Source organism: Lactuca saligna, chromosome 5, assembly GCF_052625555.1.
Source record: "Lactuca saligna cultivar CGN05327 chromosome 5, ASM5262555v1, whole genome shotgun sequence".
Classification (NCBI taxonomy): domain Eukaryota; kingdom Viridiplantae; phylum Streptophyta; class Magnoliopsida; order Asterales; family Asteraceae; genus Lactuca; species Lactuca saligna.
Genome location: NC_136421.1, coordinates 217,766,388 through 217,910,566, shown reverse-complemented (window position 1 = coordinate 217,910,566; position 144,179 = coordinate 217,766,388). Strand labels below are relative to the sequence as shown.

At 35.8% G+C, this 144,179-nt stretch overlaps 4 protein-coding genes and 3 long non-coding RNA genes across 7 annotated transcripts; 4 read left to right on the top strand and 3 right to left on the bottom strand.

Moving 5' to 3' along the window:
• Positions 1–39,788: 39,788 nt before the first annotated feature.
• On the bottom strand, positions 39,789–40,631 carry LOC145046265 (uncharacterized). The gene is made up of 3 exons (XM_078994560.1): positions 40,621–40,631; positions 40,261–40,491; positions 39,789–40,062 (listed from the first exon to the last, which is right to left on the bottom strand). The coding sequence occupies exons 1-3, from the start codon at positions 40,629–40,631 to the stop codon at positions 39,789–39,791; spliced, it is 516 nt and encodes a 171-aa protein (XP_078850686.1).
• Positions 40,632–43,085: 2,454 nt separating this feature from the next.
• Positions 43,086–52,020, top strand: RPA1A (replication protein A 1A). Its single transcript, XM_078993277.1, has 3 exons — positions 43,086–43,486; positions 44,147–45,742; positions 51,897–52,020. The coding sequence occupies exons 1-3, from the start codon at positions 43,227–43,229 to the stop codon at positions 51,949–51,951; spliced, it is 1,911 nt and encodes a 636-aa protein (XP_078849403.1). The 5' UTR covers positions 43,086–43,226; the 3' UTR covers positions 51,952–52,020.
• A 19,021-nt stretch (positions 52,021–71,041) lies between these two features.
• LOC145044920 (uncharacterized) lies at positions 71,042–71,991 on the bottom strand. The gene is made up of 2 exons (XR_013681718.1): positions 71,351–71,991; positions 71,042–71,255 (listed from the first exon to the last, which is right to left on the bottom strand). It is a non-coding gene; the product is annotated as an uncharacterized LOC145044920 (long non-coding RNA).
• A 1,489-nt stretch (positions 71,992–73,480) lies between these two features.
• LOC145045935 (RING-H2 finger protein ATL1-like) lies at positions 73,481–74,272 on the top strand. Its single transcript, XM_078994224.1, has one exon. It carries the CDS (start codon positions 73,598–73,600, stop codon positions 74,117–74,119), a length of 522 nt encoding a protein of 173 aa, XP_078850350.1. The 5' UTR covers positions 73,481–73,597; the 3' UTR covers positions 74,120–74,272.
• A 979-nt stretch (positions 74,273–75,251) lies between these two features.
• LOC144998452 (uncharacterized) lies at positions 75,252–76,452 on the top strand. Its single transcript, XR_013660329.1, has 3 exons — positions 75,252–75,752; positions 75,840–75,944; positions 76,302–76,452. It is a non-coding gene; the product is annotated as an uncharacterized LOC144998452 (long non-coding RNA).
• A 1,644-nt stretch (positions 76,453–78,096) lies between these two features.
• Positions 78,097–79,942, bottom strand: VPS2.1 (SNF7 family protein). Its single transcript, XM_078993276.1, has 5 exons — positions 79,674–79,942; positions 78,946–79,076; positions 78,758–78,862; positions 78,434–78,694; positions 78,097–78,351 (listed from the first exon to the last, which is right to left on the bottom strand). Exons 1-5 carry the CDS (start codon positions 79,708–79,710, stop codon positions 78,208–78,210), a joined length of 678 nt encoding a protein of 225 aa, XP_078849402.1. The 5' UTR covers positions 79,711–79,942; the 3' UTR covers positions 78,097–78,207.
• Positions 79,943–108,307: 28,365 nt separating this feature from the next.
• On the top strand, positions 108,308–111,102 carry LOC144997586 (uncharacterized). Its single transcript, XR_013659855.1, has 2 exons — positions 108,308–110,666; positions 110,763–111,102. It is a non-coding gene; the product is annotated as an uncharacterized LOC144997586 (long non-coding RNA).
• The last annotated feature ends 33,077 nt before the right edge of the window (positions 111,103–144,179 follow it).

Genomic DNA, 144,179 nt, shown 5'->3' with positions numbered 1-144,179 from the left:
TCTGTCTTGAACCCCATTTTTCCCTTATTGTCATCCATGGTGGTTGTTTTGGGGTTTTTGGAGGATTTCATGAGTCATTTCGGGATTCGAAGATGGATCTGAGGATGCTACCTCAGATATGGAGTAGTGATGATCCAAAATTGCATAAAGTCCCTGTTGTTAAGTGATTGGTAAAGCTATCTTGTCCCAAACTGTAGCCCTAGAGTGTAAAATGCCTAGATCTCTTTGGATTCACATAAAGTTTGCCACTTTACGTGATGGATGGGTTGTATAAGGGTAGATCTATGTTTTGGATCATCTGCATGGCTTGGAAAGCTTATGCATGGGTTAAGATCTAGAGGTACTCGGCGAGTCACAAAGGTGTACTCGGCGAGTTGCTTGAAGATGGACTGGAACTCGACGAGTTGGAAGAACAACTCGGCGAGTAGGTTGAAGATGGCCTTGGACTCGGCGAGTCTGTTCTTGAACTCGGCGAGTCTGGTCATGAGGTCCAAACTTCTTCTGGTGAAGCCATGAATCAGTGAGTCAAGGGAGGACTCAGTGAGTGAGTGCGAGGGGACTCAGAGTTGTGAGACTCGCGAGTCTCGGGGTGACTCGGCGAGTTGAGTCGTGGATTGCGAAAGTTCTGAGCATGGGGAATCGACGAGTCATTAGGTTGACTCGGCGAGTAGAGTCAGTCAGGAGGATGAGTTTGACTTTGACGTTGACCAAGGGTTGACCAGTTGACTTCCAGGGGCATTTTGGTAATTATTGGTTTTTGTTTTGAGTTCAGTGTTGGTGTTAGCCAGTGGTGGAGATCGTGTCAGTGGTCGGAGCATCTCAGTCTTATCTTTCCAGTCAGCAGTTGCGAGGTGAGTTATCCTCACTATATCAACAGGGTCTAAGGCACCAAGGCCGACCCTTTATCAGATTGTAATCCGGGTATTGTTGTTATGTTGTTGTTTTACTATGTTTGCATCCTGGTAGTTAGGATGGTATTCATTAGAGACCTGGTTAAGGTCGGTATCCTGGTATATAGGGAGATGCTATGCTAGTGACCGGTTAGGTCAATATCCTGCTTAGAGTATGTTGTGTTACGTGATCTGCTAGATCGGTTTGATTTAATGTGAATTGTTATATGATTGTATGTTTATATGCACATGGTTGTTTGACTGGGGTTGGGTTGAGGCGGGACCTGCTTTGTGCTGTAGGCCAACATACCCAGGGTGGACCGGTTATTCCGAAGGCCCAACAAGCGATGAGGATAGGTTGTAGGCCCCACGAGGGCGGACCAGACGTGCCGAGGCTCGGAGAGTGGACTAGGCCGACTGAAGGCCCGATGCGGGCGGACCAGTCATACTGTAGACTCGGAGAGTGGACCAGGTAGGTTGAAGGCCCGGTGCGGGCGGACCAACCACACTGCAGACTCGAGGGACATGACTGGACTCGGAAGGTGGACCAGGTGGACTGACGGCCCGATACGGCGGACCAGTCACACAGTAGACCCGATATGCATGGTTGTTCTGTGATTCGATATGATATAGCATATTATGTGTATGGTATATGTGGTTGGTATTTTGGGGGTATCTCACTAAGCTTTCGGGCTTACAGTTGTGGTTTAATCTTTTTCAGGTTCTTCAGGAGACCGTGGCAAGGCAAAGGTGTGATCGTACCGCTCCTCGAGTTTGTGTTTTATGATATGGTTCGGGGAATACTCTGATAATAAATGTATTGAAAACCTTTTTGTAATAACATTACTAAAATGGGTTGTTTTTGAAAAGTTTAAAATTTGTTGAAATTTTTGGTCGTTACAAGTTGGTATCAGAGCCTTGGTTTGAGTGAATTGGAGGAACATTTGTGTTAATCCAGTCTCAAATCAGGGAGAGTTTTTGAAAGAGAATTTAAAATGGTTTTCAAATTAAGTAAAAGGAGGACGCGGAGGTACGATCAGCCGGAGCCAGTATGTAACCCCAAAATACCATGCATGATAATTGTTTTCGAGCTTTGATAGAACAGCATGCTAGGACTACGCTAAGGATCTTCAGGATTTCATGATAATGTTGCCTGTTTTATGCTATCTGCTAGCCTAGGGTTTCCTTCTGTATGAGATTTTCAGTGTTCCTATAGGAGTGAGGATTGAGCGCTTGCTATGTTTATTTGTCACTAGGGTGTTGTGGTAGTACTTCATACAAATATGGGTAGGTGTGGAAGGTAGTATGGGCCCATACTACTGAAAGCACATGACCCATACGCGTATCAGGGAAACCATGACCTCTAGGGTTGGGTTGAGAGTTGGTTCCTGGGTTATTGGGAAATATCTAAGATATTGTGGTGTTTTTCAGTATGGTGGTCACGATGCATGCTGGGAGCGGATACGGTTCGGGATCGGGAGCAGGAGAGGGAGGTCAGGGTGGGTCTGTACCGCCCGAGGTTGTTGGTCAGTTGATCATAGGCGAGTTGGATGCTAGGATACGTGAGATCTTGCACGATGAGGTTGTTGCGTTGTTCCGGGCCGAGCTGCCGGAACTGTTTAGGTCAATCAAGACCGCCATGGTGGAGTATTTTGATGAGCGTTATGCAGCTCTCGCAGAGACGGATGCCGCGGCGGCTACAGCGGCTGTAGCAGCGGCAGGGGAGGAGCTGGTAGAGGTTTCCAGTATTGGGACTTCAATAATACGAAGCCCCCTATCTTTGATGGAGTTCAGGACCCGATTGTTGCTATGAGATGGTTTTCAAACGTGGAGGGGTGTTTCTTCATATGTTCATGCCCTGCTGATCAGAGGGTGAGGTGTGTTGTGAACCTGTTGAGGCTTGGGGCGAAGGATTGGTGGAGATTGACCACAGGGTCATATTCGGATGCTTAGAGGGCTGCGGTTTCATGGGATCAGTTCTAAGAGATGTTTAGCACTCGTTATGTTCCGCGGGTTGAGAGGGAGAGGTTGGCTTAGGAGTTGAAGCAGGATTCGGAGTCGGTGACGGAGATCACCAGGATGTTCACTGAGAGGGCGATGTTTTTCCCCGAGTTTGCTTCGGAGCAGGCTCAGATGGCCCGATATCTGAGTATGCTCAAGAGGGATATCAGACAGTTCGTGTCTACGCAAAGGTGCGAGACCTTGTTAGAGTAGCAGGAGGCCGCCAGGCGGCGTGAGTTGGAGATTGAGTTGCAGTTGCGAGAACAGAGGCAGGCACCGGTGTAGTCGCAGCCGGCGCCGAAACGGTCTAAGACCGTCGATTCTAGATTGGGAGATCAGAGTAGCCACACTTGTGGGAAGTGTGGGAAGGGTCACATCGGAGTTTGTTGGTCCGGTGGTGCGTGCCGCAAGTGCGGAAAGGAGGGGCACTATGCTAGGGATTGTCGGCAGGCAGTCCTGAGTCAGGATTTGACGATCTGTTATCATTGTCATCAGGTTGGGCACTTGAGAGTCAACTGTCCACAGCTTGCTGCAGGACCGGTTCAGGCTCCAGCACCGGCCCCATTGAGGATCACGGGTGGAGGTCAGGGTGGAGCAGAGCCCCCAAGGGCTCAGGGTCGTGCTTTACAGCTTATCGCAGAGGAGGTCAGGGCAGTGCCGGATGCAGTGGTGGGTATGTTTCTTTCTTGATGTCTTGTTATTTTATGATTATTGTGGAGTATTGTTTATCTGCTAGACTCGTTGTGTGATTTTCGGTGTTGTATTCTTTGATTTTGAGGTTTATGGCATGGTTATGGGCTTAGTGTTAGAAATTTCGTTGATTATCATTCATGAGGGTTGTTCATGGGAATCGAGTGTTGGTCTGGATATTGAGCAACATTTGCAGTCTGAGGAGTGGTTAGCTGAGGATCGTGTTCTTTCGTGCCGGGATCATCAGTATTGTTATGCGATTGGTCAAGGTTGTTCGTGTTAGTGGGAAACGGTTCGCGTGAAGAGTATGTGTCGTGAAGGGTTGTTGAGAGAGGTCGGTGATGGCGACCAGTGGTTGATAGTCAGTGCTCTAAGTGGGGGAGAATTGGAGAATTCTCCGGAGGATCGACGAGTATGAAAGGTTGTTTAGCTGCATGGGATTCAGTAGTGTCTCAGTCAGCCAAGGGCATAGGCTGCTATGAGTAAATCGTAGGCGTGCGGGGCGGGATACAGACCATTAACGATTAAATGTGGAAGGCCTAGGATTGGGCCAGGACTGAGTATATGGGATGGAGGTAGAGTTCGGAACCCTAGAGGGCTAGAACAATATGCATGGGAGGAGTTTCCCGAAGGAGTAACTCGGAATGTTGATTGCTAGTTGAGCGGTCCGGATAGACTGAAGGCCAGTAGGCGTACCAGTCACGCCGAAGGCTCGGAGAACGGTCCAGCTAGACTGAAAGCCCTGGAGGGCGGTCCACGTCTGCTGAAGGTTATGAGAGTGGTCCAGTTGGCTGAAGGCCGGGTAAGGCGATCCAGTCATGCTAAAGACTCTGCATGTGTTGTTAGAGCGGTGCGAGGAAATGGATGAGTATGATGCGATATGTTAGCGTTAAAAGGTCTGGCCTCGGATATTGATCATGATTAGTGGAGGTAGTGCATGGACTTGAGAATCTTCGCGAGTGGATTCAGAGTATGTATGGTGCATGGGATGGCGGTTATGCCATAAGGAAATGGTGTAGTATTGGGTGAGCACTGTGGCAGTTGTGATAGTATCAAGGCAGCCAAGTGGATCTCCTTGGTAAGGAATAAGGAAAGGAATGTAGCTCCGAGGGGGAGTGTAAGTTCACGAAAGTAAAAACAGTTGTGCGGAGTTATGATTGGAGTGCTTCAATTATGGTTATTGTGCAGTGTGTGCGGCGATGATATGGAATCACATCCGGTTGGGATGTCTGCCGAGGTCGCGGAACGAAATTCCGAGGGTGTAAAGTCAAGAGGCTCATAAGGGATGCAGAGGTGGAGTCTTGGATTCCCAACTCGATTTTTGGTTAAGAAATTGTGTATGCAGTGGTAATTCATCTTGGGGGATGTTTGGAGGTGTTGTTAGTGTATCGGGTTTTCCAACCCAAGGATGCTAGAGTCAGTTCAACATGGGTATGAGATTGCGGAGAGCGACTCATGAGAGTTGCTATGAGATTAAGGGATGTATCATCCTGTCAGCATAGAGTGGGTAAAGTTGAATTCAGAACGGGATTCTGGTGGTTCAGGGATTATCTCTAGCTCGTATGAGTCAAGTGAGTGTTGTGACTTGGATCGAGCGAAGTATCAGGGAGTGGTACTCAGTTGTTAGGTGTGGTTATCAGAGGGTAAAGCCAGTGGCCAGCTTGTAATGGTGGTCAGGACACCGCGAGAAAGGAGAAAGTGAGTTTCTGGTTTCTATGGTTGTGCTTTGAGGAACCTGGTTGGGTTAATTCCAGGAGTTGTAATGCGAGAGAATTTCTAGAGTTGAGTTGCCACAGGCTTCGAGGACGAAGCCTAATTTAAGTGGGGGAGAATTGTAACATCCTGGAATATCAAGAGTAGAGTTGAAGGGCTAAAAATGAAAATGTATAAGGGAAACTCGGCGAGTCCATGGGTGGACTCGGCGAGTAGAGTCGCAACTCCGGTCGCGTGTTAAGTGACCAACTCAGCGAGTCGGCGGCTGGACTCGGCGAGTTGGTGCTGGGTGAAGAAAACCCTAATCTTCGGGGTTTGCCCCCTATTTATAGGATGTTATGCCTTCTCTTCAGCCTCTATGTACCTTGAGAGTTCCAGAGAAAACCCTTATCGTGAGAAATTCCATTATTGAGAGGATTGAAGCTTGGAAGAAGGGATTTGTGAAGAGAAGTTGGGGGAATTCGAGGATAGCATCAAAAGGGCTTGTGGATCTGAAGTCTTCATCAGTTTAGGCTCATCTTTGGGGTAAGAATCCTCTGTCTTGAACCCCCTTTTCCCTTATTGTCATCCATGGTGGCTGTTTTGGGGTTTTTGGAGGATTTCATGAGTCATTTCGGGATTGGAAGATGGATCTGAGGATGCTACCTCAGATATGGAGTAGTGATGATCCAAAATTGCATAAAGTCCCTGTTGTTAAGTGATTGGTGAAGCTATCTTGTCCCAAACCGTAGCCCCAGAGTGTAAAATGCCTAGATCTCTTTGGATTCACGTAAAGTTTGCCACTTTACGTGATGGATGGGTTGTATAAGGGTAGATCTATGTTTTGGATCATCTGCATGGCCTGGAAAGCTTATGCATGGGTCAAGATCTAGAGGTACTCGGCGAGTCACAAAGGTGTACTCCGCGAGTTGCTTGAAGATGGACTGGAACTCGACGAGTTGGAAGAACAACTCGGCGAGTAGGTTGAAGATGGCCTTGGACTCGGCGAGTCTGTTCTTGAACTCGGGGAGTCTGGTCATGAGGTCCAAACTTCTTCTGGTGAAGCCATGAATCAGTGAGTCAAGGGAGGACTCGGTGAGTGAGTGCGAGGGGACTCAGAGTTGTGAGACTCGGCGAGTTGAGTCAGTCAGGAGGATGAGTTTGACTTTGACTTTGACCAAGGGTTGACCAGTTGACTTCCAGGGGCATTTTGGTAATTGTTGGTTTTTGTTTTGAGTTCAGTGTTGGTGTTAGCCAGTGGTGGAGATCGTGTCAGTGGTCGGAGCATCTCGGTCTTATCTTTCCAATCAGCAGTTGCGAGGTGAGTTATCCTCACTATATCAGCAGGGTCTAAGGCACCAAGGCCGACCCTTTATCGGATTGTAACCCGGGTATTGTTGTTTTGTTGTTGTTTTACTATGTTTGCATCCTGGTAGTTAGGATGGTATTTGTGAGAGACCTGGTTAAGGTCGGTATCCTGGTATATAGGGAGATGCTATGCTAGTGACTGGTTAGGTCAATATCCTGCTTAGAGTATGTTGTGTTACGTGATCTACTAGATCGGTTTGATTTAATGTGAATTGTTATATGATTGTATGTTTATGTGCACATGGTTGTTTGACTGGGGTTGGGTTGAGGCGGGACCTGCTTTGTGCTGTAGGCCAACATACCCAGGGTGGACCGGTTATTCCGAGTCATTAGGTTGACTCGGCGAGTAGAGTCAGTCAGGAGGATGAGTTTGACTTTGACGTTGACCAAGGGTTGACCAGTTGACTTCCAGGGGCATTTTGGTAATTATTGGTTTTTGTTTTGAGTTCAGTGTTGGTGTTAGCCAGTGGTGGAGATCGTGTCAGTGGTCGGAGCATCTCAGTCTTATCTTTCCAGTCAGCAGTTGCGAGGTGAGTTATCCTCACTATATCAACAGGGTCTAAGGCACCAAGGCCGACCCTTTATCAGATTGTAATCCGGGTATTGTTGTTATGTTGTTGTTTTACTATGTTTGCATCCTGGTAGTTAGGATGGTATTCATTAGAGACCTGGTTAAGGTCGGTATCCTGGTATATAGGGAGATGCTATGCTAGTGACTGGTTAGGTCAATATCCTGCTTAGAGTATGTTGTGTTACGTGATCTACTAGATCGGTTTGATTTAATGTGAATTGTTATATGATTGTATGTTTATGTGCACATGGTTGTTTGACTGGGGTTGGGTTGAGGCGGGACCTGCTTTGTGCTGTAGGCCAACATACCCAGGGTGGACCGGTTATTCCGAAGGCCCAGCGAGCGGTCCGGATAGGCTGTAGGCCCCACGAGGGCGGACCAAACGTGCCGAGGCTCGGAGAGTGGACTAGGCCGACTGAAGGCCCAATGCGCGCGGACCAGTCATATTGTAGACTCAGAGAGTGGACCAGGTGGGTTGAAGGCCCGGTGCGGGCGGACTAACCACACTGCAAACTCGAGGGATATGACTGGACTCGGAGGGTGGACCAGGTGGACTGAAGGCCCGACACGGCGGACCAGTCACACACTAGACCCGATATGCATGGATGTTCTGTGATTCGATATGATATAGCATGTTATGTGTATGGTATATGTGGTTGGTATTTTGGGGGTATCTCACTAAGCTTTTGTGCTTAAAATTGTGGTTTAATGTTTTTCAGGGTCTTCAGGAGACCGTGCCAAGGCAAAGGCATGATCGTACCGCTCCTCGAGTTTGTGTTTTATGATATGGTTCTGGGAATACTCTGATAATAAATGTATTGAAAACCTTTTTTAATAACATTATTAAAATGGGCTGTTTTTGAAAAGTTTAAAATTTGTTGAAATTTTTGGTCGTTACAAGGAGGCGATCCTCCATCAGCTTAATAATCCCCTCCTTGATCGACACAAAAATGACCGTGTCGCATCAAGGATGCCTCTCGTGATCTCAGACGCAATGAACTCGCATAGCCCATCATCAACCTGCCCGGATCCTGCACCCGAGCCTGATCTTGATCCTGATTCTGAACCTGATCCTCCTGCTCCATGTCGTGTGATCACCATACTGAAAATAAACACTTAAACGTTAGGATCATACATACCCCCGAAAGGTCTCACACACTCTCCAACTTTCCTGGTTCCATCTCGGCCCTCCTTGACTCGAGTACGGATCCTCTGCTTCTAGTAGTATAGGCCCATACTACCTTCCACATCTATCCATACTTTCCTCAAGGTTTGCTTCGACTTCACCAAGTCCCTCTACCGATACCCTTTTCTATTAATCTCATCATAGGCTTTCCTAGGGCACTCTCCGACCTACTCTTCGCCATCAGCTGCACTAGGAGTCCCTACTTCCCTTCCCTAACTAGCTTGCGAATACTGTTACATATCCGCTCACTAGTTAGTTAATGTTAGCCAGGACCCCTTAAGCACAAAGCAAGCAGCCTTCGTGCATCGAGTAACCACATCAGGCATAACCTAATCAAGCTATCCTACTGCTGACTAAACAGTCCTAGCATACAGCTCATACAACATGCATTCAAGGCATCCACTAGATCCTTAGCCATACTCTAGCATGCAGTTCTCAGAATCATGAATCATACACATAACAAAACAAGTATGGGTATCTTGGGGAAAACTTACTTGAGCTCGGCCGGTCGCACGCATCACACACCTTGTATTTTCTCAAAATTCCTTAACTTTAAAATTATAGAACTATTTTCCTTGAAAAATCTTTTAGTCCCTCAGTTTGACTCCAAACACCCCCGCGGTGTGTCCGAATCCCTCAAACCAAGACTCTGATACCAACTTGTAACATCCCAAAAATCAAGGCCAAAATTTTCATTTTTAATTAAGTGGTTTATAAAATAACTTATCAAGACATTGCTAAAATTATGTCAATACATAAAACCGTAGTGTCTCTCTCAAACCCATAATATCAAAAGTAATGAAAAATCAGAGTACAATCCCAGAACCCAAAGCGGAAACCATGTGTGCGTGTGATGCGCTGCTACACCGCCAGCTCCTTCCCTTTCGATGAAGAGGTACCTGAAACCAAAACCAAAAACTATAAGCACAAAGCTTAGTGAGTTTCCCCATCATACCGTATACCATATAATATTGTCGGTAGCTTTCAATCGGTAACTGCCATCGATATCTTTAAACCGGTAACTATCATCGGTATCTTTCAACCGGTAACTACCATCGATATCTTTCAACTGGTAACTGCCATCAGTATCTTTCAACCAGTAATTGGGGACTATTTCACCCCCTACCACTAGCATATAGTAGCAAGATATAAACATACATTCAGGCATATCGGGGTACTGACCTACCTCTTGGTCCTAACGACCTATGCCAGGGAAAGATTATTCCCTATCATTATCGCTGACATAGATATCATATCACGCAGGCATATCTCATGACCTATTCACAAAATCAAACCAAGATAATTATCACAAAGACAATTATCTACTAAATACCCCTATTGGTGGGCTGGCATTGTGGCCTTAGACCCACCCCTACTGGAAGGTAACTCACCTTGATGTCGTGTAGTGTCTGAACAGTTCTGTGCACGAAGATCGACTCTCCTCGACTCCTCAATCCCTACACGACAATCCTCAAGTTATCAAACAGAACATATGACCCTAACCAGGGTCAATACCATAACCAATCAAAGTCAACATTGGTCAAAGTCAACACCTAGTTGACCTGACTCGCCGAGTTGGTCTACCAACTCGTTGAGTCCATGCTCCACTAACCCGATCCAACCCTGACTCCACTCGTAGAGTCTAGCAAGAACTCGTTGAGTTCACCTTCATTCAAACCATCAGGATCATCTTCATTCACCTCGCCGAGTTCTTCCTTCAACTCGGCGAGTTCATATCCCTCATAAAAACGTGTCCAGTCTATGACTTGCCAGTTGTATGAACAACTCGTCGAGTCCATCTTTAATGTTTGGGAGATTACCTTGGACTCGCCGAGTCTGTTCATACACTCACTGAGTCCCAAGTTCCTTTACGTGTTTAAGCATCTACGGGACTTTCTTCCCAAGCAACTGGTCCATCCACCTAAAAAAATTTGGTGGTCAATACACACCGAATCGCCGAGTCCCTTCTTGACCCTTACTATACAGCCAATTTAAATGGGTCTTAACACATCAAAACCATAGATCTGGCCTCCTAATGTCCATTTTATACGTAAAGTTCCAAAGTTGGTGCACATGCATGGGGTGTTCGGCTCAAAAATCCATAAAAGGTGGTCTACAATGTGCATAGGGCTCTCATGGCCATAAAGTTGGCACCATTATGCCATGAGACACCTCCAATGACTTAGATCTAAAAGTAGAACCCCATGAATCACTTCACAAATCTGAAAATGGCTTGGGAAACCCTAAATGCACCCAAAAATGTAAGCCTTAAAGATGAACAACCAAATGGAAGACCAAAACAGGGGGCATTTACCTTGATTGAGCTGAATATGGAAAAAGATCTCTGGATCTACAAGCCCCAACTCGAATTCCCAAGCTTCTTCCTTCCTTTCAAGCTTCACAAACCACCCAAAAGCACCAAAATAGCCTTAGATCACACAATATGTTTAGGGTTTCGATATACAACTTCGTGGGAGAGATGTGGACGAGGGAGGCTGAGTTAAGTCGTTTAAATAGGGTGCAAACCCTCAGATTTAGGGTTTCCCTCAAACAGCACCTACTCGCCGAGTCAGTCTCCCGACTCGTCACGTAGGTCACTTAAAATGCCCGCGGATCACGACCCTACTCGACGAGTTGGGCCACCAACTCGTTGAGTACCAGAGAAAATACAAAAATGCTTAAATTAAATGTGTACCAGGAATCAAGTGTTACAAGTAGGGATGAAATAGTCCCCGTAGCCGGTTAAGATAAACCAAAGGGTAAGTCGGTACCCCAGAATTACCAGATAGGGTGGGTCGGTACCCCAGAATTAACAAACAGGGTAGGTCGGGCACCCCAGAATTTCTTGGCAGTATGTTAGTTATGTGGTATGTGGTATGGTGGGGGAACTCACTAAGCTTTTTGCTTACAGTTTTCAGTTTTGTTTTCAGGCACCTCTTCATCGAAGGGGGAGGAGCTGACGCGGTAGCTGCACACCACACACACACACAGGATTTTCGCATTATGAGATTCTTGGGATTGTACTATGACATTATTACTATTTTCATGAGATGGTTTTGAGACATGTGATTATGGTTTTACGATATGATGTGACACGATGAAGTTTTCTTATAAATTTTTTTCTAAATCGTTATATCAAAATGAATTTTTGGCCTTGAAATTTGGGATGTTACAGAATGAGTAAGGCATTAGATTTATGCTAGCTCCAGAATCAACTGAAGCATAAGTCTTCAAATTATTCCCAAACTCACATGGAAGAGTGAGGCATCTAGGATCTCCCATCTTCTTTGGTAACTCTCCCACAATCACTTTAGAACTTTGCTCACTAATAATTACCTTGGAATTATTTTCTAATTGTTGGCGAGTGTCAAGTAGATCTTGTAAGAATTTGGCATATTCAGGAACTTTATTAAATGATTCATTGAAAGGAGTATTTATTGGAATACCCTTCACTTGTTGCATAAACTTCAAATGTTCCTACTCCAGTGGGTGAAGATGAGCTTGTGACAGAAACGGTAAAGAAGGATGATAAGCTGGAACATTATCCAAATTTTTCTGATCAGATCTAGCCCACGTCTTGGAGATGAGATCCCCACGTCGTGAGTCTGTTGTTTCAGAAACTTTATTTTATTCGAGTTTAGACTTCTTTGGCTTTGGTTCGGTTTGATGTGGATCGAATTCAAGTGCTTCAAGGAACTCAAAAATGGTATCCTCTTTGGTTTCTATTAACATTACCTGTGATTGAGGCTTTTTCTATGGGATTTTTGGAGATAATTTTTCCTGTACAAAAGTAGTTAGTTGACATAGTTGGACTTCAATATTTTAGATTGATGCTTGGTGATTTCTTAGCAAGGCTTGCTGTTCCTTCATGATATTTTGATGTTCCTTTATCACGAAATCTATCTCATTGTGTCTTTTCTAGGAAGCCTCCATAAATCTATGTAACATGGAATCAAGATCAATTTTCTTTTCAGGAGGTGGTTGTTCTTTTTGGTAGAAGCCTCGGTGAGTCTGCCTATATTTTTCTTCTTTTAGCTTCTTAGATTCGTCATATGGTAACCACTGCTTCTTTGGCTTCCTCCAATTTTCATCATACTTATCCCCACTCGAGTAGCAAACTTGCACCTTTTTTATTTCCATGTTCATCCAAGTGGCAATCTTTTGTTAAGTGCGGACCATTGCACCGTTCACAACCAACTCTAATAGCATGAGTTGATTAGTCGATCTTGGTTATTCTTTTGTCCATGGTGTCATGCATAGCTAGTACAACAACCATGTCTTCAGAATTTCCTCCCCCAATTCCTTTAGCTCCATCATGTCTTGGATTATGGTAATCATGAGAATGCTTTGAGAATTCTTCAATTAACTCCTTTACTTCATCTGAATTTTTCTTAGTAAGTGGTCTTTGAGAATCAAGGAGTTGTCTTGTCCTGACATTCAACCTGTCATAAAAGATAGACACCTCTTGCTATATGTTAAGTTCATTTTTAGGGAAGTTTCTTAGTAACCCTTTATAACGCTCCCATGCCACATAAAGCGACCCACCCGTGTGTTGCTCAAAGTTGGCTATTGCCTTCTTGAGTTTAGATATCTTTGATGGTGGGCATAATTGTTCTAGGAATTTCTCACACATATATGCCTAAGTATTAATTGCACCGGGTGGAAGTGCTTTCAACTAATCTATTGCAGCTCCCTTAAAAGTCACGGGAAGCATCGTTAACAAAACTATCTCTCAAGGAACATTCAGGACATTGAAATAATCTACAATGCCATTGAACTCATCCAAATGCTTGTAAGCATCCTCATGATCCTTCCTAGAAAATGGTACATCCTTAAGTGCAGTAAGAATGTGTCCTTTCAACTCGAATGTTGCAGCAACGGGAATTGTGGGTTGTACTAAACCAAGACCAGCGTCGTCTCTAATTCGCTTCTTGTATGCTCCCATGGATATATCAGCAATGTATATCATCTCGTTCTTTGGCTCGTCCTCAAAATCTCTTTCTTCAAACTCGGGTCCAGTCTCGTATTCTGTATCTTTTGGATTTGGATTTTGTTCAAAGCTTTTTATTTTGCTATCTTCCTTCCTTTGACTACTAGACTCACCCACGCTCTTTCCGTTCTTCTTTCCAAAAACCGATTTAAGGTCCTTGAAAGGTGTGTCGGCTCTAAGGCTAAGGAAAACCGCTGACCAAAACCTAGTGTTCCTCCCTTATGTGCATAATGATAAAATGATAAATAAGATGAAAATCATTCTTTGGCGGGTTAGCTTCTTCTACGTTTTTATCTGTCTTTTTTGAAGGTCGACTCTGGATCTTCAAGCGGTGGTACCAAAGGTGTGTTGGAACCTCTGGTCATGAACTACTGCAATAAAAAAAACAAAAATAAAATTGTAAATCCGAACAAAAACTAAATAAAAAAACTACTGACTAGACTCACGTCGTGAGCTTAAGTCCCACGTCGTGAATTCAACTCTGAAACAAAAACAAATGCAAAAAATTAATTTTTTGCATGTTTTACCCCACAAAAAGGATTAATTAACCTAAAGCAAATAAATCAACAATCAAATAAGTCGTTCCCCGGCAATGGAGTCAAAAACTTGATGCGTGCAAATAAGTGCACCTAGTTTTACCTACTCTCCTACTAGCTATTCGACCCACGACAGTGTACCTTTCGCAAATAGTATAGCACAAAAGTTGGGTATAGAACATAGGGAACATAATTAATTATGTAATCTAAAATTTCTAACAAAAGTAAAATGGTTTTTTTATCTAATTTTGCAAGTTTAGACAAACTTAATTTCTCAAACACAATTCATCAAATATTAAAAGTACTTCTGATAGTTTGAATCCACTTTCCCTCAATGGTTTGACTATTAATTATGACAATTCCCGTTGCTTACCAATTAACGTATTATTAGCAATTCAAGTCCAAATTTACTAATATTGAATTAATTCATGTAGAGTTATGCATGGTCATACATAATTTAACACAAAATCAATTATTTGATAGGATTGGAGCTATGTAAGATTGAATTAACAAACACAATTATGATCATAATATGAGTTCTCCAGCACAGCCAAATTCAATACTTTAATTACTCATCTAAGATTGGTTCGATCTTAGCTCTAATAATCTAATGTTCACTAAATTACTAGGTAATCAAATTCATGCAGATTAATAGTCACTAAACTAATCTAGTATCAAATTAAGCATGCTAGGTATAAACAATCAAACATAAGACATTAACCAAATAAGAAAATATATACTAATAATACCAAACCATGAGTTCCAACTTCATCTAGCTAACAAAAGTAGCTAGATTCAGCTACTCATAGATAAAATAAAACACACAATTTCAACTAATAAAGACATAATGAGTTGTACCAAATCAAAAGTAAAGTAATGATCCTCCTATCCTTCTTCCAATACCAATACTTGATTTCTCACTTAATTCTCTCTGAAATTCATCTTCTGGAACTTTTAATCTCCAGCCAACCTCTTAAACTCGTAAGTACCAAGGATTTATATATTTTTTTGAGAATTAGAACTCCACGTCGTGGCCTGGGATGAATCCTTATCGGGCAAGGATTTTGACTTTCCGTGTACTCGACTTCCAAAATTTTCCATTCCATGTCGTGTAAGAGAAGTCCACGATGTGGCTTCAGCTGTTTACATGGTTTTCCTTTTCTTTAATTCTCCAAGCCTCCAAATTTCAATCTCTTGTCACTTTTAGTCCTTGTTCTTCAAGAATGCTCCTTCTAGCTGCAAAATACAATTTTAATATTATAAGTAGCATTTATTTATGTAAATAACTAAAATATTAATCAATATGTATTCAAATATTACCTAAAAATATGTATAAATATGGCAATATCACTTCACATCAATCAGATGTGGTCCCATAGTCGGGAAGTTTCCCGAACTTCCAATTCACATTATCCCCATACAGGCAACTACTTGGGCCACCCTTTCCTTTCATGATGGGGATACGAGCTCATCCCTATTTCATTCTTGCTTCTGTCTTAGGTACCTAAATGGTTCTCCCCCACTTCGATCTAACTAAGTCTCCACGACATACGAGAAATGGAAGGATTTCCGATCCTTCCTACCTTCCAATGATCGATCTACTGACAATCAGTTCTTACTAATGTTAGCGATCCATTACTAGCCAATCTCAACGATTACCCAACTCCTAGAATCCAGAAGAATACACTTGAGACCTTAACCAGTCTGATAATCCAAACCCCCTCCCCTGATACCATACCAATTCCTTGGGTTCTTATGCCAACGACTAAGAACCATAACTCTTGCCATGTACTGACGAATCTCTACTCTAATTTTTGTCCTCAAGGAATCATTGAACTCTAACCGACTTTAGTCCACGCGAAGGTACGATTCCCTAGACACATTCAATGATCAAACAAGTCACACAACTAACACCACCATCTTCATGCTACCATTCCTTTCCTAGTAACGATAGTTCCTTGAACTATAAAGTTCTTCCGTAGGAAGACGTCGATCATTCCCGAACAGATGACAGAACCACTAAAACCTGACCTCACTGAAGAACTAGCCTACAAATTCCTGACCAAAGATCCTCTAAGAAATACTCTTGAACGAATTCTGACATAGACCTATAACAATAATGGTACATGCAGGACCCACTTCGCAAGATACGTCCATCTGTAGGTTTATCAAAGGACTTCTCAGCATGCATAATGGCATATAACAATCCTTGATAACCAAGACAATAACAGAGAACCGGCCCGAGATTTAACTTGTTCAAACTCAATCAAAATTCCCAAGTGATACAATTTCCTGATATCCACCTTGATGTGGCAGAAAATAACATACCCGCAGATACATGAAGGAATCCTGATCACCTGCTTTAGAGATACCTCGACCATCCTGAGGACATGGTGAAAAACTCCTTTCTGATTCCCAATGACAGGAACTAAAAGTTGGATCTTCCTTCCTGAAGGATTCTAGGGATCCACATGATTTGTGCTCCAGATGAGCCCCTAACTGCCCCGCAATAATTCCAGCCTGAAAGGCCCCGAGATGACTATCGAGAGCTCTTAAAATCCCTTCCTTGGATGAAGGAAAGACCACCGAGGTCCATTCCAAATCACTGCAATCAATATCCGATAATATGAAATCCCATGATCGCACTTCGATTGTCCCATGTCCTGCTCTTGAGCTGGAGCCAGAATCTAGACCCCATTTTTGAGTGCTCCAATTCAGTCTCCCACTATCGGGCTCTAAAATCATATCATTCAGGGTCTCGCACCCTGATACACTTACCAGCCTAATCACCTATGGCTAAAATTCAGTAGCTAAAGCAACCTCTTCCCTAAACCGGGCTACAAACTACTCCAAGACATAATCTCCAATCCTGAAAGCAAAATAGATCGCACAATCAATCATTGCCGCCCGATACAATAGATCCAAGGCGAACCAAACCTTAGCTCCTAAGGGGTAGGGACTAGTGTGGAAAACACTTTCCATCTCATTAATCCAATGCGAACTTAAATCCCTAGCAACCCTTCCATTAATTGGCTCACTACTGGAGCTGGGACCAAACCCTGGTCCTTCCTCATGTGTACTGCTCCTCATATGACAAAGAAGTTATCCCCACGATCAGAGCATAACCAAGAATTCCCCTCCCTATATGCTTCTTAGATTCTCCAAGACTCTCATTGATTCGAGTATGGATCCTATGTTGTCAGTAGTACGGGACCAATACTACCTTCCACACCTATCTATACTTTCCTCAGCAATCCTCTTGAATCCTCCAAGTCATTTCTTCAAACCATTATACCAGTACTCATTGAACCATACTACTAACCCCCTGCAACATATCCTAGGCTTTCTAAGGTTCCCGAACCCACCCAGTCCTCAGCTGTTGAAGGATTCCCATTAATGTTAACTAGCTACCTTATAAATATGGCCACATGCAACACAGATCAGATAATCCTTCGAGTAAAATACTCAACCCTAGAATGGTTGGACTCAAACAAAAGCTGCGCAATAGGGTCAAATTCATCACTCTAAGATTATCCAGCCTATGTCACATGTGACTTGGAATATTCAATTAGTAGCTAACTTACATTACTAAGACTCCCACAAAGCACAAAGCAAGAATCATTCAGACAATTGAAAATCTAACCACATACTCCAATCAAACCATTCTATCCTCTAATCGGGAATATGTGCTAGCATGCAATTCTAAGGCTCATACAATCAGACATAACCAAAATAGGCCATCCTACCACTGGATGATCAATTCTAACATGAAAATATACAAGATCATTTAGCACATAAAGGCATCTCTCTTAGATCCTTAGCTCTAATCTAGCATGCAAATCACATAATCATATCATATCACATAACAAACACGTATTGGTATTTTGGGAACCGCTTACTTGAGCTCGGTCAATTACACGCATCACACCCATTTCTTTGTTTAGAATTTCTTGTAATTAAATGTTTATTTTATTATAAATTTCATCAAGCCCTCAGTTTGAGTTCAGGCACACCCGAGGGTATTCCTGAATCCCTCAAATCAAGGCTCTAATACCAACTTGTAACAGTCCAAAATTCAAGACCAAAAATTTCATTTATAATATAACTAAAACACTATTGTGCCCTTGTTCATACATAGAAAAGAATTTCAAATAAAACATTTATCAGACTTCATTACCAGAAATCACACATTACGGATAAATACGTGTGTATGTGTTGCAATCGTCCCGAGCTCCTTTACTTGAAATTTGGAGGTACCTGAAACCAAAACTAAAAACCGTAAGCACAAAGCTTAGTGGGTTCCCCAAATACCACATACAATACAATAAACATACTACCTAGCATATCTGGGTGCTGGCCTACCCCTTCGGTCTCTTTCAACCGGATACTACCATACATAACCATGAGACATACATATTATTCATATATCATAATCAAATAAGATGTTATGTTCCAATACATAATTTGCCATCATGCCACACGCCGCTACGTGGTCTTTCTTGCCAAGTCGGGGGCCACACCCTCAATCTTACAGATAAGTGCCAAGAGCCACCTCTAGGTCTTCCATGCAAGCATCACAAAGACAACTAGCATACATACTACTATACTTAACCAATTAGCATACAGTGTGCCAGGAGCCACCTCCTAGTCCTTCATACATAATGCCTAGGTCTAACCCCCGGGTCTTCCTACCATACATAATAGCATACAGTGTTCTAGGAGCCGGCTCCTGGTCTTTCATACATAATGCCTAAGGCTAACCCCGGGTCTTCCTACCATGCATCAACTAAATGGGTCGGCATTGGTGCCTTCGACCCATACAAACAATGATAACACTTACCTCTCACTGCTGAAGTCCCGCGGATAAAGTTGCGGCTGTTGGCTGACAGATCCCCAAACTGTCAATCATCAAAATAACACCCAACTAATAATTAGGTTCCAATGCATAACCATAACTCCATACTTGGGGTAAAGAGACTATTTTACCCCTAACCTAGGTTGGGCCAAAATCAAGGCCCAAACTCAAACTCTGGGGGCCTAAAAGCCAAATAATAAATCAACGCCCAATTATGGCCTAATTTTCCAAATTGGTCCCAAACCCTCACATGAGCCTTACCCTAAAGCCCATCTAATATTCTAGTCCATATACTTGTTCTTGGGTGGCCCATCAATAGCCCAATCACCAAAGCCCAACAAAATCCCAACTTGAAGCCCAAACATAATTAAGGTTTTCACATAAAATGACAATTAGGGTTAATTAAAACACTTAACCCATTAAGGAATTAGCACATTAAGTCCATCATTCTACTAGGTCAATCGTGCGGTGTAGTCGGGCGTAATTCCTAATTCAATTCCAATGGACCAAAATGCGGGTCCCGGCAAATCCAAAACTCACATTAATTAAGGTTTTCTAAACACTAATAAGGGTTTCCAGCCCCATCGCAAGCAAATTAGTCAAATATTTAAGTTTTTAGATCAATTAAGGTTTCATTAGGTCAACTAGGGTTTTATTAAGCCGGGCACCACCCACTACCACCTCAGGTAATGGTGGTCAACAGCGGCAACCACCACCTCATGGTGGGTGTTATTATTTTAGGCCAAAACTGTCCAATCATCTCAAATAGAAATCCATTCATGCACAAGTGCACACCGCCACCCAACGCGGCGACTGGTGGCGGCAGAAGGCGATAGCCACCACCTCACGGTGGTGGCGGCGGTGGATTTCCTTGATTATTCCGGCCAAAAAAATACAATTATACAACATAATATGCAAAAGAAATACACACGCAATATAACACACAAACACACTCAACCACCCTTGTGGCGACAAGCGGTGGTCAGAGTTGATAGCCACCACCTTACGGTGGTGGTAGGTTTCTTTGGGTTTCTGGCCAAAACACCACACACTCTCGACATACACAACTGGCAACAACATCCTACACACCTACATATTCTAATACGATCGAAACCACCAACCTGGTGGCATGCAATGGTCAGAGAACATCAGTTAAGGCGAACAATCGCATGGCGGTGATAGTGACGATGAGCATTTTGTGAGGCATAGTGGCATAAGACTAGAGAAAATAGGGTGTGCACAAACCAACTATGAACCACCGCAGTCTCCATGGTCGTTAGTCTCCGATCTCCACGAATGGATCAACGACGGGATGGCGACTCTTCATATTCGTTGGTAGCAGAATGATGACGGTGGATGTTGCGATGCTTCTTCGGTGGTTTGTGACCTCAACAACGATGGTGGTTGTTCTGGAAATCGTTGAATGAGGGTGGTGGCCGGAGGTGAAGGGAGGTATAAGGATGGTTGCAGCTGATGTTGAAGTAGGGTTAGGGTTATGGGAATGACAGGTTATAAACATTGTCCACATTCAAACCTTTAGCCATAATTACACTTCGAGCCCCCCCCCCCCCCTCCCCCCCATCTCAATTCCTTTCAACTTAGATCCATAATTTACCAAACAACCCTCAGCTTTCAGAGTTCTTTGCAAAATAAATATGAAAATTGCCTTTTAACCCCTAAAATCTCAATTATGACATATTCAGCCCTTCATTCTCTAATCATTACCATCGAAACCCCCATTTTACTCTTTAGCCCTTGCTTCCCATAATTTATTACAATTCAAATCCAAATATTACAATAAAGATCCCAATTTCCATAAATTATGTCATTTATCTCCTTTTGACTAACACTGGTTACTTATTACGGATTTATGGCAACTATTCGTTTATTAATTTTATACATTTATTTATTTAATAAATGGGATGTTACAAACAGTGTTCCAACTTTAGTTATGTTTGATTCGGGCGACACCCGATCGTTTATGCCTCTTACACTTAGTAGGAGATTTGGTAAAGCTCCAAGGGAGCTTGATTATCCACTAGAGGTAGAGATTTCCAATGATCATCTAATGCGAGTATCGAGGGTACATCGAGGTTTTATTCTAGAGTTATTCATCGACCAATATCCGATTGATTTGGTTCCTATTCCTTTGCGCGAGAGCAAAGTGATATTGGGAGTGGATTGCTTGGGCTCTAATGGGGCAGTGATTGACTGCGGACATCAGTTAGTTTGGATTCGAACTAGTTATTCATGGCGAGGGTGCTCAACATGGATCGAATCTTTGTTCATCTACAAGAGCTATGAGATATTTACACCAGGGATGTTGTAGTTTTGTGGCTTATGTGTTGGATACCAAAGATGAGAAGAAGAGGACGATTGATAGTGTGTTGGTTGTTCCGGAGTATGTGGATGTGTTCCCGGAGGACCTGCCCGTAGTGCCTCCGGAGAGGCAAGTGGTGTTTCACATTTATTTAGTTCCTGGTGTGGCTCTGATAGCCAAGGCACCTTATCGATTGGCACCACGAGAGATGCAAAAGTTGTCTACACAGCTGCAAGAGCTATTATACAAGGGTTTTATTAGACCGGGTAGCTCACCCTTAGGAGCACCGATATTATTTGTGAAGTAGATGGATGGCTCCCATAGGATGTGCATTGATTATCGAGAGTTTAACAAGTTGACGGTGAAGAACCATTATTTGCTTCCAAGGATTATTGATTTGTTTTACCAGCTTTAGGATGTATCTTGGTTCTCCAAGATTGATTTGCAATCAGGCTATCATCATATGAGGGTTCGATATGAGGATGTTCATAAGATGGCCTTAAGGACTTGTTATGACCATTACGAGTTTGTGGTGATGCCTTTTGGGCTCACCAATACGCCAGCAACGTTCATGGATCTCATGAACTAGTTTTGTAGACCGATGCTGGATCAATCAGTCACCGTGTTTATTTATGACATCTTGATCTATTCTAAGACAAAGGAGCAGTATGAGGATCACCTATGAAAGTTTTTGGCGACTATGGGGAGGGAGAGTCTATATACCAAGTTCTCCAAGTATGAGTTATGGTTATGCAAGGTGTAGTTTTTAGGGCACCTTATATTTATTGGTTGATCCGACCAAGATCGATGTCGTGATGCAGTGGGAGGTTCTGACGTCTCCATCCAAGATTTAAAGTTTCCTTGGTTTCGCTGGGTATTATCAGAGGTTTATCGAGAATTTCTCTAATATCGCAGTTTCATGGACCAATTTAACGAAGAAGTATGCCACTTTCTGTTGGGGGCTTGAGTAGTAGGCGACATTCGAGACCTTGAGGCAAAAGTTATGCGAGGATCCAATCTTGACCCTGCCAGAGGGTATAGATGATTTCGTGGTATATTGTGATGCATCGATCTCGGGATTAGGTGTAGTTTTGAGGTAGAGGGGTTGTGTGATAACTTATGCTTCAAGATAGTTAAAGCCTTGTGAGGCGAATTATCCCACACATGACTTGGGGCTGGGGGCGGTTGTGTTTGCCCTCAAGATTTGGAATCATTACTTGTATCGGGTTCGTTGTATCATTTACATAGACCACAAGACTTTGAAGTATTTGATGGATCAGACAACTCTAAACATGCGGCATCGCGGGTGGCTAGATGTGCTAAAGGATTATGATTGTGAGATCCTTTATCACTCGGGGAAGGCTAACATGGTGGCCGATGCTCTTAGCCGCAATTCGACTAGCACACCGACCAAGGATGTTTATTTGTGGATGACAGTGATTACCCTACTCTTAGAGTAAATTCAAAAGGCTCAGGTCGAGGCATATTTTGATGGAAGAAGCACACAGGTTGAGATTTTCTATTCATCCGGGTATAACAAAAATGTACAAAGATCTTCGACATGATTATTGGTAGCCTTGCATGAATCATGATGTGGCTTGATATGTGGAGAGGTGTTTGAATTGGAGGAAAGTCAAGGTTGAGTACCAGCGACATCACAACTAAATACAGTCATTGGGTATTCTCGTTTGGAAATGAGATGAGATTACGATGGATTTGTTCACGAAGCTACCATGGAACACACGAGGGGTGGATTCGATTTCGGTCATCGTGGATTGATTGACTAAGAGTATGCATTTCATGCCTATTCAAGAGAGAACTTCCATGGAGAAGTTAGCAGATTTCTATATTTGGGAGGTTGTGGCACGACATGGGGTCCCCTTCTCAATAGTTTCTGAGCGGGATGTTCGATTGACTTCCAGGTTTTGGAAGAAGTTCCATGAGGAGTTGGGTACTCATTTGCTTTTCAACACAACTTTTCATCCACAAACTGATGGTCAGAGCAACCAGACTATCCATACCTTGGAGGATATGTATCGGGCATGTATGTTAGACTTTGGTGGTAGTTGGAATACATATCTTCCATTACCTGAGCTTTCTTTCAAAAACAACATCCACATCGGTATCAATCGACCACCTTTCGAGATGCTTTACGGGAGAAAGTGTCGGACCCCGATTTGCTGGGGTGAGGTCGGTCAACGAGTTATGGGTAGCACGAAAGTGGTGCTCCGGACTACTAAGTTGATCCAGCGGGTGTGTGGGAGATTGCAGACCGCATAGATCCGTTAAAAAAATTATGCAGATATACATCAGTTAGATCTGGAATTTTAGGTTGGGGATATGGTACTCCTAAAGGTGTCACCTTAGAAAGGTGTCATCCGGTTCAAGAAACAGGGCAAGATGGGCCCCAAGTATATCAGTCCTTTTAGGGTTATTACCCGGATAGGCAAGGTTGCTTATCGCTTGGAGCTACCCGAGGAGCTCAATCAGATTTACAACATTTTCCATGTTTCTCAGCTGCGGAAGTGTTTGGTTGATGATTATGTAGTGGTTCATTTGGAAGATATTCAAGTGGATGAGCGTATGAACTATATAGAGAGACCGGTTGCGATCCTAGACAATAAGACAAAAACCTTGCAAAACAAGGTTTTAGGTCTAGTGAAGTTGCAGTGGTAGCACTGAAAGGGGTCAGAATGGATGTGGGAGTCTAAGGATGATATGAGAGAGCACTACTTGGCGTTGTTTATGGAGGTTGACTTTAAGGAGGAAGTCTGATTCAAGTGTGGAGAATTGTAAAGCCCAATTTAAATGTAAATTTCTTAAATATAAGTGTTTATTGATTTTGTGAGTTGGCCTAGTACACTTGGTGTAATCTTGGTACGTTGGGCATACCATGGCGAAACTTGGACATGGGGCTTATATGATATGCTGGGTGTAACTGATCCAGAGACAAACCCTAAATTTTAGGGTTTGGACCAGATTTAAGCACCTTATGCCCCAAGGTTTCTCTCATACCAACCTCCATTATCCCCAAAGCATTATCTCGAAACCTAATCCTAAACTTGAGCCTTATGTGTGTTTTGGTGTGTGTTTTGTTGCATCTTGAAGAAGAAAAGCTCATTAGAAGAGGATTAATTTTCTTAGAGCTTGAAGATACAACACTCTCTTCACATTGGCAAGCTTCTAGAGGTATAAAGCTTTAAATGTTATGACTCCTTAGCTTAGATCTAGATTTGGGATTTTATTTGGTATGTTTTGGTCCCTTGGTTTGGTTCTTGTGAGTAGAAGTTACTCCAGAACTTGTATTAGTCATTTCTAGAGTTGTAGAATCATAAAAATGACATATTGATGGGTTAAGATCAACCATGCATGAATTGATGATCTTAATATGAAGTTAGTGTTAGAAATTCATGTTGGGCCTCTTGAGTTGTGGCTATTGTCCTGTTATTTATTAGAGTTAGTTTGAATTTGTCCAGTTAAGGAACCATCATAACAACGACCTGTGAGTGTATGTCCATGCATCATTTGATTGAGGTGAGTCTTCACGCAGTGTTTGGCGGGTCGAAGGCACCAATGACGGTCCATTGAATATTGTTATTAGAATGCTAGCCGTCTGTATGACTCTTGCATGTATTGTATATGTTGCATGTATATTGGGTGGGATATAATGTCAGGCGAGGCCTGATGAGTGTGTTGGGCGGGGCACATCGCATGATATTGACAACTCTGTACTGGGCGGAGACCAATGTCGGGCGAGGCCCGATGAATGTAAAGCGAGGCCCATTGTATGTATGGTATGAGGTATTTTAGGGAGAAATCACTAAGCTTTGTGCTTACGGTTTAAGTTTTGTTTTAGGTACTTTCAGTTCGAATGGGAAGGACCCAGCTTGATCGTAACGCATTCACCTATATTTTCGCATTTTTATGATTTTGGGATTGTACTGCGATAACTATTTTTACTTTGACACATTTCTGGATGATTGATATGGATATTTTATGGTTTTGGGTTGAATTAAAAATGAATTTTTTACCTATGATTTTTAGGATGTTACAGTTTCGGCGGCTACAGTGATGGTCGGAGGGAAGCCTAGCTTCACTAATGGTTCTATGGTTTTGTATTTATGCATCTCTCTCTCTCTCTCTCACTCTCACTCTCTCTCTCTCTCTCTCTCTATCTCTCTCTATCTCCATCAAGTATGCAGGACAACAGGAGATCTGGGAATCAACCTCACTAAGCAATCTTTTCTGCAATCAACCTCCGCCAACTTAGCTTTCTTTTCTGGGAAACAAAATCAATTTTTATAAAGTGGATTTTGATCTCGATTTGGTTTTTGGTTGGAACAGATGCACGTTTCTTAGCAAATATGGTGTGTATGATTGGGTTCTTGATGATGCTTAGTAACGGTGGAGAGAGAGAAAGAGAGATAGAGAGAGAGAGAGAGAGAGAGAGAGAAAGAGAAAGAGAGATGTGCCAATTTCCTTTTAATATTTATTAAATATTTAAAATTCATTAAAAATAAGACAAAATGGCATAATGATCTTTTCAGTTTGGTTAGGGACCAAAACCGCATATAAACATATTCAAAAGGACCACAAATCTAAAAGTTAGTGATTTGAACTATTTTTCAAAAAAAAAAAAAAACATACCATAGGGATCATCGGGTCTATTTTTATTCGTCAACAATCTAAAACAAACCACTCAAAGACATCCAAACTCTTTAGAAGAAGTTATTCGGACCAAGTTATCCCATTTATCTTTTCTTGCATCTGAATTTCCACCCCAATCTTCTACAAATGCATTTAAAGAAAGAGTTTAGGTCATTTTTGGTCACTTAACTTTTGATTATTTGCTCATTTGGTCACTTAACTCTTTTTAAGTTTTAAAAGGTCATCAAACTTTTGACTTTGTGCTCATTTATTCACTTAACTTTTGGTTTTGTCACTTAACTTTTAGACTTTTTCTCATTTAGTCACATAACTTTTAAAATTGTGCTCATTTAGTTACTAAACTTTTGAAAAAATTTAAAAGTTTAGTGACTAAATGAGCATAATTTTAAAAGTTAGGTGACTAAATGTGATCAAACCAAAAGTTAAGTGACTAAATGAGCAAAAAGCTAAAAGTTTGATGACCTTTTAAAACTTAAAAATAGTTAAGTGACCAAAAATAACCTAAACCCTTAAAAAAATGATTAAAAACTTTAGAAGCTTTAAAAATAGAGAAACAATAAAAGGATAGTTTTTCAAGAATTTACCTCACACCAAAAGAGTGCGTTTTAGGTTTCCAACAACTAAGCTTTGAATTAAATCGGTCCATAATTGGTTTTCAATTATTGACCAATTTCATATCTCATATTAACAATCCAAAACAAGCGAACGGAAAATTAGAGGCTTCACAATTGAGGTTGTTTTCTTATCTTGCAAACTGACCCATTTACTGATTCTCAGCTGACACTGCTTCTACTAACACTAACAAATCATGTTGGGCTGAATGGGCTTATAAGTAAAGCATCAAAAACGATATTCATAATTGGTCATGAACTGATTTAAGCCCGAAAGATCCCAACCGTTGATTCATTCTAGGTTTTCAATTTGATTTCCTTATAAATATACCAAAATGAATGAAACGATAAACCCCAAAGCAATTCTAGGGTTTTGAAGCTTATTAACCCCAATATCGCCGATCTGTATATCCCCCTTAGTTTTTTTTTTCTCAGATTTGCCAAAGAAAGGTAATTAATTGTTCAGCCTCTGATCGGATTGTGCGTTTATGCTTTGATTATAAGTTACGTTGTGGATGAATTGTTTATCTCGAAGTTCAATGATGCAATAGCAATGTTGTTAACAAATCCTTAATAATGTGGATTTCAGTCATTCAAGTGTCACCAACACAGCAAATTGGTTTTTTAATACCTAATTTGTGTCTGAAGGTGACGATATAGATCATATCTTGACATGTTATTTTCTTCGCTTTAGATAATAGTTTATACTTTATATGCTATCTTACCTTAGCGAGGATGGATGATTAGGATTTATATATCGTTACTCTTATATACATAAGATTAAAGTTATATAATTTTGTATGTTTTTAATATATCATTGATGGGGTAATGTAACCTGTGTATGCAATGGTATATATTGGTATGTCATCTTTAAAGCAGATAGGCTTATACTAATGCCAACTTTGTGTCGGAAGATGACTAAATTAACAAAGACTGTAGGTATTTTACTAATGAAGAATTTCACTCCATTGGTATACTTGCACCTTTGACATTGATTCATAAAACTTAACATTTTATCGGCTTTCCAAGTTGTATAACATGTCGAATGAGTAACATTTGATGACATTTTTTAGTGTTACAAGGTTTTTTGGCAATTGCCGTTTCAACAACGCTCACTCAAACAACGCTACATTTAAACACAATTATACCCTCCAACCTTATAAAAAATGTTTACACGCTCAACATATACACAAATAGAGCACACACACATAAAAACTTCAAAAAAGTTATTACAATAATTTTTGTAATTTTTAAAAGCTAAAATATATTTAAAAGATGTACACAAAACACATTTAGAGGACTCCTTGAACCAACTGTATGCTACAAAAGTTCAAATAGATGTCCAAAAAAGACAACGTACAATAGGTCCAAAAATAGCATTGTACTTTATAAGTTTTTTCTTAAATGTCAGTGTATTTTTTTTTAAAGTACATTGTCATAAAAAATAAAAATAAAAATTATGTTACCATGAAAGTAATGACAGTTCGAAAATGTTGTTATGGGCTAATTTTTGTAGTGGTAATTTGAAAGTACAATTAGATATAACATTGTCTTAATAAAAAAATGTAAATAAAAGTACAATTAAATAATAGAAAGATAAAAGTAAGTTACTTACAAAGAAACAAATATTTCATATGATGTCCAATATCAAAACATAAAGTTAAATAGCAATTTAGGTTGAACATAAAGAAATTAATAACAAGTTTGACTTCCAATAGTAGCTCTGCCAAAACAATTTTTTAGCAACAAATTAAAGTAAGATGCAATATACAAACAAACATAAACACACTAAGAGCATGCACAAAACTGCATAGCAGGTAAAAAAATATTTATATTTGACTTTTGAAAGTCAAATGACTTACTTTCAATGTTTTGGATGGGATAATCTTACTAAATAACCACAACAATGTAAAGAGAGTGAAAATAAGACATATAAAGCGAAAATTAATGCAGACACATACAAGTTTGAGTAATAAAGTGATAAAACAAATCAAAATTAAAATATTTTCCTTGATGAACACAAAAAAAAAAAAAAAAATTAAATATCCCTACATTTTGGTTATATTTATCTTTCTACCAAATCAAATGTTGATATGTATTACATTTAATGATACATTTAATGAAATTGATAATATTTTAGTCCTATTGTTACCATTTAACATGGGTATGAGAATAGTAGGATTAAAATGTAAGAGAATATTTAATTTCTCAAAAAAAAAAAAAAATGGTTAATATTTAAAACTCATCTAACATTGTATGAAGCCATCAGATTGGTAGAATGAAAAAAATTCATAAAAACAAAAAATATATACCCACTTATAACATTATGCTTTCATATTTACTTGACATAAATGATTACTTTGCCTAAAAGTAAATCAAAACTAATTAGTATCATAAACTTATATGCACTCTTTTGATTAGATGAATGCATCTGAGTAAATTTAGGAGCGTTTGAATCATATGAATCAACATGTTGGTTTTTAAAATGTGATGAAAGATTTTTTTTTTTTCCAACTTATCCAATGAAATGAACATTTTGATAAGAATAAATAATCAAATCAACTAAAAACTCTGCAACACACTTATTCTTTCCATACTAAATCCTATTGTTCAATCCTCACAGTTATTTCATCAAACAACCTATATGCATTCATATAAAACACTTACCATCAAATCTAAAAATCACTAACCCATTTTAAACATATAAAAAAAAAACAACATGATCCCTAGATGAAGAATTGTAATCGAAATTTGGGAAAATTAAAACAAAAAACACCTACATGATGCTGCACACATGCCACGGTAAGGGTGTCCTGGTAGGGCTACTATGATGTGTGCCTGCGATGCTAAAGATAAGCCGATGTAATGATGGGGTCGTGAGGTTGCGATGGTCCGATTAGAAACTCATAACTCTAGAAGGTGGTGACATGGTCAGATTTCTAGGGTTTTCAGAGAGATGGAGTGAAACTAGATTAAGGGGTGTATCAGGGGAATCAAAGGGCATAGTAGGAGATGGAAACAAAGAGAATAAGGAAATGGTTTGTTGATTTCAATCTTGATTTATTAGGTTGAAGACGATTGAAGATAACTGATTCCTGATTTTGTAGGATTTATTGAAAATATCATTAAATTAAATTGATATATAGCCTATTTTAGAGGATAGTCAATGGGCGGGAAAATATCAAAATAGATTAAGCAAAACATTACAAGTGGCAAAGTAAAGGTTCAGAAAATGACATGTGGCATGTGTAAAGAGCCTTTTATTAGAAGAGAAGATAATATGGTTTTAGCATTTTTTTTCTTAAAATATGCAATGTTGCCTCTTTTATTTCACACGCCATGAACTAATAAAAAGCCATGAACCAATAAAAATGAATATTTATAAGCTAACAAAAATATTCACTCTAACTTATTGTTTATTTTTTTTAATATATGTTTTTTTTGTTTTTGCTATTAATTTTTATGATTTTCTTTATAAACATCATTATAAGTTGGACACAAGCTGTGATAGGTAAAAAACAAACACTTTTAAAGACACTTTTAAAAATCTCCAATAATTTTAGCCAGACATTTGTTTAATTGTCTTTTGTTTTCCGATCCAAACATTTTTGTATGATAGAATATAGCTTAATTTATCAACTATTTCGGCTCTCAAAGCAGGAATACTAATTTGAGGTTGCTCTTTAATAAGGTTTTGATTTCATGAACTATCAAGCATCTATCTAGGTTTGGATGGTCTTGAGAAATATTATTGTGTAAACATGTATGTGGACCATGTATTTTGAAATTTTGAAATATGCATTTCGTTTTCCTTTGATTGCACGAACTTGCCATTTATAACCGGATTCTAAATGTAACTTGCATCTTATGGTTCATAGAGTTGGACGGGTCTCAACGACCTCAAACTGTTCATGTGTCCTAATGCTGTGGAGCTTGATAGCTCTAATAAATTCTTCTTTATCCTTGAAAAAATCTTTCCCCAACTCTTGTAAAAATCATTTTTTCTCATTATTGTGTCACAATCCAATTGTTGTCGGTAGTCATATTCATTTCTTCTATACTAGTAAACGTTGAAGGAACTTGAAAGTTGTTGTCAAAAGCTATTTCATTATCTTCTTCTCCTATGTCATCTTTTCAAACAGTTCGTTTGCATCAGCTTCGTTATCACTTGTTATTGCATTGCTCACAACCGCAATTTAAGAGATTATGTCTAATGTGATATTAGCATCCATCTACTAAAAAAATATAACATAACAAACAATCAGAAGAACAGAAACTAGAACTCAAATATTCAAGCAAATCTAATTTAATTCAAACAAATCCAATTTCATTTACTGAAATTAGGTTCACTGTGATGGAAAGGAATCTAATTACATTCACAAGAAATCTCAAATACTCACAATTGTAGATAAGAAATAGTAACTGTGGTGGAATCTATTACATTTGGAATCAAAAGTTTCAGTAACAAAAACAACGAAACAATCGGCTATTGAAGATTAAGGTTCAAAAAATCGAACCTGTAATGGAAATTGAAAAAAATACAGAAATCGAACGTTGAGGTGAAATAGAATCGTGTCTTTAACTCAAAAAATCAAATTGATTGAAGATAATGGTTAAATTATCGGACATGTGATTGAAGAATAAGGTTCAAAAAATCGAACTGATTGAAGAATCATTTCTTACCTGTGAAGTCGCTGGCTATACCATCGATTGTCTTGAAGTCGTCGACTATCTCGTCGCCTACAGTAGAGTTGCCGAAGTCACTGAAGATTGTGTGTCTGCCTATTGTTCTATTAAAATGACGTTCAATAATAAGAATATTGAATGAGAGTTATGACACGGTGGTTTTTCATTTTTTACTAAATTATCAAAAAATGCCATTATAGTAAATATGTTTAAAAGTATATACATTGTGTAAATATGTTTTTCAAAGACATTTATATGATTAAAAACGTTTATGTGGTTAAAACTCTTGCTTCTAACATCCAATTAAATGGGATATAGGGAAGCACACTACATCCTCTTTGTGGAAAAAACCCGATGTAATTAATGACTGGAAATATTCAAGGAAAAGACTAACGGACACCTTAGAAATGCAAAAACAAAAGACAACGTTCAAGTGTCATTGACTAATCTTAACTACAAATGACAGTGTTCAATCTTAACATTTATATATTTAGTTATTTCATTTATGTCATGCTTTTTATCTATTTATATAAAAACAAACTTTTTTGCTTAACCATGAAGAATAAATCAAATTAACAATTTTGTTAATCTATAAAACTTTGATGTAGACATAGTTATAGTTTTTTAAGCATTTTAAAAACCTTACAAAAAAACAATAAATTTAGGAAAAGTTACTAGACTTAAATAGATCAAATCAAGTAGTATACTATTTGAGATTATGAGTCTAAAGGGTGTGGTGTCATTGTTACTACATTTCATCTCATTTTGTCACAAACCAATACTACATACTAAGAATGGTATACCATGAAAATAGGAAACATAAATAAAAGAGAAATAGAGAGGAGGAAGAGTGAGAGGGAAGGGAACACGACTCATTCTTTCCGGATTCATCAACCTGTGTGGTACAAACTCATCAAACTGGGTGGTACAAACCTTGGAGGGGAGGTGGTGTTAACTGTGGTAAAACATGCTTACATAGGCTCCACCTTTTTTTTTTTTTTTTTTTTTTTTTTTTTTTTTTTTCACACTTCACTCCTTATGGTCTTATGATAAATAATCTAGTTCATACTTTATTATATCAACACTAAAAATCATCGTGCCATGCGTTCCGATGTTTTGGTATGCTTCTTGAGGAGATCACTCGTCACGATAAATTTCTGAACTTTATATCGAAAACACAATACATTTATTGGCAAGTATTATTTGATTTGTATCATAAATATAACATGATAATCGCTCAAGTCCATCTAAAAAACTATATGATCAAGATTTGGCACTATAATAAATTCTTAATTGTTGATACCATGTGATCACTTGCAATCCATCGACTTCATTCATCCATGTCTGATTGACTCATCAAATGATAAGTCTGTCACATGGAATTGAAACATCTCGAACAAATCCACAATGCATATGTGTCGTCGGGTATTCTTTACTTTGTATCATCAAAACAACATGTCACCTGCTCAAGTCCATCTAAACAACCATATGATCAAGACTTCCTACTGTTGCAATCAATTAGCTACACATCGTGATCACTCATGATCCCATCATGTTCTTGGAATTGAAATATCTTGAACAAATCAATACTTTTATGTATAATTTGACGTGTTCATGTGTTGATATATCACAATAATAAGAAATACTTAAAAGCTATACTAAGTAAGGGGTTGTTTGATATGCCTCTTACTGGTTTAGTTAGAGGAAAAGTGTCACAACTAAAAAATTTTGGTGCCTTGTAACTACAACACTTATGTCAATTATGAACCAAAAACATGAAAGCATGCATGATGCTTACTCTATGACAACAAAATTTCAATCAAACACTTCATACATGCACTACAAATAGTCAACAAATAATTGGAAACCCTAGAAGTCCTTGTTTAGGTCCATTTTGGACTAGGACTTTCTTATTGGGCCCAATGGACCAATAAGCTTCCAATTGGAATATCATGGGCTTAGACCTCTTAAATGGGCTCTAATTGGACCCACTTTCATTTATTTCAATATTTGGGCCATATTGGGCATAGAATGAAGTAAATTATTTAAATGGACCATATTGGGCCATAATTAACCTAATTTAGCCCTAATAGGTTATAAAAATCATATTTATATTTATTTGGGCCAAACATCACTTAACATAGCCATGAAATAGGCTTAAGCATACCAGGCCCAATCCTTTTCTTTTTCCCTCTCCAAATCTCGGCCCAAGCCCAAATGAAGGGAGGAGTTGACTTTTCCTATGCCACCTCACAATTTCCTAAAGGATTTCTATGCAAAAATAACCCATACATCCATGCATTTCCCATATTTCCATGCAAGCACTCTCTTCTCTCCCCTCTCTCTTGCTCTCGGCCGAACACAACACACATACACTCACAAAAATTCACTCCATTCTCTCTAAGTCTTCAAGAACATCTTCTCACTTCTTCAAAACTTTCGAGATCTAGAAGGCTTTCAAGGATATTCTCCACAAAAACTCATCATCTAAGGTAAGATATTGCTTAGATCCATAATCTAGCTACTTCTTTTCATCAAAAATCATCTCTTAATCCACTCAAGTTCATGATCTTGCATCTTAGAACCCACTACGTTCGAGATCCATCCAAGGAACTTGCTAGGGCCGAAAATAGAACCAAACTTCTCCAAATCTTCTTCAAAACCGATCCACAACTCAAGGTGAGTTTCATACCCATTCTTTTCGGTTTTTATGAGTTTTTTATGGGGGAGAATACAAGTAAATGTGTAGATCTATGTGTAAATGTATGCTATGTGTGATTTGATGCATGTATGTGTGTGATATCATGTGTTTGTGATGAATATGTTATCCAAAAAGTGTGTAAAAACCGAGATCTAAAACATGAGGAAGGAAATAAACATAACTTAAACTATTTTACACTAATCAAGTCAAGAAAAATAGTTTATATGGTTAGGATGAACATACTTGAACATAAAACCCATTTTTGGGCTTAAATTGTCAAAAATACAAAACTTAGGGTCCAAACCGACAAATTATAGTTTCTGGAGGGTCAAAAGAGTCCAAACAGTTTCTATAATAATTTTTCTGAACAATAACATTTTTGAGGGGATTAAAATGTAAAATTTGAATTTAATGGGCCAAATTTGGGCTTTTCGGCCCAATAAGCCTCAAAATGCGAGATTTCTAAGTTTGAGGGGTTGAAAATGCAACTTTCTGTAAAACAGAGGATTTGAAGTGTATTAAAACTATTTCAATGGTCAAAAATGCTTTTCAAATTCAAAAAGGATCAAAAATGTAAAAATTTTCTATTGTGGGCCAAAACTGTAAAAGTTGTGAAATTGGGGGTTTTAACCGAGAAAACATTATTCTAGAAGGACTAAAGTTGTTTACAAAATAAATTTGGGCTAAAAATGTCTTTTCAACAAGTCTATGATACAAATGTGTCAAAATAATGTTTTAAGGACTAAAATGAATTTTTTTTTTATATAAAAGACTAAAAGTGCTATTTTTATAAAAGAAAGGTTGTGAAAAGGTAAAAATCCTACTTTTAAACAAATTAATTCATTTTAGACAAAATACAAGATCCACGACTACTGACAAAACGTAAAAACAAATACACTCTCAACTACCAATATCGTTACAAAACGAATTGATTCGGTCTCGAATCAATAACAAAACAAAAATCAATAAACCATAGTATTTCAATAAACACGCGATAACTATGAGGAGTCAACATTCAAACTTTGGGCTTGAAAGTTTCAAATCGTGCTTGTTGGGCCTTGCTAGCCCAATAACATGATCTTTGGGCCCGAAGGGAACGCGCTTACATGTTAACGGGCCTTCTATGACCCAATTTCATGTAAAAGGACTTTCAATAGCTCTATTGTGCTATTGGGCCCTAATGGTCCATCAGTACTGCTAGTGAGGTCGAGAAGTTAAATGCGAGTTGGGCCTAGTGCCTTTCGCATTCCCGATAGCCTTGAATAACTTATGGAAATGAAGGGGGCTTCGTACCCTCCTTTCTCATCGGTTGACCGACTTATGAGAATTCAAGTAATCAGATTCGTGGCGTTAATCAAGAGAAGTCAGGGTGGTTGGATTATGTGAGTAGTACGAACGACGCCTTAAGGATCGTTCGTAATTTGTAGTTATAAACTAGTCATTTTCATTAATGCGTGATTGTAACAACTCACAAGCCTTAATTAATCCAATGTCACCTGGGTAATCAAAAACAATCGTCGTATCGGTATAACAATAAACAAGTCATATCAATAAAATTATCAAGGCATGTGATCATTATCACCTTCCAAGGTTTTATGCTAGAGATCCTATCACGGATCAATGACTTTCTTTATAACTCACTTGTGTCACTTTGATTATCATTTCTTATTTGATTTACCACGAACATCACAACCTTTCATACAACTCGGTTAGATTCTACTTAGTTGATTTTTGACTAAAACAATTTGGCTCCCACCATGGGGTTGTGGTGTTCAAAACCTTTCAGAAAATCATGTCTAGACAAACAATCATATCCTCCTCCTCCATTCTTACCATTTCCTGCAAAAACCTTCCATCACCTCCATCGAGAGGTCCCAAAAAGACTTCTGATGCACTAAAGAAAAGCATTCCTCTAGTTGTTACTCAAGGATCCCAGGATCCCCTATAACAATCTCCAACAATGAGCTCTTTACAATGAAGAGGAGATTGGAACGATAAGTGACCCAACATCAGGAGGACAACAAAATGATTCTCAAGGAAATAGAGAGAATAAGTGCGGAGATCCATAAACCCCAAGGAGCAACAACCTCGATCTTACAACCCAAGATCCTGAACTTTGACAATACATGATCCTATGGAAACCGTTAGGAGATAGGATCCTCGATATCGACATCCGCTCCTGCCTAGGGATCACAAGGATAAACTCTGATTTGAATAATTAAATATTAGATTTAATCTATTCAAGGTAGTTATCCTTATCAACTATAAACAACATTCCATAAACCCTAAAGGTTTCATGAAACTATCCAACCCTAGGAAAAATCTATAATTGTTTGTTTTGTTCAACTATTGAAAAATTGCAATTCACCCATTGCACATTTAATTAATTCCAGTTAATCCCGAATTAATTTTAGATTAATTCTGATTAATAATTAATTAATTTCTATTGATCCTACATTAATTTATTAATCATATAAATTAACAAATCAATTATTTAACAACTGATCTCATATTAATTTATTAATCACATAATAAATTAACAAATCAATTATCTATTTCTATTTAATATATTAATCACATAATATATTAATAAATCATTTATTATAATTTATTAACCATATAACAAACTAATAAAAATTTCTCTCTCTACAAATGTCATTCTAACCAAATTTTAGTTATAAGGACAATCTTTTTTTTTTCTTCCAATTACAAGTTTATACCAATTTAGTTATGAGTTTAGAAATATTAATCCAACAATTTTTCCCCCTTAACTTTTCCATAGTGAAAAATTTAACCTTTAAAAAAAAAACTTCGCTTAGTAAGTTTTTAACTTTGATGTTTTCAAAAAAAAATGATGTTTTCAGTTTTCTTCATTATGGTTACATAACCCTCAAATACTCATTCCTTAATAAATTTTATTATTTTAACTATTAATTATTATTAAAATTACTTATTTAATTAATAATTCGTTTTATTTATTATTTAATCACTTAAAATTTGTATAATACCTTTTATTCACTCTATTCAACACTATAATTTCTTAGAATTTTATTACTAGTTATCTAATTATTCATTTTAGTTATTAAGCTCATTTTGTAAACTACTTAAGAGAAACATGACATTACAGGAAGACGATTGTTACTGTTGAAAATCGCCAGAAAATCGTAAGGGGGGATGGGGTTTATGGCTAAACTTTGTCTTCTAATTATAATCAATGAATGAAGATGAAATTATCAATTAGTCACGATATTGGTATTTTTTAACACATCAATAAAGTTTAATGGTAAATAACATAAAAAATCTTCAATGACAAAACACTCACACATGAAAAAGTTCATTAGTTTAAAAGTCACTAACCTTTTTTTTTTTTTTTTTGTCATTCCTTCTTATGTCCCAGAAAGTAGTCTTTCTGGTTAACAAAATTTAAAATGTTATTTAATTAAATTGTGATATTCTTAATAATCTATGAGTATATTAAACGAATGCTCCTTATAGTTTAGGATAATTTGCATCTAGTCTTTTTTTTAAAACTTTAATAGTCCTTTAAACTTCAATTTGTTGTGTATTTCTTCAGTTTGTTGCTATTCCTTCTTATGTCCCACTAGCTGGTCTTCTAATTAACAAAATTTAAATTGTTATTTAACTGATTATGATATTTCTTAATAATTTAAGAGTATATTAAACAACCGTTTTATCCTAAACACTGAACTATAGCATAAAAACAATCGTAGTATGTAAATAGGCCATATGTGGTGGGAAGAAGAAGCCATATTGTACCTTAGATATGAAAATTGATGATCTTTAATAGAATTCGTACCCTAGATCTATTAACCAATTAAAAGTTTTTATAACAAAGGAACGGATCAAAAGCCTCCTTTTCAGGTTGTTGTGGTTGCAAGGGGTGGTTGTATATGAGAAGAAAGCTTTCTAAGAAAGGAAACCAGGTCAAATGACTTTTCTTTGGGCAACCATGTGTTGGTATTTTCTTTTAGTAAAAAATATTTATATTTTACTAACTTTGGACATATATAAATATGTACATATGTTGGATATACAATTAACTCTAAGTGGGTTTGTGTGTCTCATCCGTGAAAACTTCAAAACGATATATTATATGTCTAAAATGGAGTATATGTGAATGAGATATTGATACTCAAATATGGATATTTTAGAATAAATTTAGCAAAAGAGATGAATGTGGAAATGGAATGAGTCCTACATTGGTAGAAAGATCAAACTCAACAAGGTTTATAAACTTGAATGCATGAAAGGATTACAAGCTTGTGTGTATGGTTTTACTACAAGTCCTACCTGCATGCAGAGGATGGGGTTGGAAATCTTGAATTTCGTAGACCAAAAACACCGAACTTGTGCATGGGCGCGACCTGCGGACACAAATGCAGATCCGAAAACTCAGGCTCGCGCTTAATGACATTTATTGTCATTCAATGCTAAGGAGACCTCTACCATCTCATTTGATACATGAATAAAAATACTCTTCTTCCTCCTCCTTCTTTGTGCACTATTAATTTTGTTGTACCCTGGGAACAGACGACGAATCTGTTTAAGGGAATCGAGTCCAACTCAAGCCTCAGCCACCACGTTTACTATTAACCTTTTTTCTTACAAGAATATTACAAGAACAAATCGAAGTCCTTTATGTAACACCATGGTTGTGATGTGGTGCATAACTCCACCTGCAGTTACTGCTGCCTCCAACTTACAAGCTAAAACATAACAATATGTCAGAGAGAGAGAGAGAAAGAGAGAGAGAGAGAGAGAGAGATTAAAGTTGATATAAAAATAAAACAAATAATAAAAAAGAATTTAAAATAAAAAAGGATATAACAATCATTTTATGTATAGCAAGGACAAAAACCATAATAAAAGAAAATCATAATGACCGTCCAAGTCAAAAACAATGTTATTGACTAGACACATAAACTACTCTAAACCACATGTATTATTCGTGCAATTTAGGGGTTGTTTGGTAAGATATAAATTTTTAATAAGCTTTGATTTTTAAGTTTTGAATTTTTAAAAAGTCGTAAAGGACGACGCAAGGGAAAAAGGTGGTTGTCGTATGAAATAAAAAAGAAAGAAAGAAAAAATTTTGTTGAAAATTTGGTTATTTTCGGAACACGTTCTTTTTTATATTAAGATACAACTCATTTTTATAAAGTATTAAAAAGTTGCTGAACAATTAAGAAAGAGATTATCAAAGAATCTAAAAAACTAAAATTGTGCAAATTAATTTCAAAAATAAAAAAGCTACAAAAGAGTCGCTTCCTCTAAAGCTAATTAGTTTTTTATTTTATTTATTTTATTTTTTTATTTTTTGAATGACAAATCCAAATAGATACTAAACTACTCCTAAGACAATATGTTATTACATGTTACCACACCCAAAAATATGTCACATCATCATCTTAACCATAGATGGGTGTTAACACCCAATGTGGAAATGGACAACATCAAATAACATGTAACAACACCCTTTATTTTCTATTTTATTTTTTAATTTATTTTTGATGTTTTTAGTTTTTATATTTCGATTTTTATTATTTATACATAATATTTATAATTATCATATAAATTAAATTATTACTTAAAAATAAATTTTAAAAAGTAAAAATAAAAATTTAAATCCTAAATTAAAAACAACATAAAAAATTACAACTAAGGATAAAAATACATTTAAAAACCTAAAATCCAAAAAAAAAAAAAGACGAAACAAATTACATTTTCGATCTAAATTATTCAACTTCAGTGTCATCATAGATATGATCTGTCAAGTCTTCTCGAAGTTGTTTGTATTTTCGTTCGTCTTGAATATCAACGACTCTATGTAAGTATTCTGTCATCGTTGGTTGAAATTGAATGTGTCCAGGTTCCGTAGACGAATACTCCGCAATGTTTCGTCCTTTATCTTCAATCACCATGTTATGCATGTTGATACATGCATACATAATATCTCGTAGAGTGTCCAACTCATATGCTCGTGTCGCATGTTCAACTATGTGTCATTTTGCTTTCAGAACTCCGAAAGCACGTTTTACGTCCTTACGTGTTCCTTCTTGTCTTTTCTTGAAAATTTTGTCTCTTGGTTCTATTAGGTGTCGAAACGTCTTCCCAAACGTAGAATATGGTGGGTATATTCCATCCGTGAGGTAATACTCGAACTTATACCCATGGTCATTTACTTTGATTGAAGCATCCTTTGCTTTTCTTGTCAAGACGTCCTGGAATGTTGGTGACTGATCAAGAACGTTTACGCCGTTGTTAGAACCTGCAACTCTGAAAAAAACATGCCAAATCCATAAGTCTTGTGATGCAACAACCTTTAATACTAACGAAGGCGATCCAAGATGATCACTTATGTATTGACCTTTTTACGCCACAAAACAATTTCTCCATATCCACTTTGTGCAATCAATGCTTCCAAGCATTCCCGTAAAACCATGTCGTTATTCGTGCGTCGCATGTAGTTGTTACATGTCATTCAATGAAGGTTTGGGCAAATATTTGTCACTGAAGGTTTCGATAACACCTCTCGCCAATATATACAAACTTTCTCGTGCAGTTCGCTCTGACATTCTCATATAGTCATCAATGGAATCAGGCGACTCCTCCAAAGCCATAAGCTTAATTGCAGCAACACATTTTTGCAACCCAGTAAAACCTCGTTTACCTCTCGCATCATACCTCATTTGGAAATATTCATACCTAAACATATATTTAATTTTTAAAACACTTATTTAATAATCTAAAGAACATATATTTAGTTTTCAAAACAATTATTTAATAATCTAAAGAACATATATTTAATTTTTTAAACAACTGTAATTATGATACCTGCTTTCCATTGCATTGACTATCCGTTGAAACCCACTCTTCCGCAAACAAAACATTCTTTTAAAATCGCTAGGTTAGTAGACACAATTATCCGCAAAATAATCGTGTACTAGACGTTTATTCCCTTCTTCACGATCTTTGTCAACGCCGCACGTCTAGTCAATAGTGGAGCTGACTCTAGCAGTAACATATCTGTAATATATCAGTACATCATACCAACGAACATATCATCTTCGTCGATATATCATGATTGTATGGATGAAACAGATCAAAATGATCTATTTTTTGTATATATATATATATATATATATATATATATATATATATATATACACACACACACACACACAAAGCTATTCCTAAATTATTCCACTTATGTTCACAGTGGAACTTGAACCCTCGACCTCAAGGAGGGAAGACAACACCAGATACCGCTGGGCTAGAAACCCTTTGGTTATATATATATATATATATATATATATATATATATATATATATATATATATATATATATATATATATATATATATATATATATATATATAGACACACACACACACACTGGAATTATAATGAATTTAGACCTCATAAAAACCCAACATATTTTCATCAAAGTCTTAAAAATACCATTATAGTATTTTTTTTTTGTACTTTAAACCCTTATACTTTTAAAATGTATCATTTAAGACTTTGAGCTCGGTAAATCCTAGATAGCCGAAAATGCTAGGTAATCGATTCTCAACGTTTGGTTTGTTACAATTCATTAGATTAAAATTTTTCAAAAAATATGAGGGTTTAAATGCACTAAAAATATCATATAATGGTTTTTTTTAATCATTTCATGAAAATAAATTAGGTTTTTCTAATGTCAATAAACCTTAAATAAGAACTTTAGAAAATATAAGGGTTTTAATGTACTAAAAAAAATAATATAGTAGTTTTTTTTAAGTATTTGATGAAAATACGTTGGGTTTTTATGAGATTTTCCTTTTTTTTTCGTGATCGTTCCACAATGGTCGAAAAGTTGTCATTTTGTCCCGTTATCACACACACGCCAAATACAATAACGTCAAAAAACGGGTAGTTACGGCGGCGTTTGCGCCATTATACCAACGTTATCTTATGTCCAGGTCGGATTAACGGGGACTCCCGTTGCCCATTCCGAGTAGTGTAAATTATTCCACCTATGTCCACAGTGAGAGTGAGATTGAACTCTCAACCTCAAGGATGAAGGACAACACCGGATACCGCTAGATTACAAACATTTTGAACTCTAAAACTAATTAGTGGTGTTGTAAATCGAATTGAATTGGTTGATGTTTTTTTTATCATTATTTTGGTTATATAAATTTGAAAATCACAAAAAGCGCTTTTAAACTTTATAAAATGTTTTATCGACGATAATGTGACAAAACTTGGTTTTAGCTAAAAATAAGGCGTTATTTTTTTTTTAAAAAAACCTCTTCAAACCATTTTTTGTTGCGCGGCGCAGTACACGTGCATCATTTTCCCTCTCGCGGTAGTTTGTTTTTTGGAAGACTTCAGATTATAAAACATCTGCGCGTGTGCTGCGTGGTGCAGCATTTGACTTACATCTTCAAATCTCTTCAACTTTCATTTTTTTCCAAGTGTTTTTTTTTTTTAAATTTTGGTATAACTTATTTTTTTAAGTTATTTTTTTTATTTCTTTTTTATTTTTTTTTTAACTTTTATATACGAATTTGATACAATTTCTTTTTATAGTTTCCACAAAATTTTTAAACTTGGTTTAAGAAAAAAACTTTGATTTTTTTTTTTTTAATTTTATTACCGTTTCTGTTAATAGAATTTTCAGTTTTAGTTGCATATTTTTTAACGTGTATACTTTTTTTACAAATTTTGTAGACATCGTTTGCAATACTTTCATATTTTTTTATTATCTTCTTTTTTTTATGTTTTTTGCAATTAGTTTTTTAGAATAAAACTGTTTGCTTCTTTTATATTTTTTAAAGTTTTTTTTAAAAAAGTTTTATAATTTTGTTTTTTTACATGTTTTTTTTGTATTCTTACAATGTTTTAATATCAAATTTATTAAAATTTCAGTATTGAAAACTATTTTCGGTTTATAAAATTAATTTATTTAAATATCAGTTTACTGCAGCAGTCTGCAAATGTTTAAAAACAAACTTACTTCTTATTATATATTGCAGTCGTTTGTTCTACCTCTTCTGGTACAGAGGATTGCAGAGGTGGTCCGTAGAATTTATGAATTTTCTCTTATAAAAACAAACAACACCTAAGAAACGTTAACTTTCTTGGTCCATATAAACTCAGATTAAGATTTTAAAAAAGTTGTTTGTTTTTATTCTATTTTATAAATTATAAACTTTCGTAACCAATACAAAAAAGGAATTTAAAACCTGGTTTGTTGACAGTTGACACCTTCTACTTTTCGTTTTTTCTTTTTCCTTATTAAATGAAACAAGCATAAGTCGGTTTAATACCGCGGCTCCCCGCCAATTCATTTTATCCTTTCTCAGTCAAGAACCCTAACTTTGTTACTCACAAATTTCCAGATCTCTCTCTACAATTTCTTCGCGATAAAATTTTGCTCCGAAATCAATCAAATGCCTGTAAATTTGTCATCGAACGGTATTCCGGCGATTCTCGCAGGCGACATGAATTCGAAGCCGTTGCTACAGATATTAGATATCAAACCCATCAATTCATCACAGGAGAGGTACCGTTTGATTCTCTCCGATTCCGTGTTGACTCAGCAAACGATGCTCGCTACGCAGCTTAATGATCGAGTCAAAAACGGCGCGGTTCGTGTAGGATCCGTTGTTCAACTCATCGAGTACATTTGCAGCACAATTCAAAATCGCAAGTACGTTCGTTTTCTCTTCACACGCTGAATTCTGTTTGTTAATTTCTATATGCTTATGCACTATAAGTGTTTGTGTTTGATTTTCTATAGAGATTAATGTAGATTTAGGGCTTAAATTGAACATGATGAACACTTCGGAATGAATTTATCATAGCTACAAGCCTTAGATCACCGATAATGTAACTAAGCTGTAAGGATTTCCTGGTCATGTATACTCTTAAATTGCTTGCCTTAATCTGTTTTTCTGTAGGTATAACTTCTATAGGTTTATACGAAATGAAATTTCTCTTCTCACATTACTAAATTGTTCTGTTTTTTGGGGCACATAGAATGATAGTAGCTGTTGAATCATGAATGTATGAATCCCTCAGTTACACGTGCACATGTGTGTTTGTTGCTTTGTGTTGTATTACATCATGAATTTTAACTGTTTATGTATACATGTTATTTAAATTCACACACACACACATTAAGCACTCAAAATGCAGCATCAAGCACTTGAAATCCCTGAAAGTTTGAAATATATGTGTCAATGTAGTTTGATGATCTATGCATTTCAATTAAACTTGTTAATCAAAACTACATGGTCAGACCATGTGTGGTGTTCAAACTATCTATCAATAATTGATTTCACTTTCCTTCTGCCAACATTCTTTGCAGGATCATTGTTGTCCTAAACATGGAAACCATTATACCCGAATGTGAAATCATTGGAAACCCAAAGATGTTCACAGAATCCGACACCATCTCTCACAATCCACCACCTAATGGCATCTCCCACCACACACCACCACCCTCTAACCACCGCCTGAATCCCACAAACACAACCAACAACATTCAAACCTTCCGCCCAACTGTCCAACCACCATACCAACCACCACCAATCTACAAACCCCACGGAGCAATCACAAAAAACGAAGCACCACCACGCATCATCCCAATCACCGCCCTCAACCCCTACCAAGGCCGGTGGGCCATCAAAGCAAGAGTCACCGCCAAAGGAGACCTCCGGCGATACAACAACGCGAAAGGGGACGGAAAAGTCTTTTCCTTCGACCTCCTCGATTCCGATTCCGGTGAAATACGTGTCACGTGTTTCAATTCCGTAGTTGACCGATTCTATGACACTATCGAAGTAGGAAAAGTTTATATCATTTCAAAAGGTAGTTTAAAACCCGCTAAGAAAAACTTCAACCATTTAAACAACGAATGGGAGATTTTTCTCGAGTCCTCTTCCACCATCGATCTTTGCACAGATGAAGATTCTTCAATCCCACAACAACAGTTTTCATTCAAACTGATTAGTGAAATCGAAACACTTGAAAACAATTCAATCATAGACATCATTGGAATCGTAACATCAGTCAACCCTTCTGTTCCAATCTTGAGAAAAAACGGAATGGAAACACAAAGAAGGATTCTAACCCTAAAAGACCAATCAAGTTTCAGTGTGGAGTTAACACTTTGGGGGGATTTCTGCAATCGAGAAGGTCAAACCCTTCAAGAATTAGTCAACTCCGGTTTGACCCCTGTCTTAGCGGTCAAATCCGGAAAAGTCAACGACTTCACCGGAAAAACAATCGGAACTCTTTCATCAACCCAACTCTTCATCGATCCGGAATCTTCCGAAGCCGATAACCTAAGATCCTGGTTCAACACCAGGGGCAAAAACGTCATTTCCCAATCAATCTCCCGCGAAACCGGGTCGAAAACCGAGACCCGTAAAACCGTATCGCAAATCAAAGACGAGGGTCTCGGTAGATCCGAGAAACCGGATTGGGTTTCTATAAAGGCGACATTAATTTTCATAAAAACGGACAACTTTTGTTACACTGCATGTCCATTAACAATTGGGGATAGAAAATGTAGCAGGAAAGTGACAAAATCAGGGGGTTTAAAATGGCAATGTGATAGGTGTAATAAGGAATTTGAGGAGTGTGATTATAGATATCTTCTTCAATGTCAAATTCAAGATCATACAGGGTTGACTTGGGTGACTGCTTTTCAGGAATGTGGGGAGGAGATTTTGGGGTGTCCTGCAAAAGAGCTTTATGTGATGAAGTATGAAGAACAGGATGATGAGCGTTTTGGGGAGTTGATTAAAAGTCGGCTTTTTGCTGAGGTGGTTTTCAAGTTGAAAATTAAGGAGGAAGTGTATGGGGAAGAACAGAGGGTGAAGATTACTGTTGTGAAGGTTGATAAAGTGGATTATGGTTCTAACACCAAGTTGCTTCTGGATTCGATTAAAATGAAGAGGTAAAATTTGTTGATTTACATTACTGATTATTAGATATAGTTCTTTGCATTCGAATTTATTTGGCACATTAGTTGATATAATATATATATATATAGGAATTATAATATGAATTGTTGCATTCATTTTGACTAATTGGAAGGTTACTTTGTGATAGATGTGTGAATGATTTTGGAAGTGGAACTTTGTGTCGTGATGTAATATATGATAAATGATAGAATAGAATCTTATTTTTTTCATCAAAATTTTCTACTTGCATTCTCCAAAATTATGCATACACATACAAATCGCACATTGAAGCTTCACACACGGTTCTAGAAAGTTTTGGTAAGAAATGTGGCTTCTAATAACATTAAACACGTCATGCAAATGTTGGTCAACAAGTAAAACCCGACCTAACTTACTTGGTCCATGTGGATTTGGTTCTATGGTGTACTCGGTTTACGTATTAATGTTGGTGATCCTGTTTTAGCCCTTTTTCATACCCAAATATCCCATCAATCATCATATTTCATTTCCATAATACTTCTAGATCATTAAAATACTTAAACAAGCCTTATAAACTTCATTCATGATAACTTAATGGTATCCACATGTAAGACTTGCTGATTGATAATCTTTTATGTCTTCTCCACACCCTTGATTCTTTAAGCTAAATATGGTAGTTTATATTCGTATTCCTTGAAACACTAAGTTCTTAAGGCTCCGTTGCAAATAATTGATGCTCATAAGTACATTTCACAACTTGTTATCCTCATTTGCTTTTCAATTGTCCAAATCTCATTTGTCCATCTTTATTGAAAATAGCAATGTACTTTTTTTTGTTCATTTCTTGTATAAACACCTATTATTTTATACCGTATTATTTCATACCATTTTTATACTAAGACATTTTAGCAAGTCTGATCATAGTTCTTATCTTCTAACATGTTTAAACATAGTTCTTACCTTTAATTGACATTTAAAACATATTTTTCTACTATTTACCAATTTCTCACTAATTGCATCATTTTCCAAAAGTTTTGACTTCCTAACCAGTTCATAAACATGAATCATTAACCCAAGGATTACCCTTTTACTATAAAAACAAAAGCTTGGGATCATTTAGCTTCCAAAACTTTTAATGGTCTAACGAATTATATAAGCTACCGTTAGTTGTCGGCCTGAGCTAACCAAGTTCTATATTAAGCACTTAATCAACGTTGCCAAACTAGATGGTTTGAGCTGCCCTTGGCAACTTGAGACACCTAAATCTTACACACATTAGCATTTGGATGTCTTATCTACTTAAGTCGATTCAACGTCGTGTGACTAAGTAAGTCTTAGTTATTTAAAGATCATAAAATAAATTTTGTTGAAGTTCAAGTGTGAAGATAAATATCAGACTTGTCATATTAAAGTTATAACTACCTAAATATGCAAATATATTCAGATAGACATGTATCACCCAGTTCCAAGTAATCATTATTTCGGGGTTATCAATTAGTTTGAAGGATAAGACCTTGGTCACGACGTGGACACTTGCATTTCACGATGTGACGGTACCTTGGAAGTGATAGGTTTTATAGGTTATAATTCAAAGCATGAGGTGAAATAACTTAACCCTTAAGTTCACATACAACCTATTTTGATATAAGTTTTCTCTATTGATAACAATAAAAAAATGCATGAACATCAAGAAACCTAAGGAAGCCCTACAATAATAGAAAACTACAAGGGATTAGGGTTTACATACATTTTGATTATTATAGTAAATAATCAAATCAATTCATTTCTTTAAATGTCTTAGAAAGCAAACACCAAAAATCCATTGCCTCTAATCGTTTATATCCAAACCCTAGCAATTAGAACACTTGAGGAGAGAGGAGAGAGGAGTAGGAAAATTAGCTATTCCTTTGGTAAAAGTGATGGACGAAAATGAGGAGCCAATGGGCTCTATTTATTGTTGATACAATGAGCATTGGAAACCCTAATTTGAATATAATACTATTATTTCAAATTTAGTAATTATCCAACTTCTTAATTATCCTTAAGGATTAATCTAAAACCCTTTAAAAAAACTCCCAAAAACCGTCCATGACCCATGGAAGGTCCTTGAATCTCTTTTGTTCAACTACTGAACAATTACAACTTAAGTCTTTGCACTTTTAATTAATCCCAAAATTAATTTCAATTAATTTTTGATTAATTATTAATTAAATATTTCTATTTCTAATTAATATATTATTCTCATAATATATTAAGAAATTATTTATTGCTATTTATTAATCATATAATAAATCAATAAATCATCCGCTCTCTCCAAAAGTCATTCTAGTCAATTACCAGTTTTGAGGGCAACCCAAAAAAAGACTTTGCTTTTAATTCAAGTATATATGAATTTAGTTATTAGATTAAACACCTTAACCAACAGTTTCTCACTTGGACGAGTCTATAACTACAACCGTAAGTATAACTTCTAAATTAAACAACAAAGTATTCTTTCCGAAGCAACTACCAAACTCTTATTCAACTAGAGATTGGCCCTAAGATAAGTGATCAAATCTTCCTTCATTCTTTAAGATATCGTATGAACATGAGACATAGGTTACAATCAATCTCATTGTCCAAAATTATGTTTCCCGATTTCCTAATTTGTCATCACGTCATTAGACTACCAATTGAACACATTAATTCAGTCATGACTGGGCATAACACTATAATGTCAACACCAAATCACCAGAGCATTACCCAGAGTTATTTGCGGAAGAAGACTTCGAGGATGAAGTCTAATTCAAGTGGGTAAGAACTGTAACACCCGAATTCCAGGTATTTCTTATTTTGACCCTTGATATTAAATTATTTTTCAAATTTGGTCTCAAAGGGTGAAAAGTGAAAATTTTAGGAATAGGCGCGTACATCAGGCGTACTTCTAGTATGTGGGGTGTACGTTGTCTGGGAAAAAACCCTAATTTTTAGGGTTTGGACCCTATTTAAGTATCAGTATGGATTCAAGACACTTTCCCTTATCAGCCTCCTTCCTTTTAAAGATGCCCCATGAAACCCTAGCTTGTTCTTGAGTATTCTTGAGCTTTGTTGGTTAACTTTTGGTGTTTTTGCTCACTTGGAAGAAGAAGGAGCTTGGTGTTCAAACCTTGGTTGGAGTAGAGCTCTTAGATCCAAAGTCTTCATCAGTTTTGCTAGCATTTAGAGGTATAGAGCTTCTATCTTGATGGCTCTATGTGTTTGATCTAACCTAGGGCTTGTTTTGGGCATATCTTGGTCCTTTGAGTCATACTTGTGAGTATGATCTACTCCAGAAGCTTAGAATATTAGATATTATCATTTCTGAAGTTATTGATGCATAAAAATGTCATCTTGATGGGTTTTGATGAACCATGCCAGAGTTGGTGCTCATATTAAGGACTTAGATGGATAAAAAAGGGTATTGGGTTCCATTAAGTCATGCAAATGAGTAAAGTTGCCAAATTTATGTGTTAAGACCTTAAAATGAAGTAGATTTATTGGTTGGACGTTAAGGGCTTAACTAATTAAGTCAAAAAGATGAAGAGTGGCTCACTGGCCAGTACGTCGGGTGTACTGTTGGATTAGTGTCTAAGTCCATAACTATATTTGGTATGTATTTGACCCGGTTGTGCATGGTCCTTTTGGGTTGCCTTCACCAAAGCAACTGGACAGGATGATTTATGGAGAGAGAGAGAGAGAGAGAGAGAGAGAGAGGTTATTATGGTTTATTAATATATTATATGAATAATATATTAAAAGAGAAATCATATTAGTTAGTTAATATTAATCAAGAATTAAATAGGAAATTGATTCTGTGATTAAAAGATATTAATTGAACTAAGGGGACTAGAACTACCAATTATAAGATAGTTGAATTTGGGATGTGAATCCCTATGGAATGAGGGTGACGAAATTAGACTGGAAGCCCACCCAGATTTCGTCCAAGGGCCTTATTCCAGAAGGTTCTTGGAGCTGCTTAGGGCCTAAGCTATCCAATTAAGGTTTTGACTATAACCCTAGCAGCTCAGCTATTTAAGGACCCCTAGGGCTACAGTTTTTGACCACTTGAGAAACCCTAGAGTTACTATAGCTGAAATTGTGCCTCCTCCTCCTCTCTCCTCAATCATCTTTTTGCCTTGGTGTTTGTAAGCCATTAGAGGTATTACACTTGTGATACTAAGCTCTTGAAGATTGAAGATTCTTGCTACTATCAAAAGGTAATCATCTAAACTTGTATTGGAAGTAGATTTCGATTTTTATGGTATGCTAGATTAGGGTTTCAAGCTTTGGATAAACTTTGCATGTACAATAGAGAAACCTAGATCCAAAACTTTAAGGTTCTTCATGTGCACATAGGAATGTTCTTTTGGTCAAAACCCATCACATACTCCTTAGTACGTTGCGCGTACTAGGTCAGTAGCCCGTTTTCAAGTCAACTCACGTATGCGAGGCGTATGGGTAGGGTACGCGGGGCGTACGCGATTTTGTGGCCCTTCTTTGATTTTGGTCCACCTTTTTGGACTCTAGGGTTTTGGGTTCTTGAGTGTCTTTGGATTTGGTCCATTAATAGGCTTTGGGTGTCGTTGAGTTTGGGCTACGAATTGTTGGGCCACTTAAGGGAAGGGTAAAATGGTCTTTTAACCTAGGAGTTGGGGTTAGTGAATTAAGTTTAAATTATGGTTTTTGACCCAATTATTAGTTAGGGTATTATATTATTGATTAGTGTGGAGATTCTTCAGTTCAGCAACCCGAGCATCTATTTGATTGTCAGCAAATAGAGGTGAGTCTTCTCCCAGTGTTTGGCGGGTCGAAGGCACCAATGTCGATCCATGAATTATTATTATTTGTATGTTAGATGTATGTGTGACTCTTGCATGTGTTGTATGTGTTTATATGTATACTGGGCAGGGCATGATGCCAGGTGGGGCCTAATGAGTGTGTTGGGTGGGGCTCAAAACATGTTACTGATAGATCTGTTCTAGGTGGGGCTCGATACCAAGTGGGAGCCAATGGTTATCGGGCAAGGCCCATTGTATGTTTAGTATGGGGTGTTTTGAGGAATTCACTAAGCTTTGTGCTTACAGTTTTCAGTTTATATTTTAGGTACCTCCGGTTCAAAGGGGAAGGGCTCAGGATGATCGCATTGCATACACCATGATTTTTCGCTTTATTAACTCTGATGTATTTTGGATGATTAGGGATACACTATGATTTATTTATGATTTTGATAAACACATTTGATTGATGTTTTATTTAATATAAAAAAATAGTTATGAGTTTTGCGACGTTACAAGTTGGCATCAGAGCCTTGGTTTGAAGGATTCGAGCATACTCTTGGGTGTGTCTGAACTCAAACTGAGGGTTTGATAGATTTTTCATAAAAATAAATGTCTTAATTAAAGTATTTTCTAATAAAAGAAAGGGGTGTGGTGCATGTAATCGACCGAGTTCAAGTAAGTTTTTCCAAAATACCCATACATGTTCATATGATATGATTGAATCGTGAATCTTTGAATCACATGCTAGACTAGGACTAAGGATCTGCTCAAGATTTGCATGATATAATGCTAGGAGAGATGCGTTTATATACCTATTGTATGAGCTTGTAGACTTGCATGCTAGTACTGGACCAGTCAATGATAGGATGCCATGTTTAGGTCATGCTTTGATTCAGATTACTCGATGCTCGAATGTTGTTTGCTTTGTGCTTTTAAGAGTTCCCATTAACATCATCTAACTAGTAAGCAAATACACTAAGTTACATAAATCCGAGATTAAATAATTTCAAAAGGTTAAGTTTAACCCTATTGTGTAGCTCTTGTTTGAGTCTAACTGTTGTAGTGTGAGACCTTTCATTCAAAGAATTATATGGTGTTAGTGATATGTGGAATGCTAGTTGTCTCTGTGATACTTACATGAAAGAACATGATTTGGCCCCTGGAAATTATATGAAAGAATAGTATTTGGCCCCTGGCAGTTGTATGAAAGACCATGATCTGGCCCCTAGCACATGTATGTAAGACCGAGATTTGGTCATCGGCATTGCAAGAAAGACCATGGGATAGCCCATGGCACTTTTATATTATGGTATGTGGAATTTTAGGGAACCCACTAAGCTTTGTACTTACGATTTCATATTTATGGTTTCAGGTACTTTCAGTTCGAAAGGGAAGGGCCCGATGTGACTGCACAACATCCCCCGTAGTTTTCTGCATTGATAATTAATGATATTACTCTGATGTTTAAATGATATATTCAATCTGATCGGTTTTGGAACAATTCATTTGTATGATTTATTGTCTTCAAAAAATGGAAAAAAAATTACCTTGGATTTTCGGGAAGTTACATGCAACATATCGTTCATCTAAGAACTCCATCATAGCGGTCTTGATAGACCCAAAAAACTTCGGTATTTGCCCCCGGACAATAGAAAAAACCTCCTCATGTATAATCTCCTTAACCCGGTCCTCAATCAATCCTGGCCCATCCTAGCCACCTACTCCGGCTCCTGATCTGGATCCTGACTCAAATCGCCTCATAACTACCATACTAAAAATAAACCAGAGAGATATCAGATAAAACGTATAACATACCATATGTGCCATTTCCCAACAAACTCTTGGACACTTACGAAGGTCCATAAGAGGGCCAAACAAAAGAATGAGGGCTTGCTTGCTGGATCCTTGCTTCCTACTTCCACCTTCTTCCTTATTTAGATTCAAAAACACCAAGCTAGCTCAAAATGGGAGGGAAAGATAATTAGGGTTTCTTTCAGGGATTGAGGGGCTGGAGATGAACAAACCCTAGCCATCTTATTCCTTTAAATAGGGAGAAAAACTTGGAAGATTAAGGTTTTCATTCCAGCCTTAACACGTTGTGTTCTAAGATATATTCAATCTGATCGGTTTTGGAACAATTCATTTGTATGATTTATTGTCTTCAAAAAATGAAAAAAAAATTACCTTGGATTTTCGGGAAGTTACATGCAACATATCGTTCATCTAAGAACTCCATCATAGCGGTCTTGATAGACCTAAAAAACTCCGGTATTTGCCCCCGGACAATAGAAAAAACCTCCTCATGTATAATCTCCCTAACCCGGTCCTCAGTCAATCCTGGACCATCCAAGCCACCTACTCCGGCTCCTGATTTGGATCCTGACTCAAATCACCTCATAACTACCATACTAAAAATAAACCAGAGAGATATCAGATAAAACGTATAACATACCATATGTGCCATTTCCCAACAAACTCTTGGATACTTACGAAGGTCCAGAAGAGGGCCAAACAAAAGAATGAGGGCTTGCTTGCTGGATCCTTGCTTCCTACCTCCACCTTCTTCCTTCTTTAGATTCAAAAACACCAAGCTAGCTCAAAATGGGAGGGAAAGATGATTAGGGTTTCTTTCAGGGATTGAGGGGCTGGAGATGAACAAACCCTAGCCATCTTATTCCTTTAAATAGGGAGAAAAACTTGGAAGATTAAGGTTTTCATTCCAGCCTTAACACATTGTGTTCTAAGAGGCAACACGCCGTGTTGAGCTTAATGAAAGTCACGCTTCTTCTTAACTAGACATGTCGTGTTGGTCCTCCAACACGCTGTGTCCAATCCTTAAAAGGGATTTATTCCCAACAATTGTTTCTCAAGATTTCGGGTGTTACATTTTTAGCTTAATAGATAAGGGTTTATAAGTTATAAAGAATAAGACCTTTTTTTTTTTGCTTAAAACTATCAACATGGCTAGAGGATGGACACATGGTCCTTAGCTTCTTTTAATCTAGGGGACATGTTTTAGAAGCATGACATTAACATATTATAAGGATGCATAACTCGTATTAAATTGTTAAGACCGATTGGGTAATGTTTTGGCTTTATGAAGGCTTTCAAACCCTCTCATTTATCTAGTGAAATCTGAAAATTACATCGATTCTCTCTTACTTTCTCTCAAGAATAAGGTAGTATAAAGTTTACTTGTATTCTCTCTTTAAGAAGATACTTGGTTTTGTCTTAAATCTTAAGAGTTTTACAAGACTAACATCTTAATCAAGTTGAGCTATTGTTAGTGTTTCCATCTAAGAAGAAGTTCTACTCTACATTTTACATCAAAATTCAAGCCTCCCCTTGAGGACTCAAAGAACTACAAAGGTTGTTATTTTTTTCCCTTCTATGGTTGTTGGTAGCTTTCCAAACTTTGCAAGTGGATCATTTGGTGGGAATAAAACTAGTTTATATAATTCAAAGTTAAAATACTTCTATTACTAATCTTGAGTTTTTGAAACTAATTTTTGAATAAGATCCCAAATTTTTTTCTCATGTCCTTCCTTGATAGTTAGTTATGAATGAAACTTTTTGTATGTTCTTCTCAACAGTCTTAAGCATAACATACAACTTTAAGTTGAAATTCTCCTAACAAATCATATTATAGTGTTTATAGTTCATGATGACTGATTATATGGTTTTGGCAAAATATTCAAAATCATCATTATTTAGAATTTTATGTATGATGGAGATCTTAACCTCTCTAGTATGTCAATATAGATTTAGATATTATAGATTTGATTGCCAACCAATTGATCACCATCCATCTTGCATGCATGGAGTGTACAAATATTTTTATACAACTTATTCTTAGTTTGTTGTTGAAACACGTTCTTCAGCTCACCCAACATCTCATATGCATCAACATTCTCCAAATACATTTGAAGGTATAGAATCATGCTTTCAAGCATAATGAATGCTACTTTATTTTGCTTGTAAATTTGTTTGTCCATGCATTTCATGCAACAATAGAAGCATTCTCAAATGGTGTGTCAGGTATGGGGTTCATAATAATAGGTAACTTCTTCTCCTACTTAAGGACAATCCTTAAGTTACGACATCAGTATGTGAAGTTAGAGTAATTCGATTTGCCTTTCTCAAACTATCATCTCAAAAAATCAAAGCTTAATTTTAGTTTTTTTTAATTCATCCTTTATAAATTAATCGCCTTTATGTTTTTGAAAAAATTAATTTAATAAATACTAGGATCCGCTATGAAAATTAGTGCCATGCTCTATTGATCATACACATAATAGTAAGTTCGGTATGAAACAATTCTTAGATCTTTATGAGAATCTAGGACAAAGTTGGTCCCAAATATCATGTTTTGTCTTCCCTTTGTCATGTATTAAAACAATACCTAGTTAAATCGTTTGAAACATCCCCAAGATAAGGTCCAAACATTTATTTTTAAATCATAAATAAACCACAGTAATCCAGATCATCTCATGAAAACATAAGTAAAAATATTTCAAAACACTATATCAATCACTGTATCAAAATCATTTATCAAAATATCAGAGTAAATCATCCCAGGCTAAAGTTGTGATGTGTGCTATGCAGTCATCCCCAGCTCTTCCCCTGGCTAGCTGAAGTACCTGAAACCAAAACTGAAAACTTTAAGCACGAAGCTTAGTGAGTCTCCCCAAACTACCACATACCATGCACATAATCACATATTGTAAAACATTGGGCCTAGCCCGCTACATCGGTCCCCGCTCGACATCGGACGAATCCAACATCAGGCCCCGCCTGGCATCGAGCCCTGCTCGGTATACATATTTGTTTCTAATAGGCCTCGCCTGTCTCTGGGCCCGCCCGCCATATACAGGCAAACATATAATCATAATCAAACTAGTACGTAACAAGCAAACACATCACTATAATTGCTAGTCTCAAGGCCCCGACTATGTTGGGCCCCACCCCTACTCTACTGCTAATGAGATATGGAACCTCATCCACACTCAGCTAGTGATGAGATACGGTCCCCCGCCCACACTCATCTCCCTACTAGGCACATACAAGTATCATAAAGACAACAAGTATAACTAACATGCATTCCTTCCTCGGGTACCACCCGACATCGAACCGTAGTTCGAAAACATACATATAAACCTTCCTCGGTCCCCGCCCGTCATCAGACCGTAATCTGGAAGCATATAAACTACATCGGGCTACCCCCGGTATCGCATCTAAATCTGTTATACACTAACATACATAAACGGGACAGCATTGGTGCCTTCGACCCGTTCCTATTGGAGAAAACTGATCTCTCAAAGCGGATGCTGATCTCGTGCGTGAGGTATATCTGATGGCTGCGCCTACGACTTCCCAACTAAATCTATACAAAAATACTTAGTCAGAAAACTGAGAATCCATCAAAGTGTAAAATGACCATTTTACCCCTGGTAAAAGTAAACACTCTTGTTAAAGTCAACATTCGGGGTTGACCAACTCACCAAGTTCTATAACATAGAAATCCTGGAATCGTGACTCAAATCGCCGAGTCGTTCCTAAGACTCATCAAGTCCTATCGAGCTGCTCCTAGTCGCGACTTAGCGAATCAACTCATGAAGTCCCTCTACAGACTTGTCGAGTTCTACCATAAACTGGAACATAACAACACGACCCGACTCGTCGAGTTCCCTCATGGACTCGACGGGTCCTTCTGTCTATTTGGCCATCTTAATAGATTAAGACCTAGCTCTCTAGGTCTAAAGCCCATACTTCAATTGTTCACTGGAAATGACCTTTCTAAGGGTAAAGTTTCCAAGTTTACCTGTTGATAACCATTTTCGAAGGGTTTAGCTAAAACCCTCATTCCTTTAGGACATAGATCTTGTCCAAGCAACCTTAGCATTCCAAACCAAAGCATGAAAACCTAGATCTAGGGCCTAGATACCAGTTAACCACGTAAAGTCTCGAGCTTGCTTCCATGCATGACCCCTTTGGGGCTTAAACGACCATAACAACATCCTTAGGGTTTGCCTGAGACTCAAATGGCATAAAGTTTGCACCTTATGCCTTTACAACCCTCAATGACTCCAGATCTGAAATTATAATCAGCTTGGGACATCCTTGACTCATAAATCTTGCTACTTGGACAAAAAACCCATAAAAGTGACCATAAAGAGATCTAATGAACTATAAAGCAAGTTAGGAACTTGATTACCATAAAGTGATGAGAATGGAACGAAATCCCTGGATCTAAAACCTTCTCCTTGAACCTTCAAGCTCCTTCGTCTTCTTCTAGGATTCAATAACACACAAACCACTCAAGGATGGCTCACACACTCCCAAAATGCTCTAGGGTTTCGTGGATTAGAGTTTAGGACTTGGAGACTGTAAACGAGGATGATGGAGGGAGAATAAGATGTGTATATAGGGTACAAAGACCCAGATTTAGGGTTTCCCAAAACCAGACCAACTCGTCGAGTAGGTCCTTCTACTTGCAAAGAAAACTCCCTCCTACTCGTCGAGTCATCACCCAGACTCGACGAGTTGTCTTCCTGACTTAGGGTTTTCTTTTCCTTTCTTTGGCATTCTAGATTTTGGGTGTTACAATTATCCCCCACTTAAACTGAACTTCGTCCTCGAAGTCCGCTACCGTTTCCTACCGTGCGAACATCTCATGTGTCACGTTCGCAACTATCCTCCTGTCTACTTTGGACCAACTAGTGTTTTCCAACATCACTGACACTCATCATCCTGGAAGTATCACTATCATCTTGCGCAATCAATGGCCTTCCCAAGACAGCTGAACCCAACCAACAGAACCTTCCAAATCTGACAATAATTCATCCTTACCGCCCTACAGGGAACTACTTTTGTCTTTCCAAGATATGAAATGTATAATGGTATGTCTTCTGAGAGACTGCCTATATCACCATGCCCGATTCTTAATGAATCATTGCTCAACTGCAAAACTTCTCACCCTGATCAACTCGATTCTATCAATGGCAACACATTCTCTGACTATAACCAGATGTAGAATACTTATACCTGCCAGGAGGCTTAGATAATCCTTTGAGTAAAAGATTCATCCCTGAAATGGTTAGACTCAAATGAGAGCTGCGTAATAGGGTCAAATTAATTACTCTGAGATTATCCAACCTATCTGTAAGTGTCTTCACTCTTTTGATCCACAAGCTACTTATCTCACAAGAATCCTCTCATCACTACTTCTACCTGAACATCATGATGTCTCTTATTTACCTTCCAACGGAAACAGGACCTCCCAGGTCCATACTTATCCGTCCACTATCTAGAATACCAGATTCCTCCTGGTTATTGAACCACTGATCACCCTCTCAGTTGCTCCTTACGACTTCCACATAAAACTTCAGCTACCGAAACTGCTCTATCCACATTTCCACTCTTGGATCTATAAAATCCTAGAATCCCCGATCTTGTATCTTGAACCAACGATCTCTGGCAGGTCTCACCTACTTTGCTACTAACACGTGGGCCTCACTCACGGGTCCCACCCAAACCATACTACTAAGTGGTCTTGCCACCAGGTCTCACCTATCTAGGGCGATGCATGTACAACTTCCTCAAGTTCTTTCTATCTATACTTTCCTGATTCTGATCACACTACTTAGGAGATACGTGCCTCACACACACTCCGCTGACTAGGAGATATGGACCCCCGCTTACACCCCGCTATCTGATTGCTAATGAATGTTATGGCTAACCCAAAGTCTTACCACATTTTCCACACTGTCCGGCTACTAGTGAATGTTGGCTATCCCGTAGTATCACAACACTTCTCACTTCAAACATGCGTACAACCTAACGTCCTGGCTGAAACCGCATACTGACTGGAGTCCCTATCCTGATTTCTAAGCTAGCTATCGAATAAAGACGCAAACCCTGTGTTGGGAAGTTTCTCAAACTCGCATCTCACATACCCCTCGATCCAATCAGCCACTTGGGCTACCTTCCTTCCTGATGAGAATGTGAACTCGTCCTAAATCCACACTTCCTTCCATTCCTAAACCCTTGGAGAACTCTCCCCCACTTTGGTTCCACTAACACATTACAACATGTCCACTTGGAAAGATACTTAATCCTTTGTACCATCCATTGATGAATATTGCTGGTAACCAACTCTTACCGCTGTTAGTGTTCCTAAAACCAATTGACACTAAAGCATTAAGACCCTTAAAGACTGTCGGAACACTTCCTGTATGCTAATCACACTTGCTATAACTACCGCATCCTGAGAATTCACTTTATACGGATACGTCCCCACACTACTACCCTAAGACCCATGGTATGCAGATGGCATATAATCTGAACATAAGCAGGGAGTATAATCCCAAGATACAACTACTCATATGGATGTGAGAAAATAGTAATAAAATCGTAAATAAAAATTGATACGAAAGCAAAGATACGCACCTCCAACATCAGAAGCTGCTCGTGTCTCCTCTATAACCAACTGGAATGCCCTACTCCTCGCCGCAGGCGCCTCTGCCCAGCCCTGACGACCGTCGGTGTTCCTCAATATCGCAGGGGAAGCTGCTATCACCTGACCCACTACCATCAAACTCAAACATTGGGCCTTCTTATGGCCCCTCTGACTGCAATGAAAGCTGATCAGGTCTGATCCCTGGGTGGTGGTAGCAGTACAATCTTTGCTATAATAACCAATCTATCCGCACCTGAAACAGCCAGAATCGCCACCACTGCAACTCCTACATGCACCCTCGTGTGTCCTGCCACACTTCCCATAGCGGCTATGGTCCTGATGACCTTTCGATCTAGAATCTGATATCTTGGGCCTTTTTCCCGATCTCGCGGATGTTTGCACCTCGATTGGTTTCCTCTTCCTATCCGCCTTTAAGTCAATCTCCTTCTCCCTGGATCGAGCGATCATATCCTCCAGCATCTTGCAGCTAGACCGACTCACAAACTATCTAATATCGCTCCTCAGCATCTCGTGGTACCGAGCCTTCTTCATCTCCTCATCCACCACATACTGCGGAATAAGAAGGGTTCTCTCTCTCTCTCTCTCTCTCTCTGAACTTGGTGGTGATCTTCGCCACTGTCTCAGTAGTCTGGTGGAGGTCCTGGAACTCTCGTGCTAACTGCTGCACCTCAATAAATGGTGCAAATTCGGCGTTGAACCTGGCCGAGAAGTCACCCCATGCCATCGCGTCCAACATGGAACATCCTCAAAATCATGTCCAACCTCCTCCCAAAATCCCGTGCTCTGTCCTTCAGAAGATAGGAGGCGAGTCGGACCGTATCCCCCTCAGGAAATCGGCGAGTGTGAAAAGCGTTGGCGACATCTACCAACAATATGCTGCTAGCAATGGGGTCCCTAGCCTCATGATAATCCGGAGCTCCACAAGCTCTGAACTCTTGGAAGGTCAGTGTATGCGCCCCCATCATGGCAACCATCTCAATATGGAAGGCTCCTAGCCTCTCATCCAAAATCTCCAATATGCCCTCCTTGACTGTAGCACCTAGTTCCTGGTATGTATTTTAAATATTAATTCTTACACTGTTAGTCTAGGACTCGATGAGTTGGAGGCCCCATCTCGTCGATTCGAGGAAAATTTTGGACGCGGGTGAAAGAATCTACTTGCTGAGTCGGAGGCCCCTACTCGACGAGTAGGCCTGTCTGGATGAATCCCTAAGTTGAGGGTTTGCACACTATTTAAAAAACTTATAGGGCCTCCACTTCATCCTCCATCACCCTCAGATTCTCTTCACGAAACCCTAACATATTGTTGAGTGTTCTTGAGCTCTTGTTCCATTTGTGTGTGTCCTTGAAGCTTGATAAGAAAGAGGAGGCATGGGAAATCAAGAGAAAGCAAGTAGATTCAGAGGTTTTTTCATATTTCCAACTTGTTTGAGGTAAAAAGTTTAAACATTGACCATTTACCTCTTAGATCTCTAGTTAGGGCTAATTTCTACCTTTTCTAAGTCATAGTGAAGCCATTTCGGGATTGTGTGCTTCTTTGGGGTTGTACATTCAGATCTTGAACCTTTAAGGGTTCCCATGGCATAAAGGTGCCAACTTTATGGCCATGGGAGTCCCATGCACCTTGTGAACTTCATTTTTGGGTATTTTGAGCTTGAAGACCCATGCATGGACGTAAAGTTCGTGACTTTACATGTAATATCCACCCTAGGAGGTCAGATCTATGTTCTGGATGCATTAAGCCCGACTGAAAATCAACTATATGGACATGGACTTTAGGAGACTCGACGAGTCGTTAATGGGACTCGGCAAGTCGGGTTATGGTTCCCCAACCTTTCCGATTTATGATTGATCTAGTTGAGTCTAGAAGAGGACTCAACAAGATGGACATGAATATGGGCTTGAAGATCAAAGAACTCGACGAGTTCAAGGCAACGTCTCCATTATATGAAGATGAACTCGAAGTGTTTAAGGAAGAACTCGGCGAGTCAAGGACTAGAACACTTCAACTTGTATGAAGAAGGACTCGGCGAGTTCAAGGATGAGCTCGGCGAGTCATGAGCAAAAGGTCCCGATTCTGTATGAGGAAGAACTCGGCGAGTTCTTGAAAGAATCAACGAGTAGGATCGAAGTCCAGCACTTTGAGGATTATGGAACTCGACAATTTGGAGGACCAACTCGGCGAGTTAAGTTAACCAGATGTTGACTTTGACCAGGGTGTTGACCTTGACTTTGACTTTGACCTGAGTTGACCCTTGAAATGGTTAAGAGTATGAATTGGTAACTAAGGAAAGTTAATATGTGTAGGTGTTGAGAGGAGTTGATCCCTACATCAAGGACAGTTCCGACACTTCACAACATTGAGGCGAATTACCTTCCAGTAGAAGTGGGTCGAAGGCCACAATGTCGGCCCACTAAGTAGAAGTTCTAGTTAGATGATTGTCTTTGTGATAATCATATGGTATGCCACTATTTGTTATGCTTATCTTCTAGGATGTTACATGTGCTAGTAGTAGTAGGGGTGAAATAGTCCTCGGTTACCGGTTGAAAGATACCGAAGGGGTAGACAATATCCATTAATGCCTAGCTATGTGTCCATGATATGCTATTATGTGGTAGTGGTAGGGGTGAAATAGTCCCCGGTTACCGGTTGAAAGATACTGAAGGGGAGGTTAGCTCCCGGTTATCGGTTGAAAGATACCGAAAGGGAGGTCAGCTCCCGGTTACCTGTTTAAAGATACCGAAGGGAAGGCCATCTTCCAGTTATGTATGCGAGGTTACTGGTTGAAAGATACTGAGGGATAGGCATTATATGTGTAGGTATGTGGTATGATGGGGTAACTCACTAAGTTGCGTGCTTACAGTTTGCAGTTTTGTTTTCAGGTACCTCTTTATCGAAGGGGAAGGTGTTGGCGTGGTAGCAGCGCGTCACACACACAAGATTTCCGCATTATGAGATTCTTGGGTTATACTCTGACATTATTAATATTTTTATGATATTGTTTTGAGACATGTGATTGTGGTTTTATGAAATGATATGACTTGATGATGTTTTCTGATAAATATTTTTCTAAAACGTTAGATCAAAAATGAAATTTTGGTCTGGAAAATTAGGATGTTACATTGACTGTACCAAAGATCAGAGGAGTCTGGTCTAATATACTGCACGTAATCCCTGCCGATATAAACTCTCTCATCTGCTCCCCAAGCTGCTCGACTCCTGAACCCGAGCCTGATCCCTCACCGGCACCTGCACTGCCCAATAGTCTACCCCGTAGTGTCACCATACTACAAGATAACATAACAATCATTTGAATACACATCACTATCGAGGGATCACACACACACACTACAAGTTCCCCGGTTTTATCTCATCCCTCCTTGACTCGAGTACGGATCCTCTGCTTTTAGTAGTACGGGCCCATACTACCTTCCACATCTATCCGTACTTTCCTCAAGGATTATCTCGACTCCACCAAGTCCCTTACTACTACTACTACTACTATTGCTCCCAAAACTACTCTCATTCTAGGCTTGCCCTAGGTAATCACCATCCCACTCTCCGCCATCAGCAACATAAGAAGTCCCTGTTGTCTTCCCTAACTAGCTCGCGGATACTATTACGTATCACTCAGACTATATACTTCTTCGAATGAGAGATCCTACCCTACAACGGTTGGACTCAAAAAATAGCTGTGAAATAGAGCTAGACCTAACCTTATGAAATTATTTAGTCCTCACAATATGTAACTTAACATATTCGTTTACTAGTTAGTAAAAGACAACTAGAATTCCTAAAAGCACAAAGCAAGCAACATTCGAACATTCAGTACACTTAATCAAGCATATTCTAATCAAGCCATCATACTGACTAATATGTACTAGCATGCAATTCATAAAGCTGATACACATATAACAGGCACATAAGGCATCCTCCCTAGATCCTTAGTCCTAATCTAGCATTCATTTATCATAAAACTGGTAAACATATCATAACATAAACATGTAATTTGGGAGTACTTACTTGAGCTCGGCTGATTGCATGCACCACACCCTTTCCTCTTTTTTCAAATTTCTTTTTGCTTTTTCTAAAACTATTTTCTTTTCTCAAAATCCTTTTATAAACATGGTTGTTCTTTTAAAAATTTCTATACCAATTCCTTAGTTTGAGTTTAGACACACCCGAAAGTGTACCCGAATCCCTCAAACCAAGGCTTTGATACCAACTTGAAACATCCCCAAGATAAGGTCCAAACATTTCTTTTTAAATCATAAATAAACCATAGTAATCCAGATCATCTCATGAAAACGTAAGTAAAAATATTTCAAAACATTGTATCAATCATTGTATCAATCATTTATCAAAATATCAGAGTAAATCATCCCAGGCTAAAGTTGTGATGTGTGCTATGCAGTCATCCCGAGCTCTTTCCTAGCTAGCTGAAGTACCTGAAACCATAACTGAAAACTGTAAGCACGAAGCTTAGTAAGTCTCCCCAAACTACCACATACCATACGCATAATCACATACTGCAAAACATTAGGCCTAGCCCGCTACATCGGGTCCCGCCCGACATCGTATAAATCCGACATCAGGCCCCACCTGGCATCAGGTCTCGCCTGGCATTGAGCCCCGCTCGGTATACATATCTGTTTCTACCAGGCCCCGCCTGTCTCTGGGCCCGCCCACCATACACATGCAAATATATAATCATAATCAAACTAGTACGTAACAAGCTAACACATCACTATAACTGCTAGTCTCAAGGCCCCGCCCCTACTCTGCTACTAATGAGATATGGAACCTTGTCCATACTTAGCTAGTGATGAGATACGAGCCCCTGCCCACACTCATCTCCCTACCAGGCACATACAAGTATCACAAAGACAACGATTATAACTAACATGAATTCCTTCCTCGGGTACCACCCGACATCGAACCGTAGTTCGGAAACATACATATAAAGCTTCCTCGGACCCCGCCCGTCATCAGACCATAATCCGAAAGCATATAAACTACATCAGGCTAACCCCGACATCAAATCTAAATCCGGTATACACTAACATACATAAATGGGTCGGCATTGGTGCCTTCGACCTGTTCCTACTAGAGAAAACTCACCTCTCAAACTGGATGTTGATCTCATGCGTGAGGAATCTCTGTTGGCTGCTCACACGACTCCCCGACTAACTCTATACCAAAATACATAGTCAGACAACTGAGAATCCATCAAAGGGTAAAATGACCATTCTACCCCTGGTCAAAGTCAATGCTCTGGTTAGAGTCAACATTTTGGGTTGACCAACTCGTCGAGTCAACCTTTCAACTCATCGAGTTCTATAACACAGAAATCCTGGAATCGTGACTCAAATCGTTGAGTCGTTCCTCCGACTCGTCAAGTCCTATCGAGCTGCTCCTAGTCGCGACTTGGCGAATCAACTCGTGGAGTCCTTCTACAGACTCGTCGAGTTCTACCATAAACAGGAACATAACAACACGACCCGACTCGTCGAGTTCCTTCATGGACTCGACGAGTCCTTCTATCTGTTTGGCCATCTTAACAGATGAAGCCCTTGCTCTTCAGGTTTAAAGCCTATACTTCGATTTTTCACTGGAAATGACCTTTCTAAGGGTAAAATTTCCAAGTTTACCTGTTGATAACCCTTTTTGAAGGGTTTAGCTAAAACCCTCATGCATGAAAACCTAGATCTAGAGCCTAGATACCATTTAACCACGTAAAGTCTCGAGCTTGCTTCCATGCATGACCCCTTTGGGGCTTAAAAGGCCACAACAACATCCTTAGGGTTTGCCGGAGACTCAAATGGCATAAAGTTTGCACCTTTATGCCTTTACAACCGTTAATGACTCCAGATCTGAAAGTATAATCAACTTGGGACATCCTTAACTCATAAATCATGCTACTTGGACAAAAAAAACCATAAAACTGACCACAAAGAGATCTAATAAACTATAAAGCAAGTTAGGAGCTTGATTACCAGAAAGTGATGAGAATGGAACGAAATCCCTGGATATAAAACTTTCTATTTGAACCTTCAAGCTCCTCCTTCTTCTTCTTCTTCTAGGCTTCAATAACACACAAACCACTCAAGGATGGCTCACACACTCCGAAAATGCTCTAGGGTTTCATGGATTAGAGTTTAGGACTTGGAGACTATAAATGGGGCTGATGGAAGGAGAATAAGATGTTTATATAGGGTACAAAGACCCGGATTTAGGGTTTCCCAAACCCATGCCAACTCGTCGAGTAGGTCCTTCTACTCGCGTAGCAAAACTTGCTCCTACTCGTCGAGTCATCACCCAGACTCGACGAGTTGCATTCTTGACTTGGGGTTTTCTTTTCCTTTCTTTGGCCTTCTAGATTCCGGGTGTTACATCGTTTAATTCAGAACATGTGAGTTTGTGCTTAGGTCTGACCAAGGCTAAAAGATCGCTTTAGGGTTGCAATATGACTAGGTTTGATGGTACCCATAATTATACATTCAAGTTGTTCCTACGTTTACAAAATTTATGAATGTTACAAATATGTATAAATACAAAATATTCTTAACATGTTGTTAAAACCATTTTAAATAATTTGTTATTTCGTAAAGATTTTAAAAAGTAAGTTTTTAATCTAAGACCAATTTTGGATTTACCATGTTTTTTCCAAACTATTTTATTAAACGTATTTAGCTTTTATTCATTTCATAAATAATTTATTAGAAACACATCACACACGTTTAACAAAGATAAAAATAAAAACATAATATATTGTTTAAGCCTGTTCTTAAATCTATTAACCATCATTATTTAATTAGTCAAAAATTAAGGATAAAATAATTCTAAAAAATAAAATTTTGACCCAAAAAGAATTGCCTAAAACCTCTAGGCCGTCGGAAAAATGGCTAGAAAATTGTTGCATGTGTTGGTCGCCACCGTAGGCTCTGCCAACCACCGCATGTTTGCATTCGGAAAATGGTTGGAAAACTCTAAAAGTATTGTCTTGCTTACCAATGATGACTTTAGCATCAGAGAGATCCGATTCAACCTTAATCGAGGTCTCATAGAAAAATAAAAACTAAAACCCTTAAACCAAACATGTTTACTAAAAAAATGAGGTTGTTCATGGTGTCTTTGTTTGTGAAAAACTATTTTCATTTATCAAAAAAGGTTTGGCTAAAAAGATACCTTATATTACAATAAGGACACCCTAATAAAATTTTTAAATATTTTTATTAGATTAAATTATATTGTTTTCCGGAAAAACTTATTATAAGCAGTTAATTATTGGTTATCTTTTTAAAAAGTGGTCAATGGGTGTTTAAGGAGTGTCTTATTAGCAACACCTAAAAAAAGGAAAATAAAGTTGATTTTTCAGTTTAATTGAAAATTTTTAAAAACATGTTTGGTTGGAAACCGGTTGGGTTTTTCATTTTTTATGTTAGAAATTTAGAAAACTTTGAAAAATTGTAAAAATTATTTTTCTAATTTATATATAATTTAGAAAACAGAAAATTTTCATTTTCTTGAATTTTTTTTGAAAATGGAATCAACCAAACATGTTTTTTTAATATTTTTATTTTCATTTGAAATTTTTTATGAAAAACTAAAAAAAAAAAAAAAAAAAAAAAAAAAAAAAAAAAAAAAAAAATGGCAACCAAAAACACTCTCAGTTACTATAACTAAGAATATTAAGCTTGAAAAAAAGAACAAGATTCTTCACCATCATCTTTGAGGTAAATCAATGAATATATATATTTGTTCCTTTCGAACATTTGTTGTTTAAAAAGATACGGTGAACCTTTTTATAGTCAAAATATGATCTTCTTCGAAAGGCATTAATTCCATCATCAAACAGTAAATTGTAAATGTGTTTTTTTTTTTTTTTTTTTTTTTTTTTCCAAACCAATGTTACAAAATTTGTAATTTTTAAAAAGAAGCCAGCCGGTAACCAATGAAAAACCATGCAAATCCGGTGACAAAAAAAAAATATAGAACAATACAAAAAAACAACCGAAAGATACAAAAATGTAAGCAGCTATACCATCAATACCAAACAAACCAAACGAGAACACTTCCAATCAACTCAAACTTTCCTTTAACCTTAAACCAAAAAAATATGCGGCAGCAATACCATTTAGAAGGCCAAATCACAGCAGCTTTAATTTAAACCTTTAACTTGAACCATGTATTGACTTCGAGGACCAATATCAAATAGTAACGAACTTTAGTGGAAAAAATCAAATGACAATGAAATATGTAATTTTAACACAAAATAACCTCGAGGATCAATATCAAATAGTAACTAACTTGAACCATGTATTGACTTTCGATGACCAATATAACAGCTTCATGATCTTTAATACAAGATCTAAGCCTTACTTTTGATTATATGACCAAAAGAATCTTGTCGTTTACTATAAAATAAGAGTCAAGTTTTAAAACCATGATCAAAAGGTGTAAAAAAAGAATAATAACCTAAAATAGTATCACATATATATTATAATAAAAACATATTAGAATTTTATGATTTTATCTCATATATATATATATATATATATATATATATATATATATATATATATATATATATATATATATATATATATATATATATATATATATATACTAGCCGTCTACCCGCGCAAAGCGGCGGGGCACGTGAGTTCTTTCGGTGATATGTTTCCATTACAAAATTGTTATGTTAAAAAAAAGTACATGTTGAAGACAATATAATCAAACTATGGTGTTATTTGTTACATCATGCATCAAATAACCAATAAAAAGCAACCAATCAAGACGACACAAAATATTAATCGTGCAATACTTCTTTATACACCACATTTGTTGTATAAACCCCATCACCTTTTGAATTTTCGTTAGGGTTTACTAATACTTTTGTATTGCAATGTGAAACCCCTCTGGACAATGCAACATAAAGTTGTCCATGCGAGAATACTGGTTCTGGAAGATAGATACCAACATATGGAATTGTTTGTCCCTGAGCTTTATTGATTGTCATTGCAAAGCACAATCGAATAGGAAACTGTTTCCTCATTAGAGGATCGATGGTTGCTACTAATTGCTTGTAACTGGTATTGGTTTCATATCGATGGATGTGGATTCGCATATGAAATCAATTGTGTTCGCATCTATGAAATCAGTTCGCATATGACATCAATTGAGTTCGCATTTGGTTTTGTGGGTCAAAACAGTTCGCATAAGAAGTTCACGATTTGTTTGAGGTTAATTGATTTTGATTTCGCAAGCTTGGAGTCGGAGATCTGGATTGTGTTCGCATCTATAGAATGCGAGGAGAATTTAATGGTGATATTCAGTTCGCATTTGGTGACACAAGTACGTGGTTGATGATTTTTGGTTGGTTCGCATTTGAAATTAGTGGGTTTCGCATTTGGGTTCGTATCTGGGTTTCTCAAACAACTGAAATGCGAATATGAGACAACTGATTAATTTCTCAGTTAATGCGATGAAATGCGAATGAACTCAAAGACGGATGGATGCAAGATGCGAAGAATTTGAATGAAAATGCGAAGTTTTTAATGTATAAATGCGAATTGGGGAAGAAAGCTTAGAGTTTCGCATTTGGCACCTAATCTTTTCAAGAAATAATATAAGTGGTCCAACTTCGCAAAATGGGGTCATTTAATCAGAAAATCGATCATTCTTCAAATATGACATTTAATCAGAAAATCGATCTAAAAATGAGACATTTGGTGTTTATCGATTTTTCAGGGTCGACGGGTTGTATGAAAAGCGAAGGCTGAGTAATTGAAAATTAGAGGATCGATGGTTGCTACTAATTACTTGTAACTGGTATTGGTTTCATATCGATGGATGTGGATTCGCATATGAAATCAATTGTGTTCGCATCTATGAAATCAGTTCGCATATGACATCAATTGAGTTCGCATTTGGTTTTGTGGGTCAAAACAGTTCGCATAAGAAGTTCACGATTTGTTTGAGGTTAATTGATTTTGATATCGCAAGCTTGGAGTCGGAGATCTGGATTGTGTTCGCATCTATAGAATGCGAGGAGAATTTAATGGTGATATTCAGTTCGCATTTGGTGACACAAGTACGTGGTTGATGATTTTTGGTTGGTTCGCATTTGAAATTAGTGGGTTTCGCATTTGGGTTCGTATCTGGGTTTCTCAAACAACTGAAATGCGAATATGAGACAACTGATTAATTTCTCAGTTAATGCGATGAAATGCGAATGAACTCAAAGACGGATGGATGCAAGATGCGAAGAATTTGAATGAAAATGCGAAGTTTTTAATGTATAAATGCGAATTGGGGAAGAAAGCTTAGAGTTTCGCATTTGGCACCTAATCTTTTCAAGAAATAATATAAGTGGTCCAACTTCGCAAAATGGGGTCATTTAATCAGAAAATCGATCATTCTTCAAATATGACATTTAATCAGAAAATCGATCTAAAAATGAGACATTTGGTGTTTATCGATTTTTCAGGGTCGACGGGTTGTATGAAAAGCGAAGGCTGAGTAATTGAAAATTAGAGGATCGATGGTTGCTACTAATTACTTGTAACTGGTATTGGTTTCATATCGATGGATGTGGATTCGCATATGAAATCAATTGTGTTCGCATCTATGAAATCAATTCGCATATGACATCAATTGAGTTCGCATTTGGTTTTGTGGGTCAAAACAGTTCGCATAAGAAGTTCACGATTTGTTTGAGGTTAATTGATTTTGATTTCGCAAGCTTGGAGTCGGAGATCTGGATTGTGTTCGCATCTATAAAATGCGAGGAGAATTTAATGGTGATATTCAGTTCGCATTTGGTGACACAAGTACGTGGTTGATGATTTTTGGTTGGTTCGCATTTGAAATCAGTGGGTTTCGCATTTGGGTTCGTATCTGGGTTTCTCAAACAACTGAAATGCGAATATGAGACAACTGATTAATTTCTCAGTTAATGCGATGAAATGCGAATGAACTCAAAGACGGATGGATGCAAGATGCGAAGAATTTGAATGAAAATGCGAAGTTTTTAATGTATAAATGCGAATTGGGGAAGAAAGCTTAGAGTTTCGCATATAAATGAAAGTACGATGCTATTCCTTGTATTTAGTTGTTTTCAATGCAAAGAATAAGATAAAATGGAAGTACGGTATTAGCTAATCTGCAATTGCATTCAAATATTAAGAATATTGATAATACCAAATGTGCAATTTGGGTTAAAAAAAACTTAACTTGAGCTTGTAAGGGGAGATAATTCTCTAGAATAAAATCACTCTTTCTTTTAATCGTGAGAATCACAATCAGTTGAACTGTTGAAGAGATGAAGTAACAGGTCGTGCTTCGAAAAAATGAGAGAGTGGACATCAAATGAAAAAATTATCCAAAACCTATAAATCAGATAAACTAAAACAACTTAAAATAATAATAAAATTCTTACAATCCAAAAACAAAACCAAGATGAATTAAACACAATAATCATAGTCAAGTTTTGAAATATATTGAATTAACTTGAACCAATATTCTGCACATTGGGTGTTAGACAATATACTCCTGCAAAAAACAATGTAAAACAAGCTCATAAATTGTGAATAAAATAAACAACTAACCCTAAAACTGGTTGGAAATAGTGTGTGCTGATCTCATCAAATAATCTGGCATTTATGAATAGCTCTAAATAATCTTAAACAACATAGGTGAGTGTAAGAATCGATATATCCATGAAACACAGAGTAAAATCATTATATGACAATTAAGTAAAACTAAAAAAAAAAACATGGAACAGAGAATTTGATAGAACTATTTACCTGGATAGTGGTGAAGATGGAGATGGTTAGTGAAGGCTTCAACGTTGGGGTTTAATTAGAGTGTGAATACAAAGATAGGGGAGAAGACAAAGATGGTAGACGATGGTGGTGAGGTCATGATAACAGTTCGATTTCTGTGATTTTCACCCAATTCATAACAAAAATTGTTATTTTTCTTGAAAACAAACATTAATTAAATGGATAAGGATTCAACAACTACAGTAAAATGATAGAGTAATAAGATATTTCCTTCATTAACTGGAGTCCATATCAGTACAGATAGTTGAAGATATACCTGAATTGATACAGATAGTTGAGAAATGTCAAAAGGACACAAATACCCTTAGTACCACTTAAACAAGAAAGCTTTACTCTAGATACACTTATACAAGAATATTTAATATACAAATGATTACCCAAAATGTAGACAAACATCAGAACCTGAAATGGAGAGGAAACACCGGAAATTGAGAGTAAACATTGACGATTATGTGATAAATGACTGAAAAGAACACTTTAAAATTGCTAACAAAAACCTGTATTGTTAGAGAACGTTTGTAAATTAATAGTGTTTGCCTCCTGGTTCTGCAATAGAGAGAGAGAGAGAGAGAGAGAGAGATGGTTGGAGACCTATGACCACAAAAAGAGAATATGATATGAAGAAAAAGATTCGTTCTAGACTTGACCGGTGCAATCGATCAAAATCAAATAATTAGAGAATAGAACAGTAGCATATGCTAGATGTCGAGAGATGGGGGTTGTGAACGGTGGTAAGATGAAGTGCGATGATGATGAAGGTGGCCTGTTTGATGGTAGTGAAGGTTATGTGACAACAAAGTTTACTGATGGTGTTGTGATGTTCGATATTCGGGTTTCTAAAGGAGATATGCAAGAGAAGAGAAAGGCAGAGGTGTTTAGCAGCGACTGTAATGGTCTCAGTGGTCAAGGTGTGGTGGGTAACTGCGTCGAATATGGGAGGAATTTTAGAGTATTTAATAGAGAGGGAGAGAGTTCAAGGAGAGAAGAGATGGCGACTCATCTAGGGTTATTCTACAAGGAAGGGCTATAGATACTAAGATAAGAGATGATATATAAAGTTTATCTATAGACCGATTCAATTGGCAAAATCTGAGGAAGACGGGTTCTTCTTTGACCAGTTCAATTTGAAGAAGAAAGCCAAAGCCTATTCAATATGTACGTAATTCATGTTAACCGCGTAAGATTTGGTATTTTTCTATGCATAAACTCATTGTAAATAGCGTAATAAGGGTTATACCTCTTAAAATTTAATATTATTTTATTAATGATTACTTGTACTAACAGCTTAATGGTTTGGACGTCTTAAAAAATATTATTATTATATTGAATCTATTTATGGAAATAGTTGGATTTCTATTATAAAGTAGTATAGATATATATATATATATATATATATATATATATATATATATATATATATATATATATATATATATATATATATGCTATAAGTACCCTCTTAATCAAATTTACACCCTAAACTCAATCTAATCAATTTTTTGACATTTGATTTGATATCATTTTTTTGTTTATTTTCATTTTTTTATTTTATTTTTACATTTGATTTGACATCATTAAATTATATATATATATATATATATATATATATATATATATATATATATATATATATATATTGTCGGTCGATTTTAAAAACCGATTTATAAAATATAAAATAAAAAAGAATTAAAATCCGATTTTATAATGTCGTTCAAATTTACAATGTCGTCCGATTTATAAAATGTTGTTCGAAATTTATAATAACAATAATAATATTATTATTAAAATATATAACAAAAAAAAATTAAAAACCAATTTTATATTGCTGTTCGAATTTATAACGTTGTCCGAATTATAAATTTTTCTTCGAAATTAATAATAATAATAATAATATAAATTAAAAATGAATTAAAAACAACAAAAGAAAAAAAAAATCAAATTTAGTTTAGAGATTTTTTATATTGATCAATGATTTATTTGCATTTAACACTATTGGAGTGAATTGTTTTATTAGGTATTTATATTGACCACTCAATATATATTAAGTGGTCAATATAGTATAACATTAAATATTTAACCTCTTTTATTTTTAACATATTTTATTTTTACCTTTTAATTTAATTCTAATTTTAAATATTTTTCATTTATTTAACTACTTATTTATTTCTATCATAGTTTTTAACTTATGAAATATTTATATATTAATTTGTAATGATTAATTTAAAATATTTCATATTAAAATATAATATATTTAAAGATAATTAGTTAAATGAGAAAGTTTTTATGAACATTTTAAGATAAGAATCAATAAATAAAATTCATAAAAAAGATAATTAGTTAAATGAGAAAGTTTTTATGAACATTTTAAGATAAGAATCAATAAATAAAATTCATAAAAAAAACTATTAATAAAATTTAATTATTGGAATGCCTATTTAATTAGATGTAAATGATAGAGTTAGATTTACTGTTAAAGATGCTCCTATAAAACCTCATGCCAAATATCATGTTCAGATGATATGATTTTACATATCAATCAATAATATAATAAAATGTCATAACAGCCTATTTTGTCACATCAATCATTCATTCTATTATTGTATCGATTTATTTCATTCAACTAAAAATACGAATACCATTTTGTAAGGACTAAGGAGTATAAACTAAACCATCCTTCTTAGCCACATCTTTTCCCCAACCACCAAAATAGTACATACAATTTCACAATTTCTTGTCCAAATTAAATGGGAGGCTATCTAAACGTTGAAAGACCTTTCACCACCCCACCACCACCGCCAGCGTCGTCGCTTCCGCCTCAAAAGCCAAACATCCCCATGTTGTACTACGGTCTCGTGGTGGTAGCCACCGCAGCCATCGTCCTAGCTTTCTACAACCTCATCATCGTCCGATGGTGCACCATCCAGTACCAGCGCCGCTCACGAGAAAACCAGCTCTCTCGCCGCCGGCGAAATCCTACCAACACCATGTCTCCACCGCTCTCCCGCGGTGGCTCCGCCATATGCTTATTGTCAAGTTTCAAGTACAAGAAAGGAGAGGAAGGTAGTAAAAACCAGTTGGATTCCGACACTGAATGCTCCGTTTGCTTATCGGTTTTTGAAGATGGGGAAGAAGTGAGAAAATTGCCGATGTGTGATCACTGTTTTCATGTTTACTGTATAGACATGTGGTTGTACTCTCACACTGATTGTCCGCTTTGCCGTGCTCCGGTGGTGGAGCTGCCGCCTACGCCGCCGCCACCAGGATGAACTGAAAAATGGATAGAGGAATGGCGTCGGCATGTGGCTCCATGTCCATGTTTTATTTCCAAGATAGAAATTACTAAATTCAACACAATGTACAAACTTCATTGCGTAAGGTATTTTATTGCATTAAGGTGGCTGTTGGTTTTATTGCTCGAAGAGGTTGTTTTGAAGAGTATTTCAATATTGAGTATTCATGGTTCAATTAGGGTGTGTAAAACATTAATTAATATAATTATATGAATAAAAACAAAGCGTAAAAATGTAAATATAACTAAGTTCAAGTAAGTTTGTTAGCTTCATCTCGAGTAGCTTGAACTCAAACTCGATTTGAACCCCAAATCAGTTTCAAGCATCTTACAATTGATTTCAATAATCAAAATCAGTTTAATGTTGGAATAGTATAATTTGATCGTTTAATATATTCTGAAAGTGTAAATACGTAAAAAAAAATTAATGTATTTGATGGAACATACACTAGTTTATCCTTTATCAGTTATACTAATAATTTTATATTGTTTTTGCAATATAGTATCTATAACTTTAGAAAAGATTTTTTCTAATAAAAAAAGTGAAACAAAGTCGTGACAAAAATAGTATGTAACCGACGGACTAGTCATATATTAGAAAACGACTAGTGATTTTAATCACAACAATTAAGAAAACAGTTTCATAAAACATATCCAACCATCCCATTTCAATCTTTTGAGAAACGTATTCTCAAACTACTTTTTACCACCTAGTCACCTAGACCTACGAATTTAGAAAATACATGTAAAACATCCAAATAATTCAAAGAAAAAACACTATTAAACCACAAATTTTTAAATATTAGGCAACCATTACAAACTGTGTTCTTAGTTATTTTGAAAAAATTATCATAAGAGTAAATTACACGAATAGTCCTTATGGTTTGGGATGATTTACATGTTTGGTCCATAACTTATTCTTTTAAGTCGAAGAGTCCCTAAGATATGGTTTCGTTGTGTAGGTGGTTTCTATCGAACATAAAAAAACCATTTGCCCTTAATACATATTTTTGAATTATTTTGTTTATAATATAATTATTTATATTATACATTTATTCAAAAAATCATTTAATTTTTTTTTTATTGACCATGAACAACACTACAGGATCGGCCCTTGCCACGTTCAAAAGGTGCTGAAGAATAGGGCCCAAAAAATCGGAGGGCCCATAATTTTTATAGCTTTTATGTTAACCTAGGTTTGGTTGGCCCAAACAAATAAACATTAAGTTAATTTATCACCTCCTGCGCACCAGTAACCAGACAAGAAAGAGTGGAAAAAAAGAGAAAATTTCGGGAAAAGAAATATGCTTCGACTTCTGCAAAGCTATGAAGAATCTTCTTCTTTCTTCTTTAGTTACACTTGGGACAGGAATTTAAAGTGCAAGTGTATTGTTTGCTTAAATCTGCAAAGCTATGCACAATCTTCTTCTTTCATCTTCTTCACAAAATTCTGATTTTTGAAACAAAGTTTCAAAATACAAACAATCCTACAATCTTTCTGAAAAATCAGAAAACTTGTTCTTCATCTCTCTCTGCTCGAAAATCAGATTTCGTGTTGTAGACTTGTGGTTTCGAAATCAAAAGGAGAAGGACAAAAGATATGGATTAAGGTATTTCTAATTACTTGACTTGTGGACTTTCGTTTCACGTTCTTTCTTTTTCATCTACTTGATTTTTTTATTTCTAATTTCTGAAAGAACAAGAACTGAGTTTTGAAAATCGGAGCAACAAGAACATTGAGCACACTAGTTTTGAAAATCAGAGGGAAATGCATTCAGGAAGTCGAATTTTGAGTTTTGAAGGTACAAGCAAATCAAGTTCTATTTTTTTTTTTTTTTTCGTTTCAAGTAAGTTTCTGATAAGTTTTGAATGAGCACAACAATTTCTGTTTCGTTTCTAATTAAGTTTTAAGATGTAAATCAGTTTCTGTTTCGTTTCTGTCTTTCTGCTCAAGTTTTGATTTGATATCAAGTTTGTTTTTTTATATAGTTTTGATACTCTTTCTTGTTGATTTAAAGTGATGAAAATCATAATGTACCCTTTATTCGTTTCCGATCTATTTTTGATGTGTTTCTGATTTGCTATCCGATAAATTTCTGATATGTTGCTGATAAATTTATGATTTGCTATCTAATAAGTTTTTGTTGTTTTCTTTACAGTTTCCACACCCTTTGTTGCTTGAGTTTCAACATATAGAACCAAGATTCCAAGAAGAAATATTAGGAGGAGGGCTCTTTTCAAAAAAGAAACCAATTTCTTTTTTGTGTATTATTTTGAATGTAATTTTAATTTTATGTATATGTAATGGAAAATTAAAGTTTATAATTTTTTGCTTAAATTTTAGGATCCTTCAATTTTTAAGGCCTATTTTTTATTAAATCGTATGGGGCCTCCAAATTCGCAGGGTCGGCCCTGGACACCACCTCCATCATCAACCAACATCACCTCAACAATCACCACCTGACACTCTCGGTCCTTCACAACCGACGACCATTTCCGGCAACCAATTTCCTCCTTTCTCCCAAAACTATTGAACCTCGTAAAATCTAAAAGTTAATTATGTTTGTCCAAATCCATTTCTGAAACCTAAAACTAAAAAATCAACCTAAAACCCAAATTTATTGATCAAATCCAATTATGAAACTTGATTTAAGCAAATATAAGAACCGGTGTCACTTCCCAATCAAACTATTTATATAAAAACCAAAAAAGAATCCAAACCGTCTAACATTACAAAATCGATAAAACTTGATGTGTCTTGGTCCTAAATACGATCTACAGGGAGGAAACTTGAGATACATTCCTAACTTCTTTGGTTTCCTCCTTTAGATTTGGTGTTTCAGATCTATCAATTTGAGCCAAGAGGAAGACTGTGGACATTGAGAAGGAGATGATGAACCTTCATTCGAAATCCGTGGGTAAAAAAGGATTGTCAACGATAATTGGCATGAAGATGGTCGTTGGCTGTGGAAGGTATGCCGATGTCGACGAGGGTAAAGGGGTAGTTAGAATCTACTTAATGGTTCAAGATAGAGAAAGAGGAAAATGGCTCAAGTTTGTCTTGTCATGTTTGGTTCGAGAGACTGCTTCATGCCTGCTTCTCCGGCAACGTTGTCAGGGCGTAGAGAAAGAGGCTGCTTCTTGCCTGGTACATGAGCTGGTGGGAAAAAATCAAACATAAATCGAGCCATCAACGGTGCTGAGGGCGTCGACGATCTTGTGTCTGCCTCATGTTCGCTTCTTCGGCAACATTGTCTGTATGTAGAGAAAGAGGATGCTTTATGTCTAGTTTGTGAGCTAATGGGAAAAAATCAAACAAAAATCGAGCCATGGTTGATGGTGGCGAGGACGTCGACGATCTTATGTTAGAGGTAGACAGTGATATGATAAAAGAGGTCGACTACGCGTCGGTACAAGACGGTGACGGTGGTCTGATAAAGGAGGGCGACCGTAGGCCAATAGAGGGTGGCGACCTGTGTTTGATGATTTAGGGTTTGATATGTTAAAGAAGAAAGATAATATATATGGCTTAGTGTAGGGATGTTGGAGATAATTAATTATTTGTTTTTTTTAATTGATAAACAAATATACTAAAAAACAAAAAATATATAAGGGTAAAAATTGTCTTTTTGTGTCATGCAGAAACCAACAACGCTGTATAAAACATATAATAAAGACTAAATAAAATTAGGGAGCAAATGCAAAAACTCTCTTATGATACCATAAGGACCACTAGCACATATTCCCAAAACGATAAGGACCACTCATGTAATTTACTCTAATAAATATGGTTTTATCTTCATTTGTGATTTAATCAATTGACATGACCAAATATCGACTACAGACTAGAGTCAACAAATAGTCTAATCTACAGCTGCTGCTGAGATTGAAAATTTTGACCTATTCTACCTTAGGATAAGTAGGTGGTTTTTATTTTATTTTTAAAATGACAAATATTTGCAACAAACTTTGATACCATAGTCAATACAAGTTCACAAATTCCAAATTTTTACAAAGCATCATATTATGTGAAATACTCTTTTTAAGTTGTGAATATGATAATAGTTACATTCTTCTCAAATTATCTAACCTCGCCTGTAAATCACTATCAATCCCACCATCATCACCCGCCCCCGCAGGTGCTTCCGCCTGCGCCACCTTCGTCTTTGCCGCCGGGACCGACACCGCCCCCGAAGGTGCATTCATCAACTGCAAATTTCAAAACATTTCATTAAAAAAAAAACATTTATCTATTTAAAAAAAAAAACATTTATCTATTTTTAAAACCTACCTCTTGATTAATATCGATACCAATTTCATCTAAAACCTGGCTCACGAGCTCTTCGGTTTCATCTTCTTCCTCATCACCTTCCAAAGCATCATCAATGGCATCACCCATGACTTCACTTACCATTTCCATTTTCTCATTTTGTCTCTCAAATTCTTGCATTATTTTCTGCAATGATGGAAGGTTCATTTGTCTGTTCATTTGTCCCATTGCTTTTGTCACTCCTTTCATCGCTTCACCCATTGCTTGTGTTGACTTCAATGTCTGATCAAACATTCAAATTAATAACCCTTAAGAAATAACAACATTAATTTTATTATTATATACCTGAATTCTTAGGGATACACCCTGCAACTGGGATTTAAGCTTGTAAAACTTTTCAATTTGGTGTCGTGTTCTTATAAGGTCTTTAGCCATCACTTTCACAGCTCCCTTAGAGTGAGGAAAAAAAAAAAAAAGAGTAGTAAAATATCAAGTTCAAGAGTCAAATAAATAATCATTAGAATCAAACTTACCATTTGACCTTGTTTGGCACTTTTCTTGATTTCAACAATCAGTTTCTTCTCTTGTGTCTGCAAACCTTGTCTTTCTCTTTCGATTTCTCTTATGGATTTATCAAGCATTCTCTTGTTCTCCCGTAGGAGCTCTGAAAGTGCCAATTATATCTTATTTCCAGAAACCCAAAGTTTTATAAATACAATTATCAACCGAAAATAGTGAATTTAAACATATAAATTGATCGTTGTGGGAAGTTGCATGATCCCCCTAAAACACAATTGCATGATCCACAAGCTTGTTCCAAATCAGCCATTCTCTCCCTAAGCAACAGTTCTAAGTTTGAAAATCCATGATTACTACTGGGAGAATAGAACGATTTTGTTTTTATCAACAGTAATCATACTGAAAACCATAAGAGTTTGAAAAATATAATTAAACACACTTCTTCTATTCTGTATACTAATTCATTATGTTTCACCTAATCCATTTATCCCCAACTTGAGGTTTGACCTAATTCGTATCATATTCAAGCAATTAACAGAAATTCGATCAATAAACCTAAATAAGACTAGTAAATTCCTACGATCAGGGTAAATAAAGTGACGATCCTAATCCAACTGGCGAAATTCGATAGCAGATCATCATAGTACTAACCAAATCGCAGATTCCTACAATAACATTTAGATCCAACACAAAACCCAATTGAATAAAGATACAATATAAAACATGGATCAAGCGTACGAACCAGCGGGTGTTTTCTTCTTGCCGAATAGGAAACTCATGGTGAAATTAACGATCGAAAAAGAAAAATCCAATAAACCCTATAAACAACTTCTCGTTCTTGCTAACAAAAACTTGTGCGTTTGCTTTGTGTACAAGGATTTTGGGTTTCCTTTCGGGGCTTTTTGATCGATTGTTGTGTGATCACTACGCGTTATCGTGGTGGTCAAATAGCGAATAACACGCAGAAGGAAGAATATTATGCTAATTTTGTTATCTGCGGCTGAGGATTGGATTGGAGCTAAAAGAACCTTCTTTTGTGAGATGGATCAATGAAGTAGATAAAAGCAGGCTATAGTATTGTTATGTTTAATAAAAATTAGGCCCATCTGTAGTCCATTATCCATTAGTATTTATAAAGATATTTATAAGTTACAACTAACAAAGAAATCCTTAATTTTGTATTGACATCTTTTTTTATGTTCTTTTGTGTGCTAGAATCATGCAAAAGAAATTCTTTCTTTGAGCTTGATATAACAAAAACAGAACATGGAAATATTTCTGTTTGGCATTTAAGGTAGATTTTTTATAATAAAAAAAAGGGTATACTAGTAAGCGAATAATCTAATTAGTATAATGATTTTGGTCGTTGGTATTTGAATATACTTTGAGAAACTTTTTGACCAATCCGACTCATTTGATTACCCTTTAACCTTTGAAAAATAATCCAAATAGACCAATTTTTGAGATATCTAGGTCGAAATAGTCGTTTTGTATAACTACATGGATTAAAAAAAAGACCATTTTTTTGGTAAAGGAGGGCAGGAACTCCATTAGAATTTTATTAATAAAAAAGAATAAATATAATAGTGGGTTGGGGACATACCTACAGATGACAAAAATTGACACGATACGAAATAAACAGGTTTGAGTAAAATATTTCAACCCGTTTAAACAAACGGGTTGAAACGACATGACACGAAAATTAAATGGGTAAGGTTAGGGTTGAAAATTTCAACTCGAATATGACTTGAAAATGATCTGTTTATTTATATGCAGGTTTTTTGAATTATTTAAATAATCTAGAAAGATACAAAATCAAAATCATAAGTAAAAGAAAACATCAAATTGAATTGTTTTGTAATGTTGAAAGGACTTAGTCGTCTAGATCAAGACTTCATTTAAGTTTTTCCATTCTCTCCCAAACTATCCAGTTTCTTTTACCACTCTCACATCCTCATGACCTTGTCATCCGCCTCCCCAACTCCAACTCTTTTAATTTTGTCATCTGAACTTCCTATGACTTCATCTATTCTGCCTCCAAATTATTAATTTTTCCTTTCCGCCTACCCAACACATACTCTTTCAACATGCTCAATCTTTTAACCTCACATGACACGACATATTTCAAGTTATAGCCATAACCCGAAACCCGACACGAACTCAATATGAAAATAACCAGGATGACACGACACGACACGTTAATTAAATGGATCGGGTTAGGGTCAAGCACTTTCAACCCGTTTAGTGTTTCGACACGACACGAACCCAGAACAACACGACACGATTGCCACCTCTAGACATGCCACTTGTAGAAAAAAAAGTCCTGACATATAGGTCTCAGAGACCAAAACAACCTAACTACTAACTAAAAGAGAATCTAAAAGGGGAAAGAAGATGCTCTAAACCCTAATGCAAAACATAACTAACAACAAATATGAAAAAAAAAACGTTAGATACAAAGTCAAGGCGGGTGCTTAGTGGTAAATTGAATAATCATTTAAATTACAAAGCATAATAACCCAAAATTTTCATTTAAAATTTTTTAATGTTATTCAATTCACAACTACGAAAATCTTAGATAAAACCATTTAACTTAAAATATTTATTATAGTATCTTCAAAAGTTACCATGTGCATAAAACTCTCATGGATGCGATGCAATCAAGCTGTGTCCTTCATTTAATATAAGAACACCTGAAAATATTTAAACCACAAATCGTAAGCACAAAGCTTAGTAAGTTACCTAATATACCACATACAACACAACACAAATAAACAGTTATTTGTTATAAGCAACCTTGGGGACTACCAAAAGTTATAATGGGCAAACAACATGCACGGTGGGTTATCAGCAACCCTAGAGACTACTTGAAATCTCAGTGGACAAACAGCATGTCCTGTGGGTTATCAGCAACCTTGGAGACTACCCGAAGTCTCAGTACACACTGTAACACATATCACAGTAACAACAAATAAGACCCAATTGGTCAACATGTATATGTACCACACATGCAAGTATAGTGCAAAGACTCACCTCGCACAAAAGACTAATAGAACTCACATCCAAATTGCCGGAACTAGACTCCGCCTATTAATTGTACCAAATAAACCTAATTAACAATTAAGGAAATTCTCCATACTCAACTAGTCCCAAGCCAAGTCTAATCCATAATTTGGGCAAAAGACCATTCTACCCCTCCAAAGACCAAAACCCTTACAAATTGACCAAAAAGCACAATTGGCCAAAAAGTCAAAGAAAGTCAAAGGTCAACACTTTGACTTTACGCACGACATACTTAGATCTACGTTGAGCGTAAAGCACAAAGCTAAAAGAAAACGGGGTCACAACTATGTAGCCAGATTTACACTCAACGTATAATGCCTTACTCAAAAACCAATTTTCAAGCTCTTAATCATTAAGAGACTTTACCCCAACCTTATATATGACCTTACAAGACATCCTAATCAATAAATTATATGACTTTATGCCTTTGCAGAGCTTAATCCCAAAACCCCATCTTCTAACATCACCAAAAACTCCATAACTCATGCATAGATGAAAGGAAAGGACCCATCTTGCATTTTTATGACACCATGCACTCTAGAACGTCTAAAAGGACAACTCAAATTCTTTGGAGCTTCTCTTTCCCTTTCCATAGATATAAAGAACGTCGAAATCGAACTTAGAACGAAGAAGTTATGGTCTTCGGAAGATTAGTGGTTTTAGTCCCTAGCCGAGTACGTTGGGCGTACTCTAGAAGTATGTTGGGCGTTTTGGCTCGATAATCGGATCACGGAGGCACCCATGTACGCAGGTTGTACATGTAGGTACACTGTCGGTACGATCAATAGGGGCAAACCCTAATTTTTAGGGTTTGTGCCATATTTAAATACCTGAAGTTGCTCTTAGACTCTCATATGACCAACATCCACCTCTCCAAACCCTAAGAATAAAACCTTAAGTTCCATTTAAGTTTTTTGAGCTTAAAAGTGAACTTTGAGGGTGTTTTTGGTGATTTTTAAGGAAGAGGAGCTCTTAGAAGTTGCATTGGTGTGGCTAGAACTTGTGGATCCAAAATCATCATCAACTTGGAAGGCTCTTTGAGGTATAAAGCTCTTTAATTGATGGTTCATTTTTTTAGATCTAGTTAGGGATTGTTTTTGTGCTTTTTATGGTCCTTTAAGTCATGCATGAGATTATGAGCTTCTCCAAAAGATAAGGATGATAGATCTTGGCATTTTTGAGGTCCCTTGTTCATAAAGATGCAATCTTGATGAGTTATAGTGGACCATGCATGAGTTGGGGTTCTTATTATGGATTTTATTGAGTATTGGGTCCCACTAAGACATGCAAAGGAGTAAAGCTACCAAATTTACATGTTAAGACATCATTTAGGAACAAATATAAGAATTAGACATAATAGCTTAACCGATAAAGCACTTAATGGCGAGTTGGGTTGGCAGTGGAGTATGTGGGGCGTACCTAACTCGTACGCAACGCATATTAGCCAAAGAAGGCATACTTTGGGCATAACTCAGAGTATACGGGGCGTACTCAACTACAATTGACTTGTGTTGACTTTTGCGATTTGGGCCGTATTTGGACTATTAGGGTTTTGGGTCTTGTTGGGATAATAGTCTTTCTAATTTTGGTTCGTTGTTAGGCTTTGGTCCTTCTTGGATTTAGACCCATAGTGGGCTTTGGGTTTCATTTAGGAATTTGGGCCATATTAGGCTTTTGGAGACATTAGGTTGGGCCTCGGTTATTGGGTCAAGTAAGGAAAGGGTAAAATGGTCTTTTGCCCTTGGAGTTGGACACATGAATTAGTTTCCTAGTTATGGTTTATGTACCAATTATTAATTGGGGTTTTATTTGATTGATTAGCATGGGAATTATCCAGATCAGCAGTCCAAGCGTTTATTTGATTTCATCGGTTTGAAGTGAGTCTCCTCACTGTGCTTGGTGGGTCGAAAGCACTAATATCGGTCCATGGTTTATTATGATTAGGGTGCTAGTTGTATGTGTGACTCTTGCATGATTAGTATGTGATATGTATACTAGGCGAGGTCTGATGTCAGGCGAGGCCTGATGGGTGTATTGTATGATATTTATCATAGTGATTCTTGCATGTGTTTATATGTCTATATGAATGTCTGGATGGGCTCAATGCCATGTGGGGCCTGAAGAAGTGATGGACAGGGTCCATCTCATGTTCTGACAGATATGTACTGAGCGCGACTCGATGGTTGTTTGGAATGGCTCATTATATGTTTAATATGTATGGTATGGGGTATTTTGGGGAACTCACTAAGCTTCATGCTTACGGTTTTCAGTTTATGTTTTAGTTACTTCTGAATCGAAGGGGAAAGGCTTGGGATGATCACATTGTACACATCATGTTGTTTTGCATTTTGTTGACTTGATGTATTTGGATGATTATTGGCATACTCTGGTTTTCTTTTATGGTTTTATGAACACATTTTGGATGATGGTTTTATTATCATAAAAATAAAAGTTTTGGCCTTAAATTTAGGACGTTACAAGTTGGTATCAGATTCTTGATTTGATGGATTTAGGCATACTCTTGGGTGTGTCTGAACTCATATTGAGGGTTTGGTATATTTTTATAAATAAAAAGTTTTATTAAAGGATTTTCTAATAAAAGAAAAGGGGTGTGGTGCGTGCAATCAGCCGAGCTCAAGTAAGTGATTCCCAAAGTACAAATACATGTTTGTTATGTTATATGTTATGAGAATTTCATGCTAGATTAGGGATAAGGATATGTTCAGGATTTCATGACTAGGAGAGATGCCTTTATATTCGTGATTGTTTGAGCTTTTAGAACTGCATGATAGTATGAATTTCAGATGATTGGATGGATTGGCCTGATATGTAATGCCTTGTAGCCTGAGTGGATTTGGATGTTATACTAGAATTGAAATCTTTCTTGGAATGAAGTGAGCTTGAGATGCCCTTTGTTTGGTTGTAGCTTGGAGTGTTACTGCAAGAATGTTGCTTGATTTGTGCTTTGTGGGACTCTTGATGATTTGACCCTATTAAGTGATGGATTATATAAGCTTTGTTGCATATGATTGTATCTATGAAGTAGTTTATTTACATTATTGGGAGTTATTCAGCAGCTGATGGTAGGGTGAGGTCAGGAACCTAGGAGATCCTAGAATGTGTTGTAGTGAGTTGGATGTGTTGTTTAGCAGATATTTAGAGTATCGGTTTGAGAATGTGACTTAGAGGATTCGGGATAATTCTTGAGGAAAGTATGGATAGGTGTGGAAGGTAGTATTGGGCCCGTACTACTGAAAGCACAGGATCCATACTCGAAGCGAGGGGAGTCATGGAGAATCTAGGAAGCCTATGGATGAAGATTCTTTGGGTATTTTTAAACATGTGTATGGTTGCTTTTAGTATGGTGATGAGCACTAATGGTGGAGGATCTAATTCAAGCTCAGGAGCTGTTGTTGAGCCGATGGATGAACGGATGCGGGAGTTTATCTCGTCGGAGATCACCCGCGAAATTATGGAGCATACTCATGTGATGTTTGGTATCATCAAGGAAGGGATCATGGAACTATTAGATGATCGTCTCGGGGATTTCAAGGGCATACCTACTATATTTGGATAGTTTCCACATTTATGATTTATTCTATGAAGATTTTCTACACTACATTTGTTGAAGATTCAATTCTCCGATTCACATTTCATTGACATTCATATATCTCAAGAGGTCCAGGTTCCATTCACATATTCAAGATGTTTGAAGTTATCTACGCTTTCTAAACCGATCTTGCCACTACTATCACATGGGATTCTGTTCCCTTTTCTCCCTTTTACTGCTTTTAGATTATTTTATGCATATAATGAGGACATTGTATGTAATAAGTGTGGGGGCAGGGGGTCGAAAAAATAAATTGCTAGTAAATTTAAATTTTAACAGTTTGAGATAATAATTTAAAATTTGAATCTAGTAAATAGCTTAAACTTAAGTTGCTAGTGTTATATGAGATGATTCAATGCGAGCTCAAATGTTTAATGGAGCCAACATATGTTATATTATATTTGTGGCTTCCCAAGTCTTAGTGAAAAGTCATGAGATATGAAAGGTAATATGGTAGTTTATATGGCATAATAGGTTTTGCAGTCTAAACCTGAAATCTATCCATGTGAGCTTATATAATCATTGCACTTAGACTAATATCTCTAACCAATAATGGTTGAAGTTAACCTCTATTGCTTAAGCATATAGGATTTGAGAGAAAAAAAATGAGATATTAAAAAAAGAAGAGAGAGTGAGAGAGAGAGAGAGAGAGAGAAATTACCAAAAAGTTGTAAGAATGTTAGAACTATCAAGTATGAAAATTATGGAGATTAAAATTCTAAAGATCCAAAAAGTTGAAGATACCAAAAATCAAACGAAAAGGTGGTGAATTCAAAGAAATCGAAGATCAATTATATCAAAGAAGTTTAAAATTTCCAAAGAGTTCCATTGTGGTATCAAAATTTGTAATTTTTCTATATTATGTATACTTGGGCAGCTTAACAAAAATACCTTGAGGTTAAGAAAGATTTCCAAGGATTGATTCGGAGGGTTGCAAAAATGAGTGTCGTATAAGCTAAGGGGTGAGGGTTCATAAGGATTATGAGTATTTAGAATTGGGAAGTTGTTAGGAATTTTAGACACAAATATACGCATTAAGGTCTTGGTATAATGGCTGAGTTCAAAATGGATTGTTTTATGTGATGTTGGTAATGAAAGTTTGACTTAAAATTAATTAGTTTTGCTTGAGGGCAAGCACAGGATAAGCATGGGGTATTTGATATTGCCATATTTATATACATTTAGGCAGTATTTTAATACATTATTATTATTATTATTTTTGGTTATTTTCAAAGATATATGGTACTTATAAGTTTAATTGTAATATGCACCCAAAAAGAGAATTCTTGAGGAAAAAGGACAAAAAGCGACAAGGATCAGAACTTTGAAGGACTGTAGCTTAAAAGATGAATATTTCAGCTAAAGAACGACTTCATGACATGAGAAATAACATCTCAGAATGTGAGTAACAACATTCTAGAAGATAAACATCCAGAGGATAGAATCCGTGTTTGATACGGATTATGACTGAGCTCATGACGTGAGAAGCCTTGTCTCACGACGTGAGCAATGTAATTTTAAAAATCTATATAATCCTTGGTTCTTATGAATTTAAGGTGACTTCTAGAGATTGGAGGGTTAGAAGACGATTTCTGGAGGAGTATAAGTAAGAGAAATTTTAGTGTTAACTTCCAAGGAAGAAGGAGTGATTGAAGATCATAACTTTTACTTAAGTTGGTACATTTAATCATGTTCTTATATATTAATTTTGTGTATTTGACTTCAACCATGAGTAGCTGAAGCTAGCTACTTCTGTTTAGCTAGATGAAACTTCAACTCATGGATTATTTTGTTAGTTATGGATTTCACTTGTTGGTTAAATGCTTGTGTTTGATTGTTAATACCTAACATGCTAATAATTAATACTTAAATTGCTTGAATTCATGTTCTTTGTAGCTTAGTGATTATTAATTTATATGAACTTGACATCTAGTAATTTAGTGACCATCGAATTGCTAGAGCTAGGATCGATAAAATCTTAGATAAGTAATTAAAGTTATTAAATTTAGTTGTAATGGAGAACATAAATTATGATCATAATTGTGTTTGTTTAATCAATCTTACATGGTTCCATTCATAATTGATAATTGATTATGTGTTAAATTATGTGTGACCATGCATAGTTCTATATGAATTAGTTAAATATTAGTAAATTTAAACCTAAATTAATAATAATATAATAATTGGTAACCAACATGAATTATCCATAATTAGTAGCTAATCATTGAGGAGAAGTGGATTCGAACTAAACATAAATATTTTTAGTCATTGATTGAGTTTGAAAGTTGAGTGAATAAGTTTGTCTGAACTTGCAAAATCACATAAAAACCAAATTTACTTTGCTTTTCTTAGATTAAAATTTAGTAGATAAATTAGTTAACTAAAACTGTTCCATGTGATCGATACCCGACTGTTTGTGCTATACTATTTGCGAAAAGGTACACTACCTTTAGTCAAATAGCTAGTTAGATAGTAGATAAAATTAGGTGTAGTAATATTTGACATCACCCGCACCCGTTTTAACTGGGGAATCCCTAAGTTGATCACGGATGGCGAATTCTCGAATAAAAAAGTAGGGATGGGGATTGGGATACCCCTAATCCCTGACCCTGGATCCACCCCCGCTATATATTAATATATGAAAATAATACAAAACATATATTTATAATATAATTTACAATACACAAAATTTGATCCATGTAACCTAATTCATTGGTAATTACTTGGTTGAAATAATATTTTTTCTTTTTCTTTTTTAACCTAATTTAAATTCGTGTATAATTTTTTTTCTCTTTGGTTTATCTATTTTAGCTCAAATATCACTATGTTATTTTTTTTTTTCCACTTGATTTTTCATGTATGTAATTAAACTTGTAAGAAAAAATTATTTATATTCTTTATGCAATCTATGAGAATTTTTATATTTTGTAAAACTTTAAACTTATGATGGTAAAATTGAAATTTAGAGTCTTGTTCTTTATGTAAAAGTTTTAATATTAGAAGAGAAAAAAATCCGCGATCCCTCCTGGGATCCTCAGTCCCCTTTGGGGGTGGGGATGGGGGTTTATTTATATTCCCCAATGGGGATGGGGATTGGAATGAGGATTTAGGGATGGGGATGGGGATTGGGGTATCATATATTCCCCACCTCCATTTTCATCTCTGTTCAAATCCTTGAGTGTTTCTCTAAAGGACAATTACTGACATTTTCAATAATGTGCGATGACCAAAAGGAAGTAATATACTATAACATAGAGAGTGATTATGACAAGGACATCGATTCAAGTTCCTTTACTGTCCTTATGATCATAAGATAACTCATTCTCTTAAATGTTAAGTATGTGTTCCTATTATTGAAATTGTTTATACAATGTTTCATAAGATAGTTCTAGCTTATTTAAGTATGACATTTTGCATTTTTACTATTTAAAAGAAATTCATGAAATCTTTGAAACTAGTATAGTAACAATAGTTCAATGGAGATTCATTGGTTGGATTAATTGCAATTATGGAATCATCTTCTTGAATAAGAGTTTCATTACCAAATATTCAAGTGGATCGGATTTTGGAATTCATTTGACCCTAAGTTTTATGATAAATGCAAATCTTATTTGTAAAAAATGATTACAGTGACACCATAAAGTGGAAAAATATTTGTTGGATTTAGTTTACACTAATTGGTTGTTCAGATTAACCACGATGCATGTCGATTAAAATATATACAAAGTGTTTAGATCATCGTCTTTGAATATGTGAATGAGAATTGCATCACCAAATATTCAGTTAGATAGAGTTTTGGAAGTCATTAGACTATAAGATTTTTGAATAATACGTATCTCACAATATCAAGATAAATGATGAGCAGATAAATTTGTGATGCTATCAGTTGTTGGAATTAGTTCATGCTAATTGTCTGTCCAGATTGGTCACACAACGAAGTTAACAGTCAACTGGGAAAAGGATAAGAAACTCAGATCCGAGAGGATGATGAGAATCTTGATCAAAAGGTTAATGATCATCTAATGGAATTGTGAAGTAGTTTCACAACTCGTCACAAACCAAAGTATTGCCACAAGAATATAGTTGGATAGAGAAACAAAATCATCGTTTTATTTGTAATTGATGAGTTGTTTTGTGCTTACAAACAGTTCATGGATTGTACCATGAACGAGTATTAAGAAAGTCATTGGTCTTGTACAAACTAATAATGTTTTATACTCTATAAGATGGGCTATTTCGTTGGACACCCCAACTACATTTTTCGAAACCCTGTGAGGACAAAATATTTGTTTATTGAAGGATAGTCTTTGGAAAGAGAGAGTTGGTATAAAAAAGAACTAGTGAGAGCCACATTAATCTTGATAAGATTCAAGAACCAATTAACGGAGAGCCCAAATAAAAACACTAGCACTTAATTAGAGGTTAAAACCTATTAAGAAAAGTGACTTCTCTCTTTCTCTCCCACATAAACCTAATAGAAGACGTCATTGACCTCGTGGACTCCACATAATGTAGGAAATGAGTCACTGATAAATTGAGATCATAGTCTATAAACTATCGAAAGCTATGGAAGGCCCAATAAGCCATACTTAGAGGATAATATGAGGAATGATATTCAGTCCATCTATGTTTGAAATTTGAATTGTTCCAACAATTGGTGTTTGATGATCTTCAAAAGATGACAAACATGGATAAGAACACACATATACTGAAACCACGATGGGTTATGAAAGATATATAGGCTTGAGAAGTCCATTGATGGGCTATAACAAGCATCTCATGTTCATATAATTTTCTTCAATGAGAATTTCAAAGGTTGAATTACGAGAAACAAAAGACAGTCCATATAAATGTTAGAGCTAGTGGCAGTAATGTTATCCCTTGAAATAGGAATGATGTCCTAACTTTTCTATGTGTAAAAGCTTTACAAAGGTTAGGATTCGTTTCACTATGAAACACATAGGATGAACAAGAAAGCATGCTTAGAGTCTACATATATATAGATCTAAGTGATTCATTGAGTTAATCCAAAATATTTAGAGTCTTAAGGAAACTAGAGATGCAGAATTCTTAAAGAGTTTGTGCTAGTAAAAGTAATGACTTATATACCTTGTACATGATAAGTCATATTAAGATCATTTTAGATATAATCAAAGAATCAACAAATCAAGATTCAATAATATCCTTTAAAGTCCTAAAAGACGAAGGAGATAATCTTGTTAGTATGGAAGAAATCAATAAAAGAGTTACATTGATGGTCATTTCCTTACTAATAGAGATGTTTATGTTTAGCAGCTGGAGTTTGTGATCTTAATTAATAAGGTATTAGCTTGGAAGAGTAAAAAGTAATACACCTAAGTCGATTTGATAATAAGCTTAGAGTATATTATAACAAGCTAGATTTCAAAGACAAACTATGTAACTGAAAGAAGTTCATTAGTGACCCCAATGTTTTATTCAATTGTTTATGATTCTCTTGAAGTTTATTGTGACTATAAGGTAACATTAACTTGTGTTTGGATCCCAAGTTACATAAGATCACATGGTAAATACTTAGTAAGTACCTTCACAAATGTGAAAACATCATAGTCAACTAAAGAGAATCTTGTTGATTCATACCTATAAACTAAATCCCTAATCCAGGTTAATAGTAACATAAAGATCTAATGTTATTAGACTTGCATGTTTATTAACTTAAGAAATTTAGTTTTAGCTTGAGTTATTTATTTATTTATTTTTATGGACAGGAGTAGATGCAGTATATGTCTCTATTTGATTTGACGATTATTAAGTTGATAACTTAATATTTGATGTAGATCAGTCATAGGGCTGATAATTCTCGACACGACCCATGACACGATATGAAATAAATGGATTTGGGTTGAGTTTTTCAACCCTCCAACTCGTTTATTAAACGGTTCATAAATAGGTTTCTCAAAAAATTAACGGGTTAACCCGCCAACCCGTTTATATTTTTAATAAAAAAAATTATTTTATTTTTAAATGTATTTATGTATCAAATATTAATATTTAATAATTATTATATAATATATACCATTGATTCATAGACCATTTAACTGTTTTGACATTTTGACTCGCGATGGATGGTCTAAGGTCGTAAGTGGTTACCTGTAAGGCTAAGTCTGTAACCATTTTGCCCATTTGCCCTAAATAATAATTTCAAAATCAAATCACATATGAGAATATCTCCTTTTTCCAAACTTCCAGTCTCCCATACTCCCACCCTCCCCTCTGTTACTCTGTGATCAAAATCAAGTATCGAAATCAAATCGTGTATCGAGATCACAAACGACATTGACGCTTGAAGGCTGAATCGGTGAAACCCTGAACATGAGTCGCCAATACAATCTTCTGGTATGTTTCTTAATTTGTTCTTTTGTTTTATTTTTCCGATTACAAGATGCACTTCCTTAGTTCATTACATATTTGGTTTTTAATCAGAAGGTGAAGTGTGTATGAGTGGTTATAATAGGATTGTAAGAAGTGAGATTGTCGATGACCTGACAGGCTGATAACACAAACACATAACTATTGTTTCTACTTGAAGGTTGAAGTTCATCATTAAGAAGAAAATGGTGTTGGAGAATTGACTTTGTTTTTTGGAAGAAAAAAAAATACGAATTGTGACTATTACTTTAGCACCTGAATTATCTATGTTTGTATTAATGTTTAGATTGAACATGTTTCTATGAATGTTTTTAAATTTCAATTGGATATATAAGACTTAAGTGTCTAAAATTTGGATATGTTTGCATCAACCATCAAGAATTTATTCATGTTTAATTTTCAATTTTATTTATGGAATCTGACCTACGAACCCGCCAACATGTGAACTCGTATAAATAAATGGGTTAGCGGATCATATATGGGTTTATGTTTCAAAACCGCCAACCCGTGACTTGTATATTTAAATGGGTCGTGTTTGGGTTGGCATATTTTGACCCGCCAACCCGCGACCCGCCAACCCGAACACGACATGATTGTCAGACCTATTCAGTCATGTCATTTAGGATATTACTATGTTCCACTTTTGCATGTTTAGAACCACTTCAAGAATAATATTTATTATTCAAACTTCCACAGTCGCTCCTACTATTGGGAGAAAGTAGTGAATTAAGATTGCCATAGTATTCGTAGATTGTTCATAGAGATGAACATAGTTAATTATTGTGACCAATACTGATGAGTACTTGAAAATGGAGATTTTAAGTATTGGAGTAATCACGCTTACAGATTACTTCATGGATCATGCCATAGGTAAATTAAGATGACTATATTTCTTATTCTTCAAATAGAGATGCATGAGTTTTTATCCTACAATATGTTGTATCTTGGTTCTTCTCCAACATTGCCTATAACTAGTAGCTATACATGGGTTGAATAAATATTACATGAGGAATACCACATACATATGTAGTCAAAGTTTATTTGATCCTTCTGCTAGAAATGGATAAGTAGATATCTCTAGGCCACTCGATGATTTGGTGTTGACATCTAAAGTACTCGGTTGAGTCCTGACTGAATATGAATTTAGTAGTTAGAAGTTGGAATGAGTAGAAGAGATAAAGTTTGCAACTTTATGATTTATTTGAGTCCCAAGAACATTATATATCATAGATGTAGGATGTGGTTGTGTTTTGAGGACTTTACATGAAATTTTAGGTCATATTTCATCTTTTGACCTAGATTTAGGAAAGGACATGCATAGAGCATGCATGTCCATAAAGTTTACAATTTTAAGGATCATTAGGGTCCCTAGAAGCATTATGGGGAAGATAAGCTGAGAGCTTTATGGATTAAGATTGAAACACGTTAAGTTGTCAATGCCTAGAATCCATGACATGGTGCATTTGATGCACGTCGTGGCAAGTGAGGATTCCCGACTGTTTTGTTGGTTAGCTGCCACAACATGGTTTAGGATTGGCCACGATGTGGTGACTCTCTGAGGTTGACTTAGAAAGTTGACCTTGATCGTTGACTTATTGATATGGGTGACTTTTGGTCAGATTGCTAGTTATAGAGTATAGAATAAGGTTGGACCTTGTTTGATTTGATAGGTGTGTTGTAACACTGTCTGTATGGTATTGAGTTGTGTTTTAGCTGACTTTGCGAGACAAGTGAGTCTTCCCACTATACTGTATATGGTGCTAGTTGTCTTTGTGACTCTTGCATTGTATGTTGGGTTGGGCTCGTTTATATACTGGGTTGGGTCCGTTTGTATGTTGGGTTAGGCGCATTTATATACAGGGTTGGGCCTGTTTGTATACTAGGCTAGGCACGTTTGTATATTGGGCTGGATGCGTTTGTATGTTGGGTTAGGCCCGTTGAATGATATGTGATATTTTGGAGAACTTATTAAGCTTTGTGTTTACGATTTTGTGGTTAAACATTTTCAGGTACTTCTAGTTCCAAATGGATGACCCGACTTAACTGCACCGCATCCCCCGATGATTTTCTACACCAATGATTATTGTTTTACTCTGATGTTTCATGTTTGTGATACATTTTACTATGACTGCTTTTGGGAAAAAAGTATTGGTTTATGGATTCGATTTTTTAAAATGAAAATTTATCCGTATTTTTGGGATTTTACATTTTTCTTCGATTTGAGTTGTATGTATTATCTTCCTTGAGGAAAAGGAAAGAAAGATTAAGCTTGTGGGATTTTGATAGTTTGGTTTTTTGTATATATTTTAGCATTCGTTTTCTTTTAGTTTTAACATTTTTAATATTCTTTTTGTATTAAATCGTTAGATTTATTGTTTTGGTTATTTTTATTCGTTTAAGCTGTTTTTGTGTAGATTTGTACGAGTAAGATGATATTTTGGAGCATCTTTAAAGCTACATTGAATACATTACAACCACGATTGAAATTTTGTAGTAAAATCTATGAGCGACAAGAAAAAACAAAACGATATAATGAATATTTAGTTTTTTCACAGCATTGCGTGACTTTCTTCAAACAATTAGACAGAGAGGCAAACATTGTCTGATGGAGCTGAAATTTTACGGGTGTCTTCCCAACTTGATATTCGATCTTACAAAAAAATAAATGAACTCGGATAAGTTTTGATCCGATTTTTGGTGTCGTGAACAGCTGGACAGATTGCTGCCAGAATCAAATATGGCAGCCCAATTTGAAGCCCGTTTCTTATTTATAAGCAGCTCAAAAAGAGATTTCATTGAAGCCCAACATTTCCTGTTTATTTGGGCTGGAAAAAGAACGCACTAACATGAAGCAAATAGAAAGACACAAAAGAAAAGAGGCAAATAGAAGGACACAAAAGGAAAAAAGAGTCGTCCGTTTCTTATTTATTAGTTGTGACACATAATATGGGTTAATTTTAAAATAAAAAGTTAAATATAAAATTTAAAATATTTGAAACTTTTAAATTTATAAGAAAATAAAAAAAATAATGAATTATTATTATTGATTTTTTTTAATTTTTAAAATACAAACAAATAATTTAAATAAATAAATAAAAACAACTAATGAGTTTTATTTTAGGAATTTTGAAATTAAAAGGTAATTTCATTAATGAAGTTGATATCAATTTATTACTACATTTATTGTAATTATTACATTAAAATATTATTATATGAAATTTAATAAAATAGAAAAACTTATAAAATGACATGTGGAAAAAAATAAATTTAAAGTAACCACAACATTACATTTGACAAATTGAATAAGAGTGTGACATGTGTTAAAAAACAACTGTCATTTATTAGAGTAGAATCGTAGATACGCCGTCTATTTTTTTCTTTATTTATTTTTGGAACCAAATAAAATTATCATTGATATTTTTATCATGGTTTTATTATCTTGTAATTAGTCATTTTATTTATATAAAATTAGGTTAATTTTATATTAATATTTTGATTTGAAATGGAGACTTTTGGAACAACAAGAAGTGACGATTTTAAGAAGTTTTGGTTATCTCTGTTTGACAATAAGTATTTGTCGAGACCACCAACTTGACACTAAGCAAAAACAGTTCATACTTTAGAACTTTCTCTAGAGAAAGAATGGCCACCCCATCAAACGAAACATACTTTGGAATCACCAGAAGTCGTGGCGCAAACGGAGAAGGATCACATTGCGAAAAATGAGCTTCAAATTGTTGTTGTTCTTCATCGAGTCTTCTGCCAACAATCTTTCCAGTTCCACCAAATCTCTTTTTGTATTAAATGATTCTTCATTAATTTGCCCATCTTCTAGCTCTAGTTCTTGTACCACTTTCTCAAGAAAAACATCATGAGAATCAACGATCGAAAAAATCCAAAAAAAAAAAAAAACATGAAGAGTGAAAATAAAAACTATATTCTAAACTATATATAAAATTTAATTAACAAATAATGACTTGAACTAAATACAATCGTTCTCCACTGCAACTATATATATATATATATATATATATATATATATATATATATATATATATATATATATATATATATATATATATATATATATATATATATATATATATCCGGTAAGAAATTGTTTTTAATAGGAAGATAAGAAGTTTTTTTTTTCGGAAATAAAACAATTAAATTCCTAGATGAATAAAAAATAACATGATTAACAAAAAAATCATTGGTGTATTTATTCCAACAACAAATAGTTTGAAATGTTTTTTATTTTGTTAATGAGATTCAAACTATTTTATATAACAAAAAACATCTAATTTAGTCTTATAGCCTATAATATGTCTTATAAGAAATTAAATCGGACTTGATCAAATTTGATTCAAGAACAAGTATTAATTAACTTCAAACCAGCACCATAACAAATAAAACTATGGCAATAAATTTGTAACAAAAACGAAACTTCGAGTAAGCCTATTATTTTTAGTATATCAGTGGACCAAATTCGGAATTTACTAATTAAAATATATGGTATGATAATGATAATTTTGTTTTAGTAAGTACTAAACATTGCATTTAACAGGAAAAAGGAACAAGTATGAAGTACAGAAGAAAAGATCTCACGTGGGGGCATTGAAAGCAAAGAGACATAGAAGCCAGGTGGTCACGTGCGCTTCTGCCTTCTTACGACCTTCTCATGAGCTTGCATCTCTTGTACGGTCCTTAATAATTCTATGTCTATCTATTATATGCTTTCAATCCACTATCTTTAGTCTATACGTATACCTGCTGCTATTATTACAATAATACAATAAATATTTTTGTATTATTTAGAATAAACCTTTTTAGAAAAAAATATGGTCTTGTATTAACTTTCTTGAGTTCTTCTCTCTCTTGTTAAAAAAATTGTTCTGTATTATTAAAATAAATAAAATATAGGATTTATTACATGATATATAGTTAGCAATCAAATAATGACTCATATTATATACAAAAGCAATGTTATCATCCAAAAATTAATACTAATAATTATATTATACAATAATTATTTATAAGCAGTAAAAGAAAATCTAAAATTAATATATTATCAAAAGCAAGATTGCATTTATTTCATTTCATGATAAATGAAAGTAAAAAACATATTTATCCATTCAACCTATTTGTCACATTAAATAAATAATTTTATTAATGAAATTCAACTACTACAATCATATATAAAAAAAAAACTTAATAACTACAACTAGATGGGGAACCTTCGCGTTGCGGGGTCGGATGCGATAATTTTTTTCGTTGTTTGTTTTTTGAAAATGTTTATAGTTTGAGTTGTTCATTCATTCCATCTTTAACTGATCTATAAACAAATAAATAAATAAAAAATAAAAAAATATCAATGAATCTGTAAACAAAACTAATAAAGTGACAATTAAACGAAAACATAGAAACCTATAATGCCACAAATAACAAACGGAAGTAGACTGACAAAAAAAAAAAAACAAAAAAAAAGCAACTTTAAAATGACCCAAATATAGTTGAGGGACCATTCCTACCAAAAAAATATTAATATGACTAAATACTAATAATATGTAATAAAATGTGAGGGTTATGGAAAATTCAAACGAAATGAAAGAGTTGTTTGTGAACAAAAGTATAAAATTGAATGGTGAATGTTGTAACATTAATTCAAAAAAGAAATTTCAACCAATCAAAACAAAACAAAGTACTCCTAAAATTTTTCATATATATATATATATATAGGTTCAGGTTCATTTGGAACCATTCTAATTTTGTGAGACCGTGAGACCAAATCTAAAAATAATTTTAAAATGCAAAATAAATGGAAAAATCCAAAAATTCTTTTTTTAAATATTATTTTCGGAACTTGAATTAACTAAAAAAAATATAAAAAAAAATTCCATTTTTTTTTGAAAAATACGTGAAATATTCTAAATAGAATATTACACTGACATATTCTAAAAAATAATTTTAAAATGCAAAATAAATAGAAAAATCTAAAAATTCTTTTTTTAAATATTATTTTCGGAACTTGAATTAACTAAAAAAATAAAAATAAATAAAAAAAAATTCTATTTTTTTTTGAAAAATACGTGAAGTATTCTAAATAGAATATTACACTGTACATATTCTAAAAATAATTTTAAAATGCAAAATAAATGGAAAAATCAAAAAATTCTTTTTTTAAATATTATTTTCGGAACATGAATTAACTAAAAAAAATAAAAAAAAGATAAAAAAAATAAAAAAATACATCTCACGGTCTCACAAAATATAGGTGGTCTCAAATGAACCTAACCCTATATATATATATATATATATATATATATATATATATATATATATATATATATATATATATATATATATATAAAATAAGAAGATAGAATTTCATTTCATAACCCTAACAAATCGTAAAATCCATAACCATTTATCTAAATTTAACACATTATAAAATTCATAATATCATAAAAACAGAAAAATACGATTTTGAACCCTAAAGAATCTCGAATTACCAAAAATACTATCATGGCAACGATGAATGTTGTTAATTAGTTTGTTTCACATATCGTGCATGACTCTCGTCAACTCTGAAATTATAAACACTTGATCGGTGGCTTCCACAATGATGCTATCAAAATTTCAATCTTACTAATGTCTAGGGATGTTATTATCAAGAGTTGTATCCCTTATATTGGAGACTTGTACCTACATCACTTTATAATGTTATGGATTCATTATAATTTGTTTTTTGAAGGTTATATCAATATGTCGAGTATTAAAAAGTTGTTATGGCTCTTGCATAGTTGGATATCCATAGGTGTTAAAATGTCGACATTCATATGTGGGTTGAGACCTGTTAACTTATTTTTTTTAACAAGAAATTTATTTATAAAATAGAAGCTAGCTATCGGTTATAATTACATCAGTTTGAAACATTCTCATAAGGACTTACCACACTGTTTAAACCTGTTAAACAAAAGACCATCTCTACGTCTATATTTCAACTAATCAAACACCAACGACTTCACATCACTAGCCAACATGTGAGAGTCTTTAACTTTTCTATTAAAAGCGTTCTCACATGTATATGTTAGAAAATCAGGATATAGAGTTGTGAAACATTTTCAGATTAAAACATTTCGAGGGTACACTCAAAATCTCTTATCGGATGAAACTCATGGTTTTTCTAGAATGGAGAACGAAGATGTTATGAAATATGTACCCAAAACGAATCCGAAATTGATCATATAACAGAAACTAACTTTTGTCTTAAAACTGTCATATGGTAGTTACAAGAAAATAACTTACTGTCCAAAAACGGTCAGATTACCTGTCACAAACTAACTTTAAACCGGGTCTATAAATGGATCACAAAATCGACCCTAGCCAGGGGCTGCTTGTGGGATGTCAAGTCTACCAAGCAAATTACACCCTTTGTTTGCAAATAAAACATAATATAATGGTAAAAATGGGTATTCATCCTCGAGGAAATGGTTGTATTTAATCACCAATGCAATCTAAAAGAACTATTGTAAATAAACTAACTAACTACAATTAAACTAAAAAAAAAAAGGGGGGGGGGGGGTGTTATGATTGCTTGAAAACTAAAAGACTTTAATCACTAAAAACTTGCAATTAAGCAAGAGAGTGAGATGCTTAAAGATTGGAGAGAATTGATAAACCAAGGCAATTAAACACAATGAACATTTGTGTGTTTATCATTAGGATTTAACATGAAGCTTATCATTCATCCCAAATTCGTTATAGCAATCATAAAACATGATATGCCAATTCCTAGAGGATGTCAATGCTTACACATTCATAAAGGAGTTATGATTCATAAACTAGAGATGATTTCTACCATCATAAAGCTCTTGTTCTAAGTAAATTCAATGATTCAATGCTAAACCAAAGAAATAAACTAACAATTGCTTATTAAAGTACCAAGCTCATGATCAAAGCACTAAACAAGCATAGAAAATATGAACTAGAATCATAGACATAAGATAAATAATAAATAAGCATAAATACTTCAAAAACCCACAAACATTCAGAGGTTTTAGCCAAGGTCTACCAAAATAGAGAGTTTAGCCACTCATGGCAATAGAACAACAATCACAAAAGTCTAATTGCATAAAGAAACTACCAATAACTTGGAAAGATGAAAAGAAATTAGTCTTGAGCTTCAAAATCGCCTCCTACTGGTCTCCAATGGTGTAAAATCGAAGTTGTGGCTGATAGATCTGATCCCCCAAGGTTATGGTGTGCCAAATGACCAAAATTTCCAAACTGGGCAGTTGCATGGGTACACGGCGGCGATTCCACCTACGCAAGTGTTGCTGTTATGCTATTGGCTCCTCATTCCTCCACTCCACCCTTCCACTACCAAAGATTTCTTTGGTCCCCTCCATATCCATGTGATTGAAATTAACAAATCATCTTTTAGCCTCAAATGTGGATGCTCCAAGCCCAAAATAAAAGTCCAAGATCCATCTTTACAAGCCAACTTCATCCAAACCTTTAGCTTTTTAAGCCCAATTCTTCTTTGGTGGATCCGCCAAGCCCAATAATGCATCGGAAAGCCCACTAAGCCCAACTCCAGTCAAACCGCAACCGCAATAAGCTCTAGAATCCTGCATGATTTCTTATGTAAAATAAAAAGTCTCCGATATGATCCATGATAAAGAAAATAAAGAATATACAATGCAAAACTAATTAAAAAGAGCTAAAAATCTAAAATAAACTAATAAAAGCAAGGAAATAAAATAAGCTATCAGCTGCCGCCCCTGGGACCCCGCTCCTAGGGGCACTGCCCCCGAACCCCCGTCAGTTTAGGGGTTTCTTCCCTAAATAGCAGTATACTTTTAACAATAACAAAATCAAACAAATGTGCACTCCGCACCATACTAATTTGTTCGATAATTGTCAAAGTGATATTGATCAACAAATTAATCAAATTACACTTAAATAATATTAGTGATATAAAATCTCCAACAATATATCTCCAAAAAGTCTAGGTGAAGCAGTAAAAGCAGAGAGCATAACTGAGACAACCTCGATATTACACATAGGGGTTCGGAGCTAAAAGCAAACATGAACAAATCAAAAAGAGAGTCGCTTGCTACTCCAATCTTAACTTTTCTAATTAACAATTTAACATCATGTACACAGGAAAAAAAAATCCGACCCATTGTTTTTATCATGTAAAAATCAAATAATCCATATTTTCCAATTCTTTTAAAAGATTAATAGAATTTAAATTAACAACTATTTGATATTTTCCGTTGTTTTTCTTACTCCCCTGCCTTTCTTTCCCTTGTCTTGATAGCCCACATGTCTGCCCAACAAAACCATATCTATTATTGATGATCAGAACAATATCATCGACCTTCCCATAGTTTTTAAAAATAATTCTATACCATTATTTATAGTTTGGTTAATATTAAAATTTTTAAAAGATAACGAAACTTAACCTAGCATGAAACTGCAGTGATTCTCATAAAATTAACCTTAATTGGCAATTAACATGGATTTTGGTTCACAATTAGACTGTATATGCAAAAAAAAAAGTGTTTTATATTTGATTCTACGACAACTTATAATTCTCACTAACAATTTCACTTGTCCAAAAGTATTAATTTGATGTTTTTAAGTTACCAAAAATAATAATAATAATAATGGATTAGTTCAATGGGAATTTTAATTTTATATTGAATTAGTTGTAAACTTGGCGAATTTAATTATTTTTTGAATACAAAAATATGTTTTTTTTTTTTATATATTTTTAAAACAATATATTTAAAAGCGGTTCAATTAACATAACCATTTTTTCTTAAATTACCAACTATGAACTACACCGCATCATGAATATCACCAAACCACATAACACAATTCACTTTTTTTATTCATTTTGTGTGATTCATTGTTCCCTATTCCACTGTTTTTTTAACACCTTCATCATGCCTGCTCTTCTTGGTAATCAGCCAACAAAACACACTGCTCATACTCTCCATATACTGCCTACTATTGTCTCCTCTCATTCTAGATAATCAGTTATAAAATCATAATATATATATATATATATATATATATATATATATATATATATATATATATATATACACACACACTACACACACAAGAGGATCTGATCATAAGGTTTACCGGTGTGGGTAACCACCAACCAACAGACATGTGAGCTAGCAAGCTATATATCTATGCTTCTTCAAGTATCAAACAGTATCGTTTGAGTTTGTGGATGGGATTCTGTATTATTTATATTAAATTTATTTTTGAAAATGAAAAAAAAAAAAAACTAATTATAACCAATTAAGATTCATAATAATTTATTAAAAGTTCAATAGATTAATTTAAAAAACAACTTTCAAGTTACTCAAATTACATTGCTTAAGTGTATTTTTTTAGAATGATGGAAGGCTGTGTAATTAATGACATTTTATAATCTATTTTATTTTCATATAATGAATTATTTCCAACAATGTCATAAAATTAAATGCAATCATTAATTTTTGATTAGGAGATATTTAAATAATTGCATAATAATAATGATATATGAAGCTAAAACATGCATAGCTGTGTTTTTTGGATGTAACACAAGTATTTATGATCCTGGGCATTGTGCATGTTTGAGCCACGGAATGTGGATGGGTTGGTACTATACATGGATTTATATTGTGGGGTCTAATTTTATTTATTTTGTTATTTTTGTAGACAGTTTTGAACTTATGCTAGTTGAATCTAATAATAGAGTACATATAACTACATTATAATTTCTTTTAGAAAATGTTAGCCAGGTATGCATGTTCATGTGAGATTTTTTGATGTTGACACACTCACACACATCAATTCAAATAATAATTATATATGGTTGAATAATGTGTAATTAAATAATTTTATGTATTGGTTTTTTTAATAGTATTCAAAATAAACACAAAAATATTGGGCTATAAATTTGGTGGTGATGGATATAGGAATTTTGCATAAAGTATGAACTATTATAAAAGAAGTTATTTGAATACATTAAAAATTCTCTCTAAAAATGTTTTTTTCTACATAACTTCTTCTTTTTCATTTTGTCATGTTTTTTTTTTTTTTTTTCATTTGTTATTTTTTGAAAATTTTCATTTTACATTAAATTTTTAGAATTTATATATATATATATATATATATATATATATATATATATATATATATATATATATATATATATATATATATATATATAAAATGTTTTTACATATTTATGTAAGGTTATCATTTTATTAATTTGAGAATAAATTCATATAAAATATTACAAACTCATTGATTTTTTTCAATTACTTTATAAAATGTTTAACGTTTACAAATATTAAATTTTTTATTTTTAATAAACTCGTATAATACATGGATCTCATACCTAATGCTAAATATATATTTTCTTTGAACCTTTACCTTATAATTTTAGAAGGTACATAAATGCCATTTATATACCCATTAATCTTGCAAGTCTCATATTAACTAATAGGGTGTTAAGCTAAGCCGAATAAAGGCACCTGTTTCAGCGTAAGGTTGGTGGGTATGGTATTCATTTTAGTATATTTTTGGTCTGGCGTATCAACGTTACATTATTTATTTTTTGTACACTCCCTCGCCCTATTTAACTAATAAGAAATGATCTTACAACATGATATTCATTTTTTTTAATTAAATATGTTAAATTATAATCTAATAAAATGTAATTATATAAAATTAATAAAAGGAATCTATTTCATTAATTAAAAAGCACATATTAAAAAAATACATAAATAAAAATATAGTAAAATAGTATGTCACACCAAATCATCATCGTTCATAACGTCATCATAATTTTTGCTTGAATCATCTACAAACATGTCCAATTTGTCTTCTATATCCTCGAACAAATCGTTGATGATGAGATTTATATGAGCATTAAAGACATGTTTCATGAAATCTATGAAGGTTGTGGTGTCCAACTTGGTCGTATACATTTCCTAATTTTGACATGTATTCCAACATACCAATATGTACTCCTTCGAATATTGGTAAATTCTCATTTTCATAGTACAGTTCGTCTTTCCTTCATCTTCTATAATAATATTATGTAATATGATTCATAGATACATCATGCTACTTGTTATTCTTTGTTCGAATGCAAACCTCTTTTTAGAACACAAAAGATTCGTTCGACATCCTTCCTAACTGATTATTGAGCCAATTTAAATTGTAATCACTTTTCATCGTTTGGACGTGAGAATGATTCCACAAACATAAGTAATTCATGATATATCTCAGGTTGAATATGACACCTATTTTTTCATTTTTATACTTTCAGCTCATATTTTAAATTTAGTTACAAACTTGGTCTTAGCATCAAATTTTATTATGAATTCATCCCAAATTTTGTTTAATTTATAAATTGATTTTTCAACAACCTTTTGAAGACTTTTTTAGAAAATTTTACAATTTTTTAAGATATGTTTCTTAATTTTTATAGGTTTCTATAAATCTTTTTTACAACATTTGTAACATCCCAAAAATCATGATATAAAAAAAATTTATTTTTAGATTAATACATCGTTAATACATATCCTTCCCAGAAAATCAAGTAACCAAGATTTAGCAAAACATAAATTAAATCAAAGTAATTCACAGAATGCGGTGTGTGCTCTGCAATCATCCTAAGCTCTTCAATTTGAAAACCAGAGTACCTGAAACCAATAACCACAAACTGTAAGCACAAAGGTTAGTGAGTTCTCCAAAATACCGCACATCACAAATAATAGCTATGGGTTATCAGCAACCCTGACTATCGACAGTCCCAATGGGCTAACAACACGCCCAATGGTTTATCAGCAACCCTGTAGACTATCCGCAAACTCTGCTGGCTAACTGCACGCCCGGTGGGTTATCAGCAACCTTGAGGACTATCAGCAATCTTGGTCACATATAACGACATATCATAATAATAGCAGCTGGACCCTACGGGTCCTCATAGATACAACTATTCTACCACACGACTCATACAAACATGCAAGAGTCACAGAGACAGCTAACATATAATAATAACAACTAAACCCAACTATTCCTCACAAATACAACTACTCTACCACACAACTCATACCTCACACAATCATGCAAGAGTTACGAAGACAACTAGCATACAATAATAACAGCTAAACCCAACTGGTCCTCACGAATACAACTATTCTACCGCACAACTCATACATATATGCAAGAGTCATAGAGACAACAAGCATACTACACATATAAATTAGTGAGCCGACAATGGGAGAAGACTCACCTCGTACTGCTGAATCGCGCGGATATATCTCTAGCTTCTGGCTGATTGATCCCCATACTATTAACATCAAAACAACACCTAATCAACATTTGGATTCCAATCCATAACCATAAATCCAACTTGGGGTAAAAATACCATTTTACCCCTAAACCATCTTGGTCTAATGCTAAGGCCCAACTCACAATCTAAAAGGCCCAAATCCATGGCCTAATTTTCCAAATTAGGCTCAAGCCCCTTACATGGGCCTTACCCTAAGGCCCAACCAAAATTCCTGGTCCAAGACACTCATACTCAGATGGATTGATAAGAACTCGAACACCCAAGACCAAAAAGGAAGCACAACACGAAGCCCAAAAGGCCAAAAACCTTCCTAACTGAGTACGCGGGGCGTACTTAGTTGTACGCCAAGCGGACATGCAATTTGGCTTATACGTTGTGCGTAATGACTTGTACACCTAGTGTACTCCCCCTTTAATCCATAACGACATTAAGCTCTTAATGCTTAAGTCCAAAAATCCAAACCATAGATCAAAGTCATGAACAACATCTAGAACCAGAAAGTCACGAACTTGGTGACTTTGCATAACCCATACAAACCCAATCTCGAAATATAACCTTCTACTTCCATAACAATGGCCATAAATAATGTATGGATGGTTCTAAGTCTCAAAGGTGACAACTTTATGACTCTAGGACCATAAGAATACCAAGAGTGGCAACTCAAGCTCCTGGAGTGGTTTCCAAACAACTAGATCTCAATCTTGGGACCAAAATGAACTAAAACTCAGCCATGCTAGATCTAAGACATCAATGAACAAGTTTCAATCTTTTTACCTCCAACAAGTTGGAAATGCAACACATAATATGGATCCATGAGCTCATCTTTGTTTCACAACCTTGCATCAAGCTCCATCTTCTTGGAAATGACCTACAAACACCAAAATGCACATCATGAGCTCAAAACTACAACATGGATGCTTAGAGACGGTTTCTAGGGTTTTTAGGAACTTGGAGGCTGGTATAAGGACCAACCAAGAAGAATTAATGAGATTATATTAGGTACATCATCATAATTAGGGTTTTCATTAAGATGCATGTACACCCCGCGTACGTGCCTAAATGTGCGATCATTCTTCACAACTCTACGCCCTGCGTACACCATTTTACACCTTGTGTACGACTTTAGAACTAGTACGCCATGCGTACATATATGTAGGGCCCTTGTACTGCTTAACTCCTAAACCCTAAAATACTCCAAAGGTATAACTTCTTCGATACACATCCGATTCCAACAATCCATTTATCCATTAAAAGGTAATGAGAAACTCTATGCTCTAATAAACTCATATCCGCATTACCATATCCCAAATAAACATCCACTTATATAGAAACCCTAGCTGACAGATTACCAAAATACCCTTTAACTCTGAAACACAAACTGAATACCCAAATCCTCCAAAATACACCACCCATCTCTAATTGAGCCCACAACCAACTCCTTCAGGGATCCTACACCTACTGATACCAAATCCTTGATTACTACCCTGATATGGAAACAACCTGAAATAGGGCATTACAACATTATTATAATTTTTTGACAAAATTTCACAAATGGTCCTTTTGCTAGTCTGTTTATCCCTGAAATGGTCCATAGGAAACTTTTTCCCTTGAGATGGTCCCTATGGAGCAAACATTGCACACGAATGATACTTATGAATAACTTTGTTATTAAATTTTGTTAAGTGATTATCAATGAAGAAAACACCATTTGTTTTTTGCACACAAATGGTTCGTATGAATCTCTCTCTCTCTCTCTCTCTTTCTCTCTCTCAAATATAAGCATGCTAAGATATGAAATTATCAGCAAAGAAGAACAATGTTTGACTAAAAAATCAAAAATAGACTTCGATTTCAACAAAGATGAGAAAGGGAAACCACCCTTAGATCGAGAACATGGTATCATGAGAGGCTCAAATCAGCAAAACCAAAATCAAAGAAAGGGGATCGGATACGCCATGGCCGCAACACCATTTGTGTTGCCTCGCCAAGTTACGTGTTGAGTTTCACCCATCGCCAAAAATTGGTGCTTGGAAAAGTTAGTGCAAAGTTATATCATCATCGCCTCACCATTTTTTTGGTGCAAATGTCACTACAAGAATAAGGAGCTATGGCGACGACACCTGTTTGATGCATAACAAGAATAAGAAGCTATCGTCTTGCCATTTTTTGGGTCTAATTCCAAATAAACATGCTTCCACTTCCACATCTTCCCAATCTCAATATAAATCTCAATCCCAATTTGATGCACAAAAAATTCAAGAATACTTGCAACAATATAATACATCATTGACGACATGTATTCCTAACTTCCAACCACCACAATTTCCTAGTTTTCTATTCAACTCTAACACAAAAGGAAGTACCTCTCAACAAAATGTCGATCTCGAGAGGATGAAAAAAGAAGGAGAAGATGAAAAAGATGATGATAATGATGGTTGATGTTTTGTGTTATTTTGAACAATGGTAAGTACTTATTGTAATATTAAACTTGAATTTGATGTTTTGAATTTGAACAATGATAGCTAGTTATTGTATCTCAATTGATATATATTGCAAAGTGTTTGGATTCGTTAAAAATGCAGGAATGATAATGTATAGAATCTGTAAAAAAACACCCAACCATGTGGCGACGACAAGTCGTCGTTATAGCTGGTACATATCCTGATAATATATCATCTCCATAGAAGGAACCTGTCCCAACAATAAGTAGTGTGTAACATCTTAATATTGAGCTATTTCCATTTTTAATCCCAAGTATGAATATGAATATCTATTGATGTAGGGTTTAAAGTATTCCATGGATTATAAGAATGGGCCCTCTTGATGATGTGTAGGTTATTAGGCCCAAGACTTGTTTTATTCCCTATATATTGTCATGTATTATTCATAATTAGGGTTAAAAAAGTGAGGCAAGATGTAGCCGTCAATCATAACGAGGTTTCTTAGGTAGAATAGATTTACTTTAATCTTATCTTATAGTGTAATTTCCTCATGTTCTTGAATAAAATATTTTGTTCATCCGGTATATCTTCATTGTTGTGTTCATTCTTATTTTCCACATTATAATCATCAAATCGTTCTTGGGGTTTTTCCCAACAAGTGGTATCGGAGCGGGTCTTTGAAGATCTAATTGATTTTTGAAGTATCGGTTCTAGATTTTATGATTTTCTACATTAGTTATTGAATATTTTTGGTGTTTTCACGTTTTGGAATCAAGATTCTTGTTCAAGCTACTGTTTATGAAGATTTATGATGTATTTTACTGTTCATCGTGGTAATGTTTCTGTTCTTTGGATCTGATTTGTTTTGAGATCAAAGTCTTTTGATTCAATTATTTTCTATAGATCCATCTTTGAGGCCAAATAATCTAAGTCTTTTTTTCTTCTATATTGATTCTACCGATCCAATATTGTTCATGTATTCTTAAGCCAAACAAGTGCATTCGTTTATTGTTCACGGTTTGACCTAGCCCATAGAGCTTATTCTTTAAAGTCGTTTACTGCATCAACTCATCTTGAATCTGTAATTGTCGTTCCTTCAAATTCTTCTGTTCTTGAGTCGATATTCATAAACAATACCATTCCCAAAATCGATTTTAATTTTGCTATTTGATTATGGTATTTGAATTGATTTACTCTATCTATTCCTCTTCTCGATTACATTCTGAGGATTATTTTGAAGATATCTCATTAAATGGTGTTTTGTTGATTCCTAATGAAGATCAGTTAAGAATAATTGATAATGATTCTGAATTTGACGTTTGATCTGAAATGGTCACGTGGAAATTAAACTTTGGTGTTTGTCGGCAATTGGATTTTAATTGTCAAACAAGAAATGTTAAAAGTGAAAGCTGTGAAGATTGAATCGGTACTGTGATTTTTTTGTGTTTGGAATGGTGCTCTCATCTGCGAAGAAGTGAACAGAAGTAAGCTATGGATTGTGATTGTTATGAACTGAAATACGATGTCGGTTTGATTTGGAAAGATGGTATCATAACTTGTAGCATCTGTTCTCGTAGTTTTGTCTCGCAATCGGGATCAATAGTCTCTCAAAAAGGACGATGAACAAAGATGTTGTTATGAGTATGTGTATCGCAATGGTGGTTTATCAGTCGAAATTTGGTTCTTGATTGTGTGAAGGTTATTCTGAAACGACTAAATCGATTCACAGTTGATTGTAATGATCTCTCAAGTGTTCTTATTCTTGCAACTGTCTTGTAATCGAAACATTAGTTTCACATATGATGATTCACTTTTGATCTCGCAATTGAAACCTTTCGCAATTTGAATTACTCTCGCAATCGGAACTCAAATCATCGTATTCGGAATTATAATCACAAGTGGCTCGGAATCCGAATTGAACATATTGATCGGAACCTGAAGAGTTGATCAGAATCAATTTGTATTCGGAAATTTTGCTTAATTTCAGAATCGGAATTCATGTTTCACGTTGCTGTCGCCATTCTTCGTTTAATCAGATCAAATGGGGAAGAGACTTCAATTTACATATTTGGTCCCTGTAACTTCAGCTACATTGCAGTTTTGGTTTAATTTCCGAATGTTTTACGAACGAAAGGGTATGATGCAGAATTACCATTTAAGTCCCTTAACTTTTAGCACAGTGACAGTTTCAGTCTGATATTCAGAATTGTTTGCAAATTTAAAGGTTGATGAACATAATTGGGGTTTTAGTGCACATATTTTTTTTTGTGAACAGAAAATTGTGGATTCCAACAAGTCTTGGCGGTTCGGAAAGTCGTCTTTCGCAATAACGTCAATTTTTTCTGACTATTTCGGATTTTAAACTTCATTGTATATTCTATTTTGTCGCGGGGGAGCATAGTAAGTGTTTATTCAATTCAATATTATTCTCAAGACCACTTGAAGGTTTTATAATCACGTTTTTTATTATAAAAAAGGGGGAGAATTTAATATGACCATTCGAAATTGGGTTTATGACTTTTCAAATTTGAATATTTTTGATGAAGCTTGTGGTAACAATATGAAGGTAGCTTTTACAAAGAAGTTCTCGTTGAACTCTTCTAAATCTTTTACATATAAGTTCATATCAAACTATTCTAAAGCTTTTGAATATATTTGACTTTTAATGATTTCTCGATCAAGTGATGTTATGAATCTTAAATTTGGATTATTACATGGTATTTTTTGGTAGCTTATATTATTAGCATATTTGAAGATCATTGTGACTTGGAAGGGGAGTTCTTCAAAGACAAGAAGTGACTTTGGTTCATAATTTCGAAATGGGTTTTCATGGTGGGTTTGGTTTTCTTGAAGATGTTTGGGATTACATTAGAACATGAAGTTTAAAAACATTAATTCAGTGCTTGGTTTCATATTTATATATCCTAGAACCCATTTTGAAGACTATTGAAGAATCAAGATTCGTGGATCACTTTTGATATTCCTCATTACGAGATCCTTTCTTATTTTCTAGATGCCTGTTTTGGAAGTTGAAGCCTTATCATCCATTTCATACCTTGAGGGGAGAATGTAGGGTTTAAAGTATTCCATGGATTATGACAATGGGCCCCCTTGATGATGTGTAGGTTATTAGGCCCATGACTTGTTTTATTCCTTATATATTGTCATGTATTATTCATAACTAGGGCTAAAAAAGTGAGGCAAAATGTAGCCTCCAATCATAATGAGGTTTCTTAGGTAGAATAGATTTACTTTAATTTTTTTCTTATAGTGCAATTCCTCATGTTCTTGAACAAAATATTTTGTTCATCCGTCATATCTTCATTATTGTGTTCGTTCTTATTTTCTACATTATAATCATTAAATCGTTCTTGGGGTTTTTCCCAACAATTGCATTTTTGCCCTTTTATATGAAGGTTAATGTAAAATGGCCTATAATGGGGTTTTTGTAATATTCGGGCGTGGGAAACGTATGCTGGGCGTACATGGCAGGATCCCAAACCCTAATTTTTAGGGTTTGGACCCTATCTAAACAACTTTATGTCCCAAGTTTCCTTCCCTTCATCAACCTCTAGCCCTATTTCGACCCTCTAGCAATCCCTAATCCCTTTTGAGGCCATTTTGAGCTTGACGTGTGTGTTTTGGTGAACTTGAAGAAAGACGGAAGAATATGAGATCACCCAAAAAGTGTGGAGCACCTTCGATCTAGAATCACATCACATTCGGTCACTCTTTGAAGGTGAAAAGCTCTAAACTTGATGAAGCTATGATTAGATCTAGTTTAACCATGAAGTTTGTGTTCTTTTGGTCCCATTAGTTTGGAATTTTGAGTATGAGCTAATACAATCCATTTAAGTTATCCTTTCAGATGTTTTGAAGTGTTTAAAAGCATAAAAATATGGTCTTGGTCATTATTTCCCTTCCATGCATGATTTTGGATGTCTTAATGGGTTAAGAGGTTATGGTTTTTGCTATTAAGGTGAAGAACATTATCCACCGATCTTATTTGTGAAGAAGAAGGATGGGTCTCATCATATGTGCATTGACTACTAGGATCTGAGTAAGTTAAAAACAAAGAACCATTATCCACTCCAGAGGATTGATGATCTTTTTTACCAGCTTCAGGGTGCATCTTGACTTTCCAAGATTGATTTGCGATCGGGTAATCATTAGATGAGCGTTAGGGATGAGGATATGCAGAAGACAACTTTCCGGACTTGTTATGGTCATTACGAGTTTGTGGTAAATGCCTTTTGGAATCACCAATGCTCCAGCCATGTTCATGGATCTCATGAACTGAGTGTGCAGGCCGATGATGGATCAGCCTATGACTGTGTTCATCGATGATATCTTCGTTTATTCCAAGAATCAGGAGCAACACGAGGAGCACTTGATGGAAGTGCTGGACACTTTGAGGAGGGAGAGACTTTTTTCAAAGCTCTCCATGTGTGAGTTTTGGTTGCGATAGGTGTAGTTTCTGGGCCACCTTGTCAATCGGGATGGTATTTTGGTCGATCCGGCCAAGGTCGAGGCCGTGATACAGTGGGAGGTCCCGAGGTCTCCATTTGAGATTTTAATTTTTCTTGGTTTGGCGAGTTATTATCGGAGATTTATCTATGATTTCTCCAAGATAACTGTTCCGCGGACCCGATTGACATATAAGACAATTACATTTCGTTGGAGGCCTAAGGAGCAGGAAACTTTTGAGACCTTGAGACAACAGTTGTGTAAGGCATCGATTTTGACCCTTTCGGAGGGTGTTCAGGATTTTGTGGTTTATTATGATGCATCGATCATGTAACGCCCGTAGATCCGGGCTAGTCAAGTAGACATGTTAAGCGTCAAAAATGACTTTTTGATGGAAGATTATTTTGAAGGAATAATCTTAATTAAGTTATAGTATATGTTACAAGGTTTTCGTGCATATAAAGAACGCCGAAATCCGAGTTATAACGAAGAAGTTATGACCTGTCGAAGTTTCGCGATAGAACCGGCACGACACAACGCGACGTAAAAAGTGAATTTACGTTAGAGCGATATTTAGCCTTAGGAATCTAAATGAAAGTCGTAGAATACGTTAAACCATGAGCGTGCATAAAAAGAACGTACAAATCTGACTTCGTATGAGGAAGTTATGATTTTTCTAAGTTTCGACTTAGCGGTATGCAGCCCGAATACTTGATTTGAGATCGAGCGGTTTTTAGCCGAAACAATCTAAATGAGAATCGAAGGTCTCGTTAATAGGAGTAAAACGATAAAAAGATAGGCGAAAACGGACGTCGGATAAAGAAGTTATGATTTTATAACGGAGTTTTCCTATCCCGGCCTACTAAAAATAAATAATAAAAATAAAGTCAAAATTAGCTGATGGAGTCTAAACAAAAGTTGTATAGCGTAGTCTCACCTACGCGGGGATATAAAGAACGTCGAAAACGGAGTTCGTATGAGGAAGATATGAATTTTTGAAGTTTATTAAATATTTTCGATATTTAATTTAAATATAAATTCGATATTATCCGGAAGGGGGGGAGTCAGCGTTCTTATCCCCGTTACGCCCAGCGTAATTTAGAATTACGCCCAGCGTAATTCGTGTTCCAGCCCCCTATAAAAGGGTGTCGAGGGCAGCCGAGTAGTTTGCTCATTTCTTCCCGTTTTCTCGTGTTTTTGCATAGTTTTTCGTGCAAGAAACATCCCGAAGCCCTGGTATCATTCCCGAGCCCCGAAGCAAGTCTCGAGGCCCCGGAGATCCCGAGAAGTGTGATTCCCGAGCCGAAGCTCTGCCCGCGAGGAGTCCGGTTTTTGTAAAGATCTTCCAGATCTGCCGAAGAATACTACTTCTACAAGTCGTAGTGCTGTCCGATCATCTTCTAATCAAGTGAGTGTGTGGTTACTTTCTTCTAACGCATAATTATTAAGTATTTAGTATAAAATACGTGTTATGTGTATATTTTGTTGTTATATGTGTGAATGTATATTCATTTTCTTCTATCTCATTGATTTGATTTATTCTCTATGAAATACGTGTTATGTGGGTATGCCTCATCTGTTATGTGGAATAGGTTTTGAATGAGAATGTTATACAGGTTTTAAACTATGTATAAAAATATATATTTTTATCTACTAATATGTTGGGTAGAACATGGGTAGATAGTTTATGTGTGATAAACAGATGAGAGGCCCCGATGTTGTTGTTGTTGATCTAGTTATTCAACGAGTATGGATTAGACCAAGAGGTTAGTTTTAGATCCGGGAGTATGGATCAGGTAAAGAGATAAAACTTGTTATTAGTCCGGGAGTATGGATTAAGACTAAGTTAATTGTCCCTAGTCTGGGAGTATGGATTGGGCACAGTTATTGATCCGGGAGTATGGATCAGATCAGGATTAGGGTATAGTTAATTGTCCTTATTCCGGGAGTATGAATTGGGTACAATTATTGATCCAGGAGTATGAATCAGATCAGAAGGTTATTTTTAGATCCGTAAGTATGGATCAGGTAGTTTTAGATCCGTGAGTATGGATCAAGTGAAAAAGGTTAGTTTTAGATCCGTGAGTAGGGATCAGGTAAAGAGGAAAACTTTAGATACGAGATTTTAGATCGTGTCGTTGTGAGGATCAATGGGGTGGGATAAGAGTTGCCTTTATATGGTGAAATTGTACAAGTTTGAATGTTCTATATTTATAAATATATGATATAACATTGTGGGATGAAAACCCTATATGCTCACCAGGCTCCCAAGCCTGACCCACTCAGTTTTCTTTGTATCACAGGTATTAATACGAAGACATATTTCACAGAGAGATTTAAAGGAGATATAAATCAATTGTGTAATTAAATGTAAGTTCTGTTTATTCTTATATGTCTGTATCGGAACATGACATCCCGAGGTTTTATTATTAAATGAAAATACATTCTCTTTGAGAAATGTTTTGATAAGTTATTATCTTATCTTGTTTTGGGAACAAATTCCGCAACCATTTTCTTTAAAAGATTACTCTGATTTTATAAAACAAAGCATAAACAAATCGGTCTTTTCTGGCCGTAAAAATGGGGATGTCACAGATCACAGGATTAGGGGCAATGTTCATGCAGCATGATGGGTCGCATGATCGCTTACGCTTCGTGCAGCTAAAGCCTCATGAGGCGAATTATTCAAAGCATCATTTGGAGTTGGGGGTGGTGGTTTTTGCCCTCAAGATTTGACGGATTAGCTCTATGGGGTTCGTTGTACCATTTACATGGAAGTATCTTCGGAGGTGTTTGGCTGCATAAATCAGTGGTTTTCGCCCTCAAGATTTGGCGGATTAGCTCTATGGGGTTCGTTGTACCATTTACATAGAAGTATCGTCGGAGGCGTCTTGCTGCATAAATCAGTGTGAGGATTAATTTCTCTAGAATTGGGTAATTGAGCTCTGGGCCCTACAATGCGATGCTCACACAGTGTATCAACAGCTGCTTCTAGTCCTTTTCGACTATTAGTACCGACGATATGGCCTCACTGGATGTTTTTAGGTACATTTGTAGGGTTTCTCCTCATAGGGGGATCGTCATGGTCTGCAACTAGTGTAAGGCTCCCTTCAGACGCTGTAGGGCTCTATCGGCCTCTAGTATCCATTTTTTTTGTCAACACAACCCTTTAAGGTGTGGAAGAATGGGAGATACTTTTCGGATGACTTGGTGATGAACCTTCTGAGCACCGTTAATTTACCATTGATCTCCTAAACCCATTTAGATTGTGGGGAGCCTTGGAGTCGAGGAATTCCTGAATCTTGAACTAGTTTTGTGTGATTCCTTCTTTGGTTATCTAATAACCTAGGAATTGACCCTCTTCTACTCTAACAATACACTCTCCCAGATTGAATTTTATCTATGATCGTGCTAGAGTCTGAAGGGTTTCCTCAATGTCTCCAAGTAATGTTGCTTCGTGACGGATTTTGATAACCACATCGTCATCATAAACCTCCTCATTCCTGCCGATTTGGTCATCAAAGACTTTGTCCATCAGGCATTGGTATGTTGCCCCAGTGTTTTTGAGCCCAAACGACATTTTTTAGTAGCAGAACGTGCCAAGATCGATGTGGAATGCTGCATTTTCCTCATCTTCCTTGTGTATTTGGACTTGGTGATAACCTTTGTAAGCATTAAGGAGGCACTTATGTTGGAAGTATTCCCATGATTCAACCTTTTGGTCTATCTCCGGAGGGGGTAATGATCTATTGGGCAGGCGTTGTTTAGGTCGGAGTAATCGATGCACATCCACCATGGCCCATCATGTTTCTTTACCATCACGGGGTTAGCTATCCAAGTGGGAGAAATTACTTCTCAGAGAATGCATGCGCCAACTAGCTTTGGTACTTCCTAATTTATTGCCTTGCTCCTATCGCCTATTCTCCCTTTCTTCTTTTATTTGACTGGGACGGTTCCTGGCATAATGTTTAAGCTATGTTCGATGACCTTGCGATCTATCCCCTTCATGGCTGTGGGTTGCCGGGTGAATACATTGGAGAATTGTTTTAAGTGCAATTAAGCTGGTTTTGGTCACCACCGATAGGTCTGCACCCACCCGTATTTCTTGCTCTGGATGATCGGGGTGGATCACGTATTTTTCTGTGCAACAATCCTATTATTTTTTTGGGGGCTCGAATTAGTTGTGGGGCTGCAATAATCTGATGGGAGACATGTAGGTGTGGGGTTCTAGCAACAATTGTGGTTGAACTGGTACGCGTGTTGAACTTAACGTTACCATGGATGGTTGATGGCATGGACTGCAATTGTAAAAGAGTCGGCTGCCGAGTTATATGTTTTGCTCCACTGGGATATGGATTACTAAGAACTCGATCTTTCATGTGATGGTTTCCTTCCTATCATAGCTAACCAACATGAGGGGGAGGAGTATGGTACCCAATGACCATAGGTTGTGTCCTTTGAAACCAACCAAAGGGTTGCCTATTGGTGGTTTCAGGTCCACCTTCCAAGAACTCGGCAGCTGTCGGAAGCAATGTTCATAGAGGATGTCGGTGTTACTACCGTTATTTATGTAGACGCGGTGGATTTGCTTTTGGTGTATATAGGCAATAATTAGGAGAAACTATTTGGGGTTCCATTTACTTAGCCTTGAGTTCTATGATGAGAAGTTGATGTTCAAGAGGTTTCTAGATACTACCTCCACATCATTGTCGATCTCGCAACGCTCATACCTCTTATGTGGTCTTTTGATGGTAAGAACCTCATTCTTGGGATCTTGATGTTGATTTGTGTAGGATTTGAACTCTAGTGGATGTTCCACAAAAAGAGATGTGTTCAATGTGCCAACCACTAAGGAGAAATGATGTTTGGACTTTAAGAATTGCATGGAGGATGACATGGTCCATGGGAACCATGTGTTCGACCCCTTCTTCTATGGTAGCGCTTGTGGCTGAAAAACCACCGGTTGTGACGGTTGAGTCGCTGTCGACTTGAGCATTACGATCGTCCTTGCAACCGACTGTTCTGTCATTGAAACTGGCGGTCACCATAGGTCAGTGATTGCTGACACTGTGGTTTCCATTATCTAATCATGTATATGTGTTTTTGGTGTGTGGGTGAAGGGTTATTTGTCTGAGGTAGATAGTCGTGGGCTATCGAGCGATGGTATTAATGTAGGTGGGCACATTTATCCCTCACCGGATGTTGTAGGTGCATTTTCTGTCATTGCCACCGTTTAGGGACGTCTGAAGGTTGTGTAGCTCTCAGTACATGCCTAGATGACGCCAAATGTTGTGATGTGTCTTCAAGCCTAATATTGTATATGGATATTTTGCCTAAGTTAAGCTTGAGAAGATCAACTTCTTTAAGCTCTATGTTGATTGGAGCAAGGAGCTTCTCAATTCCGAAGAAAGGAGCAAACTTAACATCTGAGCGACAGAATTTAGAAATATAGTCGTTCAAAAAATTTAGAGTAGCATTGTAAGCTCCAATGCCAAGTCCATAAGTTTTCTTATCCTTAAGATGAGAAACAATCATAAGAAAGTCTTTAGGATTGATAGTCGAAAAGTCAACATCCAATATCTTGATCTTATTCTGAGAGTTACGAGTGATGTAGTACTTGTAAAGAATGTAATCTTGTCTACTTTTTCTTAGCATTTTCATTCCACATCCACTGATTTGCGTAATTCTTCATTTTGAACAGGCTTCTTTCACAGGAAGAGAATTAGTAGAGTAGAAGGTACGCATATGTTTTCTTTTAGTCTGAACAATAATTTCTTGATCGTCGGATGGATGCAGTGGCGTAAACTTCACATAATATATGAAATGAAGAGAGATGGGAGATCGAGCTGTTCGGAGTTAGAAGTGGGAAGATTGTAGCTCACAAATGTAACCATGTGTTTCTAATATAATCTTCCTTCTAAATAATATGGTGAGGTTCTAGACATAGGATTCTGAGAATCCTTCGGAGCTTGGATCTAAAGACTTTCCTCTATAGCTTCAATAATTTGAGCTTGCGCCCATACCTCAGACTTATTCAACGACTTCATTGGGTTGATCTGGGAGAATGTAATTCCTTTCCCTTTATCTTTGTTGGTTGCTCCAAGGGTGACTTGAATAATTTGTTGGGTGGTTGGAGTTACACTCACTTCCAAAAATGGAAAGACCAATTATGGGGTAGGAAGATCATCATCCTTCTTGATTGGGGATCCTTCATTGATTTGAATAATCTTGGGAGAATAGATTGGAGATGGCATCAATTATGTTGCTCAGAAAGAATCACTATTTATCTTCGTTTTGATCTTTTCCATCTCACTACTGTGCTTTAAGGAATCGACTAGATTTGATGGCTAGGAAGACCAATTTTTATTCTCTTCATCGAAAATGGTTTTGATGAAAGAAGGTGGTTCGTTCCTAGACTGGATTCCAGGATGAATTTTTCATCCACATGCATTTCTTCCTTGTTTTCTTCATTGGTGGTTTCATCTCGGAGTTGGAAATCTGAGCTACGCTTCCAACATGTCATAATAACTTCTCCCCCTCTTGGATCGAAAGGCACCATTTTCGGTGCACACAACATTATTTCCTTGATCTCGCCAAGCTTGTCGAATACCTTCTAAAAACTGAGATTGACCATCTTGGAGAGCTTTTCATAGGCATCAGTGGTAGAGGATTTAGCTTTCAGGGTGTCAAGGGTGTCTTCAAATATTCGAAGGACTTCATCAAATTTGTAATTTGGATTGTTCATAAAATGTTGGGCAGACCGAATGACTTCCTCAAATTTGCAACAGTGGTCGATGGATAATCCAATTGATTAGGAACATCATCGGGTGTTTAGATTGTTGACTTGTTGAACTTGTTGCCAACATCGAAAGGAAACACAGCAACATCAACATCTTGTGGAAATTTGAGATCTCGAGGAAAGGTTCTTGCCGTTGGATTAGGTGTCTAAGTTCATAACTATTTTTGGAATGTACTTGACCCGGTTGGCATGGTCCATTTAGGTTGCATGGCATTGCAACACTTGGATATACTAAATGAGAGAAAGGACACTTAAGGTTTATTAATATATTATAAGTTCTAATATATTATTAATATTATTTAATTAGTATTGATCAAGAACTAATTCGAATTAATTAAGTGATCAAAAAGAGACTAATTAAATATATAGGGTTGATTGTTTAAATCAACCATTCTTTTATAGTGGACTAATGATCCTAGGGTTATTGAATTGGGCTAAAACCCATAAGGTGCTTCATGGATAGTCCATGGGGGTTATAAACCCATGGATCATGGAATATGAAACGTCATGCACATTAGGATTTACATAGAGTATCCCTATTTGTAACATAGCTATAAAAGGACCCCATGACTAGAAAAATCAGCACTACTAAGTGAAGAACAAGAGGGATAGCCAATTTTGAGTGTTAGTGAACTTTTCTCAAAGTTATTCCAGAAGTTGTGGTGTTGTGTGATACATTTGAGGCATCATACTTGAGGTGCTAGGCTCATAAAGTTCTCAAGGAATCTAAGCAACACAAAGGTATGTTCTTCTACTAGATATTATGTTTCAAAGTTCCCCATGCCATGCAAGTTAGGTCAAGAACCTTGTAAAATCAAATTTGCATGTATCTTAGTAAAACATAGATCCAAGGTTTTTAGGGTTGCATGTACGCCTTAGCAATGTTAGAATGTTCAAAACCCTTCACATGCACCTTGGAGTTACATCCCAATAATAGTGTATTCAATCTAAGAATGAGTGAGGTTGGGATGGAAAAGGTAACCCCTATCAAGTAAATAATCCCAATCGAAGTTAGTAGCACCCGAACATTACCCGTGGTAGGTATCAGTTTGATTGTGGCTTCTGAAATTGGAGTGACAACTCCAATTTTAGAAAGCTTAGGATCTACAACGGAAGCCATAGACCATGCTGATGTAAAAGGAAAGGGATACAATATGACTTATGGGTGTGTTCCAGGGGGCTCCAAGGACCTTTTTTCAATATCAACAACACCATTTAGGGAGGGTGGGGGTAGATTATGTGCAGACTCCCTGTGTGTGTATGTGCAAGTGTTTTTGAGAATCTGAAGGGTACTTCGGAAGAATGGGCTGGTGGGGTAGGCAGTAGTCGAGAGTCAGGTCAGAACCCGATTTGTTAATCCTGTTGAGAGGATCCATCGGTTTCAGATCATTTTTTGTTTTTAACTTTTGAAGGGGATTTATATCGCTTCTTGGCAGACATCTTGATCCTAGCACCAGAAGTTGAAAGTGTATTCTCTTTTGATGGGATTGCATCCGAGTCTGGGGTAGGATTTAATAGGTTAACTAAAACTGAAACCTCAAGATGTTGTTTCTTGAAGGGAGAGTCAGAAGGAATAGAGTCCAACATATGTTGTGGAAATCGTCGGATGGGTCCAAATGAGGTCTGATTTAGAAGTCTATAAGATTTGATAACTTTGAAAGAACAATATACCATAGGTAGATCCATCATCAGAGGAACGAGTTCACATATGTCGGAGTAGATTTGTTGAAGATTTAGCACCAATAATCTCATATTCGAAATCTCGTTTGATTACCCACGAATGGAAAATTTCCAAAAGTCTTGCCGCAAAACTTCAGGTAGATCGATGATGTTGGATCTTCATGTGAAGATGTTGTATAAAAGATACAAACATTCTTTTCTCGTCGAGTCTGAGCCTCCGTTCTTTCCGAAGAGACCCTTCATCACTATATGAATGAGAATCATCCATATGCCAATAACAACCGATTTCTTGAAGTCCTTGTACTTGTACTTGAAACAAATTTGAGTCAAGAACCCTTAAAATTATTACGGAGTGGGTTCAATAACTTGGAAACCCTCTGGATTTAGGGAAATACCAATGTACTTGAGGAAGGTTTCTTTGGTGACGGGAATGATCATGTCATCGATGATGTAGCACTCAAGAATATTGTTATCAATTTTCACTCGTTCGAAGGCTTTGTGTAGTAATCTCAGAGGGAAATGAAGGTTGGCAATTTTGGTGAGAGGAATGGTGATAGGATGGTGGGAGATAAACTCGGTTAGTACTCGCATAGATTTATCATAATCTAAATGGTCGAGTGAAAAGATTTGAGTGGTGTCCTTCAAGATGGGTTCAAATGTAGAAGACGGTGCAAATCCTTTAGAGGATTTCTTCTTTGATGGGGAATTTTAAATTTTGGATGCTATTGATGAGTTTTTAAAGCTTGGATGAGAAACACATATTATATAGAGAAGTCTATGGCAAAGAGAGATAAAAGAGCGTATAGTTGGAATGGTTGGGATTCAAAATCCTTATATATGTGGGTTTGTTTTGGGTCGTGTTGAATAAGGAATGATGATACCCAACTCGGAAATGAGTCACAATAAATGTGGGGTACTCAACTACCCTCCTATGTGATACTTAGAACCAAGGTGAAAGGACATTTGTTTGTGCAAAAAGGGTAACCGTTGATTTGATTTAGATAAACCACTCGGTATATTTCTTATTTTGCATGCCAAAGCATGTTAATTTGAATTTAGAAGATAATTATATAACCATTTCATTAAACAATATTAAATGAAAACCTTTAAAATTGATAATTATTCATTTATTTGAAAGATAAAATCAAATCCCTGAAATTCTGAAAACAGCTATAAGATGCTTTCGAGAAACGAAAATCACTCACTAATGTTTGATATTAATCTGAGAAATGGCACAATTTCTTGAATGGATATCAGAGACAAAAGTGACATCAAAGATCTTAGAGGTCTTAAATATTGAAATAGAGATTTATGAAATTTCTAGAGCTAAAGGATTAGGGCTCGAAAGGAGACAAGGACGAGACCACATTACGAGTTCGAATTTGAATTCTGAGATAATTTTTCAAAAATAGATTAGAATGTGAAATTTTGGTTCTCCTTGAAGGACTTCTCAAAATCACTTATCAAGTATGATTTTAGAATGATTGGCTTGACTTGAAAAGGATGACCTAAAAGAGCTTAAACTAGATGAAAGGTTAGATAAAAAAAACATGTAAAGATCCTTTATTTTCCAAGATGAAGTACTTTTATAGTGAGAAATAAATTAATCTTGGAATTATCTGATGTGACAACCCGAAACTTCTACTTGGTACATCTAGTCAGTTAATCTAAGTTAAACTCGCTTTTGTTAACTCCTAGCACTTTTTAAGGGTTCAATTAAGGGTTCTAAGCTTGGGTACAGTCAAGGTTGAGGTTAGGAATGAGTCAGCAAGGCGTATAGTAGCAAAACCGGGTCATACACTCCTTTGGGAGGAGTGTATGGACGTACACCCACCTCCTAGCAGCACACCCACTCTTATATAAAGGGTAGACCCCTTTCCTTTCATTCCTTGGCCGCACACTACACCATTCTCTCAAGCTTCTTCAACAGTGAACCCTCCAAAGCTTCAAGAACGTGAGTAATTCATCCTCTAACTCGATATCCATGAAAGACTACTCTATCTAAGCCTTAAGTATGCAACATTCATCATGTACTTCGTGTTTGGAAATGAGTGCGGCTGCACACCCCCTTTAAGGTGGCCGCACACTCTTAAAACACCCTCCAAAGTGAGAGTTTGACTTCCATACTCGAGATAGACATGACCCTAGCCTTATTGCACCTTGGAATTGACATTTTGGACATCTTCATGTGGGATGTACGACCACACACACCAATGTAAGACCGCACACACCCTTGTGCGATAGTACACTCCTTATGTGCAGCAGCACACACCCGTGTGCGACCACACACACACCGTAGGACCACAAACCCACTTCTAGGACCCTTAACTTGCACTACAATTGAGTATAGACCTAGAACACTTCATGGATGCAAGTATGGACCTTGAAAACACCTTAAAAGCACCTTCCATCATGAGTGTACGGCCGCACACCCCTTGGGCTCCACACCCATGGACGCACATACCTTTAAGGTGGATATACACCTCCCTCATGCAATCCTTTAAGGTCCTAGCACTTAGTGTATGTAGTCCCAAGTTCTAAGAGTGGTTATCCATCATATTTAGTAGGGGAAATACCTTCTTTTGACTCCTTTATGTGTTATTAGATGTTAATTAGGATCAAATCGTGTTCAAGGCTTCACTTGAACATCCTGCATTCTGTATCAATCCTTCATTCAAATCGCCCGAGTGAGTTCATACCCCTATGCTTTTTTCGAGTTTTTCATGTTTTCAAGGGGGGAATACAAGCAAAAGTATAAGGAAACTTGTGCTCAAATTATGTTACTTTGTATAAGATAATTATATTTTCAGTAAGCTTTTAACACGGAAAACAGTTTTACCAAACGATTAAGAAATCAACTCGTTGAAACAAGTTTCAAAACTAGAGCAATGGACTTATGAATCATGTAGTAAAATGTATCATTTTTTAAAGGATTCATGTTAATCATAAAATGATTTTCTATATTATTAATTGTAAATTTGTTAGTCTAAGTAGGAGACACGTCCTTGGTAACACTCCCACAGAATCCGAGTGTAGGACTAGCACTTATGACCATAATCTCTTGTTGGGAGAGTGTGACTGTTGTGTATAGATATATACGAGACTGACTATCCTGCACCTTGTTGCTAGCTACAGTGGGATCAGCAAGTCTACGAGTGACAAAGTCATAAAGGATAATGGCCCCGATACGTGTCGTATCAAGTTAAGGTATGGTTATAAAACTTGCAACCTACATAGCAGAGATTTACTTTTGTAATAATGAATAAAGTGAACTAACCTCAAAGTAATAACTGTTTTGATTACTAGAGGGTATTAATAATATCTTCAGGATTTAGTTCACCACGTATTTATTAGTTTTCTTTATGTAATAAGGCTAATATACCTCACTGGGAGTAACCAGGGTTTTTAAAAGGAAACTACTTTTATCGATATAAGTATGGTAGATACTTGTACACCTCAGTTTCGAACGGATAACCAACCTTCAACCTTTAGGGAAAATATAGGATCTTCTCGCGATAAATTGGCTTTCATAAACATATTTTTTTACATGTAACTAACGAACATTCATATTCACTCCATGACTCCTCGGATTGTACATACCTCGTATGAATCAGGAAGTCATGGAAGGAATGGGTTTTCAAACACGCTTTTCATAAGAAAATACAGGATTTTCTTTAGGAACACTTTTCAAAAGTATCAAAGAAACATTTTCCACCAAAACTAAATGCTTATGAACTCACCAGCTTTATGCTGATATTCTTTCAAAACTGCTTATATTCTCAGGGATTTAGTAGACAGGTACTTCTAGGATTTTGGAGAAGTTGACGCGTTAGAGTCATGTCTTTCCATTTTACTTTTGATAAGAACAAAACTTTGTATTAAGAAAATGTAAACCTTATTCATATATGTATTCAATGTTTAGTTGTGTTTACTATTCTTGCTATGATACAATTGTTATGATACTACGCATGACGTCAACCACCCCCGAACGTTTCCGCCGTTCCGGTTTGGGGGTGTTACATATGAATTCCGATATTGCCATCATAGAGTGCAAACTTCCTTGAAGAATTGACGACCAGGAAGCATCATTCTCATCTTGTTTAGAAAACTATTGAATTTGGTTTCGTCCCATGCCTTAGTGAAGACATCAACGATCTCATCATCAGTTGGAACAAAAATGAGCTTAATGTTACTGTTCAAAACATGATCTTTTATAAAATGGTACCAAATATCAATATGCTTGGTCATGGAGTGTTGTATTGGATTATGAGAAATCGCGATGGTACTTTGAGAATCACAGTAGATCAAAATTTATTGAAACCGAAAATCATAGTCTAAAAGCCGAGATTTAATACAGAGAAGTTGATATGTACAGCTTGCAACAACAATGTATTCTACTTTAGCTGTCGAAAGTGTAATACATATCTATTTCGTGGACAACTAGCTAACTAATATTCCACCCAAAAATTAACATCCACCATATTTTCTCTTCCGATCAAGTTATAGGCCACCATAGTTGGAATCTGAATAAGCTTGCAAAAGAAAGATCTCATTTATAGGATACCAAATTCCGAGGGTATGTGTTCCTTTGAGATATCTGTAATTTTGTTTCAAAGCCAATAATAAGACATTTTCGGATTATCCTAGAACCTAGCACGTAAGCATGTTGAGAACATGATATCAGGGCGGCTTGCAATAAGGTAAAACAATGATTTGAGCATTCCCCTATACTTCTTCTGATCAACAACTTCACCTAATAGATCGAAAAATATCTTGTGTCCGTATCACATAGGAAATTATTTCGAGGCATAGGTGTCCACTGAATACTTCTTCAGAAGTTTGGAAATGTATTTTTCTTGGTGAATGAAGATTCATCGATTTATTTGTTTCACTTGTAATCCAAAAAAGAAACTTAACTCACTATTCATACTCATTTGGAATCGTCTAACCATCAACTTGGCAAAGCCAACAAGCATTGTTAGATAGTTTGATCCGAAGATAATGTCATCAACATATATCTGGACCAATATGAGATGTTTCCCATTAGCTCTTTAGAACATACTAGGATCAAGAACTCCTATTTGAAAACCATATCATTTTCATAAAACAAGTAAGAGTCTCGTACAAGGTGTGATGAGCTTAATTAAGAACATACACAACTTTCTGGAATTTGTAGCCATAGTTTAGATAAGGTAAATTTACAAATCCAGGAGGCTGTTGAAGATAAACTTCACTATCGACTTCACCATTGAGGAAAGCACTTTTGAAATCCATATGGTAAACCTTGAATGCCTTGTGAGCAACACATGAATGAAATATGTGAATGGCTTCAAGACATGCTACATGTGCGAAAGTCTCGTCATAATCTAGACCTTCAATATGTGTGAATCCTTTGAACACCAATCTTGTTTTGTTTTAGATGATTAATCCTGCATCTTTGAGCTTGTTTCAGAAAACCCAATGAATTCCAAAAATTGGGTGATCCCCGAGGAAGAGGAACAAGAGTCTATACTTGATCTCTGTCAAATTCAGCTAGCTCTTGTTGCAAGGTTGTAATCCAATCAAAATGGCATAACATGTTTGAACTCCGACATTCAAATCTTCGATGTCTATATCACTGAGAAAGTCAAAAAAAATTGCATCATCGTTATTGTTTGGAATGAGATCAATTTCGGTAAGTTGGTGTGCTTAATCTTGAAATCCTTCAACATTTGATCGGATGGTTAGATTACTTCCTTCTTGAGGCATAGAGGTAGAGATATTATCCCTCTCAACCCCGAGATGGAAACTCTTCTGAATCAAACCGCAAGAAAGGTTGGCGTTAAACCATAAATTTTTTGAGAAATAGGCGCGTTTGGAGATGATGAGGGTCTTGACCTAGATTCAGAGTCAAGAGCTATTCCTATTGGTCTGAAAAAAATTTCAAAATCAAATTCATATATAACTTGATGTGTAACATCCTAAATCTCAGGTATTACATTTATATATTTATTTTTGGGATTTAATGAGTAACTCGACGAGTTGTGTGACCGACTCGTCGAGTAGGGTTGGATTGGTCACATGGATTTAATGACCAACTAGATGAGTCAGAAAGCCGACTCACCGAGTTGGCTCTATGTGAGGAAAACCTAAATCCCTGGGTTTGTGACCTATTTAAGGGGCCTTAAGCCCTCATTTCCACCTCACCAGCCACCTTACCCTAATCATCCACTTGAGCTAGAGAGTGAGAGAGATGCTAATATTGTGATTATTAGTGAACTTTTAAAGGAGAAGTGGAGAGCATCAAAGCTTGGATCAAGAAGAGGCTTTGGATCTAGAGGTTCATTAGGGTTTTTCTTTAGTTGGAGGTAAAAAGATGCTAACTTGATCATTTCCTTATGAGATATTGGTTTAGGGAGTTTCTAGTGTTTTCTCCCATCCTTTTTGTGTCATTAAGTCCTTTAAGCATGATTTGAGGTTCAAAACCTTAGATTTGGATTGTAGGAGGTCTTGTGAGTCCAAAGACCCGAACTTTATTGAGATAGAGACAAGATCTTATGCATCTAAGCCTTTTTGGAGCTTGTATTGGCTCTATGGAGAAAATATGCCATGCATGGACGTAAAGATCGAGCCTTAGGAGAGTAGATCTAGACTTTGGAGTGGTGGATCTGCCTTAAAACGTCTGAATGACAATACAGACTGAATGGACTCGCCGAGTCAATGAGCTGACTCGACAAGTCGACTAGGGTTTTTCCCCGATGATTCTGGACATGGGTAACTAGGCGAGTTGATGAGACAACTCGACGAGTTAAGTTGGGGTTTCACGATGTTTTGAGGAGCAATGGGGACTCGACGACTCACATAGAAGCACTCGGTGAGTCAGGTCAACAAGGACAGTTGACTCGAGTGTTGACTTTAGGGTTCGGTTAAGGTAGGGATTATGGGGACCATGGAGGGGTAAAATGGTCTTTTGCTCATTCCAATAGTTTGAGAGAGAGAATAAGTTAGTTTAATTAGAGTGGTGATTTAAATGTTAATTAGAGATAATTATCTTATGTGTTAGGCGGAGGCTAGTTCGAGATTCGAGTACGAGATTATTTATATGCTTGTTCACGAGGTGAGTCTTCTCACTGTACTTACCATGAGTGGTATATTTGTGTGACCGGAGGGTCTTGTATGCAATTATTGAGTATTATGATATCCTGCATTATGTATTCGATTTTTGTTGTGTATTATTCTAAGCATACTGAGTTAGGACCGGAGGGTCCACCCGAGTTGTGGGACTGGAAGGTCCCACAAAGACATATTGACCGGAGGGTCTTATTTCAGCATAACCGTGAAAGGCTTATGAGATATTTGTGGTATTTTGGGGAGCTCACTAAGGTTCGTGCTTACTGTGTTATGTGTTATGTGTTTCAGGTACTTCTCAGGATCACGGGAAGGCACCGACTTGATGGTACACACAGGAGATTTGTTTGGAGGATACTGGATTGTGTTATAAAAACTTTTGGAAACGTGTTTTGATAACTTGATATAAACTGAGAATTTTTGTGATTGTGCTAATGAGATTAATGTATTTTTAAATGAAAATTTTGTTTCAAGGATTATATAACATACTAAGATATAACACAATAATATTCAACACAAAAGAGATATCTCATATATTAAAGGAGATTACATATCATTGCTAGATAGTTCAGAATATCTGCTAATGAGATAATGTAATTTTAAATGAAAATTTTGTTTCAAGGATTTAGTAACATACTAAGATATAACCCAATAATATTTAACACAAAAGAGATATCTCATATATTAAAAAAGATTACATATCATTGCTAGATAGTTCAGAATATCCACATATTAGATAAGTACAGATTTAAATCCAATCACTAGCTAATCGTAGACTGATTCCTTTTGCATGACTCTCAAACTTTCTTTGGGGTAGAGTCTTTGAGAATAGATCTGTTAGATTATCATATGTATGGATCTTTTCAACGTGTAGATTTCCCAATTCTAATTCCTGACGAATGAAATTGAATTTTCGTTGAATGTGTTTAGTCTTGTTGGTAACCCTCAGATCTTTTGCGATAGCGATGACACTAGTGTTGTCATAAAGCATCTCAAAGGCATTTTTGATGCTTGGAACAACATCCAGATCACCGATGAATCTCTTCATCCAATCAACTTCTTGAGTTGCTTCACACGCAGCCATGTACTCTGATTCCGTTGTAGAAAGTGGCACCACTTCTTGCTTTGAACTTTTAAAGGCAATGGCTCCTTCATTAAGTGTGAACACATATCCCGACTGTGATCGTGAGTTATCTCGATCAGTGTTGAAACCAACGTCAGTGTAACATCTTACAACAAGCTCTTCTTCAACTCTTCCATAGACCATAAACATATTTTTAGTTCTTCTTAAGTACTTAATTATGTTCTTAACAGCCACCCAATTTTTTTCTTCAGGATTAGCTTGATACCTACAAGTTATACTAACATAATATAACACCTGCAGATTCGGGTTAGTCAATTTAGAGACAATAAGCATCATAAAATATATTTTTTTGATATCAGATTATTTATAATAAATAACCTTAACCAAGTTATATTATATGTCACAAAGGTTCTGTACATATAAAGAACGCCAATATCCGAGTTATAACGAATAAGTTATGACCTGTCGAAGTTTTACGGCAAAACCGACATGACACCGGGAATCATAAAACGTGATTTTTTGATTAAATACTTTCTAGCCTTAGCTATCTAAACGAAAGTCATAGTATATGTTAAAACGAGAGTGTGCATAAAAAGAACGTCCAAATCTGACTTCGTATGAGGAAGTTACGATTTTCTAAGATTTAGCATAAGAGTGCACAGCCTGGAAATTCGAATTTTAGATCGGTCGATTTTTGGCCAAAATAATCTAAACAAGAAATGAAGATATCGTCAATAGGAGTTAAATGATAAAAAGATAGTCGAAAACGGAGCTCGTATGCAAAAGATATGGACGAAACTTAGTCTCTAATCTTCAAGCACGACGAATTCGATGTAGATTTGTAAATTTGAGTTAGAATAAGAATTAGCCGACAAGGTCTAAATGAAAGTTATAGTACTCATAAATACCAACACGTGGATATAAAGAACGTCGAGAATAGAGCTCGTATGAGAAAGATATGGACGAAACTTAGTCTCTACTCTTCAAGCGCGGTGAATTCGATACAGTTTTGTAAATCTGAGCTACAATGAGAATTAGTCGACGGGGTCTAAATGAAAGTTGTAGTACTTGTAATTACCAGCACATGGATATAAAGAACGTAGAAAATGGAGCTCATACGCGGAAGATAGCAACGAAACTTAGAGACTACTCTACAATAAAACCTCTATAAATAAATGGTGAATCCTTCATATTTCTCACACCTTTCACCTCTCTTTCTCTCTCCAAATTCTCTCTAACCTCCTTAAACGCCTAACAAGTCTAGGTAACCTACCTAGCACGAGAAGGAAGCCCTAGACATATTTATTTGACAGTAATCCGGGAGTATGGATTAAGACATAGTTAATTGTCCCTAGTCCGAGAGTATGGAATAGGCACAGTTATTTATCCGGGAGTATGGATTAGATATACCCAATCTGCAAGTATGGATTAGGTAAAGAGGTTAATTATAGATCCGAGAGTATAGATCGTGTCATTGTGAGGATCGGCGGGGTGGGGTAAAGTTGCTTATACATATGGTGAAATTGTATATTTTGTGAGTTCTAATATATATATATATATATATATATATATATATATATATATATATATATATATATATATATATATATATATATATATATATGATACATCATTGTGGGATTGAAATCCCTACATACTCACCAAGTTTCCCAACCTGACTCACTCAGTTTATTTATATCACAGGTGTTGATATGAAGTCACATTACACTGAGAGATTAAGGAGATATAAATTACTAGTGATAATGAATGTAAGTTTTGTTTATGCTTATATTTCTATATTGACGATGACATCCTAAATGATTTAAAATGAATAAAAATAATTTTCTTCGGAAATGATTTGATAACGTATTTTTCATGTTTTACTGGGAACAAATTTCACAACATTTTTATTAAAAGAGGTACTCTGATTTTTATAAAGCATAAACAAAATAGGTCTTTTCTGGCCGTGAAAATGGGGATGTCACACATAAGCTACATATGGCCTTGTACATGTCATAACATACATAATTGAACCTACTACTGAAGCATATGGTATGCGTTTCAATCTTTTGATCTCATCTTCAGTACTAGGGTTGTCAGCCTTAGAAAGAATGGTACCAGGCAGTATGGGAACAATTCCTCATTTCGAGTTATCTATTAAAACGTTTTAAGATTTTGTCAATGTATGTACTCTGATTCAAACCAATGAGTCTTTGGGATCTATCTCTATAGATCCTAATACCGAGTATGTATGCAACATCCCCTAAATCTTTCATTTGAAAGGACTTACTAAGGTACGCCTTAGTCTCCTTCAATGTCGGGATATCTTTCTCGATCAGTAATATGTCATCAACATATAAAATTAGAAAAACAATATGGCTCCCACTTGCTTTGATGTATACACATGGTTCATCGGGACTTTCTGAGAAACCAAACTTTTTGATGTTTTCGTCAAAATGATGATACCAGGCCCTAGATGCTTGTTTCAATCCATAAATGGACTTCTTCAATTTACATACCTTCTTTAGGTTATTTGGTTTGACAAAACCTTCAAGTTGTTCCATATAAACATCTACCTCAAGATATATGTTAAAGAAAGTGGTTTTGACATCCATTTTCCATATCTCATAGTCATACTATGCAACTATGGCCATGATAATCCTAATTGATTTAATCTTAGAAACTGGCGAGAAAATATCTTCATAGTCAACACCTTGAATATGAGTATATCCTTTCGTGACAAGTCGTGCTTTGAAAGTTTCTACATTTCCGTCCATGTCGATCTTCTTCTTCAAGCCATTTGTCAGACTCTGGGTATGCTGTAGAAGCCTTGTAATTATATGGGCTCACATTGATCCATCAAGAAGACTTCCTTTTAAGGAATGAAAAATCCAAATATGTCAGGTTCCTGACGATTTCTACTAGAGCGTCATACAATTGGTGTGGTTTTTGACATATGAACGATAATTTTAGGTTCAACAATGCTTTGTTGATTATCATTCTCAACTAAAGGTTGCGTCTCTTTAATTTCTTCGATGTCAATGGGGCTCCCACTTAGTTTATGCGAGATAAAATCAGTTTCAAGAAACATTGCTTTACATGCTATGAACACCTAGTTTTCTTCTTTCTGGAAGAAGTAATAACCCATGGTTTCTTTTGGGTATCCCACAAAGATACACTTTTGAGATCTAGGGTCAAGCTTGTTAGAAGTTTCTATTTTAAGATATTCTTCACAACCCCATATCTTTAAGAAAGACATTAATGGAACCTTTCCATGCCATAACTCATAGGCAGTCTTACTAACCTTTTTAGTTGGGACCATGTTTACAATTCAAGCTACAGTTTCAAGGGCATAACCCCAAAATGAATGAGGAAGGGAAGTATGACTAATCATCCATCTCACCATATCAAGTAGAGTACAATTTCTCCTTTCCGAGACACCATTATGTTGAGGTGTTCTCGGTGGAGAGAGTTGTGACACTATGCCACAATTCTTTAGATGTTCATCAAACTCATAGCTCAAATATTCACCACCATGATATGATCGTACGGTTTTAATCTTTTTACCATGCTGATTCTGTACTTCATTTTGGAAAACCTTGAAGACATCGAATGCTTTATATTTGTGTTTCATGAGATACACATATCCAAATCTATTGTAATCATCTGGTAAATGTAATGAAGTATCTTTCACCGCTTCAGGTCGTTGTTCTAAAAGGTCCACATACATCAATATGTATAAGTCCTAATAGATCCAAAACTCTTTCACTAACACCGGTAAAAGGAGCTTTGGTCATCTTGCCACATAGACATGATTCACAAACATCAAAAGACTCTAATCCTGTTGACTCTAAGATCCCATCCTTTTGGAGCTTAGCAATGCAAGTTTTACTTATGTGCCCAAGTTGACAATGCCATAAATAAGTTTTATTTTAGTCTAACTTTGTTTTCTTATTTCAGTTGAACATTGAATTATCCTTTTTGTATGAACCATTTAAATCAATCTCAAATATTCTATTTTTGGGACTAGTTTCTAAATAGAAAACAATATCTTTAACCTTGTTCATACAAGCAAGAAGTACAGATAATATTCCTAGTTATACTAGGTACATAACAACAATTGTTCAAAATAAGATTAAGGCCATTTGGAAGCAAAAGATGATATTGCCCTATGGCTTTGACAGCTACTCGAGTGTCATTGCCAACATGAAGTTCCAAATCGCCATCTCTTAGTTCTCTAACATTCTTTAGTCCTTGTAAATCATTGCAGATGTTAGTACGACTTCCAGTATCGAATACCCAAGAATTAGTACGAAATGCATGTAATTCAATCAAATATATACCTCAAGTGCCAACTTGGTTGGCCTTGATCTTTTTAAGTTCCTCTAGGTATTTGGGACAGTTGTGCTTCCAATGTCCCTTTTCATTGTAGTGAAAGCAATAAGAGTCAGCAACAGGCTTGGGTTTAGGAGTTGGCTTAGTAGAAGGAGGCTTCCCTTTACCCTTTCCCTTGCACTTGCCTTTCTTGGCAACTTTTATTTTCCCCTTACCGATATTATTAACAATTTTCTTCTTGGATATTTGACCCTCACGGATCATCAACACTTGATTGTTCCTTGATTTCTTGATGTTTGCCTCTGAATTTTTGAGCATTTTATGATGCTCATTGATGCTCCTCTCCCTGTCATTCATTGTGAAGTTCATCACAAATTGTTTGAATGACTTAGGCAATGAGGCTAGGATCACATCAGTCACTAGCTCATCCCTAAATAGGAATTCGAGGCGGGCAAGTTGCTCAACATAAGCTTTCATTTTGAGTACATGTGCACTCACAGAAGATCCCTCAGCCATCTTGCAATCTCAAACCTCTCTTGTTTAGCCTGAACTTGAAACATGAATCTTAGTTGTCCGATCATTTCAAATTCTTCATGAAACTCAAAAGTTTTATGAAGTTCAGGAGCCATAGTTGCAAGCATGATGCAAGCCACTTCGGTCGAATCATTAACATGTTTCTCCCAAGCATCTTTCGATGCCTTGGCAACATTAGTTAGGAGCTCTTTTGGGATAGGTTCATCAAGGACATAGTCCTTTATCTCAAGCTTGAGGACAACTCTCAGATATCTGAACCAATCAAGAAAGTTGGGTCCACTTAGTTTTTCTTTTTCGAGGATGGATCAGATGGTGAGTGATGAGGTGGTTACAGTTAGGGTAGTCATCTACAAAATAATAAGATTCATTTTAATATCTTTGATATAATTTTTTTTCCAAAATAATTACCCTTCAAATTAAATTTAGAAAAGATAAGAATCACATCACCCAAAATAACTTGAGGGGGTGACCCAAAACTCAAGTGATTTTCTTGATCGGTTGATTATGATAACCAATTACAACTTGTATGTAATTCTTACATTTATGGGGTCCAAAAACATTACTTTGTTTTTAAATGGCATGTTCATCCCATCTATGCCTCGAAACTCTAATGCTTAGGTGACCTTTATCACATAAGAAATTGATCAATTCATCCATTTAAAAACATGTGAGTTATATTTTACAAATGGTTAGGTGACCTTTATCCCATAAGCAAATACAAAACACCTTGACTATTTCTGACAACTCAAATGAATAAGGTGACCCTAAAATCCACATGAATTGCACAAAAAATCCCAAGTGATTTTTAAGTAGATTGCATGGATTTGAAGTTTTGTAAATAATGTTTTTTTATTAATGTTTTATTATTCTAACATTTTAAAACATTCTGTATCATGAATATTTCATGCATAAAATATTTTATGGTACATTTAAAGTGTTCCAAAAATCATAAAGTCGAATTTATTTTATATACAATTTTACCGGTTAAAATTTATATATTTAATTTTTATTCGACGTTATACGGATTGAAGCCGGTTTCTAACTTTGTTAATAAAATAACATTTTATTATTGAGTTATGAAGTTTAGATTAAGTTTAAAAATATTTTAAACTTTTTTATATCTTTAAAAATTAGGCTACTTTAGAGTTTTAAAAAAATATATATTAAAAAAAAAACTCTTCTTAAAAAACAAAAAAAAAAAAAAAAACAAAAAAAAAAAAAAAAAAACTCAATTTTGACATTGTATGTTGAAACTTTTATCTAAAACTCTAAACTTTAAGTTTGATGTTATTCCTGTGAAAATGTTTTTACATGGAAAACATATTTTCATACATACAATATTTTACAACAACCAAAATAATCATCACATGCATGCATTTTAAAGTGTATAAACAAAACCATTCTTTTAGTAATATTTATTGTGAGCCATCACAATAAATATTAAGTTATTTCCTAAACAACTTAATGAAACACTTCAAGGTCTTAAAAAAGGCTCCATGTCTTCATATCTTCATAAGATCTTTAAGCTCCATCTTGTTATATTTTATAAAATACAATTAGTCTAAAACTAATTATTTACATATAAAAATAAACACATGAAATAATACTTATTTATCTATTACATCATCATATGAATAAATAGTAACCACAAATGTCCTAATGACTTGTTTATATACAACAAACATACTAACAATCAACTTTTTTTTTGGTAAGGCAACATTTATATAACCAAAATGCATAAAAATGGTTATATAAAAATAAACACTTTTAACAACAAGTTGCCAAAGAAAACAAATATGGATATTTCTTTAGCTAAAAAGAAATCCATGCTTGTTTTCCAAGAACCAAAGATTATCATAACATAAAAATCATTCTAACATTTAAAAGATGACTCTGATACCACTGCAGAGTTTTTGTTGCATAAAATAGATAGTTTTTCATAAAACCAGCAATGGAAGCTTTAAAAATTTCTTATAAATTTTGAGTGTGATAACAAAACAAACCATCAAGGATCCTTTTAAAGAGGTTAGAATAATGTTATAATAACCATAGAGTGTTTAGAAATAACAACCTTTGTAGCATTTAGATCCTCTTAGATTTGGGGTGCTGAAGTAGATGGCAAGAACAAGAAGCTTGATCGTCTCTACAAGTAATCCACCAACAAGATAAGGTACTCAAAATGCTAGTTTTCTTCTTGTATGACTTTGTTCCTTAAGCCTTAAGTGCTTAAACAATTAAGAACTAGAAGGAAGATACAAAGTGAACACCAAAAGCAAGTAATGTCTTCTAAAGAAGAGAGAGCTCTAAGCTCCTAAGTGCTTATGGTTTTTAGAGAAAAGAGAGGAAGTGCAAGACCAAAAAAACTTCCAATTTTCCATGTATAAGACCCTCTTTATATATCTCATGCAAGTACGGCCTCTTGAATATAATATTCTAAAGTATGGGATATAAAGGAGACGTATGAGGAACAAGATGATGGAGGTTGACAAACAACCTCCATCCCTCTACATACTTTCGGCCATAAGGCCTAAAGAGAACAAAAAAAATGTTCACTAGTCTTTTTAACCATGGTAGGGTAAGCCTTTGATTTAATCATGGTTAACCAAAGTGTCCAAAACTTTGTAAATGACTTATTATATGATACCTTATCATATAAAAACTATTTTTCTACTTCTTACAATATTGTTTTCATAGAATAACAATTTTTCTCTAAATAAATACAAGAGTTGAATTTATTTATTAATAACAAATTACTTAATAAATATTCAATAAGTAACAACTTGATTAAGGTGTGGCCCTATATGATTATATGTTATTAGCAACATCACTCAATAATGATTCTTGAGCATATATACCTAACAGTATCAAACTTATTCACCACTAATTTCAGACACTTATCCTTCATATTTTTTGAGCCTTCAAACAGATCTTGAAGAGTGTCCCGTGTCTTATTGGCTAATTTACACTACTTGATGTACTCAAAGATAGATAATGGAACACCAAACACCATTTCAGAAAAGGTGATTTGATTGGCATGGAGCTTTTCGATGTCATTGGTTGTTAGAGGCACAAGTCAGAGATCTTATTGACCTATAAGTGTAGCTGCAATGTCTCTAACCATCGGCTTAACCGGGACATGAGTACCTTCAATTAAAAATCTCCATATCTCTTCACCCTTTTCTTTTACAACCAAGAATCTCTCCATTATAACTTTCTAATGATCATACTCTTCCACAACCAACAATAGGGCTCTAGAGGGATAATCCATGTTGTTTGTGATTTGCATTGAATACATTTGTTGTTGAGATTGATTAGGAGCAACCATTGTCGTGTGATATTTTGAGCAAAAGCGGTATATATAAGAGACTTTATCTTGATAGAATAATTTTTTCCTAAAACATAAATGATTGAGACACCAAGGTAATATCAACAAACTATAATCTGATCGTATGGATTCAAAGGACAACCACTTTGAATCTGATACCAATTATGAGAATAAAGGATATCCAAAGATATAAATGATAAGGTTTGAGAAATCAAACATTGATATCAACACAAAAATGGAGGAAATTAATGATTCCATTCAAATCTAGATAAACCAATAAAGCCTTGAAGATATTAAGCAACAAAGTATTCAAGATAATAATAAAGAGTATTAAAGAAAGAACATGAATAAGAACAAAGAGAATGATAAAATGATTGACAGAATGATTCTTGATTGTGTGACATCCCCAAAATCACGGCCAGAAAAGACCGATTTTGTTTATGCTTTATAAAAATCAGAGTACTTCTTTTAATGAAAATATTGCGGAATTTGTTCCCAGAAATACATGATAAATACATTATTAAAACATTTTCGAAGGAACGTATTTTATTCATTTCAAAATGTTTGGGATGTCATCGTTAATACAGAAACATAAGCATAAACAAAACTTACATTTATTTACACTAGTGATCTACATCTCTTTAAATCTCTCAGTGTAAAGTGACTTTGTATCAACACCTGTGATATAATAAACTGAGTGGGTCAGGTTGGGAAACCTGGTGAGTACATAGGGTTTTCAACCCACAATAATATAATTATTATTTTAAACATCAAACAATCAACCCAATTACCCATTCCCGTTATCCTCACATTACGTCCCTAAAACATCTAACACAAGGGACCTAGTCAAAGGAACATCATTGGGATGGAGTATATCTGGTGAGCACACAGTTCACACAGTTCGAATGAACACACCGTTCGAATAAACACACAATTCAAATAAACACCTACAGGTTGCGAGCCTGCTAGTGTTCCACTGGACTGTCTAGAATAGTCCGTGGTCGTCATCTATACTCCGCTAGATGACTAGATCATTAAGAACAGCTATAACGAGGCATCTCATTATTTCATTTTATCACACAGCAACTAATACATCTACCCATGTTTTACCCAGCACATTTTGTAGATATAAAATACATATACAGTTTAAATCATTGAAAACATGTATAAAACGTTCATCCAGCATAGATAGCAAGTATACAGATAATATACACACACAACACGTAATTTATATAAAATACTTCATATCTATGTGTAAGCTGAAAGTAACTATGCACTCACCTGAGTAGGTGGTGACTCAGCACTCGGACAGCGCTTCGATACTCTCAAAACGATATTCCTTCGATAAAACCTAGTACTGATACCACTAGGGTTTAGTTTAACGATAACCGCGACAAATTAATAGTCTGACTATTATTATTATTATATAAGCGTTAAATAACACTCAATATAACTCATAATAATAGCCCAAATAATTTTTTCAGGTCCTAATAATGTTACTATAATTAACTAGAAGCTATATTAAAACTAGCGTAGGCGTAGCTCACTTACAGCGGGTTTTTCGCAAAACCGGGCTTCGCTGGAGCAGCGTTTCCCGAGCCGAAAGGCTCTTTTATCGGGACTCCGGGAGCCTCGGGGCTTCCTTCGGGTGCTAGGGGGTTTACCTAGGCTTTTAGGGGGGTTAGGGAGCTTAGAGAGAGAGTTTAGAGAGAGAAAGAGAAGTTGGAAGGTGTGAGAATGAATGGAACCCGGAACCTCTATTTATAGGGGTGCTGACTGGCCTACTCGCCGAGTTGGTCCATGTGGTGGCCTTCTGGTGGCCTTCTGGTGGTGCCACGTGTCCAATTCTGGTGGTGCCACGTCACCCCCTATCGCGTATCAGCCCTCAAACTTAGAAAAATCATAACTTTCGCATACGAGCTCCGTTTTCGACGTTCTTTATATCCACGCGTAGGTAAAATCAAGATCTACAACTTTCGTTTAGAATCCGTTGGCTAATTCTCGACCAATCTCAAATTTAACAGTAGGAGGCGTTTAGACTGTTAAATGACCGCGAAGAATTCATAACTCCTTCATACGGACTCCGTTTTCGTCTGTCTTTTTACCGTTGAGTTGCTATTAATGAGACCTTCAACTCTCATTTACGTCGCATAATCCAAAAACCGCTCGAACTAAAATTCGAGTTTCGGGCTGTACACTGCTAAGCCGAATCTTAGAAAAATCATAACTTCCTCATACGAAGTCAGATTTGGGCGTTCTTTTTATCGACGCTCTTAGTTTAACATATTCTACGACTTTCGTTTAGATTGCTAAGGCTAAAAAGTCTTCTATCGTAAATTCACTATTTACGTCTTCCGGTGCCGTGCCGGTTTTGCCGTAAAACTTCGGCGGGCCATAACTTCTTCGTTATAACTCGGATTTCGGCGTTCTTTATATGTACGGAAACCTTGTGACATATTCTAAAACTTGGTTAAGACTATTCATTCTAAATAATCTTTTGTCAAAAAGTCATTTTTGACCCCTATTGCCTCTAAATTGACTAGCCCGGATCTGCGGGCGTTACAGATTGGTACTTAGAAAGTTTAAAAAGGGTTGAAGAATTACGTTAAGTGATGGTCCTATTTATACTATCCTTAGACCAATCACAAAAAAATACACTTGTACTAAAAGTAAACTACAGATCAACCACCTGAAATATCATTGTGGTTGACCTTGTCTCTTACATGCGTTACATTTAATAAGACAAAATACAAACTAACAAAAAGTACTAATCTCATATCACTCAGTCTTCAATTAAGTTCGAAATCTCTAACAGCTCGAAAGTCAACTACTTCAGATCTACAATCATCTTGAAATCTAGATAAATTGGATTATCTAAGGATCGCTTGTCTTGCACTAACAATTATAATTAAAGTAGTGTCTGAATATAAGTCTTTTATCTCCTTTTATGCTCTTGTTTTTCATCGTTGAATAATTTCAAGCGTGAAAGAAAGCTTGGTTAAGATTCAACGAAGTATTTCCTTACTTGCTTTATATTTATTTAGTGATGTTATTCTTATATCTCCGTATAATCTGTTCGTAAGTTCTACATCTTAATTTATTGTTGAGATACTTAAAGATCCACGAGATTAACTTATTCCAGAACATAATTTTGTCATTAGAAGTTCTTTTCTCAACAACTAAAAATTTAAACCATAAAACTTCTTATATCTAAAGACCAGATTATTATAATTTGCTTATCGGATATTTTGTTACATGTTCATAGTATTTATAGCACAATATGAACAAAAATAAAGAGCCAAACATGTATTTCTAGTAAGATAACAATTGAAGAAGCCTTGTGAAATCTTGACAGTCCATTCATGATTTCCATTGAACCTTAATGACACTGGTGCATTACACCAACCGAACACCATTTCCTCCAATACATGTCCATGCTCTAGTAACAAACACGCCACAAATAATTTCTCATTTTTTCCATTAAAGTTGGTAAGAGTGTTCAATGAAATATTGATACACAAACCTATTCACACTCATGTTCTTCATGTATGGTGCAAAGTTGAAGGAAAACAAGGAGTGTGCAGTGAGCCAGTAATACATAAACGTAGCCAAAACAATTGAGAATCACACAGACACAAGCAAGTTAACATAAAAATATGTACGTGAAAGTTAACATAAACCTAACCAAAACAATTGATACTCACATATAGAAGCATTACTGATTACATATACATACATGTCCACATATAACATAGAATAATAAGATTACACATACATACATGTCCACATATAACATAGAAGAATAATATCCAATATCAGTTCTATAATAATGTCCTATAACTTTCCTTCATAATGTCCTATAACTTTCCTTCAATTTACAATAAACTAAATAACAATTACAAAGAAGAAACAAAGATTAAACTCAATTCAAAGAGATGCTAACCTTGATATTGACTTGAGCCTAATTTTATAAAAATTGACTGTGAATCAAAGCCTGAATCAGAGTAATAATCCAAATCACAAATCAACTTAGAAAGGGAGAGACATATTAAAGGATGCAGGGAAGGAGGAGAGGCAATGTTAGTGGGTACGAAGGCGTTGGATGGGGACAATGAAGGAGTTGGTGAGAGGAGGCAAGAGTGGTGCAGATATTGGTTTGCAAGCAGGGTCGATCATCAGAGACACGCAACAAAATTCTATACTTTAATGCACTAAAAAGTAGTACAAGGCAAGAAGGGTCGATCATCAGAGACACGCGACAAAATTCTATACCTTTTTGCACAAGGTATTTTAGACACAAAAAAGGGGGTGTTGTTTTTGCAAACATTAAATAATAAAAATAAAAATCTACTTTGAGAATAGATAGAAAATGAATTAAATTTGTATACAATTTGCTGGAATGGTTCTAGTTCTAGTTCTAAATGTTGTTGTTCAACTTGATTATGACTTGATGTAATTCATGATTGCTATTCTAAGTTGGCAATGAAAGATATTAACACGCTCTAATACCTCTTGCTTGCCAAATTATCTAAGAAAAACAAGCTCTTTGACTAGACCTAACCTTACTAATTTAATCAAAACAAGCTCATAGATTGTATTGAAAAATTGCATTAAGTTTTGTACAAGCTTCCCAACAATGTTCATTTCTTCTTATACGCTCGAGAGTGTGGAAACATGTGATATATGTTTTAAAATAAGAAAACTTATTGTTGTTACTAATTATTAACTTAATAGAATGATTAGATGCCCTAGAAGTTAATTAACTACACAAAAATTCAATTCATAGAAGTGGCTAATCAAACACAAGTCAAATTCTAAGGTTCTAGTTTAAACAAAAACATAATCACTAGAATAGAATCAAAAATCAAACATCAAATCATATGCTTCAAGTCAAACAATCAACATGTTTTGAACAAGAACTAGAAATTAGGGTTTTTTAGCCATACATGGCTAAGAACAAATCAAACAAGAATAAAGATGGAATTGAAATGTTTAATTCTTACAAAAAGAAATCAAAAGTGTTTGCAATGATTAGTAGCCTTCAAGAATTCCCAAAATCGCTAAAAGTTGCTCCAAAAACCGTCTCTATGTAAAAATGGCAACTTCCCTATCTTATTAACTGCTCATGATTTGCTCACGTGCCTAACTCTAGGCCATGCGTTTTCAGCATGGTCATGTCTTTTTCCTATGTGTTTTTAGCATAGCCATGTGTCTTAACCATGTGTTTTTGGCACGACTCGTTCTTTTTGCTAAAAGTCCAGTAAATCTTCCAAGTTGGCTCCTTCTTCAGTCTAGCTTCACCGAGTCATGCTATTCAAAAATAAGATGAAAAACGACAAACATGAATCGTGTCGGTGTGACACGAATCGTGTTTCAAACATAGCCATTTGCTATGATGATATCCAACGACTTGGGTTATGTCTTCATGTTTTCTTCTATGGCATGACCGGTCCATCTTCTCTTCGTACTCCAATGCTTCATGCTCTATGTTCTATGCTCCAAGCTCCATGATCCATGATGCCTACAAAATAAATCAAAAAAATAGTAAAGTACTACGCATTCTTAATAAAATATGCAATTACCCAAATAATTAACTAAATGCAAGAAGTATGAAGTAGAATGCTATGAAATGATGAAAATAAACATTTAAAATAGATGCATAAAATACACTTATCACCTAGTGAAAAAATAAATCAAACATGCCCTTAATAATTTTACATCGAACCTAAAAGGTTAATCTCTTAATATTTTGGATCCAAATCCAATCAATTAGGTTAAATGAAAGATCATACTAAATTTCTAAAATTAGCACCCTTCACCTACCACTTTTTTATTTATCTTAAGTTGACTTTCTAATACACTATTCTCTTCCCCTTATTCCCTTGCATATCAAAATTTCTCACAAATAAGTCTACATCCGTTAATTTATTCAACTGTCATTACTTGATTTTTAACCAAAACTTGACATAGTTTATCATTAAACTAATAATCAACTTTTTTTAATTAGTTATTTTAAATCGACTAACATTGAAAATTTATAAACACTAATTTCTTTCATTTAGTTTTTTTCAATTTATTTCTCTTAGAAATTCACATAAGGATCAAACACTAACCACATAATAAGTTTGTACTTTATGAAATGAATTAATAAATAAAAAAAACTAATCATCATCAAAGTAAATAGAATGAGATGCATTGGTTACAACCCATTGTTCAAAGAATCCAATATTCATGTCCATGTGCTTAGTTTAGCAGTAAAATGTAATAAACCTTTAAGAATGTATAATGTTCAAACATGAGTATTTCATTCCTTTCTCTAGGAATGGCTGATGTCGATGGTGGTCTTTACTGTTTACCTAAATATTCAATATTGATGAGATACATATATATGTTTTGGGATATAAAAAAACACAAAAGTAACTTTGTACTTTATAGAATGGTGGATTTGATTTGACAATTTAAAGATATATAATGTTAAAAAGTATGAAGTAAAGAATGGGGCATGGAAAAACAAAAGAAAGAGTTGATTAATGTGTGTGTGTGTGTTATATTGATGCACCATGAGTGCAAAAGTTGGGAAAATCTACTTTAGAATTGATTAGGTGCAAAAGTAGAGTTTTGCATGTGCGCCATCATGCACCCTTATGCTTTATTTTGACTTGTGCAAGATTCTTCATTGGACCCTTGTCCTTAATTCCAAAATAAATGGACCTTTTTTTCCATATGTATTATGTATTATTCTCAATCTTAAAAGTTAAATCCTTTCCAAATAAAGTTCAATATTACTTTGTACATTTCAAAATACCCCTTTTTATCATCCACCCATCCACCAACCTTCACCACCCTCCACAAAATAAAGATCTTTTTACACGCTTAAAAAAAATATTCATTATAAGAAAATTTATCTGTCTATTTCCGTCAAAGTTGACGGATAAGGATTCTAAGTGGAGAATATAATTTTTCGATCAAGTTAGAAGCCGTTATAGTTGGACGACTCTTAAAAGAAGATGCTTA

Coding starts and splice junctions, on each gene's coding strand:
- RPA1A (XM_078993277.1), top strand. CDS start 43,227: ATGCCTGTAAATTTGTCATCGAACGGTATTCCGGCGATTCTCGCAGGC. Junction 43,487..44,146: donor AGCACAATTCAAAATCGCAA/GTACGTTCGTTT, acceptor CATTCTTTGCAG/GATCATTGTTGTCCTAAACA. Junction 45,743..51,896: donor GATTCGATTAAAATGAAGAG/GTAAAATTTGTT, acceptor TTATGGTTTCAG/GTACTTTCAGTTCGAAAGGG.
- LOC145045935 (XM_078994224.1), top strand. CDS start 73,598: ATGGGAGGCTATCTAAACGTTGAAAGACCTTTCACCACCCCACCACCA.
- LOC145046265 (XM_078994560.1), bottom strand. Junction 40,063..40,260: donor AAACCTTCATTGAATGACAT/GTAACAACTACA, acceptor TGTTTTTTTCAG/AGTTGCAGGTTCTAACAACG.
- VPS2.1 (XM_078993276.1), bottom strand. CDS start 79,710: ATGAGTTTCCTATTCGGCAAGAAGAAAACACCCGCTG. Junction 78,863..78,945: donor GTGCCAAACAAGGTCAAATG/GTAAGTTTGATT, acceptor CCTCACTCTAAG/GGAGCTGTGAAAGTGATGGC. Junction 78,695..78,757: donor GTGTATCCCTAAGAATTCAG/GTATATAATAAT, acceptor ATGTTTGATCAG/ACATTGAAGTCAACACAAGC.